A 121896-nucleotide genomic window follows, 5' to 3' on the forward strand; every position below is an offset into this window, starting at 1 on the left:
GGCTATTCTCAGCAAGTGAAACACTAACCTCAACTGAAGAGCTTGTTGAGAGGTGGAAGAAGCACTTTGAGGAACTCCTCAATCTAGTGGACCTGCCCTCCTTTCAGGAAGCAATGTGGGAAGCCTCTGGTGAGATTGTATCTATTTCTGTTGGTGAGGTCGCTATGGCAGTAAAGGCAGCAGGGGTGAATGAGATTCGTCCAAAGATGTTGAAATCATTGGACAATGCTGGGTGTTGTGGTTAACGTATGTCTTAAATGTTACGTGGAAGGTCAGTGCAGTACCTCTGGACCGGGGTTGTCATAAATAGATGGTTAAGGGTTAATGTCTCTTTTACCTGTAAAGTGTTAAGAAGCTCAGTGAGCCTGGCTGACACCTGACCAGAGGACCAATAGGGGGACAAGATACTTTCAAATCTTGGTGGAGGGAAGTCTTTGTGCTTTTTGTTTGGTTCATTGTTCGCTCTTGGGGCTAAGAGGGACCAGAGGTATACCCAATCTTTCTGAATCAATTTTTCATGTTTCAAAATTGTAAGTAATAGCCAGGCAAAGTGGATTAGTCTTATGTTTGTTTTCTTAACTTGTAAATGTGTCTTTTTGCTGGAAGGATTTTTACCTCTGTTTGCTGTAACTTTGAATCTAAGGCTGGGGGGGAGTCCCTCTGGTCTATATGAATCTGAATACCCTGTAAAGCATTTTCCATCCTAATTTTACAGAGATAATTTTAACCTTTTATTTCTTTAATTAAAAGCTTTCTTTTTAAGAACCTGATTGATTTTTCCTTGTTTTAAGATCCAAGGGATTGAGTCTGAACTCACCAGGGATTGGTGGGGGGAAAGGAGGGGGGTTGGTTAATTCCTCCTTGTTTTAAGATCCAAGGAGTTTGGATCAGTGTGAAGCCTCTCAAGGCAACCCAGGGAGGGGAAAGTCTGAGGGGGAAAGGAGGGGGATGGTTAATTTCTCCTTGTTTTAAGACCCAAGGGGTTTGGGTCTGGGTTCCCCAGGGAAGGTTTTGGGGGAACAGAAAGTGTGTCAGACACTAAATTCTGGCTGGTGGCAGCGTACCAAATTTAAGCTAGTAATTAAGCTTAAAAGTGTTCATGCAGGTCCCCACTTTTTGTATCCTAAAGTTCAAAGTGGGGGAAAAAACCTTGACAGGGGTGGTGGTAACAATCTTTAAGAAAGGAAACGAGAGTGTGTGTTCCAGTTATAGGGGGATCACATTCTCCAGTCTCCCCGGCAAATGCCATGGTGCTGGAGAGGAGGTTATGCCCGTTAGTTGAACCTCAGATTCAGGAGGAAAATGTGGATTCTGTCCTGGCCGTGGAACAACGGACCAGCTCTTTGCTCTCTCACAGATATTCGAGGGGTCATGGAAGTTTGCTACTCTGGTCTACCTTTGTTTTGTAGACCTGGAGAAGGCATATGACCATGTTTCTTTAGATGTATTGTGGGAAGTGCTGCGGGAGTATGAGTGCTGGTGTTGCTTTTGCATGCTATCTGATCCCTCTATTCTCAGAGTGAAAGTTGTGTTTGTATTCTTTGTATTGTTATTATCATGGACAGGCTATCAAGGTGCAGCCGAACTTTGGAGTGCATTTGATACAGAGACTCAGAGGCGGCACTTCTGCTGTTCGCAGATGATGTTGTCCTTGTTGCTTCTTTGGACTATGGTCTCTGACATGCACTTGAAAGTTTCTCTGCTGAGCATGAAATGGCTGGAAAAAATTGGGCTGTTCTTTCCAGGTGCGGGGGAGCAGTTGCCCTTTGTGGAAGAGTTCACGTTTCTAGGGGTCTTGTTCATGAGCTAATGTAAGCATGAGAGTGAGATCGACTGGCGGATTGGTGTGGTGGTGGTGGTGGCAGTGATGCGGGAGCTGTACCAAGTGGTGGTGAAGTGGGAGCTGAGTTCTTGGACAAAGCTCTCAGTTTACGATCTATGGCCCCATCCTCACCTGAGGTCATGAACTTTGAGTAATGACTTGAAGGACAAGATCGTGGGTACAAGTGGTGGAAATGAGGTTTCTCTGCAGGATGACTGGGCTTATTCTCTGAGACAGAGTGAGGGGTTTGGCTGTATGGGAGGGCCTTGGAGTAAAGCCACTACTCCCCTGGATTGAGAGGCACCAGCTGAAGTGGTTTGGGCACCTGATAAGGATGCCCCCTGGGAAGTTTCCTTTGGAACTCTACTGGGCATGTCTCACTGGGCAGTAGAGGCCAACCCAGGACACGCTGGAGGGATTATATCACTCAGCTGGCCTGGGAAGCCTGGGGAATACCCTAGGAGGAGGTGAAACCTGTTGCAGAGGAAAGGGGGGTCTGGTCTTCCCTACTCTTCATGCTGCTGCCATGACCTGCACCAGGAAAAGCAGCATAAAGGAAGAAGAAGAAGAAGAAGAAGAAGAAGAAGAAGAAGAAGAAGAAGAAGAAGAAGAAGAAGAAGACAGCCATATTGTCTCAAAGGGTGGGCAAGTAGTTCCTTTCAGGGGCTATGTCACCAGACTGCAATTTCTTCTTTAAAGGCTGGCCAACATTTGGAGAACAAAGTGGTTTTCAAGGTACCGGAATGGAAAAGAGAGGTGACTTTCCAATCCTATAGAGAAGATCCAGCAATCTATGTCAGAGAGATGTTTCTGCTAATGGTGACCCCACTACGTAGAATTATAGAAATGAAGGACTGGAAGATCCCTTGATAGTGCACTGAGGCAGGACTAAGTATTATCTAGACCATCCCTAACAGATGTTTGTTCAGCCCATTCTTAAAAAGCTCCCACATGGAGATTCTGCGTCTCCCTAAGTAATTTGTTCTACTGTTTAACTAACCTGACAATTAGAAAGTTCTGTGATGGGGTGAACTGGTCCCACATTGGTACAGAAGGGGTTAAAGCAGTGCTCTCAGCAGCTGAAGCCACTGGGCATTCTCCAACTGCTGCTGCAGTATAAAAGGGAGAAGCATAGCTCAGTCTGGGGGGTCTGCCGAGGAGAAAGGATGCTTAGTAGGTGCTCCATCCCAGGAGCCATTACAGACCTTATCTATGGGACCTGAAGAGCCCGAGACCTGGACCAGAGATCTGCCACTATCGGAACCCCAGGGATCATCCAGCACTGGGTAGCCTGGAGGCCTCAGTACCCTATGGACCAATGCTGCGGGAAAGAGGGTAAAAGTGACCCAGAGAGGGTGAGGGGTGGTACCTCCCACCTTCATGAGGTCAGAGTGTTTCAGTGAGATTCCCCGCTGACCCTGTGACTGACCTCTCCGATGCTTTTAGGGCCCTTGGTTGGGACTCAGTAGAGTCGGGTAGGCCCGTGCCCCCTTACCAGGGCTGCCACTCCCTGCTGATGGCCCCCAGGCACTGGCCACTAAGCCACCCTACCCTGCCTCCAAGGGTGGCTGTATTGACTCTGGCATCTAGGCCATCCTATCCTGCCTCCAACAGTGATTATATTGCTTCTGGCCACTAGGCAAAGCTACCCTATAATCAAGGGTGGCTGTATTGACTCCTGCCATTGGGCCACGCTTCCCTGCAGACAAGAAAAGCACTATTGACTCTGGCCATGGGGCCACACTCCCCTGCAGTTAGGGGAGTCCTACTGACTCCCGCCATTGGACTATATAGCCCAGTGGCTGAGCTCAACCATACTGATTTAACCCCAGGGCTACCACACACGTACCTCACCCCAGGGTGACAGGGATACTGGCCCCATGACAGCTTCTCTGAAGTTTCAGATAAGCACCACAAGGCCCTCACCTCTCCCCTCCATAGGGTCATCACACTGTTTATCCAATTGCCAGATCGGATCCTTCTCCCATCCCTGTTTCCCCCAGCTTGTCCCACATGGCTCAGTACAGGAAGAGGCTAAAAACTCGGGACAGGGACAGTAACAATTTCATAATCTTCCAAGGGAGAAAGGAGTGTTGTACTAACTTTTCCTCAGACAACCAAAGTGTTCCCTTCCCCTTCCTGACCAACTCCTCCTCCACCCCATTCCACCTGGCACCCTTTGTAAGGGGATAGTAAGATCAGGGGTCGGGGAGAAAACACTCAAGCTCTGTGTCTTCAAAGGAACAAAAGAGCTATAACTAACTTTAGACAACCAGCTATGAGTTTTCAGATTTAAAATTTTTATAAATTATATAATACACAGGCTAAGAAAAAAGTGTCTGTACATCTGGATATAGTGCTTAGATTATACACAAATACAAAGTTTGTTTTAAAAGTGATAAGATACATATAGTACATAATCAGCAATAACCCAAATTTAGATGAATAAATTTAACAATATAGTTTAGATATTAGCATCCAATTATTCAGGTACATTAGTCATTAAAAGTTATACAGAGTTGACTGTGGAAACCAAATATCTCAATGAATGAAGATTGTCCCTCAGTAATTGAGAATTTAGGGTAGGTTGTCAGTTAGAAAATACAATCTATCCGGAAAGTATTTGAATTACTTTCCTGACTGCGCTTCTCATTGACACTCCAGCTCATCCCTCCTTGCATTGCCAATGTCCGGTTATGTGTTCTAGGTAGAATTCCCTTGACCACCTGATGGGGTCCGACACCATGAGTTGTTGCATCAGCCAAGCATAGCATTGACCGAATCCATATTCTCTCAGCATTCGCTCGTAACTGGGATCCCATGTGCCCAGGGCTCCGACGATCCGCATGTGAGTGTGAACCTTATAGTGCCTAGCTCTCAAGGTGTCGGCCAGAGGGGCATATTTCTCCAGCTTTCGAGATTTGGCACACGGAAGGCCAGGGTCCTGTTATCAAAGACAATTGTCCCATCCCCAACTGGGATGTTTCTAAACTGGCCTCGCCCTTCCTCTTGTTGACATGGCCTTGGGACCATCACTGCCTGCATGTTGACTGAGAAATGCACAGACACAGAGGCACAATGATTATTCATCAATATTCTGTTTCATAGCTTCTACCAAGTGCATAATAGTGGTTCATTGAAAATCAATAAAATCATTGATTTATATCCGTGTCTTGCTGGAGGACCTTCTAAGGGTTGAAGTAGAGCAATGGCTGGGGTTAAAATCAGGAATGTATCACCAGAGCAAAAGGGGATATTGGTGGGGAGGATGGGGGTCCAGCCATGGCTTGGTGTTCTCCTCAGGTTCGCTGGCTGTGTCTTCCTCCACCAGCTTCTCCAGGTAGGGATGCAAAATCACATGCCTCTTGTCCTCCGGGTCTTCCTAGGCCAGGGGTTGGCAACCTTTCAGAAGTGGTATGCCGAGTCTTCGTTTAATCACTCTAATTTAAGGTTTCGTGTGCCAGTCATACATTTTAACGTTTTTAGAAGGTCTTTTTCTATAAGTCTATAATATATAACTAAACTATTGTTGTATGTAAAGTAAATAAGGTTTTTAAAATGTTTAAGAAGCTTCATTTAAAATTAAATAAAAATGCAGAGCCCGCCAGACTGTGGCCATGACCTGGGCAGTGTGAGTGCCACTGAAAATCAGCTTGCATGCCGCCTTTGGCACGCATGCCATAGGTTGCCTACCCCTGTCCTAGACATTCTCCATAGTCTCTGCTGCCTTCTGTCTCTGGGCCTGACTGGCATCCTGGCAATAAGGCCAATGAGTTTGAAGAGGCAGTCATGAGCCACTTCAGGCTCAGTACTGGGGGCTCTTGACAGCACCCAGTTAAGCTCCTTGTAGAAGGGGCATGTACAATGAGTCCTCCCAGAGTGACTGTTGGAGTCTTTGGCCCTCCTGGGCAGGAGCCTCATGGGCTTCATGTACTTCTGGTATTGCTGGGCCGGAGTCCACCCAATGCTTTCCAGCCTCTTTGAAATGTCCTGGTAGTGGTGAATGTTCCTGGCACTCTGAGCGAAGTCGTGGAGGACAGTGTTCTCTGATCACATGGTGATCAGCATCCGGGTGTGGTTGGTGAGTCAAGCAGCTGCTTTCACAACAGGATCCATTGTTCACCTGTACTGATCAAGAGTGCAATGAAAAACTGTGCTGATGTGGTCAGCACAGCTCACTACTACTGGTGAAAACAGGGTGTAGCAGGGCAGTCACCCCGCTCCAGTTAAGAGGGGTTAAAAGCAACCCTGGAGAGAGCTGCAGCTGAGGAAAAGGCTAGGCTAATTGGGGAAGCAACCATAGCTGGAATCACGCCCCAATCAGGCCACAGCTGGCCCTATAAAAGGCTGTGGGCCAGGAGCTCAGGCAGTCTCACCCTAGCTGTGGAGAGAGACAGACTGGGCTGCTTGGGAGCTCGACAGGGTACCTAGAGTGGAGCAGGGCTGAGGAAAGGCCAGAGAAGCTGGGAAGCTCCAGACTGGAAACCCCCAGGCTGCAGGCCTTGGTAAAGGCTGGGAAGAGTACTAGGGTTGCAGAGGTGCAGCCCAGGGTAGGCAAAGACAGCAGGTCCAAACTCCCCTTGCAGATGATGAATGATATAGACTGCAGTCTGCCCCAGTGAACAGGGGCTAGATGGTGACTGGCAGTAGCCACTGACATGAGGTGAGGGTAGATGGTTGGGGTTTCCCCTGGTTGGGGAGGCCCAGAGAATGGGAGTACTGCCTGGGGGCAGCACCCAAGGTAAAGGGGCACCGGGATCCGGGAGGGACACAGGGCCAGTGGCAAGGTGAGACACCGGCCTGCAGAGGGTGCTCTGGAGCTGGAGAGCTAATTCCCTGGATGACCAGCAGGAGGCACCGTGGCAGTGAGTCTTTGCTTCGCTACACCGGGGGACAGGGACCTTATAGATTGGGTAAGGGTCAGGCAGAAAAGGATGCCATGCATTATGGGAATGGGAGTGGAGTGTTATGGAAACTTGAGACCTGGTACAGTGCACCAAGTGCACATGGGTACAGGGCTGTGCCACAGCCTGAGACCAGTGCTTACCCACATATCTTAGGCATGCTAGCTTACTTGTCCTCGACTCATCCTCACACATGTGCTTTTGGGGTTTCAGTATAGACAATAGGGGGGTTATGGCACAATCATGCACATAGTACAGTTAATAGTGTAGATGTAGCCTAAAAGTTTGGTTGCTAAAGTTAACTGCATAGATGTAATATACTTAGACTTTTGTAGGGCATTTGGCTTAGTGCTGCATGAGATTCTGATTTAAAAAAATAGCACAATATAATATCAACAGAGTATACTTTAAATGGATTAAGAACTGACTAACTAACAGTACTCAAAAAGCAGTTGTCAATACAGAATCATCAACATATGGAGGTGCTTGTAGTGGGATTTCTCAGGGATTATTACTGGAAAGGAATATATAAACTCACTACTGATAACATTTGCAGGTGACACAAAGACTGGCAGAAAAGTAAATAATGATAACCATAGGGCAATCATGCAGAGTGCTCTGGATTGCTTGGTAATCTGGACTCATTCAAACAAAGTGCATGTTAACACTGTGACACTACACCCCATATTCTTACTGGAAATATGGTTATGTTATGGATATGACATAACTGAAATGTACTTTATGCAAGATGGCTCATCCACGGTATCACTGGAAAGGTTATGAATTACTGAATGTGTTTATCCAATTTGTATGCGTGTATCGTTGTTGTATCTGAAATTGGGAATATTGACCATGTCTCTGTATTTCAAATGTGCTATGTTGGATGAGGCCAGACAATGTTAACGGAGAAATGCACACAAGCATAAGGATTACCCCAGGAACTGTGCGCAATAGAAACCTCTCAGAGACAGCTCTACATAATAAGGACTGTTTGACACAAGTCACAGAAAAAAAAGCTTTCCAGCACGTGGGGGGAAGATGTAAAAGAGGGACAATGACAACATGAGAGGTCCTAACTCTCCGTATAATAACATACATGAAAACACTGGAGGAACAAAGACGGAACTGTGGGAAATGATGGTCCCAGGCTAAGATCGTTAGCCAGTGTTTGAAAACCTGGAAAAGCCAAGGAAATTTATGCCTTAAGAATCTGCCAGCCTGTTTATCACTCAGGGTGAGACTTCGTTAATCTGTATTTTACCTATCTAGTGTGTTAAACTCAGTCTGCAGCTTTTGTTTCATTTGCTTAGTAATCTGCTTTGTTCTGTTTGCATTGAAACACTTATAGTCTGCCTTTTCTAGTTTATAACATTTGTTTTGTTTATAATATAACCCAGTTGCTTAACTTCTAATGAGGGAGGAGGTGTGCATACCTTCCTCCACATTGAGGGAGGAAGCAGATTTCATAATATACCTTTGGGTCTGCACTCTAAGGGAGGTGGACACCTGAGTACTGAAGCAAGTACCTTAAGATGAGTCTTCCCAGAGCTGATCTGCAGCTGGCTGTGTGTGTTAGAGGAGGCTTTAATAGCCTGGCTCAGCAAGACAGGTTAAAAGGCATCCATGCTGGCAGAACAGATAGACTCAGTGGTATCTCAGCACATCAGGTAGCATCCCGTCACAAACATAGTCAAATGCAAATGTATTTAGAAATGAGGAATACAGTTCGTACCTAGAGGATGAGGAAAGCAAGAAGTCTGAAAAAGATTTAGGGGTCACAGTGAACAAGTGACAAAACCTGAGCTTGTGGCTGTGGCAAAAAATGGATAATGGGATCCTTGGATGTATAAGAAGAGGAGTAGCAAGCAGAAATAAGGAGGTGATTGCTGAGACCAATACTGGAATAGCACATATAGTTCTGGTGTCCACATTTTAAAAGGGATGTTGAAAAATTGGAGAAGGTACAGAAAAGAGCTACAAAAGTGATTTAAGGGCTGGAGAAAATGCTTTACCATGATAGCCTTAAAGAGCTCAATCTGCTTAGTTCATCCAAAAAAAAAAAAAAAAGATTGAGCAGTGACTTGATTACAGGGTATAAGTACCATCCTAGGGAGAAAATATTGGTTACTAAGAGGCTCTTTAGTCTAGTGGAGAAAGGTATAACAAGAACCAGTGACTAGAAGCTGAAGCCAGAAAAATTCAAATTAGAAATAAGGCAGAATATTTTTAAAATGAGGCTGGTTAACCATCAAAACAAATTACCAAGGGAAGTGGTGGATTCTCCATCTCTTGATGTCTTCAAATCAAGACTGGATGCCTTTCTGGAAGATGCTTTAGCCAAAACACAAATTATGCTTTAATCAAACATAAGCTATTGGGTTCAATATTGGAGTAACTGGATGAAATGTAATGGCCTGGGTCACACAGTCAGACTAGATGATCCAATGGTCACTTCTGGCTTTAAATTCTATTCATCTATGAAAGTTAACACCCACCTCCACGCTGCCCAAAGTTGCCAGACTTCATCACCCACTTGTTCCAGTTTCAAACAAGCACCTTTGAGCTTTCACCCATGCAAGCCCTTTGCACTTGGGAGGAGCTCCCTGTAAATATTTGCAAAGCCAACTCATTGCCCCACTTCAAATCATTCCTCAAACCTATCTTTTGCCATGTTGTCTACAAACAACTTGACACCAATTAGACAAGAATCAATGAGACAATACTGGTGTGCTGATTCTTATGTTCCTCCATCTGTCTGTCTACACCTGTTGTCTACACCTGTTGTCACTTGTCTTTCAGTTCTGTGTTTATATAGTGGGACAGGTGACTAGCGTAATTGAGATCAGAATCCACTGTAAGGTTAAAAATGTATTGAAGATGACTGGCATTTAGATGTGGCTCTCTACACCTACAGGGCCTGATTTCCCACTGCCTTGTCCTTTGTGTAGTTATCTACATCTGTGGAAAGAAGGTATAAAACATGATCTTTCTGAACTGTTCACGTTTCACACTCACTTTTTACAGATGTAAATGATAACCAGGGTGCGAGGTTGTGGAGAACGTGGCCCATAGACACCCTTTTTAGATTTACAACATTGCTTACAACAGTTACTCCTGATTAAAACTGAAGCAAAAGACGGGCGAAACAGGGACAAATACTTTGTGCAATAAGGATGCCAGACTCTGAAACAACAATTTCTCTGACAATATTCATATTTTTATTGATAGCCCTGCATTTCTACTGACAGAAAAAAATACAACCAATCCAGATTACTTAATATAATAGGCACTTCTATAGAGTGAGAGATGCAAGATCAGGTCCATAGTTCCAAAAATTACAATTTCAAAGACATTTTGAAATTTCTAAAAGTTCTGTTGGTGATCAGGCATGTCGTGCATGCATTCATTTTTAGTGAATTCATAATTTAGGCCATTAGAAAGCCCTACATCTGTTTTACATATTAAGGATTCACTTGTTAAAGAAATCAGCCATGCATTTTTGAATGTAAAATAGAGCTATAGTTTTGGGGCGTGGAAGTGCATGGCTAACTAGTTTACAAATCAGATCTGAAAGTATCCTTGACCATGTTGACCCTACTGTACTGGGATTTCTATTGAAATCCGTGAGAGTCTTGCTTAAGTAAGGATTGCAGGAGTCTGGAAGTTTATGCCAGATAAAGGAAATGTATTTTTCTAAATTATCTTAATGACATACATGTGTTTTGCTGCATTTTACTGATGATAGATTTTTTTTCTGATTGTTTCTTGGCAACTCAGATATGCAGAGAAACTAATTTCAAAAGTCAGCATTACTGTCACTTTATTATTTGAAAAAAATGTAAAATGCAAAGATGTGTGTGTTAAAATGCTGCCACCAGTTCTGAAAATTTCGTAAGAGGCAGCTGAATAGAGATTAGTGAATGTGAAAAGCTTTGTGCTCATATGATAAATATTACATGTAGGACCTTCTCATTCAGAGGTGAGGGTGCTAACCCATGAGCTATACTGACATACGGTAGTATATCATCAGGCATAATTTCATAAAGAAAATAAAATTGATTAAGTGGTGCTGAAAAGTGCAGTTAACAAAGTAGTATTGTATGTAAATAGTTAACATAATTCGTAAGACTGGATTATTTAACTACAAGTGAGAGGCTTTAAGATTATGCTGATATATCAACCAGCATAATTGCTAGAAGAGATATAATTCTATGTTAATAGGCTGCTATTTGAAATACGGATTATAGGTTCTTCTAATTTTCATTGACGCTGATTTAATTCTGATTGGCTTATTATTCTTTGCCCATGTATCCCAATGAATCCCTGTTGCAAGAAACTTTCCTGTGAAACGATGAACACCATTGAGATTAGCAAGGCCACACTGATTGAACCACCAGCCAGTGTTATCACTGAAATTACTGCAGCTCTTCACGGGCTGCTCTTGGATAGAGCATACTGGGTTGCATCCATCATTATCTACATCAAAAGTGCTGAAGGGCATTGCATTCTGGTTATCTTCCTTTCGGTATCCTCGAAATGCATCACCTGAGTGAAACAGACCAGAAAAAAACTGCCATAAATGTTAAGATAATAATTTTTTTTGTACAAAACCAAAGCCCTCTAATTAATGCATAAATTGCATTTTTTATCCTCTTTTGTTGGAAAGCTGCATTTCTTCAAACATCCAGGGTGATGTGTTGTGGCATGACACCACAACTGTGTGTGTGAGAGAAAGGGGAAGAGATAGAGTTATGTGCTGGAGAGAGAGGGAGAGAAAGGAATAGTTATTACTGAAACCAGGAGGAATACTGAGAAGTACAGGAGAACTTGAAAAGAGTCAGAACAGACCATGGCTTTAATGTGGCTTTCTAACAATAAGTACTTAGCATGCATGTAATCTAGAGCTTTCTGTCCTCAAAGATAGAAACAAAAGATGGGGAAACAGAAAAAAGAGAGGTTGTGATTCAGATTTTCAATGGTGGCCTCTAATTTTGATTGCCCATTTTTAGACACCTAAGGCCTGGTTTTCAGAGGTGCTGAGCAACCACAGCTCCAGATGAGCTGTTTCAAGTTGGAATCTAAATTATGAGGGTACTTTTGAAATCTGGTCCATTGTGAGAGGCTCAGGCCCCCAAGAGAGAGGCAATCTGTAAACTATGTTCATTATAACACAGGAGTTCTTGACTACCAGTCCTGTACTTTAACCCGGAAATACTACTTCCCACAAAGAAGTACATCAGGTTAAATAAGACAAAGGACTGTCTACTGCTTCCTACCAAGACAGACAATGTGTGAAGAGAAGTGAGCAACCATTAGTATAGTTTTGGAAGAATACTGATACATTTTAATAAATGTGACGGGAAAACAAAAGGGGCTGAAATGAGATGAAGCGTACTGTAGGCTCAATAATAGAAAATTGAAATACCTTTACCCGTTTGGAATGGCCTTAACTCTTCTTCAATACAAGCACTTAAATTGTGATTTCATCCACTACATTTACAGAACTGCCAGTGATATCAAGGGAAGTTCTGCACACTCTGGGCTTCATTTATTCTGTTCAGTTTCTTTTTTCACCCTCATCAGCATGGCATCGAAGTATCTTCCAGTAGACCAATAAACAACGTGACTAACATCTGAAAGACTCTTATTGACTTCAGTAGGCTTTAGATCAGGCCCTGAGCAGCTAAAGAATCAGACCCTTATTGCATAATATATCTCACACTTAACTTGAATTTACTCAAATGCCTTCTTGGGTGGGATGGGGGGGATTATGCCTAAACAAAAAATAAACCTTAATCCAACCAATCACCACAGCATTAACAGTCACTCATTTCCACAACTTCAAAATTCATCATGCACAGAAATAATTTATTTTACAGAAAAACAAGTTAGAAATGGACATTTTTCATATTATCGTAACTAAATATTTCATCATCTCCACCTTTTTTAGACACTTATTTTAATACTTAAGAGTGTGGTCTTACCAGCAGTTCCTGAATAATGCGCTAAATGGATTTTAAAGGAACACGCTTCATCCTCTAGCCAAAAGTTGTCATAAGATGCATAGGCATATGTGTCATCTTCAGATTCCAAACCCACATAAAGCATAAAGTTTGTTCTTTTCTGATTTACTATATGAAAAACTTTCCTCAGTCCAAGCCAAAAGTCCCCTGTGAAAAAAATATAATATAAATAACATGAACTTTGTAAAAAATATCTATAGAAGCAAAATTATCTCTTCCATTTTCCCAACTCTATTTCCCTTCCTAGACCAAAAGTAATGAATATTGTGCTGGTTAAAAGGAACATGCTTACTTAAAAGGCTTAGGAAGGAGGAGAAGGTTCTCTAGTTCATTGTAAAAATCTATAAACTGGATTCTCTTGTACACATGTCCTTACTAAGGGCTGGTCTACACTAACGCTGTGAGTTGATCTAATTTACGCTAGTTCAGACACTCTCCCATCGACATTGTACTCCACCTCCCCGAGAGGCGGACATCAACGGGATGACATCAACGGGATCAAGCTGACATCAACGGGAGAGTGCTCTCACATCGACTTAGTGTGTCTTCACCAGACCCGCTAAATTGACACTGCTGCATCGATCGCAGCAGCGCCAATTTAGCCAGTAGTGTAGACATGGCCTCAGTGACATATATTCAGAAGCGACAACTAAATTGCAGCATACACTGCAGGTGTACAAAAAATTGGGTGGACTGTCTGCTTGGCCACATATAATCCAGTGTCAATCTTAATAGTAACATTGCTAATTAGAGCCACATCAAATCTCAAACCCTCTTGATAAGAACGTGTTTGAGGTGTGATGCATTTATGAGCCTCAGACCATGAAAGCTTGCCCAGCATGGGTTGTGGTTGTTTATGAAGCTGAAAAATTGCGATCTTTCCTTCCTTGAACAAGCCCCGGTACTCCTCTGAAGGAGGAGCTGTCCTTACACAGAACTTTTCATTTTCTGATCTTTCCATTTGCTCACAACTTTCAGAAACTTGCAGTTATTGGAATGAAATTTTACAGGACCTGGGTTCTGCTTCAGGAGAAAAAAACTGGAGTATAAGCAAAAAGAGTAGAGTCTTTTTAAGTATGAAATGAATGGGGGGAAAATACACTTGATCCTCCAGCCCTTGTGCAGCTAAAAATCCCATGGAATTCAGTGGGAGTTGTGACAGAGTGTGCCCAAAGAGACACTCTGCACCCCAAATTCACCATATTAATACATAATTGTGATATGTTTTATACAAAGTATGCCTTGTGAGATATCATTTTAAAAGTCTTAATGTTGAACATTAATATCCTGTTAAGTTGTGAGGTTGGGAACACCCACAAGCAGCCTTTCTGGTACAACAATAAAAAGGCCAAACAACACGGCTGTCTCATTGAGGAGAATACAGACACTCACAAGGATTACCTCAGGAACTGTGTACAACAGGAGTGGATTTACCCCAAAACATACCGTGCTGTGGCACGGGGCCCCCAATGACAGGGGGCCCCAAAACATAGGTGCAGGAACAAGGGATGTGGGCAGTGCTATAGCACCCCCACATTTTATGCAGGGCTCTGCTGCCACCCCACGCCCGGGGTCCCGGCTGCCGCCCCATGCCACTTATGTTAAAACATATCGTTAGGAGCCCAGAACCACCTGGGTTCCTGGGGAGACAGGTAGGACCCGAGCCCAGCCACTGGAGCTGCAACACAGCTGCCACAGCTAAGGGGGATCACAGTTGTCTGCTTTGCAAGGACCCAGCAGCCGGGGGAGGCGAGCAGAGATCAGTGTGCAGAGGCAGCGAGGTGGCTTCTCATGGAGCCGTATCCCCCCTTCTCACCTTCAGGTGGGTCTTCAGCCTACATGGAACTCTGCCCGCTTCTCCGGATCAGCCAGCGCAGGGCCGCCATGTGCCTGAAGCAGTCCTTGGCCATGAAGATCTTGATGTCTCCTTCTCCAGCCCTATGGTGGCTTCACTCATGCCTCTAGGGCACCCGGGGTCCCAGCTGCCGCCCCACACCCAGGGCTCTGCAGGCTTTACTGCCACCCCACAGCCCATGCCCAGGTCTGGACCCGCGCCTGGAGTGGACAGAGGTCTAGCTTTCAGCACCTCCCCTATTAAAAATGTTCCAGTGCCACTGGCATTAAACCTAACTGGGTGGTCCAAGGCCCACCCAGGCCCCCCATGGCTATGCCCTGGCTCTTTCAGACATTTTTAATTGGCCTAAAATTGAGGTCAGTTTTTTAGAAATAATGAAGTGACACTATGAGTATGGCAGTCAAAAAACGCAAAAAAATGAAGGCAACGCAAGAAGACTAAACTAAGCGACAGTTTATCATCATATTTTAAAAAGCTTCAAGTATTGAATAGTGGACATTCATCAAAAAGCATGGGTGAGCAAACATCTGAATTATATGATCACTTGCCAAGTTGTGGGGATATCACGACGACTGCAAAAATTGAACAAGTGGACTCTGAAGTGACTATGGAACTACAATACATTGGTAATTTTGCCAAAGTAAGGGAAGAAACCTACCCTGAAGACATTACATTATGGCCAAAATCTGTTTCACTGGATATGATAGAATATTTCTTAGAAAATTAAAAAAAATATATAGATAATATAGAAAATTTGAGAAAAGAGTATGAGGGTGGAGGTCGAAAGCAATTAGAGGTCTTCATGAGTCCCATTTTCTGAGGATGAAGAAAAATGGGATGACAGAACTGAGAAATTGGTTGATTTCATTTTATTTTGTTTTGAAACCGTTAAGGCAGTCTACTGTTATGTTGGCAGATTATTCCCTGACCATAGTAAAGGAAAGCAAACATTCAGGAATGGGCACTCTACTTGGAGAAACATTGCAAGACATATTGCTGATCATGAAACTCCCAAAGCTCATATTAATGCTATGTGTAAATTCATTCAAAGGTGTAAATTATCTGGAAGAATTGATTCTGTCTTATCAGCAGAGTTTGAAAAGCAGTATTCTTATTGGAGGAAAGTGCTGAGACGCGTTATTGCCATGATCACTCTGCTGTCTTCTTTGGGACTCTCTCTAAGAGGACATGATGAGTCATCATTGTCAAATTGAAAAGGTAATTTTTTAACCTGCCGTGAATATCTTAGTGAATTTGATGATTTTCTCAAAGAACATTTGAAAAATCATCAGTTTTGTGGCTCAGGGAAATCCAACTTTTTAACACATCAAACCTACGATGAATTCATCACTATAATAGAAGAGCGGCTCAGAAACCAATTCACTGATAAATTAAAGGATGCCAAATACTATTCCATAACAGTCGATTCAACACCAGATGTGAGTCATGTAGACCAATTAATATTAATTTTAAGATATGTGACCACCAGTGGTGAAATTGTAGAGCAATTTCTTTGTTTTGTCCTGCTAAAATCCCACACTTCTGAATGTCTAGAGATAACTGTTTTGGAAATCATTGCAAATTTGGGTTTGGACATCAAAAACTGTTGTGCCACAAATATGGCAGGAAAATATTCAGGTCTACAGGCAAGACTGAACAATGCAAGCCGCTGTGCTTTATTCATACCATTTTCCAACCATTTGTTAAATTTAATCTGCAACGCTGCAGCCAAATCTTGTGAGGGAGCTACACATTTTTTTGACTTCGTTCAAAATGTGTATGCCTTTTTTTTCAGTTTCCACGCATCGGTGGAGTATGCTACAATCATGCTTGGAGCAGGCAAATGGAAAACATTTGACAGTCAAAAGAAATTGTGACACCAGGTGGTCTGCTCATGAAGATGCTGGTTTGGCTTTGAAAATGAGCTATGATGATATAAAGAAAACCTTATTAGACATAATCACACCAAATACTGAAAAAACGAGTGAAGAAACTGAAACAAAATCCTTAGCAATATAGTTTGAAAAGTATGTTATTGCTGTTTTCACTCTTTTGTGGAATTGTTTACTTCAAAGAATGAATGCTGTCAGAAAATTCCTGCAAAAGGTTGATACAAATTTACCGAATGCTGCACAATTGTTAGCCTCAGTTAAAACTTTTGTCATGGAAGTTCGAAATGACTATAGCTCGGTAGAAGCAGAGGCACTAACATTAACAGAAAATATAGGTTCCTCTGATATGTCTGACGAGAAGCTTAAAAAAAACAGGCAATTATTTTTCGATGAAACTAGAGACAGTGAAATCAATTTAAAAGGGAAAGAAAAGATCATTGTTGAGATGTCAATGTTATTTGTAACACAATAATAGTACAATTGAGAGTGGAGGTGAATCTCTAAAGAAAATTGTTGATTTATTTTGCCTGTTTTTTGAAGTAGGAATGAAAATGCTAAAAGCCACTACAGTAAGAAATTAAGTGAATTCTACCCAGAGGACATAGACACAAATCTTTTTGAAGATGAAATGAAACATTTAATTCATTTTATAGAAAATGATGAAGTCTGTGCTTTGAGATCACCAGTTGATTTGTATAGACTTGAACATGATGGTTTGCAGGTAACCTTTCCAAATATAGAAACTATTCTGAAAATATTTTTAAAAAAATACCAGTCACAAATTCTTCTAGTGAACATTCTTTTTCTGTATTGAAAAGAGTTAACAATTATTTGCAAAATATTATGAGGTAGGGACATTTGACAAGTTTGGCAATATTGACAATTGAAAGTGTGTCTTTACAAAATATTACTTACGATGACTTAATTGACAATTTTGTAAAGAAAAAGTGTGGAAAAAAAAGCTATTTCTTCAGAGGAAGTTAACTTTTATTTTTCCATTCATGCGTCATCTATACTTTTTATTTTTACCCATTTTTCACATAGACCAGAAGTTTTCAAACTGTGGTCCAAGAACTCCATTCAGGTGGAATGAGGAAAGGTTAAGTTTTTTTTTTTTATAAAACACTCTTGCCCAAAGCACTTTACAATAGTTAGCTAACGGTACAAACAATATTTGGAAAGATCATTAAGTGGTCCGCCGAGACCCTCAGCAATTTCCAAGTGGTCTGTGGAAAAAAAGTTAGACTACAAAAACAATCAAGGTACCTCACTTATTTTCATTTACTTCCTATTACTTATAATATAGGCGGAAGATGAAGGAAAAAAGAATGAGAAACGGGGTGGGGAGATAAGAGAGAATGTTCTTTTTCTTGGCTGGGTTTCGGGGGGGGGGGAAGGCGGGAAATGAAGCTGCACACAGGGCCCCACTAACTCTAAATCTGCTACTGGCATACAATACAAACCTCTCAGAGATACCACATACCAAAAAGAGACTTGTGAAGGGCTGGATCACAGAAACCCCCTGGGAGCTGCCACCTGATGTGCCCAGACTACTTCTACCCCTGCTTTCCCTGCCAGCTCGGGACTCCAGCACCCTGTCTTGCTGAGCCAGAGACTCTCGTCTGCTCTAACACAGACCCAGGGTCTGAATTACATGCCCCAAAGCTGCAGGTTTACCTGAAAGCAGCTCACAGAAGTGTTCCTGTCTTTAACACTCAGATGCCCAACTCCCAATGGGGTCTAAACCCAAATAAATCCGTTTTACCCTGTATAAAGCTTATACAGGGTAAACTCAAATTGTTCGCCCTCTATAACACTGACAGAGAGATATGCACGGCTGTTTGCTCACCCAGGTATTAATACATACTCTGAGTTAATTAATAAAATAACTTTTTTTATTAACTACAGAAAGTAGGATTTAAGTGGTTCAAGTAGTAACAGAGAACAAAGTAAGTCACTGAGCAAAATAAAACAAAATGCGCAAATCTATGTCTAATCAAACTGAATACAGATAATCTCACCCTCAGAGATGCTTCAGTAAGTTTTTTCCTCAGACTGGACACCTTCCAGGCCTGGGCACAATTCTTTCCCCTGGTACAGCTCTTGTTCCAGCTCAGGTGGTAGCTAGGGGATTCGTCATGATGGCTCCTTCCCTCACCTTTTTCTTTTCCACCCCTTTATATATCTTTTGCATACGGCGGGAATCCTTTGTCCATCTCTGGGTACCCACCCCCTCCTTCTCAATGGAAAGACACCAGATTAAAGATGGATTCCAGTTCAGGTGACATGATCACATGTCACTGCAAGACTTCATTATCCACTTGCCAGCACATACATATATAGGAAGACTTACAGGTAAAACACAGCCATCTGCAGACAATTGTCCTGGTTAAAGGGAGTCATCAAGATTCCAAACCATCATTAATGGCCCACACTTTGCATAATTACAATAGGCCCTCAGAGTTATATTTCATATTTCTAGTTTCAGATACAAGAGTGGTACATTCATACATATAGGATGATCACATTCAGTAGATTATAAGCTTTGCAATGATACCTTACAAGAGACCTTTTGCATGAAGCATATTCCAGTTACATTATATTCACTCATTAGCATATTTTTATAAAACCATATAGACTGGGTTCTAGGGGGACAAGGGGCGAAAATGAAGCTGCGCACAGGGCCCCAACTAACTCTAAATCTGCCACTGGCATACAATACAAACCTCTCAGAGATAGCACATACCCAAGGGAGACTATTTGACATATGTCACAGCAAAGGATCTTTTCAGCAAGTTGGAAGAATATATAAAAGGGAGAAGTGACATCATGAATTGGCTTCACTCCTCTTACAACACAGCACCTGAAAAGACCTCAGGAACAAAGACTGAACTGGGGAAGGGGGGCCCCAGGAGGGAAAGAAGGAAGCCTACCTCTGTAAGGAAACTTGGTGGGCTGTTTGTACTATCTAACAGGGTGAGACACTGCTTGATTCAAATCCTATCCAGTTTAGATAATTTAGATTGTGTTTTTGTTCATTTCCTAGGTCATCTTCTTTGATCTGTACACTTATCACTTACAATCTATCTTCTGTACTTAATAAATCTATTTATATTTTACCTAAAAACAGTGTGGTTTGAGTGAAGTGCGTGGGGGAAAATCTCAGCTCAGTTAACAAAGGCTTGTACACATTCCTCTCCACAGTGAGGGAGGGGCGAACTGGGTAATAAATGTATACTGGTCCAGCTTTTGAACAGGGCAAGACAGTACAGCTCTGGGGTCCTAGACTGTGGAGCTGGGAAGAAGCCTTCATGTAACTGCAGCTGCGTGGGTCCCTGACTGTGTAAAAGTTTGTGTGAGTGCAGGACTCAGCACAGTCTGCAGCTTGTCCCAGCAGCACAGTGTGAGAGGACACCCAGGCTGGTGAGACAGAACATTCAGTGGTACCCCAGTTCCAGGTTGCACCCCTGGGGGACCTGTCATAGGAGTGTCACCAGCATTAAGACATCATGATTGGGTCCAAAGCCCTTTTTTACAATAGAAAATATACTTAGAATCTGGAAAATTTAGAACATTTATCTCTTGAACATATTTAATTAGTACCTGAAAGATCTCCAAATCCATCCAGGTATTCTGACCAATTTCTTTGGAAGTCAATTATCCCATCGGTTCTTTTCTGAATCACAGTCCATCCACCTCCTTTAAAATCCATATCACACAAAACCTAAAACAGAAATGTGAATGGCTAGTGAATATCCTCTGATGAACCACTTACTGATGCAGCTGCAACATGGAAAATAACTTTTAAAAACCAGGACATTTTCCAAAATAACATCCCTTTAAAATGTATCAGCAAAAGTATTCTAAGATAAATGACTGGAACCAATAATGTTACAAGATATTTCTATATTGCCTGTTAATTGATTGGAGAATTACTGAACTAGTAGAACCACCTTACATATATGTATGAATAAATATATTATCAGATGTGTTGGGGGAAGTATGTGTGTAGACACAGACACACACACACCAATAAACATTATACTATGTTTATATTTGTCTCCGTTTGACTTGGAAACATTTGCAGTGGGTATGTATTAATAATGTTCAAAATTACATATATGTACAAGAATATACAGTATTACATTTCTACTTCACCATTTTGTGCATTTTCCTCCTTCGCTTCCTACTGTTCCTCTTAATTTAGTTTTCCAAACAACTTCTTATCTGAGATTTTTTTTTCCTTTCCAATATTGTTTGTTATGCATGGGAAACACAGACTCCTAAGTGAAGGACTCACTAGGTATAGGAAATAAAGAAAGAGCTTCTTTTCAGACATATCACTAATTCAAAAATATTTCCCACCATATCACTAATTCATGCAGAGTATGGAAAACTCTGCATGAAATAGATCCTGATCCAATCAAGCACTTAAGTACATGCTTAACATAGGCAAGCATGTAGTCCCATTGAATGCAGTGGGACTACTCACATGCTTAAAGTTCTTTGCTGGATTTGTACCTTATCAAATGTATGCTGTAGGGTGTGTTAGAGATAGAATCAATGCATGCAAGATCACATTCCCCATATCATGTGCTTCACTTTCTCCTGACGTTCAAAACCTTTTGAACCCCAATATAACCTGACTCAAATATTGGCATACTCACCCACTGCCAGGGCTTGTGTACACTAAAGACATTTTTCAAATATTTCCCACCATAGCTAATGCTAGTTCAGCTGCACAGGTGTTATCAACATTAGAAGCCCTTGTGATGAACAGTGTGCACCATTTTAGACACCACGTCACCTAAACTTGTTCAAAGGGGGTCTTAATCATCGCAGGGCTTAAAATGGTGGTTGCAGACAGTGACCTATTTATCTCTAGGCTCCAAATGTTACTAACACTAATGGAGCTGAACTCCTTAGAGCTGTAAGTCAGTGGGAGTACTCGTGACAACAAAGGTAAGTACTGAGTACACTGTTGTTGCTCAGTAATTGATAATAATATAAGTAAAGGAAGGAATCCTGGAGCGAGTTTAGTAAATTGTCTCCATGTTCTGCTGAGCGAAAGCAGCAGAAAGTTTATGAGCCAGATCCTTAGCTGTGCCACAGCAGCATACAGCAAAGCAAAGGAGAGGAGTTGTAACGTTGGTCACCTTTGCCACTCCCAGAGCCTGTGTCTGGATAGGAGCCAGTTCGGACTTAAGCTCAAGTTACAGCAGCCTCAGGGCTGCACTCTGCTGCATCCAGTTGCTTATGTCCCCAAGTGGCTTTTCCTGCAACCAGGGATTGCAGGAACACTGCAGCACTCTTTCCAGGCCCTCTTTCCTCTGGAAATGTCCCTTATACCCAGAGCCAGGAGGGGGCTAGCATAAAGCTTATTATGCTGAATCTCTACAACCTGGGGATTCCTGAATCCTTACGCAGCTGAGTAAGTCAACTTTCTGGATGCTTTGAGCTGGCCCTAACCTGTGAAAAGAAAGAACAATGCAGGGGCTAGAGCAAGTCAGACCTGCTTGCTGGGAGAATCACAATGAGCTACAATGGCAGCTTAAAAACCCCAGTCTGAAGAGAGAAGGATACAATTCTCTACCCATAGAGAGGTGATGGCCTGAGAGCTTAATGGCATTTCTAGAGCAGACCACAGGAGGGAAACTAAGTTCAGTCACCCCAAAAACTGTGACAAGGCTAAAGTTATTTTGTTTTTATTTTAGCTCCTTTTTGTTTGAGGGGCTTTTTGTTTACTTCGTTGGACAGTTGGTTACTTAAATTAATACTTTTATGCTGGCTTTGGCTGTTTGTTTTTTTTTACTGGGACATACTGTCTTTTTTGTAATTTTTTCATTTAGTTATGTTTTACAAGCCTTCCACAGCTCTTGACTATGAGTGCCTTAGAAATGAATTATGAGTTATTTTGTCTACATGTTAACTCAAAACAACTGAGGAAAGTTGGCAGTTTTTCAAAGGGACGCTATTAAGGGCCCAAAAGCAAGTTATTCCAATGGTTAGGAAAGATAGAAAATGTGGCAAAAGACCACCTTGGCTTACCCCTGAGATCCTGCGTGACCTACAAAATAAAAAGGCGTCATATAAAAAATGGAAACTAGGTTAGATCACGAAGGATGAATATAGGCAAATAACACAGGAATGCAGAGGCAAGATTAGAAAGGCAAAGGCACAAAATGAGCTCAAACTAGCTATGGGAATAAAGGGAAACAAGAAGACTTTTTATCAATACATTAGAAGCAAGAGGAAGACTAAGGACAGGGTAGGCCCACTGCTTAATGAGGAGGGGGAAACAGTAACGGGAGACTTGGAAATGGCAGAGATGCTTAATGACTTCTTTGTTTCAGTCTTCACTGAGAAGTCTGAAGGAATGTCTAGTATAGTGAATGCTTACGGGAAGAGGGTAGGTTTAGAAGAGAAAATAAAAAAGAGCAAGTAAAAAATCACTTAGAAAAGTTAGATGCCTGCAAGTCACCAGGGCCTGATGAAATGCATCCTAGAATACTCAAGGAGTTAATAGAAGAGGTATCTGAGCCTCTAGCTATTATCTTTGGGAAATCATGGGAGACGGGGGAGATTCCAGAAGACTGGAAGGGGGCAAATATAGTGCCCATCTATAAAAAGGGAAATAAAAACAACCCAGGAAACTACAGACCAGTTAGTTTAACTTCTGTGCCAGGGAAGATAATGGAGCAGGTAATCAAAGAAATCATCTGCAAACACTTGGAAGGTGGTAAGGTGATAGGGAATAGCCAGCATGGATTTGTAAAGAACAAATCGTGTCAAACTAATCTGATAGCGTTCTTTGATAGGATAACGAGCCTTGTGGATAAGGGAGAAGCGGTGGATGTGATATACCTAGACTTTAGTAAGGCATTTGATACAGTCTCGCATGATATTCTTATAGATAAACTAGGAAAGTACAATTTAGATGGGGCTACTATAAGGTGGGTGCATAACTGGCTGGATAACCGTACTCAGAGAGTAGTTGTTAATGGCTCTCAATCCTGCTGGAAAGGTATAACAAGTGGGGTTCCGCAGGGGTCTGTTTTGGGACCGGTTCTGTTCAATATCTTCATCAACGATTTAGATGTTGGCATAGAAAGTACGCTTATTAAGTTTGCGGACGATACCAAACTGGGAGGGATTGCAACTGCTTTCGAGGACAGGGTCAAAATTCAAAATGATCTGGACAAATTGGAGAAATGGTCTGAGGTAAACAGGATGAAGTTCAATAAAGATAAATGCAAAGTGCTCCACCTAGGAAGGAACAATCAGTTTCACACATACAGAATGGGAAGAGATTGTCTAGGAAGGAGTATGGCAGAAAGAGATCTAGGGGTCATAGTAGACCACAAGCTTAATATGAATCAACAGTGTGATACTGTTGCAAAAAAAGCAAACATGATTCTGGGATGCATTAACAGGTGTGTTGTAAACAAGACACGAGAAGTCATTCTTCCGCTTTACTCTGCGCTGGTTAGGCCTCAACTGGAGTATTGTGTCCAGTTCTGGGCACCGCATTTCAAGAAAGATGTGGAGAAATTGGAGAGGGTCCAGAGAAGAGCAACAAGAATGATTAAAGGTCTTGAGAACATGACCTATGAAGGAAGGCTGAAGGAATTGGGTTTGTTTAGTTTGGAAAAGAGAAGACTGAGAGGGGACCTGATAGCAGTTTTCAGGTATCTAAAAGGGTGTCATCAGGAGGAGGGAGAAAACTTGTTCACCTTAGCCTCCAATGATAGAACAAGAAGCAATGGGCTTAAACTGCAGCAAGGGAGATTTAGGTTGGACATTAGGAAAAAGTTCCTAACTGTCAGGGTAGTTAAACACTGGAATAAATTGCCTAGGGAGGTTGTGGAATCTCCATCTCTGGAGATATTTAAGAGTAGGTTAGATAAATGTCTGTTAGGGATGGTCTAGACAGTATTTTGTCCTGCCATGAGGGCAGGGGACTGGACTCGATGACCTCTCGAGGTCCCTTCCAGTCCTAGAGTCTATGAGTCTATGTCTTAATTTCTTGAGACTTTTGTTCTACTATGTTTTAAGCTTTAATTACAAACACGTGTGTTTGTCTTTTGCTCTTTTTATGCCTTATCACATCGGTGGTTTTACATTAAAATATTTTCCCTTTAATATTATTCTTTAATAAAACACACACACACATACTTTTGGATATTCTCAGGCAGATCCTGTCAGCATGATCTGCATTCAGATCTGTGTGACATCTATTAGACACGAAATGAGATACCTTTCTGTAAGTGGAGGTTTTGTTCTCATTATTTATTGTTCCTTCATGGTTATAATTAATTTATGACTATTTTTCCCTTTGTCTTCTACTCTGTCAGTATTTTAAGGAATCTCCTCACTTACTTGATGTCTCCCACGTCTTCAGATATTGGCATAAGCACAAAATGTAGAAAAGTGTCAAAAATGCTTTTGAAGTGAAAAGAACTTTTTCATTTCAGAAATGTTTGCACTGTGCTCTGAAAAGGTCATAATTTAGCCACTTGAAGCCAAAAGTTACAGCAAATGGACTGAGCAATCTCTTTTCTCACTGAAAGGTAATAGTTAGATCTCCTATAGTAAACACCTGATTTTGGAGAAGGCATGAATAGTTCCAATTTTACCCAGACTTTGAGGTCAGAATCAGAACTAAGATCATTATCCTCCTCACCCACTACCTCCCCTGCTGACACGGAGGAGAGCAAAAGTGTGGAAACATGTGAATTGGGTGGAAGGGACAGCTGTTTGCATGGCATATCCAACTATACATAGGCTTCAAGGTACTGATGAGGGTTTTAAAATTCAAATTGCTGGGGGGAAAGGACAGTGCAGCTAGGAAATCGCAGCCTATATGCTCCCAAGGAAAGAGGCCCTATATTTTCTTGCAAAAGGCCACATAGAGTTAATGCTGCATTAAGCTTTCTCTACTCCTGTACCCTGCCCTTAGATAAGGAAAGATTATGCAGTCACAGTGAGGAACCCAGTGTCCATGTTGCAAGAGAGTATCTCTGTCAGTTTTGAGAAACTAATAGAGGGAATAAGGATTACAAGAAAATACCCAGACATTTCTGGGTGTGGGGACAGAATTTCTTTTAGTTCCTTAGTCTTTGTGCAGGTGTGTGCCATCGTCTAGTCATGCTCCATAACCCTACCATGGCCCTTTTAGTCACATTCATGAGAGGAGAGCAAAAAAGCAATGGCTTTTCCACTCACTGAATGATGTGGAGTTTTTATAGAGAAGGATGATTCATTGGTTAGTGGCACTTTTCTAGAATGTTCAAGATCAGGTTCTGCTCTACCATAGATTTCTGAGAAACCTTAGGCAAGTCACTTAGCATCTCTGTGCCTCAGTTCCCCCCCTGTAAAATAGGGAGAATTGCACTTCCCCCACCGAAAGGTGCATTATGGGGGTGACAAAGTGGGTGAGGAAATAACTTTTATTGGACGAACATCTGTTGGTAATAGAGTGCTGTGTCAACTCAAAAGTTTGTCTCTTTCTCACCAACAGAAGTTGGTTCATTAAAAGATATTACCTCATCCACCTTGTCTCTCTAATATCCTGGGACTGGCACAGCTACAACAACATTGCATACAAGGGGTGTTATAAAGCACTTGGCTATTATCCTGATGGGGCCATTTAAAGTACCTGAGATAGTAAGTTTTCTTCCAGGTGGTTTCACTGTATCTGAAATGAGAGAATATGGCTCTGTATCTGAGATTATATTTCTTTGCAAGAACTGGGAAAGATTTCAAAATTGTAATTACGGCAGAGCCACTTAAATGGCTCTTAATATAAACCCTTATTCACACAATGAGAAATATCCAAGGAAAATACTTTAAAATTATTAAACATATTTTCAAGTAAAGTCTGTCCACTATGTGAGATAATTTTATTACCTCATAAGGGTAATTTGATCCTTCTGGATGGATTATGTACAGACCGCTGGGGGTTTTTGCAACTGAACCTATAGTGTCTTTAATATCAGTGCAATCCAGTCCTAGAGAACAAAATTATTCAATATAATTTAGGTTAAACATTGCAACAACAAATACAGATTGCAACAAAAGGAAAGCACTTAGATGTAAATGTATGAATGATCTCAAATTAAATTTCGTTGTCAAGTAAATTATAAAATTATCTTTAATCAGAGATTTATTTTGAAAATGTGAATTCTCTGGAATGTGGTAAGGTCAGAAATAGGCAGAGAATAGAGAAAAAGGAACTTTCCACACATAAAAAAAGCATTAGGTGCGGTTGATCTTTCTAACCATAACTAGCACTGCATAGAAGATTACACACCATGGATCTGATCCTGCAAACCTTACTCAGGCAAAGATCATATTGAGTCAATGGAAGCTTTGCCTGAGTAATGGCTGCAAGATAAATCCCTTTATGTAAAGCAATTGCTGACACTCTCTTGTAAAGATTTAGATTTACAGTTTAAAAATCCTTTAAATCATACCATATATCAAAAATATTTTGCTTAAAAGTATTAGGACAAATCCTGCTTGACTTACTCAAGTGAGTGGCCTCATAGAACCCAATGGGACTGCTTAGAGGTGAAATTCCTCTCCTTGGAAGCATCAGAACAAGGAGGGCTTAAAGTGTAACACAGGTCTTGTGTTTTATCAGATGCACAGGCATGAAATTCACCCAGTGTGAATAAGGAAGCAGGATTTTGCAAGGTGCTGAACAACCCTGCATCCTCAATTCAGAAGGGACTCAGCACCTGTGTGACAGCTAATCTGATATTTTCCACAAATATCCATCTGTCATAAATTTTCTTTAAAAAGAATCCAAAGTACTTTTGCAAAATTAAGATTTTAAAACAGTTCATAAGTTTTCCAAAGCTTATGCAGTACAAATCACTTCTGAGTAGCTATTATAAATCCCTAGGAGCGTTGCCAGTTTTTTGGCGCCCTAGGCGGCGGAAGGTCCCCCCCACAAAATGGCACCCCCGACAGAGGCGGTGGAAGGTCCCACCCCCAAAATACCGATGACCATCAGGGCAGCCGCTGCCCCTCAAATATTAGCACCCTAAGAGACCACCTAGGTCAACTAATGGGTTGCACCAGCCCTGTAAATCTCATATCTTCTTGACTTTGCTTTTCTCATTTCCTTACCAGGACACTTAAAGATAAAAGAGAAAAGATATAAAGGTTAGATAAGAAAAATACTTACCATGAGACTGAACTGCTTTGTAAGGAAGTGGATCCAAATGTTTTCTCAAAACTTCTGCATTCAAAAGAAGGACCCTGTTCATAAGTTCACTCACCTGTAAATTCAGAAGTAAACAAGAGTTTAAATACACTTAGACTGGAGCACTGAGATTTGAAGTCTTATGACTTGCTTCTTCCCTTATATAGATGTTCTGTAGTTAATTTCTATGATGCATGGTGATGCACACTTTACATATCCATAGGCCATGCTGAGTGCCTGATTTTCCACTGCCTTGTATTTGAGCAATCATTTAGGACTTGATTCAACTGCCACTTAAGTCAAGAGAAAATTTTCAAAGGACTTCAATGGGACTTGGGCTGGAGCCTTATATCTGTGCAAAGTGAGTGCACAATGGTTGTTATACACTATCAAAGAAGAATGGCAGCGTTTTACATGCCATAAATACTTAGATTTACCACAGTAACACAATAACTATAAATGTGTGTCCTAAGGGAAAATAAATTTAATATTATAAATAAAAATTAATACCTGATTAGAAAGATAATCCAAAGAAGACTGTTGATCATCCATCATATTTCTTACCAGTTTTTTTGTACTTCTTGCATATTCAACAAGAGAGTTCTGCAAATTTCCTAAAAAAGAGATTGTCACCTACTATCATATTAAAACTGTAGAACCATTTTAAGCTGCATAAACTTCATGCTTATTTTATGAAGTTTAAGTGAACACCAAAGATGTCTTATATTAGAGGGCTTAAGTGAGACTAAGTGGTGCATAGACTTTGGACTAGGCCCTTAAGAGACATGAATTGGCATAGCCCCATTGACTTCAGTGGAGCTGTGCTGATTCTGCAGAAGATCTGTCCCCTCAGAAAGGCTCTCTGCACAAGGATGAATCTCAGCCTCTTACAGCATTCGTAGGTACCAATGTGAATGATACCTTAGAAATACAAATGCAAATAAAAGACAGATAGATATCTAAGGTTTTCTGTCACCACAGCTTCAAATCTTTTGCTCATCTACCAACACTCATGCTTCTGGGCTTTGCTCACATGCCAATAGACCTAAATGTAAGACAGACAGAAGATTAATAATGCATGTTAAAAGAGACACAGAAAAGATAAGCAACTTGTTAGAATATTCTGTGGCAGATTGTAGCAGGCTTTGAGGGGTTTGACAAGGCAGGGGAGAGAGCACAAGGAGTCCTCTTCCACCTAGGTATCTGCACAAAGGATAACCACTGTCTCAGCCCTTTTATGCCCATCAGTAAATCCTCTGCAGGGTGCCCAAACTGAGTAGCTAGGTGTAGTGCTGGCCCATGTGCCTGGGAAGAATCAAAGTAAATATAGTTTGCTATAGGTGCATAGAGCATAGGTGAGTTTGTTGCTGACCCAAAGGCTTTTCTTAATGAATACATACGGCACATGTAATGTTTTTCTCCTCGTAACATTTTAGCTTGAATATCACATGGCACAAGGCATTGTTCCTTTTGTTTTGAAATAGCTGTTGGTGTATTGTTCTCTGCAGTCTTGGGTGGTGTTTCCACAGCACTGCCCTTGAGTGTACCCTGTTATACCAAATAATGGAAGACAGATTATGTTTTGAATTTGCCTTTTTATCCTTGTCTTAAAAAATTAAAGACAATAATTGCCAGCTAGTAACTCAAAGAAAAGACCATAGAGGTTTGAGCCCAGGTACTGTTGAGGGTTTCCTGATCAGAAATCCCCCAAGAAGATTGATCCAGAAGTAAGTTAGCCATTTAAAAACAATCTTAAAAGACTCCTAAGAACTGGCTGGTGAGCTACTTCCACCTCCTGGCATTGTAAACCTAAGGCCTGAACTCGCAAATACTCACTGCTAGGCTTAGAGCTTGCTGCCATGAGCAATCCCATTAGAGTGAATGGGACCGCTCACAATATAGCAACTATCACATCCAATAGTCCTTGTTAGCAGTCAAGCCTCACAACTAAACAAAATTATTTATGTTGTGGTGAAGAAGCAGGTCTTCAGGTTTATCCCTTTTTACTCACAATTATAGTCTCATTCTGCCTAGTACATAGTACAAATTCATCAGGTAGACCCCAACCTGGCAAATACTGACATATAGATACATGCATAACTCTACCCAGCTAAGAAGTCAATAAACTCTAACCACATAGACAGCTCATATTTACAATCAAATACCACATCAGCAAGATATCTTTAATTTCCCTGAGGAGAAAGTTTAAATGGACACTATCAACTCGAAATCTAGCCAATTCTAAACAAAGGGGGTCAAAAACAGTTTCAAGGCACTGCCCCCATAGGGTTATACATTAACATGTTCACACTTTTAAAATGTTTTTCACTCCCCTGTTGCTGTGTGAAACCCACACCATCAACAGGGGAAAATTATTATTCACAAAGTTCTGTCAAAGTAAACAAATTGAAAATGTTTTCTCTGATCCCTTTGGGCTGTGATAACCAGGGGTGTTACTTGTAACAATATAGGTAAAAACTCAAAACTAGTTTCTCCCTTGCTGAAAGGAAAAAATGCAATTGACTTTCCAAACATTTTCTCCAGATTCCTTTTTTTCCCACTAAAGACTGATGTTTTTAAAATGTCATTGTTTTGTTACAACACTGTATAGTGATTGTCTATTGTGTTGTGCAAATTGAAGCATGATTCTTATAGTATTATGATTTTAAAAGGAAAACCAAATTTATTCCTGAATATTTCTAAAGCATTTTTGGTCCTCCCCTCCTGCTCCAGATTCCTCCCTCTGGCACTAGGACAACAGTGGCATAATACTGAATAAGTTTTTCATTGGCACCTGTTTTTTATTTTTAAAAGTGAAAGCAAAAATTACAAAAGATTGTGAACCAACAGGGTTTAGAAAATCTCTTGAATTACTAGGAGTATCTTGTGTCTCCTCTGCAGATAAATTTGTATCTTTCTTGGACTGCAGACTCCACTCTCAGTTGAAACTAATCACAAACCAAGCAAGAAATTTTATGTAACAGTTAAAACCAGACCACTTGAAACAGAGTTTCGGAGCAGGGTTTCATCCTGGCTACCAACCAGGCTATTGGTATTAACCAACATCCATGTTCAATTGCACAGGGTCAATCTATTATTTTTAACCAGTATTTATATAAAAACAAAAGCAAACAATTATTAAAAGACAAAGGGTCAGATTCTGATCTCAATTATATGGCTATAAATATCTGTGTAATTCTACCGAAGAAATGGAGTTACTCTGGAACATATAAATTAAAAGATTCAAAACTCAAACAACACTTGTTAAGAAGAAAGCTTCTGTGTTCCGCTGTTAACGAACTAATTTTCTTGCTGCAATTTTAACAGAGTTTTTTTCTTTCTCAGAGGAAACTTTTCTATACATCATAGTCCATCTAGGTAAAACAATCTACATTTTAAAAGCATCACTCACTGTTCAGAACCTCTATTCAGTTGCATTAATTATCTTATGAAATCAATGTAACTGAAAACCTTACCTTAGTAGAACAGGGTCTGACATTGCCTAGCACAGTCTCAGCCCCAGTGAAAAAAATGATATTTAGACAGATCAATGAAGTTGGACTAAACTGGATCATCTTTTACTTGAAGAAATGCAAACGCTTCAACAGGTTTCAAATTTCTGTGGAAAGGCTTGTTCATTATGAAGTCCTGAGTCAAGCATTTGGGAATGTGTACAGCACAAATGGCAGCCAGCCCATTAGTCCTTTCATGCCTGGATTTAACAAAACACATTTTATTCATAGAATAGAAGATTTATATACTGCACTTAATATAGTGTTTTGACCCTGAAAGCAATTACTGCTGAGGACTGGCATATGACAACCAATGTATTAACATTTACACTGTATAAAGATTGTGATAGGTCTTGGGAAATGTTGCCCTTCAAACATGTTCATTTGTATTTAGTGGGCTGGACTGGTTGAAAGAAAAAATGATTAATTAGTGTCTAAATCCTTTTATAAACACTTTAACCTAGAAAAAAAACTGTCCATATTTTTGTACTAGCAGGGCTATATCTATGGGTAAGGAGGCAGTTTCAGAATACAGTATGTAGGTTTTCTGGTTTTAAATTTAAACTGATAAAAATGCACTGCAGCTAAAAATCTGAGATTGGCATTTTTATAAAAACTTACCATTTGTGCTATATTGAAAATTGTTTATAGAGGGGACTAATGGACTTTAAAGATCCCTCAAACTCAATGATAGAACATCTCTAGGACTAAAGGGACTTTGAATGGACTAGTTTTTTAAATAATTCAAGAAAAACAATTTTTATCCCTAAAAAATTTCCCACAGTGGATGTGCCTAAAAATCTGAAAAACAGGAAAACTAAGCACCTAAACCATTAATCCCTAATTATAAGCCCGATATTCAGGTACTTACATCTTTTACATCGAACAGTACAATTTGGACCTGAAATTCCTCATGCTTGATTTCACCTCAAAGCTGAACTGTTTCTGAAAGTTTAGTAAAGATCCACTTGACTATTTTCTGTGATCCAAGTACCTGCGAGGATTGATATTTGATATGATATGGTTCAATACATGAAAATCTCCAGCCTGCAGTACTGTATTAAGAGAACATCATGGCTAGTGAGAAATTGGTATATGCTGTAGTAACCCTGACTGGAGTAAGATTTGAAAATAGCTATTAAAAAATTCCATTTTGTACCAATGATTTTTTTTCAACATGAAAATATACTGTATGTGACCTGATTCTGACAGGAGAACCTATAACTCTCACTCAAGTTGTCATAACATTTTTCCCAGATCTGGACCTTAGCATCCAAAATATGGGTGTTAGCATGAAAACCTCCAAGCTTAGTTACCAGCTTGGACCTGGTAAAGCTGCCAGCAGCCAGGAATCTATACAGTGCCTGGCGCACTGTGGTCTCCCAAAAACCTTCCCTGGGGGACCCCCAGACTCAGATTCCTTGAGTCTCACAACAAAGGGGAGTTCCCTTCCCCGTCCTCAACATTTGTCCACAACGTTTCCCTTCCCCGTCCTCCCCTCCAGGTGTTCCTTCCCTGGGTTCCTGGAGAGATATACAGAAGCAAGCTCCGTGAATCTAAACAGAGGGACTCCACCCTCCCTGTTTCCAGTCCTGGAAAACAGAAGTACCGAGAGCTTATCTCTCTTCCCCCCTCACCCAGAGGGTATGCAAAGTCAAGCTTAGTAAATCTAACACAAAGAGATTTTCCCCCTGACTTCTTTCTCCGACCAATTCCCTGGTGAGCTGCAGACTCAATTCCCTGGAGTCCCCACTAAAGAAAACTCCAACAGGTCTTAAAAAGAAAGTTTTATATAAAAAGAAAGAAAAGGACATAAAAATGGTCTCTCTGTATTAAGGTGACAAATACAGGGTCATTTGCTTAAAAGAAAAAAATGAATAAACAGCCTTATCCAAAAAGAATACAATTTAACACATTCCAGCAACTACACCCATGTAAATACAAAAGAAAACAATATAAACCTTATTGTTTTACTATCTTTGTACTTACAACATGGAAACAGAAGATTAGAAAGCCAGGAGATAGAAAAATCACTCTCATAGCCGAGAGGGTCAGACACAAGACAAAGAACTCACACCCAAAACTTCCCTCCACCCAGATTTGAAAAAGTCTTGTTTCCTGATTGGAAAAGTCTTGTCCTCTGGTCAGGTGTTTCAAGTTACTCCTTTCCAGGTGAAAGAGACATTAACCCTTAGCTATCTGTTTATGACACAAGTCAATAGCAGCTGTGGATGCTCAACATCTCACAAAATCAGACCCTAATTTGTTCAAATGGGCTTCAGAGCATCCCTGTAACAGTGTCAGTAGGATACAATAATATCTAATTAGAGCAGCAATAACTTACTTGCTCATGGTTTACAGAGCTAAATTGTGCCCCACAGAACATGCCCACACAGGAAAGTAAGGGAGTGAAAGACTGCATCTTACTCCCCTGCATCAGTTAACTACAGAGAATGTTACTCGTGGAGGACTTCTGTGCCACTGCACATGCAGAATTTGCACAGAAATTAATGGGTTTTGAGCAGAATTTCCTTTTCCTCCACAGAAATGAGCTGCAGACTGTCACTAGAGTCTGCTAGACCTGGCAGAGCACACTGCCAGGGGCTGGGAAGGAAGCCCTCAAGGAAGGAGGTGGCATGCAGGAATATCCACACAAGCTCGGGACCCAGAATCAGGCTGTTTCTCCCTCTGGATCTCTGTGGGGGATGGGGTGCAAGTGTCTGGGCAGGAGACCTGCAGCTGGAATCAGGGGGAGGAGCTGCGGGTGTCTGGACTAGGGGGCACCCCACAGCTGGGCCCTGAGGGATAGGGGAAGGGGATATGAGTATCTGGGCTGGGGGGTGCCCCACAGCTAGGCTCGGGGGTAGAGGATGTGTGCAGGTGTCTGGGCTGAGGAGCGCCCCGCAGCTGAGCTCTGGAGAGAGGGGGTGTGGGTATCTGGCCCCGCTGCTGGGCTCTGGAGGGAGGGGGCAGAGAAATAGGAACTGGGTTGTCATAGGGGTTTCCTTAATTCTCTACTCCAGGAGGAATTTTTTTGTGTCTGTATTGTTACAAACATAGTTGCTGATAGGTATTTGAAATAAATTACCAAAATAATTGAAATTGGCATGATTGTATAGTATTATTTTAAAAAATAAAAATGCAGATTTTTAAAATATTGTGCCCAGAATTTGTAGTTTTTTGGTGCAGAATTTCGCCCAGAGTAGAATGTGTGGAGGGAGATAGCATTTTACTCCTTCTTCAGTGGGTGAGAAGTAGGGGGGAAGTAGGCAGAGTCTTTACCCCCACTCCAAGCACCAGTCACCACCACTGAGCTGGAGCATAGAGACAAGTAAGATACACAAGGTAAATGACTGCAACAGATTTATTTCCCCATAGAGAAATGGGGAACCAGACTGGTCTGCTCCTGCAGCAGCACAGCTACCTCTTAGTCAAGGCTTGCTGTAAAAATACAATCTTCATCTTTGCTCTCAACCAGGCAAAACTCCCACTGACTTCATTGGAACAGAAAAGTATTGAAGTACCGACCCACAACTTAAATTCAAATATTTAATAAGAGAGTTGACTAAGTTCCAATGGATTATTGGAGACATGTTTATTGGAAAATATGTATTACAAGCGTGTGTATATATATATGATGTCTGATGTATATAACATGTTACATACAACATTTGAAGTTAATTAAAATGGTGGAAGTAGCTGGAAGTTGAAGTTAGTTAAGGTCAGAATGGACATAAGGCATGTATTCTTAATACTGAGGGTAATTAACCATTGGAACAGTTTACCAGGGTCGTGATGGATATCGGTGGCAATTTTAAATAAAGATCAGACGATTTTCTAAGAGATATGCTCTAAGAATTATCTTGGGGAAGTTCTGCGGTCTATGTTATACATGAGGTCAGACTAGATCAGGGATCGGCAACCTCTGGCACGCAGCTCACCAAGGTAAGCACCCTGGCGGGCCGGGCCAGTTTGTTTACCTGCCAAGTCCACAGGTTCGGCCGATCGTGGCTCCCACTGGCTGTGGTTCACCACTCCAGGCCAATGGGGGCTGCAGGAAGCAGCGGCCAGCACATTCTCGGTCTGCACTGTTTCCCACAGCTCCCATTGGCCTGGAGTGGCGAACCACGGCCACTGGGAGCCGCAATCAGCTGAACCTGCGGATGCGGCAGGTAAACAAACTGGCCTAGCCTGCAGGGCTGGCTCCAAATTTTTTGCTGCCCCAAGCAAAAACAAAAAAGACAAGAGTGTGCCGCCGCTGAAGCAAAAAAAAAAAAAAAAAGGCCAGAGTGCCGCTTCTTCAGAAGTGCTGCCCCAAAGGACTGGAATGCCACCCCTTCAAAAGTGCCTCCCCAAGCACATGCTTGGAATGCTGGTGTCTAGAGCCAGCCCTGCCAGCCTGCCAGGGTGCTTACCCTGGTGGGCCGCGGGCCGAAGGTTGCTGATCCCTGGATGATGATCACAGTGGTCTCTTCTGGCCTTGGAATCTATCTATGAAATGAAGTTGAAAAGTAAAGGATTCAGTAGTTAGGAAATGCCAGAATTAAAAGACAATCCATTTTGTCGTGTCCCAAACAGGGGTTTGGGGCTAGTCTCTGTGGCTGATTCAGAGTACTGGAGAGCATGCTCAGTGCAGATGCAGTGTTCGGCGATTTTGACATCCAGCCTCCAACAAGCTCCAGTGCATATGTGCAAATGTGATTTAGTGTGGCTGTTATAATCTGGCCCAATCAGAATGGATTTTCATAGATACAGGAAAAGGACCTCTAGGATCCTAGGACAAATGTTAGGTTCCTGATGAAAAAACCTGAGGCACTCTAGTTTTTCCTTAAAAAAAAATTAACAATCTACTTTCCCTTAACCTCACACTAAAAAAAGAGTGAACCATTTTTGCCAAAACATAAAAATAAATAAACCTGAGACAGAGACCAAGCATGGACATTTTTAGCCTGAATGGTTTAAGTTTAGAAAAGTTGTAAGCAATTGAAAATAGAGGGTTATAACTGGAAATGTTAGGCAACCTCAGTAATGGTGATTGCCACCAGCCTCATTGCAATTATAGATAATTAGATTTAATAAAACAATAAAACAAATACTTTATTAAATAAACAATTGAGTTTCAATAATTATAAGTAAATAAGCCCTGCTGGGTTTGATTCATGTGGGTTACACAAACTGGATAATGTAGCTCCTTTCATAGGGTTGGATATTAAAACAAATCCTGCCAGTTCACTTGAAGGTTGAGGCCCTAGCAATCACACTAAAGTTTATGGGACTGTACCTTCCCATGACTTAGTATATTAGTTACTGAAGGAAGATTGGGAGCACTTCCCTATTCCTTCTGTTTTGTGGAGGGCTGGGATTAGGCTGCTTCCTATCCCTCAAGAACTATATGGATTTGGAGAGAGTCCTCGTTCCCCTCCACCCCCACCAAAACTAAACAATGTGGAAGAAGCCACCTGTGGAAGACCTTGAAGACCCTCTACAAGGGGCCATCCAAGCCCTTAGGAAATAGGAAGAGGAGGTCCAGAAGACATGTAAATCCCCATCATTGCTCTCTCCTGCAAGCCCCAAAAGGTATATAAGGTTGTCATAAACAGATGGTTAAAGGTTAATGCCTCTTTTACCTGTAAAGGGTTAAAAAGTTCACCTAGCCTAGCTAAAACCTGAACAGAGGGACCAATGGGGGGACAGGATGTTTCAAAAGGAAGAAGGGAAGTTTTTCCTTTGTTTAAAGTTTCAGTTTCAGCCGGAGTGAAAAGATCCAGGAACCAGCCTCTTATCAGAGTAGTAAGTTTTAGAAAGGAATAAATAGGTTTATGTTTATTTCTTCATAACCTGTCTTATGCAATTAGAGGTAGAATCAAATTGGGTATTTGGGTGGCTTTTTTTGTTTGTTTTTTGTATAACTAAATTTGCGCTCAGGAGAACATCCTCTGTGTTTGAAATCTGTTCTCTGTGAGAGTAGCTGGTATGCTGATCTCTCCCAGAGGGTTTTCTTTTACCTTTCTTTTCTTTAATTAAAAGCCTTTTTTCTTAATACCTGATTGATTTTTCCTTGGTTTTAGATCCAAGGGGATTGGATCTGGACTCACCAGGGATTGGTGGGGGGGAAAGGAGGGGGTTGGTTAATTTCTCCTTGTTTTAAGATCCAAGGGGTTTGGATCTGTGTTCACCAGGGAACTGGTGAAGTTCCTCAAGGTTACCCAGGGAGGGGAAGGTTTCGGGGGACAGGGAGTGATCCAGACACTGAAAATTCTGGATGCTGGCAGCGATACCAGATCTAAGCTAGTAATTAAGTTTAGAAGTGTCCATGCAGGTCCCCACATCTGTACCCTAAAGTTCAGAGTGGGGAAGGAACCTTGACATGGTGAGCAGCAGTAAGGGATTTTTTAGGAACCAAAAGAGAGATTTTTTTTCCTCCTTTGAGATGCTGGGAAAGCAGTGCAGGAGAGATACCCTGAAGGCAAACAGATAAAGGTTTTTCTAACAAGGCTTTGTTAGAAAGGATTTCCATCTGGGCTTAGCTGGAGAGTAATTAACAGTTTGCAAAAGACAAGTTACAAACCAGTTTTTCTGGTTTCTTCTCATTCTGGGAAGTCCAGTTAAAAGCTGTGGGGTTTTTTTTGTTTGTTTGTTTTTTTGCCTCGCAAACCAAGATAGCTCAGGCAGAGCAGGGGAAAATGTCAGGCAAGGAGAAAAAAAACATACAGCAACAACTAGAATTGGCCAAACTCCAGGCTGAGGAGCGCCAAAAGGAACATGACAGACAGATGGCCAGAGAAGAAGCTGCCCACAAAAGAGCTATGGAGGCAAAAGAAAAAGAGATGGAGATCCAGAGGGAGACCCACAAGCAAAACCTGGAATTAGCAAAGGCTAAGCAAGAGTTACCAGCCAACCCTAACAACCCTTCTCCAGGTACTGTTTCCCATTCCAGAAAATTCCCCACCTACAAGGAAGGTGATGATACTGAGGCCTTCTTAGAAAATTTCGAAAGGGCCTGCCAAGGGTACAGCATCCCTACAGAGCTGAGGCCACAGCTCAGTGGACCCTTAGCAGAGGTGGCGGCTGAAATGCCTAAGGAACACATGAATGATTATAAACGTTTTCAAACCAAGGCCAGAATCAGAATGGGGCTAACACCTGAGCATGCCCGTCGGCGGGTTCAGAGCCCTAAGGTGGAAACCAGATGTGTCATTTACCTGACACGCCTACCACATTGGAAAAAATTGGGATGCCTGGATATCAGGAGCAAGTGCTAACTCTCTGGAAGAGCTGTCATTCCTAATGCAAATGGAGCAGTTCTTAGAGGGTGTTCCTGAGGAAATAGAAAGGTACATCCTAGATGGGAAACCCAAAACTGTAACTGAGGTGGGGGAGATTGGAGTCAAATGGATGGAAGTGGCAGAAAAGAAAAAAAACTACTAGCAGTTGGAGCAAATGTCTGAAAGGGAAAGCCACTGGTCAATCAGTGAAAAAGAATGCTACGCCATTGTGTATGCCCTGGAAAAGCTATGCCCATACTTTTGGGGACGGCATTTCCAGCTACAAACCAACCATGCTGCTCTAAAGTGTCTTCATACTGCCAAAGGAAACAACAAAAAACTTCTTCGATAGAGTTTAGCTCTCCAAGATTTTGATTTTGAAATTCAACACATTTCAGGAGCTTCTAACAAAGTAGCTGATGCACTCTCCCGTGAAAGTTTCCCAGAGTTAACTGGTTAAATTGTTCTTGGAATGTGAAAAATCTTGTAGTTTTACATAATTAGTAGTATATATAAAGGTGCATGTGTTTTATTAATCTGTTTATTCTAAAGTTCTAGGAAGAAAACACCGCCAGTGTGGTTCCACACTATCTGAGATTTGGGGGGCGTGTCTTAAACAGATGGTTAAGGGTTAATGCCTCTTTTACCTGTAAAGGGTTAAAAAGTTCACCTAGCCTAGCTAACACCTGAACAGAGGGACCAATGGGGAAACAAGATGTTTCAAAAGGAAGGAGGGAAGTTTTTCCTTTGTTTAGAGTTTCAGTTTCAGCTGGAGTGAAAAGATCCAGGAACCAGCCTCTTATCAGAGTAGTAAGTTTTAGAAAGGAATAAATAGGTTTATGTTTATTTCTTCGTAACCTGTCTTATGCAATTAGAGGTAGAATCAAATTGGGTATTTGGGTATTATTTTTTGTTTGTTTTTTGTATAACTAAATTTGTGCCCAGGAGAACATCCTCTGTGTTTGAAATCTGTTCTCTGTGAGAATAGCTGGTATGCTAATCTCTCCCAGAGGGTTTTCTTTTACCTTTCTTTTCTTTAATTAAAAGCCTTTTTTCTTAATACCTGATTGATTTTTCCTTGTTTTTAGATCCAAGGGGACTGGATCTGGACTCACCAGGGATTGGTGGGGGGGAAAGGAGGGGGGATGGTTAATTTCTCCTTGTTTTAAGATCCAAGGAGTTTGGATCTGTGTTCATCAGGGAATTGGTGAAGTCCCTCAAGGCTATCCAGGGAGGGGAAGGTTTTGGGGGGACAGAGAGTGATCCAGACACTGAAAATTCTAGATGCTGGCAGTGATACCAGATCTAAGCTAGTAATTAAGCTTAGAAGTGTCCATGCAGGTCCCCACATCTGTACCCTAAAGTTCAGAGTGGGGAAGGAACTTTGACAAAGGTAAAGCTAGGGGTCTTGCAGGCTGGGACAGCTGTTTGCCAGGAGGCTTGAGATGTGCAAATTTTGTCAGTTCAGGTCTGTGACTATTCACAGATCTAGGCTGATTTTTTTATGGATAGGATTAAAACTTGAATTTTCCCAGATTTCAGATAGGTTTAGGGTTCGAGCCAGACTGTTCTACAGCCCTATTAACAATTCTGTTCAGATGAAAGATGCTGATTAAGGGCTAATAAAGCTTTTCTGACATAGTGAACTTTATCAAACAAGAATAAATATATGGATTAAAGAAGTGGACTGTGGGTCAAATCATAAGTGCAGATACCTCACAGAAGCAACAAGTAAGCAGGGGCTATTCAGTATTACACTTTATTTAGTCACAAATGTTATATTTGGACCCAGCAGAGAGGGACCTAGACCTAGGCACAGAGGGAGCTGATAGAAATACAGCTGTCTACCATGCTCACTTTATTGTTCTGACTGCAAAACTGAAAGGAACATAAAAGTGAGACTTTGCACTGGGGAGGGGGGGATGCTCAAAGATTTAAAGAGACAGGACATCACGTCTTCATCCTACTTTTAAAAGCTTTCTAAACACATATACATTATCATTTACATAGCTAACATGAAACACTATGTAGCCTAACTAAAAGTTGCAGGTGGACTATCACAGATTCTTAAACTGCAAGGGACTATTCTACTTGAAATAGCAACTTACTAACTAAACAATTTATAAATTCAGGTGAACGACTGGTTTTTCAACTCTCTTGGGATAACATGGTGACTGTGGTACTGAAGTGTCCTGAACAACAGGAATCAACTGGATCTGGTACAGAATTAACTGGATCTGGTACCAAAATTTCTCCCATTGGTTTCTCCAGGCCATTAGGAAAACTATGGGAAAGAACTTCACCCACTCCGTATGGTGAAGCATCACAAGCCAATTGTAATGGCAGTGAAGCACCAAAGTGCATAAAAACATTCGCTGATATCAGCAGTTTCTTTGCTTCTCTAAATGCACACTCACATTCTTTAGTCCATTTCCATTTTTTTCTTTGCTTGTAAGAGTTTATGTAACGATGACAATACTGTCCCCAGATTAGGCAGAAATTTGCTATAGTAATGAAGCAATCCTAAGAATGAATGTAATTGTGACACATTTTCTGAAGTTGGCACTTCAAGAGCTGCCTTCTCTTTCTCAAACATGATCCCCTTGATCCTTTCTTGTAACAAGAATGTCATTCAAATAGCACTGAACTCCATTCAGTCCCTTCAGGATCTCATCCCTGGCTTTCTGGAACAGGGCAGGTATTGATGTGATACCTAAAGTCAACCTGTTGTAACAAAATTAGCCTTTTTCTGTACTGATTGTGAGATATCTGCAAGATGTCGAATCAAGCTCCATTTGAGCAAATCGAACTTACTGAAACATTGTCCTCTATTAAGAGTAGCAAACTAATCTTTCATACTAGGTTGTAGATACTGGTCTGCAGATAAAACTGCATTAAGTGTTAATTTGAAATCTCCACAAATTTAAACGGAGCCATCATTCTCGATCACTGGTACATGGGCGTAGCCCACGCACTATGTGAAGCCAGTGACAGGATGACAGTGTTTACTAAAAGAGCAAATCAGCTTCTACCAGAGGCCTCAGAGTATAAGGCATAACTATGGACTTGCAATATTTTGGCTGGCTGTCAGACTGAACACTGAGCTTCACTGACACATTGCTCATCTGTTCAAGCTCTTTTTCAAAAACTTCAGTCTGTCCAGTATTTCTTGAAGATTTCGAGATGCTTTTGTGATCACCTTGATCTCAGTCCAATTCTCTTTGTGCTCCTCAACCCAAGATCTGCCAAACAATGGTGGATATTTTTCTTCAGTCACATTCAAGGGTAAAACAACAGATTGTCCCTCTAGTTTAACTTTCCCCTGGGGTATCCTTTTTGGGGTATCCTAAATTTTCTCTGGTATAAGTCTTCAAAACTGTGGAGGTTTCTTCCAGAGACGATTGTGACAAAGAATGATGATAGGTACAGGCAGAAATCAATGAAATGGCAGCTCCAGTATCAAGCTCTATTCTTGTAGGAAATATTTTGAACAAAGGTGTGACCCAAAGCCATTTCTGACTCTAACTTCTAATAACATGTATAGTACTAGGGCTTGGTCAGTGTCACTAAAGCTATTGTCTTTTTTCAACTTATGAATTCCTGATTTCTGTCCTTTCTTAGATTCAGGCTTCATAGGTTCATCTTGGATATGGTTACTCTGTGCTGCTGGTCATTGAACTGTACGACAGGTCATGGCAGTGTGTCCTTTCTTCTGGCATTTTGTGCAAGTAGCCTCGTATTCCCAGCAATCCTTCTCAGTGTGTGTAGGTTGTGCACAACAGCCACATGGAAATTCTTTACATTCTTATGGTCCTCTGTCACGCTGATGCAGGAGGTGAACATCTCAGTTCACACTAATTTCCATAGAATCCTTCTCTGCAGTTTCCATTGCAACTGCTACTTCAACGGCCTTCTTGAATGTAAGCACTAATACAATCAGTAACCTTCTGGAGCTGATCATTGCATAATTCAAAGACTAACTGGTTACACAGGACATCACTTAATGTTTGTCCAAACTGACAATGCTCTGACAACTTCCTTAGAGCAGCAACAAACTGCACTATCGACCTCCACTTCCCTGATGTTGCCAATTAAACTGATATAGTTCCACTATAATCAGTGGGGTAGGAGAAAAATGTTCCTGCATTGCTGCAGTAGCTTCAGCATATGTGACAGTTCCATGCATAGTAGCCAATAGGTCACACAACAGTCCATATGCTTTCAGTACCATCATTGTCAGCAAACTTGAAACTCTTTGTCTATCTGGAATGGAGTTGAAGGTTAAAAATTACTCAGAATATTCAAGGTACACCACCCATGATTTGCAGCTGTGGCTGAATTCACCAACAGTCCCTAGAAAAGTTGCCGTTTTCTCTGCTCTCCTATTGGATTTCCTCTGGATGTCTTTTGTGCCACAGGAAACTTTTGTTGTTGTTAATGCACTGTCTGTACTCAATTTTCCTTTTCTGGCTGTGTGCCAACACTGCAGATGTCAGAATTCTTCCTTGGGCTCTACTTGGACTCCCTCTGCTAACTGTAGCGCCTCAGTGCAGGCTAAGCTGTTTCTCTCTCTGCCTGCTTACATGTGGTCAATCAATATGTCTGCTTACTTTCCCTTCACTGTTGCCTGTTTGAATTGCTCTGGTAGTAATTGCAGTACCCTTATCCTTTGTTCTATCTTTATTTGTCCACTTCCCCTCTCTAGCTATCTGGCTTATCCTGTCCCAAGTGCAAAAAGCAGCAGTTTGTTATCTTGTTCCTCTAGGTGAAATGTCATCCTTTTTATATTGTATTATTTTCTTACTTTTTCTTGTTCTTCAGGCAGAGACAGCAGTGGACACTTGTGGGATAGAAATCCTGTGTCGCCAAATGATACATTTGGACCCAGCAGAGAAAGAGATAGACACAGACACAGGGGGAGCTGATAGAAACACAGATGTCTGCTTTGCTCACTTTATTGTTCTGTCTGCAAAACTGAATATACCACAAAAATGAGGGTTTGTACTGTGTAGGGGGGCACTACTCAAACATTTAAAGGGACAGGACTTCACAAAATATGTGACAGATTGACAATATCTTGTAGTATCCTGGACAAACCTTAAGGAATTAAGATACATTTTACTGAATTACATTAAACTTTATTGAATTAAGATTAATACCTTTTGGGGTATATTGTATTAAAAATGCAATTGTATATGTTCTCTAGTAGGGAGGGAGGTGCTAATGTACTTCCCCCGTTATCAGCCCTTGAAGCCATGTCCCTGGAAAGGTTTATTCATAGATTCATAGATTCTAGGACTAGAAGGGACCTCAAGAGGTCATCGAGTCCAGTTCCCTGTCCTCATGGCAGGAACAAAATACTGTCTAGACCATCCCAGATAGACACTTATCTAACCTACTCTTAAATATTTCCAGAGATGGAGATGTTTAAGGTTCATATACACTAGTTCAAACTGGATTCTCCAGGGACCAACAAGCAAAGAAATGTTTTTTGGATAAATAGTCTGGTTTTAAACTGGCTCATGGCCTTCTTCCTTATAAATCAAATGGACAGGATTCCTGGTCCACAGAGGGTCCCAATCTTTATGATAGGGATGGAAGGACTGGGCCTACTGAGGCCTCATAAGACTGTGTTCTTGTTTTGAGCGGAAGCTCTGAGGAACTGGTAACTGCAAAGAATCCCCTTGGGTGGAGGGTTGAAGGACTGCATCTGCCAGAATCCATGTTAAGTTGAACTCTGGTGAGCTTATTAGCATGCAAGTAGGATCTTTAATTGTTTTTACTATGTTTTCTCTGTAATGCTTTTACCTGAAGAATAAAATAGACTTTCATAGAAAGAACTGTGTGGTGCCTTATAACTGTAGCAATTACACCTGATAACTGTCTCTGATGAGAAAGCAAGCAGATGTCCTTGGTAAACCTGCTGTGTTGGACATGACCCAGTGAAGGTAGGGAACTGTGCAGCTTGGCAATACTCCATTCAGAAGGGACAGAAATATGGGACTCCTCCCAGAAAAGCAGCGGCTGGGGAGCTGGAAGCCTGAGAGTGGATACCCTTGCTGGAACATTGAGGTGAAATACAGGTACAGTTGCCCTGAAATGTGACAATATTTTAAATTTAAAAGTGGGTGTGAAATATTACTATTCTGTTTTGTTAATGCTTTATACCTAATTTGTACTGGTGAAAAGCATACATAGTGACTATTGCGCTAGTGTTTAGCTAGCTTGAGAGCCAGGATTCTTGGAGTCTTGTCTCAGCTCTGACATTTATATGCTGGGCACTTTTAAGCAAGTCTCAGCCTTTTGAGCTTCAGTTTTCCCACTTGTAAAATGGTGATAATAATGCCTACCTCAGAAAGTATGGTGAGCCCTGTAAAGTAGTTTTGAAAAAAGAACTCAAATGCCAAGTATTATTTTTATTCTCATCAGCACAGCCACAGAACAGCTGCACATTATGAAAGAGAAGAAGTGGTTTAAAAACAAACATAGCTGCCAAGAAGTGCCTTGCCAGGAAATCACCAGGGCATTTGGCCTTGTGCAAACATCTCATCCATGGTGTGGCAATATCCCAGTATCACACGCCTTGTTCTGTCTTATTGCTTAAAGTGCAGTTCTTCTCTGAAAATAATGGAACAAACAGTACATTTTTATTCCACACAGCTGCTCCCTTTTTGTATTATGTGTTATAACTGTATATTGTAATTACAAATATAATTGTTCATTGCTGTCTATTCCATTTAGCGTTGCAAAGTCAGTACAGCTAGCAGAAAGTGAGCTGAATTCTATTTTATGTTCTGCATCATCGACAAACAAAATTATTTACTAAGGCAATCAGTTACATCTGTGCAAACTCACTGAAGGCAATAGGCTCACTAAAGCATGTTTTGATCTGCAAAATCTTTATTTTCAGTAAAGAGACAGCAAAGAATCCAGCCTGAGCTTGTAGGGCTGGGGGACAGGTAGAAAATGACATCCTTTTACCATAAATCAAGAACAATATGGAAATAGTTGAGACAACAAACATAGAAACCCACGTAATGCTATTTATTTTTAGAGAAAAAATTCATATTTTTCTAAAAGCATGTAAACATTCCCAGTTAAGCACGTTAACACCCTGTGCTGCCACATCACTAGCTTGGCTGTCCTGCGTGTTGATGAACAGTGTCTATATGCCAAGTGCTGTACTGTGTGGAGGGAATGAAAGGAGAACAAAATCCTCCCAAATGCCTCCAAAAGGCAGCAAAGTGCAGCAATGAGTATTGTTCTCCATATCATCATTCTGAGCCAATAAAAAGCAACTGACTGAAACAACGTCAGTACTGCCAACTCCAAGCATTCAAAAATAAGTTCAGGCCTCAAAGAATCATGAGATTGGATTAGAATCATGAGATTGTTTTCTAATCTTTAGGATAGAACAAGGGTCGGGTTCAGCCGACACCAGGCTGGGTGAGGACAGCAGCCAGGACCCTGGCAGGCAGCAGCATGCCATTAAAAATCCTGCCCAGTCCAGCCTGCTCTTCTCTACCTCCTGCCCACTGCTCTCTCCTGTAGGGGCAGAGTGCAGAAGCTTGGTCCTGCCGGCTGCTGCTGCAAGGCAGCCTCCACCGGCAGCCAAGCTCCCTCCTCCCCCACCTCCTCCCCCAGCATGCTGGGTTCCTGCCCCTCCTCCTCTCCCTCCCTCCCTGGGCCAAACAGCTGATGGCCCTGGAGAGGGAGGGGGAGAAGCGGAGCCAGAACTGCAGCCGTAGCAAGCTCGCTGCTCCAGAGAAGAGGCAGGGACAGGGCCTTGGGGAAGGAGGGTGGAATTCAGGGCATATCCCCTCCAGCCCCGTGCTGTGAGCCGCTCAGGGCAGGAGGCTGGGAGCATCCCCACCACTCCAGCCCACCTCCCCAACCCCCTGCCCTGACTCCAGAACCACCCCATCCCTCCAGCCCTCTGCCCTGAGCCCTGCACCTCCCACAACCCCAGCCCTGACTCCAGCACCCCCCATACATATCCAACTTCCTGACATTCCATGCCCTGACTCCTGCACCCCCCTCACATGCCCCCATCCCCCTGCCCTGACTCCTGCACCCCCAACACATACCCAGCCCCCCACACCCCATGCTCTGACTCTTGAACCCCCTACATCCCCACCTGAGCACAAAACGGAAGCTCCTGCACCCCCCCACACACACACATTCCCACCTGCACCCCTCACACCAAATGGGAGCTGCCCAGGTAAGCACTCCACACCCAAACCTCCTGCCCAACCCTGAGCCCACTCCCTCATTCTAGCTCCTAGCCAGACCCTACACTCCAACCCCCAGCCTGCTCCTTCACCCCCAGCCCTCCCCCAGCTCAGTGCAGAGAGAGGAAGAGAATGGGTTAAAACCAGGGAGAAGGTAGGTACCCACTCTATGTGGGCAGGGCCGGGACCCCAGACCAGCAGCGAGCTGAGCAGGGCCAGGACCCAGGCTGGCAGGAGCTGTCGGACAGAACCCCATACCAGCAGCAGGCTGAGCCCCCTACTGCCAGTCTGCGGTCCCGGCCGCTGGTCCTGCTCAGCCTGCTGCCGGTCTGGGGTTCTGGCTGCTGGCCCCTTGCCAGCTGGGGTCCGGCCACCGGCCCTGCTCAGCCTGCTGCCAGCCTAGGTGAATGGAACCCCAGTCCGGCAGCGGGCTGAGTGGGCTGGCTGCGTAAGATCAGCATTTTAATTTAATTTTAAATGAAGCTTCTTAAACATTTTTAAAACCTTGTTTGCTTTACATATGACAATAGTTTAGTTACATAATATATAGACTTATAGAGACCTTCTAAAAAACATTAAAATGTATTACTGGCATGGGAAACCTTAAATGAAAATGAATAAATGAAGACTTGGCACACCACTTGTGTAAGGTTGCCAACCCCTGGAATAGGATCTTTAGGATAGGAACATCTTTAGGATATTCTCGTATTTTTCCAGGTGCACTTGGGTTTTCCAGATTTTCTCAGCAAACATGAAAGCTAGAAACTTGCAGAAAGCAAGCAAGTGTAACACTGACAGGTCCTGGTCATTGGTGGGTGGGATTGAAACTAGGACCTGTGGACATAAAAGCATGAGCCTCTACTGCATGAGCTAAAAGCCACATGGCCCTTAGCTAAGGCTGTAGAGCAGACTCATTAATCTCTCTCTCTAAGTGGTCTCGGTGCCACTAGATGGACAGAGTAGAACACCCAGGAGGTGTGTGGGTTACATACTTCCCCTAGCTGAGGAAGCATGTTCCGAGCATCAGAGACTTCCCTGTTGAAAGCCTGGATGAGCCCCCACTTTTAACACCGACAGACCCCGGTTGTCGGAGGGTGGGATTGAAGCTGGGACCTCTGGATCTTAGTGCATGAGCATCTGCTGCATGAGCTAAAAGCCACATGATATTCTTAGCTAAGGCTGTAGAGCAGACTCATTAATCTCTCTCTAAATAGTCTCGGTGCTACTAGATGGGACAGAGCACCACTCCCAAGAGGTGTGTGGGTTACACGAGCAGACAGTCTTATCAGATACAAGTCATGGAGCTAGGGCTTTAAATAGAACTCAAAACATCACAAGACTTCTGAGAAAATGATGAGAGCTGGCAAAACTGTTAACATGATTTACCCATAAAAGTGTCCCAGTATCACCAGCTCCCACAATTTTATCACAAGACTCATCATGTTTGGCGTTTTTGTAAAGCCCCAGCTCCAAGAATCACATTGAAATCCACCTTTCATTTTTTTAAAGAAGCCTCCGTAATTTTGTTAGAAAACACGACCCCTTAAAGCCTCAGAAATTAGACAGGAAATAAAAAGAACCCCAAATGCACATTATTTTTTAAAAACTCATCTTTTGGATGTTTAAAGTTTTTTAACAGGTTAGCAATCAGGGCCGGCTCCAGGTTTTTTGCTGCTACCAAAGCAAAAAAAGAGCTGGATTGCGGCCCCTTGAAAAGGGCCATCCCAAGAACATGCTTGGAAAGCTGGTGCGTAGAGCCAGTCCTGCTAGCAACAGTCTCCGACATGCTTCTACCGGGACTTCTCACCTAACCCCCTTCAGCTCCTAGCCCGCCCTCTACTCAGGCCCCACCCTGTGTCCCAGCCCCTCCTGCTCCTAGCCCCGCCTCCTTCCTGGGCCCCGCCCTGCCTCCCAGCTCCTCCCCCTCCCTGCCCCTAGCCCAGCCCCCTTCTCGGGCCCCTCCCTCACTCCGAGCTCCTCCCCCTCCCTGCCCCAGCCTTACCCCCGCTCAGGCCCCGCCCCCCTCTCCTTTGCCGATTATGCCGAGGCTGCTCCCCCCTCCCCTCCCCTCCCCTCGGCCCTGGTTTCCGTTGCGAAGGAAGCGGCGTCTCTGGTTGCCAAGATGGCGGTGGGGCGGCAGAGCCCCGGAGCCGTGGGCGCCCCCGCCCAGCACTGACCTGGCGCGTGAGCGGGTCGGCGGCAGGAGCTGTCATGGGGGCGGCCCGGCGGGGCTGAATGGAGCCCGGCGTGAGGGCCGCGGGGGGCGTCAGCCCCGCACAGCGGGAGCCGGGCTCCGCTGCCCCGGGCGGCCCCGGCTGGAGAAGCCTCTTCCGCCCCGAGCCGGACAGCGCCCTCCAGAGCCAGGCCGGCACCTTCGCGGGCAGCGCGTGCGCGTATCCTTCGCGGGTCCGGGCCACGGCGGGGGCGGGGGGTTGGCGGGCCCCACGCGACGCGCCCCACCCCCGGGAAGGTTGGGGAAGGGGGACACGGGCCCCAGCGACAGGCTGTCTGGGGGAGGAGGGGCACGGAATGAGTCCCCTAAGGGAGGCTGGGGTGAGAGGACAGGCCCCGGGGGTGGCTCACTGGGGATGTGCGGGAGAGGCTTGGTTCAGAAGTCCCGAGAGGTGGTTGCCTCAGGAATAGGTAGGACAGGCACCCCAGGGATGGGTGGGACTCGGGATTGCTCAACAGCCCTCAGGTTGAGATGTGGGTGGGGTTTGTCCCACGGATGGGCAATATCCTCCCCAGTGGTTTTACAAAAGGGGCCTGCTTACACTATTGTCAGGGTACCCAAGGTACCCAGTGCCTGTGGTGCTCCCCAATGTGGTGGCAATATGGAGTTATTCTTGGAGTCTAAAGCTGGAAGGAACCATTTTGATCATCTTGCAGCAACATGTTGTGATATTACAGCAAGATACATGGGCATAAAAGCAGTCTCTTTTTACATCAAGGAGAATAAAACAGTACCTAAAACCATTTGGTTTTAGTTTGGTTTGAACTTTCTCTCTTTCTCTCGTCTTGTATACAGTAGATATTTTGAGGACATATCTCACTATTGTACAATTTAATTCAGCTTTACCTGTGATGGAAATGATGGGTGTCTTAGGGTAGACAGGACACTCATGCTCAGCAGTATTTTTACTACTGTGTCAGGGAGACTTGCTCTGATTAGACAACATAGCAATAACAGAGCCTATGCTCTGTGTGCATTATTGCTCCAACTACTGCTACCCTTGGTGCAACTATACCAGTGGTAATCCGGCAACTACCAGAAATGTCTAGCCTATGTGTTTGTTTCCCTGCTGTCTGTATAATCTTTGTGCCTAATCGTATTTCTACGGCACCCATTGCTGTAATGTCTAAGCATATGGGCAGTATCTGATTAGATACTATTATTATTTATTTGTTAAGTAGTGAAGTGCTTAGTTTTGAATAAAACAAAGAAAAATGCTCAATCTCTGATCCAAACATTTCATGATCCAAAATACAAAGATTATATTTTAGATTGGCAGCTAGGACTTTCAAAGAGGCCTAAGGTGGTCAGGCACTCAACTCCCATTGAATTTTAATGGGAGTTGGATGCTTCAATCCCTTGGGCTGCTTTGAAAATCCCAGGCCTCGGTATTATAATGACAGGCACTTTACAAATTCCTTAAACATATTATATTATACAAAACATTAATGTATGTGTATTGGTGCCCCAGATAAGTAACGGACACAATGCTAAGATAAGGCAAATATTGGATCCAGCTTGACATTTACTGTATAGATATGTATTTTAAGCAAGAATATTAAAGAATTTTGAGTTGGAATTACTCATTACATTACAGATTAAACAATGACCATGTAGGGATTTTTTAATGTTATTTTAAGAAATATTTTCTCTTTGATAACCTTGCTGTCTGGTAGCTAGTTCAGATAATAAGGAATGATGTATCCTCAACTCTACATAATAAAGCTGTAATTCCATGTGGTAACATCATAAACCCAGAGTGCAAAGCCTGAGTGGGTTGATATGGTCATAGAAACTAAGTGATGGAGTTACCATCTTAGTGTATGTAAATTAAGGCAGTACCTTTATTTAAAATTATACATTTGTGATAAGGAGCTATTGTGTAATTACCAGTAATCTGAGGAATCGTCACCTTTTAGTTGCACATGGATAGTTTACACTTTCTCAAAGAAGTACATAAGGCTCGTCATGCAAAAGGATCCTTGCAAACATGCTATTATACCCATGAAAAGTCCAATTTTAAATCTGTACCTAAAACTGCAAACTCTTTTGTAATCATTCTGTAACTTAATAAGAATACTGCATAGGAATTTCAAGGATTTTACCTATATTTTCTGTTGTCTTTAACATAATGCCATGGTCAGAACTTTGAAATTTCTTCTTGAAAGAGATTTAGAAGAAGAGCGTGAAGCATTATTAGAGGATCAAAAAATATGTCGGAGTCGGGCACGAAAACTTTGTATAGAGACAAACAGAAGAAGAAAGTAAATAATTATGAGATTTGGTTTGGGAGGGTTGTTTGTATTTTGTTTTCTAAGGACTTAATCAAGTTGTTAGATATTTGATATATTGATATTGTTGTTCTCACATTTTAAAAACACCTATGGATCTAAATAGTAGCACAGCTCCATTCCAGAGAAATCAAGGATTAGTTTGTTGTTACAAGACACCCAAAATATGAAAAAAATTGTGAGAGTCATCTTCAGAGTTTCTCATTATTATGGAAACTTTTTTCTTCAATTAGCTTTGTTGATCAGAATTACCTTCCTTTAGCAATATTTTTTCATCTCCTGAGCCCCATCTATATTCCTTGTGTTCTCAAAAGTCTCATTGGCTTTAATGGGAACTCTGAGTTTGTAAAAAATGCAGGATTGGACCTTTTTTATTTTATTTGTAACAGTCATCTTGAGGGGATTTCAAATGGCAACTCTAAATTTTCTACCTTTCCTAATACTTGTTGTATGCAAAAACATGATAGTTGGCTAAAAATGATCAAACACATCATTTTGACGGATGATCTTTGAAAAAACTCTAGAAATCTGTGTATTAATAGTGGACTACTGTCATTAAATTGGTATTCATATAGATGTTATATGCACTTGCATAAGAATTCCATTATAATAGTAGCCTTAAGAAATACACTGTGTTTCTAGATTATGATCCTGGTAAAATTATTACTTAAATAATGTTGGTGTGATGTATATTAAATAAATAATTGCTTATTTGTGTGGCAGCTGAGATATAATTTATCAGTGGTTGAACTGTAAGTGTGTAGTGACAGGTTAACAAGTGGAAAATGAAGGAGAAACTGTACCTATTTTGTTCTGCTCAGCAGTCTGAAAGTTGTAAAGTTCTTAGTGTGAATAAACTGTGAAATATACAAAATATAGAAAACTTGAAAATCAAGAGCCACTGTTCCTCTTTGTGGGACAAATAATGTAGAGACTAGGAAGCTCCTTGAGATTTAACTCATTCTTTCTTCCCGATTGTTCCATTGAGAGGGATGTGGTTTACCTCCTCGTGAGTGGTTCACTGGGTTAGGCCTATAAAATTTGGGGATATTCTGAAATCCCTTGGGATTTCAGAACACCTACAAAGGGCATGAGTAATCATATGAATGTGGCAGTCTCTGTGTTGCTATCTGGGCTCCCCCAGGGCCTACACTGCCAAGTGGCTGCACCAAAATTAATTGCTGAGGGGTTTGAATGCATGTAGCAGAAATTACTCTTGGTACCACTAGCTGTAACTTCACATTTATTTCTGATTTAAAAAAAAAAAATAGATCCATATACAGCTGAGCACCTAGCTCTACCTCCTTCCGGCTCCTAATAGCAGTAAGATCCCTGTGCTGTTTGGGCCTACAGAATGTAGCAGAGATGCTATTCTACCTTCTCTGCCTTTTTATGTTGTTATGTTTTGTTCTGCATCGCAAAGGGGAGGGGAGCTTGTGGCCTAACATTTTTACTACCACTTTTTAGCAACACAATAACTATTATCAGCATACACTTGAAATGCAAATTATATGACAAACTTTGAGCCCCAGTCTGAGATAGCCCAGTGTGCAGAGAACTATTTTTGAAGTCAGTGAAAATTCCTTGTATAGAGGGCTTGCAGGTTTGAGCTTTTTATTTTCAAACTTTTCCATGTTTATTGATTCTGCATAGTATTTCTTAACTTCTGAAATTTCACATTGAGTTATAATTTTCTCTTTAAAGTCATATATATAAAAATGAGCTATCATATAATGTGCTGTTTATGTCCCATTTGTGTTCAGTCAAATGATGAAACACAAAAGTATTGAAACATATACCTGATGTATGGTGTTCAAATTAGTGGTTGGAGTTGGGCAATTGCCTCTAGTATCCTTATGTCGCTGTTTATTATTCATAGAAGGGGCCACAATTAGTAAAATTTACAATCAGGTGTCTTACGGCCAATATCTGAGCTACTTTGAAATTTGGTAGTAAATCTGCCAATTGTAATCTGGGTAGTGTATGTCCTCTCCAATAGTGTATGGAACTTGCCCTCTCCCTCTTTGAGCCACATACAACAGCTGTAGGGTTGTAGGATTTCCCATTATCTAAAGTATACAAAAGACAGATCCAGCATATGAATCTGTAGATCAAGCAGACTCTCCTTTCCCTGAGTTGCTGCATGGAGAGTTATTTTTAAAAAATGTTTTTCAGGCTGAGTAGGTCTGTCTGTTCTTTATCCAATATTCACTACCTTAATGGGTTGGGTAACCTAGAAATATATAATGGTCCTCCACTGCCATAGCTTCTTTTGACACCATCTTCATACAATATTTGTTGTTTATTTTGAGGGTGTAAAGGACAAATGCCTTCAAGTGTTTGTATGAAAATAATCTTTATTACTTAGGTCAGCGGTATAATATAATTAAACATACCTCATAATGCCCTTGTTTTATAAATAATAAAACAAGCAACAAATATAATAATAATACTTCTCACTTTCATTTGAGACTCTAACAGCATTAATTAAGCCTCATACCATCTCTGTCAGGTATGTAAATAGTCTAATTTTACAGAAAGGTTAATTGAGCCACAGAAATGTTCTCCCTCTGGGCCCCCCATACCACCAAGTGTCCACTATTTTTAGTAACTTTTGAGAGCTCAGTTTGATACACCAAGGGCCTAATTTTCAGAGATGCTGAGCTTCTGCAGCTCTCATTGACTTCCATTGTATTTTGGGATGTTCAGGATCTCTGACAATCAGATCTTAAGTGTTTCAATGTCAACACTCAGAACAAAAGTAACATCAAAATTTTGGCTAAGTTGCTTGCTCACAGTAACATAGCAAGCCATTGACAGAATTAGGAATAGAAACCAGAAGTCCTAATTCCCAGTACCTTCCTTTAACCACTAGAGAATGTTGCTACCCTTCAATGAAACAAATGGACTGATTGCATACTCCCTATGAAGTCATAATTGCCAGTGAGGTCAACGGAATATAGCTTGAGGAAGGCGTGTAGGACAGGCCCTTTATGATAGGCGCTTATGTTGTAACTGGTTTTTATATGGCCTAAATTAAAATCAAAATTTACTATAGTTTTCTTGTAAAAGCAGCAAAGAGTCCTGTGGCACCTTGTAGACTAGCAGACGTATTGGAGCATGAGCTTTCGTGGGTGAATACCCACTTCGTCAGATGCATATAGCATCACATGCATCTGATGAAGTGGGTATTCACCCATGAAAGCTCATGCTCCAATACATTTATTAGTCTACAAGGTGCCACAGGACTCTTTGCTGCTTTTACAGATCCAGACTAACACGACTACCCCTCTGATATAGTTTTCTTGTACATGTCTTCCTTTTCCAGTAGGTTATATTCAGATCTGGGCACACTTCACAATAATTTACAGTCTCAAGCAAGCAGAAGGCATTTATCATATCAGTCTTGTTCCGAATCCAGTATTAATTTGACATGTTTGGATTGCAAATTATTTTTCTGCATAGTCAAACCTGCTGATAGTTGTTGTGGGCCATTTCATGATATTGTTTTTAAACAGAAGTCCTCATCAATTTCAATGGGAATTTAGACTAAACATGCTGGGAATTTTAACTGGGAGATGAGCTTCTAGTCACTGTGATCCCTGAGCAGCAGAGTTCAAAAATTTAATCAGAGTAGTCACTGCTGCAGGAATATTTGTGTAACCCTTCTGCCTGTTGGAATTGGCTGCAAGAAGGGCCGGATTCAATATCTAAGGGTTCCTTTTCAACAATACAACACAAAACAGGCTCAAGCCTCACCCAGTAGCCTGGGACAATTACATACCACCCCCTGGGCGCCTCTAAGAGACAATACTTCCCTTCTAACAAGCACAGAATCTGAGTGTAGAAAAGAAACTTTAACAAAAGGAGGGAAGTAACCTAGCATTAATTTGGAAAAATGCCATAAACAGGGTTTATAAACATAAACCATGAGCAAAAGACCCACCCCCACCTTTTTCTCAGGTTCTAAAGTCCAGCCACCAAAAAGTCCCTTTTAATGTGCTCGTCCCTTCTCTGCACCCCACTCACAGTTGCTATCCTTGTTCGGTGCAGACCCTGAGTTCAGAAGTACATTTGCTGAGTTCACCTCCGACCCTGGGTAGTAGTGGGGGGGTAAGAAGGCACTTTATTCACTCTGCTGTCTGGGCACTCACTCGCCACTCCTCTCCGCGGCTGCCCTGCTTCCTGGTCGCAGCTCCGTTCCTCTCCACGGCTTCTCCACCGCCGGTTGCCTCTCCACCAGCTGCCCCGTCAGCCAATCGCTGCGCCTCTCTGCCGGCCGCCCCACTAGCCGATCACCATGCTTCTCTACTGGGCTTTGCTTCACCGGCTGATCACTGATTCACTGGGATGTCTTTAGGTCCCACCTCTTAACACAGCTCTTAGTGATTTCAGCTGTTAGTGGGGGAGCCTCACTGCTGGTGCACAGTGGGCAGTCTGTTGCATCAGAGACACTGTCCCAAAGCAAGTCTAATGCTTAGACTTAGATTACCAGAAACTTCAGCTCTGCAGAGTGTAACAAGACTGTCAGGTGAGTCTTAATCAGCTCTGTTATTACACAGTGGAGAGAGAAAGGGTCAAATGGTATCTAGGGCCCTTAGGCTTGTATTTTCCATGTGTCTTTGGTTAATAAGCTTGACCCCTCAGAAGGGGCATTGTTCCTTATGTAAAGCCTCTTTAAACTTATTGATGACATGGGAAACTGAGGCATGGAGCACCTGCAGTGCCACATTTGGCCAGCAGAGTATATTATAGGGAGGATATGCCTTGTTACATAACTCTTCCTTGTGAAGCATCTAGTACTGGCCACTGTCAGAGACCAGATACTAGTCTAATCTGCTGAGCGATTACTATATTCCTCTCATAAGGGATGATCAGATCATTTGATCAAAGTTAGCAAATAGGAAGATTGTAATATGACCCCTCTTCTTTGGCACGTGTAGGACATTGTCCAATTTCAAAAATGTTCTCAACTGAACCGTCATTTTCCAGTAACACTGAAGTTTGCGTGGCACTGTAATCTGTGAGAAGTAAGCTTTTAAACTAAACAGGATATTATAATATTATGCAAATAGTTTAATGAAGCCATTTCTCTGAGTGTAATTATAATTCCTGTGTGATGGGTTATGTTCATCAGAAAAAAATAACCATTGTTTTTACTTTTTAAATAGAGCACTTGAGGAAAAACAGAGGGCAAAAGAAGAAAAAGAACTAAGATCTAGAGAACAGATCCTGAAACAAAGGAAACTGAAACTTCAAGAAGCAACTGAAAAGTTCCAGCGTGCTCATCTCCATTTTTCCCAACGCAAGAGAATAGGTTTGGAAATTCATCGCACAATGTAGTGAATCCTCATATTGTATGTATTTGTCAGTCTAATGCTTCCTCAAAGTGCCCAGGACTGTGAGTCCACCTGTTACTCTTCTGCCTCCAGTGATAGGAAGATTTACTTGTACTTAACTTAGAGAGCTCCCTGATACCACCAGTCTGTCAGCTACCCAAACAATCTTCTCAGGACAGTGCTAGCCCTCACTTTGCATTGCAAGTTAACAATAGGTGCACCTCAATCCCTGAGCCCCCTTAAAGTGTTCCCCTGCAGTGTTCAGCCCTTAACCACTGGATACTCACAGAAATTATCCTGTAAAGGAACAGTGCAAACACCAGTCTGTTTGATTTAGCTGAGGATCAGCCCCAATGTAACCTCGCAGCACCAAGATATATTTATAGTGAAAACAAACATGTTTATTGTTAGAAGGCTAAGATTTAAGAGAGAGTGGAAAAGGATAATGATAGAAACATATATGTTTGCATATAAAACAAAGTATAACAGCATAAACTGTAATCAGATCAGTTTATATAAAGCCAGATCAAACTGGATTAAGGATAGACAAATGTCAGACAATATTTGGAGAGTACTTGAACCATTCATAGTGCCAGATCAAAAAAGATCCATTTCTCTTGTTATTACTAGACACAGAGAAAGCCTGTGATAGAATAGAGTGGAACTTTCTTTTTCAAGTCCTGTCCCATAAGCAATGTTCCCTCTAATTTTTTACATCCATGTGCGGAATGAATTTTGTTATGTGCACTGATATGGAAGTGATAGTGTGGTGGGGATGGGGTGGGGAGTTCAGAGTGGGGAGGGGGCTCAGGGCTGGGGCAGAGGGTTGTGGTACAGGGGATTGAGGGTTCTGGCTGAGGGTCTGGGCTCTGGGGTGGGACCAAGGCTGAGGGGTTTGGGGTGTGGGAAGGGGCTCAGGGCTGGGGCAGAGGGTTGAGGCATGGGGGGGTGAGGACTCTAGCTGAGGATAGGAGCTCTAGAGTGGGGCCGGGATGAAGGTTTTGGGGTGCAGGCTGCCCCGGGACTGTGGCGAGGAGAGAGGACTCCCCCCAGCTCTCTCTTGCTGCAGCTGTTGGGGCTAGGGGAAAGGCGCCTTTCTCCGCTGCTCACCTGCGCAGCCCTTGATAGCCTGCTGTGCGGCCGCAAAGCTTAGAGAGAACTTAGCCCATAAGGACTTTGGCCCCCTGTTCCTTTAAAAGATAAGTTGTCTTTACCCCTGTCCAAAGCAGCTGTGCAAGTTAATGGAGTTAAAGCTCCCCTTTCTGAATTACACAGAGGGACTAGGCAGGGATGTCCATTGTCTCCTTTTCTTTTCTTGCACTCGAGCCTTTGGCAAAGAGAATAAGGAACAATGGATCTATCATGGGATTAAAACAGTCAGGAGCACATCATAAAATAGCATTACATGCACTGGTATTATATTATTTTTATCTAAACCAAGTATTTCCCTAAAATGAGTTTCTAAAGGAAATCCAGGACTTTGGGAAAGCATCTGGATTTAGAGTAAATTATGCCAGATCTCAAATGTTAGCTTTCAGTTTGCCAGTCTCTGAAAAGTCACTCCTCCAGAAAACATTTGGGTACAAATTCTATAAGATACTTGGCAATTCGAATCTCAAACAACCTATAAGAACTCTATGAGTTAAATGTCAAACCACTACTTCAACAAATGAAAAAAGTAGGCAATTTTTTTTTTTGATTGGGAAGAATAGCTACAGTCAAAATGAATATTCAGACAAGGATATCTTTCTTATTTTAAAATCTTTCTGTGATTGGCCTAGATAAAACTGTTGCAGGAATACTGAAGATGCTGTTAGAATTTATATGGAATAAGAAAAAAACAGGAGAGAAAGAAGATACCATTAAAGAGGGTGGACTAGCTTTTCCAAATATTCTATGGTATTATCAAAGCAGTAGTGGATTGGGGGCACTCTAACCCAGCCAAAGACTGGGTCTGTATTGAACAAAAGAATTGTGTAGTATAGTCATATACCGCTTTTGAGGCGATCACTAAAATAATCTTTGTCAGATTTGTTGTCACAGATGCAGCAGCATCAACTGTGAGTTATTTGATCTTAAAGTCAGAGACATTATCAAAGTAAAAAAACCTGAAAAGGATGGTACTACTTTACAGCTTAATCATGGCTTTGCCGTGAGGGCTAGGTTGCAAATCACAAACACTCTCATGGTTTCCCTGTTGTGTCAAGGCAGGAATAAATGGTGCCAGTGGCCAATAGCTATACCACCTAGTGTATTAGGGAGGTGGAGCAAGTCCCCACCCTGTTCTTCCCACTTGCACAAAGGGAGATGTAGTGGTTCTGTGGAGCGTCCTTCCCCTCCTGCACTACTACCTATGATGTGGGAAGTAAGCCATAATTCACCCTGGGAAATTACTAGACAGAATTATTCAGTCATTTATCAGTTTGTATAATATAGTTTGGCTAAAACAACAACAAAAAGAGAGTGGTATATTACATATTTCTTTCAGCAGTGTAGACTAAAGACAAATGCTAAAATTTTCAAATTCAGATCAGGCTCCTGAATAATCCATATTTAGGCATCTAAATAGAATTGGCCTGATTTTTGTCTTCAGCGGTATTGAGCAACTCTAGCTCCCAGTGATGATCAAACCATTTCTGTTTATTGTTAGTCTGACTTTAGATATCCAAGTTTGAAAATTTTGGCCAAAATGATTTATGATGAAGTTTTATAGAATGTTTCCTTATGATGTGTCTTTCCATTTAACCAAATAGTTCAGAGAAAACCAGCTCCTCGATTAGAAGAGGCTCTTGAACAAATTCAAGGATCCGTTTTAACATCAGGGTTATATTTATCATCATCTAATAGGCACAAAAGTAGCTGCAGGTAAACATTTCTATTTATTCTATTGTGTTTAAAAACGAAATTATTTAGCTAATGCATTGTAATATACAGCAAATAATTGACACTACTCTTCTGGAATTTTAGCAAACTATCTAGTGGCAAAAAATGCTGCTATGAGTACTGTAGCAGAGTAATTACCCTGCTACTGCCCTGAAGGGCTTAAAACAGCCCTGGAGGAAGGTTGTGGCTGGGCGCTGCTAAGTTGGGTTGATTGGGATGTGGCTGCAGCTCAGCCACGCCCCAGTCAGGCTCCAGCTGGCCTGTATAAAGAGGCTGGGAGCCAGGAGCTCATGAGTCTTTCTCTGCCCATTGAGGGAGAAGCGCCTGGCTGTAGGGAGCTAGAGACGGAGTACCTGAGTGGAGCAGGGCTTGGGACAGGCCAGGGCCGGCTCTACAGTTTTTGCTGCTCCAAGCAGCACGCTGAATTGCTGCTATGGGCGGCGGGGGCAGTCCATGTGCCCTTAGGGCGGCAGGGGCGTTTCCACGGCGGCGGCAATTCGGCGGCAGCTTCTACATTTAGCTGAAGCCACCGTGGACAGCTAAACATAGAAGCCGCTGCCGAATTGCCACCACTGCGGAAACACTCCTGCCGCCCTAAGGGCACATGGACTGCCCGCGCCACCTGCGGCAGCAATTCGATGCGCTGCTTGGGGTGACGAAAACTGCCGCCCCTTGCAGAGTGCCGCCCCAAGCACCAGCTTGGAATGCTGGTGCCTGGAGCTGGCCCTGGGACAGGCTGAGAAGCTGGGGAGCTCCAGCCTGGAAAGCCTCAGGCTGTGGCCTAGCATAAGGCCAAAAGGTACTGGGGGTTGCAGAGGGCAGCCCAGGGGTAGGCAAAGGCAGCAGGTCCAAACCCAACCTTGCCAGTTATGAGGAGGAGGCTGATACTGCAGTCTGCCCCAGGGCACGGGGGCTAGACAATGACTGGCAGTAGCCTGATACTGAGGTGAGTTGGGGATAGTAGGTGGGGGTTTCCCAGGGAGGGGAGACCCTGAAAGAAAGGGTTTACTGCCAGGGGGCAGCATCCCAGGTAAAAGGGCACTGGGTCCAGGGAGGGACATGGGGGATGGGGGACAGAGGACAGGCGGATCACCAGCCTGCAGAGCGCGCTGCGGAGCTGGAATGAGCTAATTCCCTGAGAGACTAGTGGGAGGCGCCACAGGGGTGAGTCTGTTCCGCTACAAGTACTATTAAAATTAAAATGTTGTGCCATATCCTTAAATTGTTTGATGTCTACATGGCACAAAAGCAGAGGAAAGGAGGCAAACGTTTGCACTCCCCTAATCCTGGGGGCTCGTTCAATCACCAGCATTAGTTAGAGCAGCCTCAGGACTGTTCTAGCCTGAACCAGTTGCAGTGGCTGCCAAAGGCCATTCTCCCATCCCAGGATTAGAATGGGATGAATAATGAATTTTCTTTGTTCTTGGGCAGTTCCAAAAAAGTTTCATTTTGGGTGGAATTGAAACATTGAAAAAATTTCAAGTCTCATCAAAATGAAACATTTTATTTCAACCTAACTTGAAATTTTTTGTTTCAATTTTGCACATTTTAAGGAAAGCAAAGGAAGAATAGCTTTACAAACAGCAGAAATGAGGAGAAGAAGGAGGTGGAACCCTACTTATGAGCATTAGCCCAGTGGTTAGGAAACTCACCTGGGATGTGGGAGACCCAGGTTTAATTCCCCTGCTTTCCCCTTGCCTGATGTGAAGAAGGAATTTGAACTTTGAGCTCCCATGTTGCAAGACAGTATCTTAGCTGCTGGGCTATAGGATATATGTGACATTGGTCTTTCGTAATCTCTCCTGTTGAAACTCTTCCACTTGGTATAAATAATAGTCATTGGAGCAGGGAATTGACCTTGGGTTTCCCACATCCTAAACGAGAGCCTTAACCACCAGGGTATAGAATCTTTCTCTCTGTTTTTTCTGGTCCCAATGCCTATTCATTGTCATTCCCAGTAGCATTTTGTAGTCCTTCATAATAACAATTTCAAGTTGAGTTGAAACAAAATATTTCATTTTGACTATTCTGAAACATTGCAGTTTCAGTTTGGTCAAAGCTTATCATCGAACTCAACACATATTAGTGAATAATTCTGGGTCATCCAAAACTGCATTTTTCAGTGAATAAACTATAGCTGAAAAAATGTCTCCAAGCTCTACCCTGGATTGCTGGAGCAAAAGAAGATATGATATGAGTAGGTAGATATTCCCATTTCATGTATGGAGAACTGAGGTACAAAAATTAAGGTCAAGACTATCTATTAATTTTGAATTTGAGGTGCTTAGGACCTGGTTTTTCAGAATACTTACCATTGTAAAGTACTTACTGTGGTCAAAGCAGAGCTCCCATTGACTTCAGTTGCAACAGTGAATGAACAGCATATCTGCAAATCAGACCCCCAGTGTATCAAGATGGGTACCCAGAAAATGAGAACACATAATTATTGACCTCCCATGAAATGTTTACTTAAGTGACTTGCCCAGCATCACACAGGAACTCTGTGGCAGAGTCAGTTCTCCAGGAAAGCATTCAACTGCTTTAATTGTGATACTGTCCTTTCTGAAATCTTCCGCTTCATCCACTATATACTTTCCAACTTCTATAAAAATAGTATGTGATCATGTAATTAAAGACTGTATCCTAATATGTACAACACAAGGGGGCTGATTTAAGGTTGCACAGTCAACTTTAATCTGGTATTTCCTAATTTATGTGTCCTTGACTTTGAAATCTTAATGTTCTTTGAATATAGTTATTGTGTGTGGTTTCCTAGTTGTTGGTTTTGTTTTTTTTTTGAAAGCAAACTGAAAAAATAGAAACGCTATAATGTGATACCATATTGACACCCACATGGATCATCAGGAAGGTTTGAATCTTTATATTCACTGCATAGACTTTTCCCACTTGAATTAAGTGGCTAACTTATAACAGTGGTAGGTTTTCATTCTCTCTGTGGACCAGCACTGGAGGGGAATGGGACATTTTGTGGATTTCACTAGGAGGGTGGTGAAGCACTGGAATGGGTTACCTAGGGAGGTGGTGGCATCTCCTTCCTTAGAGGCTTTTAAGGCCCGACTTGACAAATCCCTGGCTGGGATGATTTAGCTGAGGTTGGTCCTCCTTTGAGCAGGGAGTTGCACTAGATGATCTCCTGAGGTCTCTTCCAACCATAACTTTCTATGATTTTTCTGTGATTTGCTGACAGCAGAGGAAAGGTGAGGCTCAGGAACCTTTGGTTCTAGTCCAGGCTGTAGGGGAGTGTGTGTTTTAGTGGACAGCACAGACTCTTCTGCCCGGTCCCCCCCAAGCATGATCCCTTCTGCCCCTTCCCCTTTTACCTGCCCCTGTCCCAGTTCTGTCCTTTCTCCATTCCATAGGCTTCTTATCCCAGTCTCGTTGCCCAATCATTCCCAGTCCCTCTCCCCTAGCTTCTTGTTCTCAGTGTCCTGCCTAACCAGACCAAGTACCCTCCCGGCTCCTCATCCAATCTGTCTCTCTCCCTTTCAGTCACCTCTGCTCGCATTTCTTGTCCTCAGTGACTTCCAGTTTTCCTCACTGGCTCCTCATCCGATCTCAATGTGTCCCTTGCCCACCACTGTGTTCATGTCTTGGTCTTTGCCCAGCCAATCCCAGTTCTCATGCACCATGAATCCTCCTCCAAGCTGTCTCTACTATCTTCTCCTTCCCCCTGCACCACCAATTCTCAGTCCCATCTCACCCCTGCCAGTCAATTCCTCGTCTGATGTCAGTTTTCCACTCTACCCCATTCACTGGGTCCCAGGTATCTCCCACTTGTTTCCTTCCATGGCTTCCAGTCAAAGTGTCTTCTCCCAGCTCCCAGTCAAACCAGTATCATTCTCCCTCCATCCCAACTCCCAATCCCATTTTTTCCTCTTCCCCCACTAGCCTTCAATCCTAGCTGTCCCTCCCTGGCTCTTTATCCCAATGTACTCACCCACCTCTACCCTGAGTCTGGTTTTTGTCTCCTCTGCATTCACATGGGGCAACTTCCTCCTCCTGGTTGTCTCGGGCCCAGCAGGGGTTCATTGGGAGCACAGGAGAAACAGGCTCCCTGTTGCCTTTTTCAGTACCAGGACCAAGCCTGCTGCAGCCCAGAGCTGCAATTGTGAGGAAAATCTTTCTCAACCATGGGCTGGAGCATGTACAGTGTACACATTATCTTTGGGGAGTTTAGTTGCAAAGCTCTGGCAAGACTCTACTGAGCATTTGTGATCTCCAGTTCTTCAAATGCTTGTGATAACTTGGCCAAATTTGGGTTAACTTTAATGTGATGGCAAAGCCACATCCCTGACACAAAGCTCTCCTCCACCCTTTGCCAAATTCAAATCCCTCTTCCAAGGCATGGGGGCACTAGAGTTTCTCAAACAAAATATCACCAGTATTTTTTTAACATGGGCAAAAAAACCCAAAACCCTAGACTCATTCTTGGAAATGACTGAACCATTTTGTCAGAAGCTTTCCAAAAGAATTCAGCCTGAGGCAGTCATTAAACATGAAAAATTTCAACCCAAATCTTTAAAGTTTGGCAAAGCTAAAAGCAACTGCACAACCTTAATAATCGCTGGTGCTATCAGCCCCACCAGTAATTATGTATATATTATGTTGCCTCTATTTAGGAGATATTATATTCTTGCCATGTACTTCAGCATGTTTCTTATTTTAAAAGCTATGTATTGTAAACTGTATAGTTAGATCAAGAAATACATAGTTTAGTTACTTTTGGCTTAACTTTTATTTTTTCACACCAAGAATTACAGATTCTTCCTCTGATTCATCAGAATCTAAAAATGGCTTCTTACATCGAAAGCAGATCTCCACAAATGTTGGCTATGATAAAATGATCCAAGAAAACAGTGGAACAAACTTGGATAGTGACCAACTTCTCGTCCAGCAAAATCTAGAGGAAATGCAGCTACTCCTTGAAAAACAGCATCTCAGCAGCTTGGCGGTAGGATTCTTTGAAGTTATTCACTAAATAATGTTTCTCAAGTGTCTTACTAAAAATGGGAAGTCAGATAGGCAGCTATCCTCCTGACAGTCTGATTCTGTTTCAAGTGATTGCACATGTCTATTCAACTCTAGGGGTGTGTGTGCCCAGTATACTAGTAGTATCAGTAAAAGCAGCAAAGAGTCCTGTGGCACCTTATAAACTAACAGACGTATTGGAGCATGGGCTTTCGTGGGTGAATACCCACTTCGTCAGATGCATTCACCCACGAAAGCTCATGCTCCAATACGTCTGTTCGTCTATAAGATGCCACAGGACTCTTTGCTGCTTTTACAGATCCAGACTAACACGGCTACCCCTCTGATAGTAGTATCAGATTTTCCCTTAGTGGTACCAGTCAGGACAGCATGTACACTGTCTGCTGAAGTCTTGGAGAAGCTCTCTGGTCACCCAGTTCTGAAGGCAGCACAGACGTAAGGGTAGCAATTCTGAAATAACCTTGTGACCCCCCTGCAACTTTCTTTTGGGTCAGGGCCCCCAATTTGAGAAATTCACAGGGGAGACCAGCAATCTGTATAGTATAGAGGAAAAGCACACAAAAGACCACATTTCATGGGAGGAGTCCAGATTTCAGGGTATGTGATGTGTTTTTCATGGTCGTGAATTTGGTAGGACCCTGCTGATGAGGCAGTAGTGTCTGGTGTTTCCTCACTTCTCCTGGACCATTACGGGGCCCACAAAGACCTGAAGAGGGTGACTTCCTCCCTACATATGCAGATAGCAGTAGTTCAGAAGAGCTCACACAGATTGTTGATATGTTGGGATCTGTGAGGCCCTCTTGAGTGGCATTCCTAGTAAAGAAAACTATTCTGGAATTCACAAAAATATTGTGGCCAAATGCTATCTTCCCTGACTCCCACAGCTGAAAGAACTGAATGGGAAGTAGTATGTCCCCTCACAGGGGTTTGAACATTTTTGTATACACCCCCTACCCTGGGGTCTTTGGTGGTTTCAGCTGTTAACTAAAGACAGCATCAGGGTCCACAAGCGTCTACCCCAAAATCAAAAGATGCAAAGAAATGTGACCATTTTGGGAGAAAAGTTTATTCTACAGCTGAACTATAACTATGGATTTATAATCCGTAAGCATTGCTGGGCATTATGACTTCTCCCTCTGGGATAATATTTAAAAATTACAGATGAGTTGCCAGAGGAGGCCATACAAGAGTTTCTCATAGTGTAGTGAATGAGGCAAAGATTTTTAGTCAGGACCTTGCTTCAGGCTGCATTGAACGCTGCAGATTTTGCTGCCAGAGCCAATAAATCAGCCATTACAATGCATAGCTGTTTGTTGTTCCAGTCAGCAGGTCGTCTTCAGGAAGTCCAACAGACCACCCTTTTGAGGGACCAGTGGTTTTTTCTCAGCAGATCGACTACAAGCTTCAGAGCCTTATAGATTGTAGAATTCCACTCCCAAAAGAAGATGCAGTTCAGCCTTCAGCAGTCCAACCATTATACTTTTTTACACATTGTCAGCAGGACCAGTCTAGGATAAAAGGGAACAGTTACAGGCAGGAGCGGTGTCAGGGTTTTTGGCGCCCTAGGTGGGGGTCCTTCCGCGCTCCAAGTCAGCGGCAATTCGGCGGCGGGGGCAGGCCTTCCACACTCCCGGTCTTCAGGGCACTTCAGCGGCGGGTCCCAAAGCGAGTGAAGGACCCGCCACAGAATTGCCACCGAAGACACAGAGCGTGGAAGGACCCCCCGCTGCCAAATTACCGCCAAGGGCGGCAAAATGCCCCCCCCCCGCAAATCCTGGTGCCCTAGGCGACCGCCTAGGTCGCCTAAATGGAAGCGCTGGCCCTGGTTACAGCAGGAGACCACCTTCACCTTTTTTATCTTCTGTGAGCTCATCCAGCCAGCCTAGGAACGCCAACACTCAGTTAGACATTCTTGGACCCATATCACTACAGACCTGTGGGTCTTAAGTATGGAGGAATTGGGAAATCTCCTTCAATTTTACTTCTAACTCCATTTCCCCCTCTTTCCCCCTCCCAATTCCTATTCAGGGACAACTCTCATGAGGAAGCTGTCCTTCAGAAATTATAGAACTGTACAGTTAGAAGGGACCTCAAAGGTCATCTTGTCTAACCCCCTGCCAAGATGCAGGATCTGTTGTGTCTGAACCATCCAAGACAGATGGCTATCCAGCCTCCGTTTGAAAACTCACAGTGAAGGAGCTTCCAAAACCTCCCTAGGCAGTCTGTTCCATTGTCATGTTTGTCTTAAAGTTAGGAAGTTTTTCCTGAAATTAAATCTTCTGTGCTGTACTTTGAACTAGGGCTGTCAAGCGCTTAAAAAAATTAATTGTGCGATTCATTGCATTGTTAAACAATAATAGAATACCATTTATTCAAATATTTGGATGTTTTCTACATTTTCAAATATATTGATTTCAATTACAACACAGAATACAAAGTGGACAGTGCTCACTTTATATTTATTATTGATTACAAATATTTGCACTGTAAAAAAACAAAAGAAATAGTATTTTTCAATTCACTTAATACAAGTACTGTAGTGCAATCTGTTTATCATGAAAGTTGAATTTAAAAATGTAGAATTATGTAAAAAAAATTGCATTCAAAAGTATAAAATTTTAGAACCTGCATGTTCACTCAGTCCTACTTCCTGTTCAGCCAGTCACTCAGACAAACAAGTTGTTTACATTTTCAGGAAATAATGCTGCCCGTTTCTTGTTTACAATGTCACCTGGAAGTGAGAACAGGCATTCACTTGCCACTGTTGCAGCCGATGTCACAAAATATTTACGTGCCGGATGTGCTAAAGATTCATATGTCCCTTCATGCTTCGACCACCATTCCATGTGTCTATGCTGATGATGGGTTCTTCTCGATAACAGCCCAAAGCAGTCGCATGTTCATTTTCATTATCTAAGTCGGATGCCACCAGCAGAAGGTTGATTTTCTTTTTTTGGTTGTTCAGGTTCTGTAGTTTCCGCATTGGAGTGTTGCTCTTTTAAGACTCCTGAAAGCATGCTCCACACCTAGTCCCTCTCAGATTTTGGAAGGCACTTCAGATTCTTAAACCTTGAGTTGAGTGCTGTAGCTATCTTTAGAAATCTCACATTGGTACCTTCTTTGCATTTTGTGAAATCTGCAGTAAAAGTGTCCTTAAAATGAACGTGTGCTGGATCATCATCCAAGACTGCTATAACATAAAATATAAGGCAGAAGGCGAGTAAAACAGAGCAGGGGACATACAATTCTCCCTCAAGGAGTTCAGTCACAAATTTTAATTAATGCATAATTTTTTTAACAAGCATGATCTGCATAGAAGCATGTCCTCTGGAATGGTGACCCAAGCATGAAGGGGCATACGAATGTTTAGTATATCTGGCACATTAATACCTTACAATGCCTGCTACAAAAATGCCGTGCGAATGCCAGGCTCTAAAGTTTTACATTGTTTGAGTGCAGTTATGCAACAAAAAAATTCTACATTTGTAAATTGCACTTTCACTACAGTACTTGTATGAGGTGAATTGCGAAATACTATTTCTTTTGTTTATCATTTTTACTGTGCAAATATTTGTAATAAAAAATAATACGCAATTTTTTAATTTAGTTACAACACAGAATACAATGTATATGAAAATGTAGAAAAAAATCCAAAATATTTAATAAATTTCAATTGGTATTCTATTGTTCAACAGTGCAATTAAAACTGATTAATTGCAATTTTTTATTGTGATTAATTTTGTTAATTGAGTGAGTTAACGGTGACTAATCAACCGCCCTACTTTGAACCCATTGTCTCTTGTTCTGCCTTCTGTGGCAAGAGAGAATAACTTTTCTCCCTCTTTTTTGTGGGAGCCTTTCAAGTATTCGAAGATTACAATCACATCTCCCCTTAATCTCTTCTTTTCCAAACTAAACATACCCAGATCCTTCAGCCTTTGCTCATATGGTTTACATTACATCCCTTTGATCATCTTTGTTGCTTGCCTCTGGATCCTTTCCAGTTTCTCTACATCCTTTCTATACATTGCTGAAACAGTACTCCAACTGACGCCCAGCCAGCACTGAGTAGAGCAGTACTGTCGCCTTCTGTGACTTGCATACTATGCCTCTGTTAATGCAACCTAAAATTGCATTTGCTTTTTTTGCAGCAGTATCACATTGCTGACTCATGTTGAGGCTGTGATCCACCACAACTCCCAGATGCCTCTCAGTTGTGCTGCTACTGCTAAGCTATCATCTTCGGTTATCAGCTCACCTGCATTGACCAGTGGACCCACACCATCCCTGATCTTTCTTTTTTGTCTTACGTATGTGAAGAACAGGTTTCAGAGCGGTAGCCGTGTTAGTCTTTATCAGCAAAAACAACAAGGAGTCCTTGTAGCACTTCAGAAACTAACAAATTTATTTAGGCATAAGCTTTCATGGGCTAGAACCCACTTCATTAGATGCATGGAGTGGAAAATACACGAGCAGGTATAAATACATGGAAACAAGTAAACATAGAGACAATTCAATTAACAATTAATTAGAATTAGAATTTCCCCAATACTAATTTCCCCCTATTGTTACTCACGCCTTCTTGTCAACTATCTGAAATGGGCCACTCTCATTACCACTTCAAAAGGTCTTTTTCCACTCTTGGTATCATGCTCTTAACTGAATTGTCTTGTTAGACTGATCTCAGACTTAGTAAAGCAACTCACATCTTTCCTTGTATTTATTCCTGCTCCTGTATTTTCCACTCCATGCATCTGATGAAGTGGGTTCTAGCCCATGAAAGCTTATGCCCAAATAAATGTGTTAGTCTCTAAGGTGCCACAAGGACTCCTTGTTGTATCTGAAGAACCCCTTTTCTAACTTTCCTTGCCAGCTGCAACTCATTCTTTGCTTTGGCTTTCCTGATTTTGTCCCTATACATATTCCCTCGTATACTTCCTTGGTGACATGTCCTTTCTTCCATTTCCTGTTTGTTTTCCCTTTTGGTTTGAGATAGCTGAAAAGCTCCTTGTGAAGCCACATTATGCTCCTGTGGCTCTTATTATCTATCTTCTGTACTGGAATAGATGGATGTTGAACCTCTAGTATTACATCTTTTAGGAACTGCCAGCCTCCTTCAACTCCTTTTCTTCCTAATTAGTCTTTCCATGGGACCTTACCTACTGTTTCTCTGAGTTGGTTGAAATCTGCCTTTCTGAAGTCCAGTGTACTAGTTTTGCTGTTCTTATGTTCTCCTTTCCTTAGGATCTTTAATTATATCAGATCATGATTACTTCCTTCCAAGTTCCTGACCACCTTCACATTCACAACTGATTCATCCCTACTGATCAGAACCAGATCCTAAACTCCCAGACAAACTCCCTCTGTTTGCTTCTCCTCTGTACAATCTCTTCTCCTTTTGGGAGCCATAGATGAAGTTCTTCCTTTATGCAGAGGAAAGGGGTTACTTCCTAATTCCAAAAGCTAAAGAAGGTCTCAGACCCATGCTAGACCTGCAAGAGCTGAACAAATACATGAAGAAAATTAAAGTTTCACATAATCAGTCTGGTTTCCATTATCTCTTCCTTGGAGACTGGTATGCTGCCCTCAGCAATACCTCAAAGCCACAGGAGAGTCCTCAGATGTATGTTTAACGAATCCCACTATCAGTTTGCAGTCCTGCCGTTTGGCCTATCCACAGCCTCCATGTTTTTACAAAGTGCATGAGAATGGTGGCTATGTTCCTAAGGAAATCAGAAGTCCAGCACTGGGATTGCTAATAATGGGGGAAAGGCAGTCCTCTCAACTGTTCAGAGAATATAGTTTACAGGAGCAGTCTTGAATTTTATGGACGCCAAAGCATTCATCCCACAAACCAGATTCTAGACAATATTTGCCGTTTCATTAGAACTGACAACATGGAATTGCCTCAGTTTTCTGGGGCATATGGCCTCATGTACTTAACATGGTTTGACATACCAGGCTGCTTCTCAGGAGTCTGCAGAGCAGGCTGAGCTCAATGTGCTCTTTGATTCGTGATCTTCTGGACATGTTGTTTTGAGTACTCACAGAAGTCTTAGCCTTTTTGGATTGGTGGATGGACCAGAGTATGTGTGGGAATTGGTTTGTTTCCCCACAGCCTACTTTGACTCTGGTTATAGACTCTTCTGCCCTAGGTTGGGGAGCCTAGCTAGGAATGCTGCAGACAGTATTTAGTTTATTCTGGCCAGGATTTAGCTCTCCATATAAACATGAGAGTTGAGCTCCATTTATCTAACTTGTCATGCTTCCCGCCTCCATACCAAGGGAAGGAATTTACTAGGTATTACCAACAACAGAATGGAGATGTGATATATGACTAAATAAGGAGGGGCCAGATCGAAACTTCTATGCCAAGAGTCAGTACTGCGTTGGTAGTTTGGCATCACCAGCTCAGTCCACTTGAAGCCTGCCTCCTTCCAGGTGTCCAGAACTATCTGGCAGATGGATTGAGCAGATTTTTCGCCAGTCGCAGTGAGATACCTTTTCCACGTCTGGGCCATTTACAACATAGACCTGTTTTCAACCCAATACAACAGGAAATGTCATCTCTTTTGTTCAGAGGCAGGTCAAAGTCCAAAGTCTCTGATGCTTTCCTGTTGCCCTGGAAAGACAATCTCAGGTATGCATACCCTCCAGTTCCACTCCTACCCAGTGTTGTTAAAAATCAAACAGGACCATGCACTCATAATTAGGGTTCTACCAAATTCACAGTCCATTTTGGTCAATTTCATGGTCAGAGGATTTTAAAAATCATCTATGTCATTGTTTCAGATATTTACAGCTGAAATGTCATGGTATTATAACTATGGGCTCCTGACCCAAAAGAGGTTTGCGGGGGGATTATGAGGCTATTGTAGGGGGTTCGCGGTATTGCCACTTTTACTTCTGCACTGCTAGAAACCTTCAAAGCTGGGCAGCCAGAGAGCAGCAGGCAACACAGACATGAGGGTTGCATAATATTGGGGGGGGGGGCAGGGACCAGCATTGCCTCCCCAAACTGCAAGTCTCGGGCACGCGTGAAGCACCACCGGCAGGGGCTGCACTTTGTGGTGCTGATAACAGTGATCAGCTCCCCCATCATGTAGTGCAGCCCCTGCCAGCACCGCTCCATGCCTGCCTGAGGCTTGCAGTTTGGGGGGGTGGGGAGAGCAACACCACTCCCTGCCTCCCAAACTACACCCATGTTAAAAATCCCCCCCCAGTTCTGGTGCCGTTGACTTGGTGCTCCTACCATGTGCCAGGCTGCAGCTGCTAGTCCCAGCTGGGCTGGGGAGGGACGGGACTTCCTCTTCTCCTGCAGGGGCTGCAAACAGGGCCAGGTCAGACCCCATCTCTGGGAACTTCCCCCAGCTGCAGGAAGCTCTGCGGCTGCTCCCTCTGCGTGACACCTCCCCCATGGCTTGGGGTGTGATGGGGCAAGAAGAGGAGCGAAGGTGCTTAGCTTCCTGCAGCCAGGAGAGACTACTAGGATGATCTGAGGAATGGAAAATCTACCCTATGAAAGGAGACTCAAAAAGCTTGGCTTGTTTAGCCTAACCAAAAGAAGGTCAAGGAGAGATATAATTGCTCTCTATAATACATCAGAGGGATAAATACCAGAGGGGGAGGAGTTACTTAAGTTAAGCATCAATGTGGACACAAGAACAAATGGATATAAATTGGCCATCAACAAGTTTAGGTTCAAAATTAGGTAAAGGTTTCTAACCATCAGAGGAGTGAAGTTCTGGAACAGCCTTCCAAGGGGAGCAGTGAAGGCAAAAAACCTAACTGACTTCAAGACCGAGCTTGATAAGTTTATGGAGGGAATGGTATGATGGGACTTCCCGTGATGGCATGCTTCATTGGCAACTGCCAGTAGCAAAAATCCCCTGGAGACAGAACATTAGATGGGGAGGGCTCTGAGTTACCTCAGATAATTCTTTCCCGGGTATCTGCCTGGCAGGTCTTGCCCACATGCTTAGAGTCGAACTGATTGCCATAGTTGGGGTTGGGAAGGAATTTTCCCCCGAGTCAGATTGGCAGAGACCCCAAGGGTTTTTCACCTTCCTCTGCAACATGGGTCGCATTTCACTTGCAAGTTTAAACTAATGTAAATGATGAATTCTCTGTAACTTGAAGTCTTTTAAACCATGATTTGAGGACTTCAGTAATTCAGCCAGAGGCTTGGGATCTATTTCAGGAGTCGGTGAGGTTCTGTGGCCTGCAATGTGCTAGAGGTCAGACTAGATGATCGCGATGGTTCTGACCTTAAAATCTGTGAATCTACAGTGATGACTCACTTTTCTCCAACTGCACGTCCCTCTGATTTTTGAAGAGCCTGGGCTGGTTATATCCTCAAGTAGAGGATCCTATTTTCCCTTGGAACTTAAACCTGGTGTTAGCAAAGCTAACGGGTCTGCCCTTTGAACCATGACTAGTGATCACTCACTTTTATTCAATTGCACGTCCCTCCGGTTTTTGAAGAGCCTGGGCTGGTTATATCTCAAGTAGAGGATCCTATTTTCCCTTGGAACTTAAACCTGGTGTTAGCAAAGCTAATGAGTCTGCCCTTTGAACCAATTCATTGCTTCATCTTTTAATGAAGATGGCAATTACCTGTGTAGAATAGGAAAATTGAGAGGTCTGGTATCTGACTGGCTTTATACAGTATTCTGCAAGAAAAAGATGCACCTACACCCTCGTCAAAGTAGTTTCTCACTTTTACATCAATCAGGCAATATACTTATCAATTTTCTTCCCTAAACCTCAGGCACACACTGGCTGCTAGGAGGGTGTTAGTGTTTTATTTGGATAGGACTAAACTGTTTAGGTCATCCTTGCAACTGTTTGTGGCAGTTTCAGACAGGATGAAGGTCCTTCCGGTCTTATCCCAAAGAATCTCGTTGTGGATTTCCTCACATAAGTATTTGTGCTATGAAATGGCCAGCGTAACTCTGCCAAACGGTGCTAACACACTGAAAGAGACCACGCACAGCCTTTCTAGCTCAAGTACCTATTCTGGACATTTGTAGAGCCCCACCTTGATCTTCAGTACATACTTTTGCTTCTCATTATGCTATCTTAACAGTCTAGAGATGATGCCAGATTTGGACATGTGGTCCTTCACTCAATATTCACGTAGACTCCAATCCCATCTCCAGATTGAGTTGCTTGTTCAGTCAGCTGAGGTGGAATTGAACTGTGTAATCACTTGAAGGACAAAAAACAGGTACTAACCTGCTCCATAACTTGTTCTTCCAGATGTGTTGGACATGTCCATTCCACATTAAAAAATTCTTACAGCCATTTAGTTGAGATAAACTAGCACCGCCATGCTTTGTAGCAGGGACTTGAAATTTGGAAAGAAGGTTGCCCAGATATCAGGGATGTGTCTTTTGTAGTCCATATAAAATTTGTCTGTGTTATAAGCCTCTAAAAATTCAGTTCGCACCTGCTTTGAGGAGACCTGTTAATGTTTGGCAGTTGAATTTGACAAATATTCCATCTGTAATGAGCATGCTCCAGTGCAGAGGCTGAGCAGGCTTTTCCCTGCAACTGCTCTTTTTGGCAGCCAGAGAGCACTTTAATGCTGAGCACAGTAACTGTGAGAGTAACTTCTCTCCTGTGCTCTCAGTGTTCCTGCTGCTGGGGCCCAATCCAGGGAGTGTGCAAGAGAAGGAGGAAACAGTCTGACTGGACTGCAGAGGAGTGAGTAATGCAGGATGTGAGGGGAACAGGGAGAACAGGAGCAGGGAAAAGAAAGCATAAGGGACAACAGAAGGGAAAGGGGGCAGAACTGGAATTATAGGAGAGTTGGAAAGAAGATGAGAGTGTAAAGGAGCAGAGGAGGAAAGAAAGCCTGGGCAAAGGGGTGTAAAAAGAAATAGAGTATACTCCCTTAGAGACCATGAATTGAACCCAAGAGTCCTGAGTGTCTACATTACTCTGCTGGTGGCAAATAGCTGTGAAACCCAGTGGCAAAGTGTGTATCTCATCTGCCTCTAGTGGCTGGCCCACAGAGAGGATGATAGCCTGCTACATCAAATGGAAGAGGTCTGTGCTGTGTATGTAAAAGTCCATTCCCTAATGACACAGATAAAATAAAAACTAACCAAAAAATAGAAATTTTATTTTAATGTAATTTCTTATGTTAAAAGAATGATAGGTGCCAATTCAAGCATTCAAAAATTAGAAAATACCAGTATTAAGGTATATGTATTATATATGATAAAGACTATAATTACATGTTCACAAACTATTTTTTCCACATGATCCCTGCCTCATTCACTGCACAGGATGGCTGGAGCTTTATCGAATGTGTATATAGTGAATGGTCTGCAGGACCCTGCCTCATTTGTTGCAGAAGTTGGATGATGTGTAGTGGATTAGGCAGGGGATTGCAGGAAAAATAGATGTGATGTCATTGTTCAGGAAATTGAATGTCACGCTGGTGAATTGGATCCTGTCTTTGTCTCTGCCACAGACTTCAATGGGTAAGTTTCTTAAACCAAATGTTTGCAATTGGCCGCTAATTGTGTTTTCCTCATTTTTTCTGGTACTCCACATAAGATTTTCTGGTGCTCAGAGCACACACAGCTGCAACTGAACTCCATTGGCTCTGTGGTGGCTATAAAAATGCTAAGTATTCTGAAAAACCAGGCCCAAGATGTCTCAATTTGGGCACCCAAAATTAGTGGACACTTTTGGTCTTTAACACTCTGTGCCTTAGGGTTGCCAGCTATAAAATTAAGATAACACCATGTGACTCAGAGGTGTTATGAAGATAAATTCATTAGGTATATCTCCTAGAACTGGAAGGGACCCCAAGTCTAGCCCTCTGTCTTCACTAGCAGGACTAACTACTGATTTTGCCCCAGATCCCTAAGTGGCCCCCTCAAGAATTGAACTCACAACCCTGGGTTTAGCAGGCCAATGCTCAAACCACTGGGCTATCCCTTCTCCCCTGTTTGTGAAGTAGCTATAATTGTGAGAGCATCATAAAAACACTTTTTAGGAGAGGGTTTCTCAAATGGGGTCGCCACTTGTGTAGGGAAAGCCCGTGATGACCCGGGTCGGTGTGTTTATCTGCCCAGTCTGCAGGTCCAGCTGATTGCGGCTCCCAATGGCCGTGGATCGCTGCTCTAGGCCAATGGGGACTGTGGCTCCCACTGGCTGCAGATCACTGCTCCGGGCCAGTGATGGCTGCTGGGGCCACTTCCAGCAGCCCCCATTGGCCCGGCGCAGCAATCCACGGCCAGTGAGAGCCACAATCGGCTGGACCTACGGACATGGCAAGTAAGCACACCGGCCCGGCCCACCAGGGGCATTCCCTACACAAGCAGCGACCCCTGTTTGAGAAACCCTGCTTAAGGAAATCAGTAATTTTGCATTCAACTCAGGTTTGGAGTGTGTACATAAAAAGGCATGGTCCACACATTGAATGAGAGGAATAAAAAGAAATATTGAATAATTAAATCCCCATTTACCGAACAAGGCAGAAACCTGTAGAAAAATAGTAACTGATCTGTACTACACATATATAAATTTCATTGTATTAAACATATGGGAAATAATGAAAAACGTGTTTTGTTTTTATTTCATGTTGAGTTGATAAATTCAACCTTCAGAAGACCAGTCCTGCAAATACTTATGCATGTGGGTAACCTTGCTTGCATCTCATTGAGTTGATTCATGTGACAATTGACTGCATTAGTAAAGTTTCTCCTGTGTATTTGCAGAATTGAACTATACTTCTTTAAAACTAAAATTTTAAAGGTAATTCATGGGAAAATTGAATTCATTTTTGCAGTACCTTTGCATTATTGTGGAAGGAGTTGACCTGCATCATCAGTTGCATCTTCAGTGCATGTTCTATCATGCTGCCTTGTTCAGAGATCTAGACGTGACTGAGATTAAAAAAAAAAAGAGCATTCCATTCTATACCTTTCATCCGAGTGTCAAAAAGTTGTATGTTTGCAGTGTTTTTGTAGCCGTGTTGATCCCAAGATATTAGAGACACATGGTGAGTGAGATAATAACTTTTATTGGACTAAATATTAAAATATTAAATATTACATTAAATTTAATTTATTAATATTACTATTAAAAGATATTTTCTCACCTACCTTGTCTTTCTAAGAAGTCATATAGTTTCTTGGGCTAATTAGGGAAAACAGTTTCTTAAAAGAAGTGGTAGGGAGTACATGGAATTTGCATAGAAATCAAGTTTAATTTTGATGAAGAGTTATATTCAAAGAAATGGCCATTTTTATAGATTAAGACTAATAGCTAAAATTGAATGTGCTGGTGATATGACAGAATCAGGTGACCTCTATATTAATTTTCCTCTTAGGAAGGTGAATGACATCAAGTTTTTGTTGGCTCTCATTCAATCCTGCAATATAGCAATGTAAACCAGATTATTTTTCTATTCCAAATGACACTAAAGTAAACTTTGATTAATAAAGGGTTATAACTAATATAAATATAAAGTAAAATATAGCTGCCAGTGTATTTCTCAGAGTATTCTTATGTTAGTGAAATTAAAGTTGGTTCCAATCACATGTGCTTTCTTGATTCATAGAATGGAATCACACCTTCACTCAAGATCTGACAGTCTGGGCTTGTGATTTCAAGGGTACCTTGCATAGATAACAGGGATCTACTTTAGCAGATACTTATGAGGGTAGGGGCCACAACATAGCAAACCACAAATGAAAGGAATCTACTTCACAGATTAATTAATACCTCAAAGCACTTTGTTGTGAAGAAGTTAGGGTTGCTACACAACATGCCTGGCACAAACTACAAAAGCAAGGAAATGAGAAGTTAAGACACCTAACAGTGCATAACTGTCAACTCTTCCACCCACAAGTACACACCTTATCTTTACAACGATCATGAACACAACTTTAAATGTGCACCACCACCCCATCCCTTTTGCTCTTCTGCACACTCCCATTTGCCAGATTATTTTTTCCCCAGCACTAGTAGTTGTGTTTGTTTGGTGAAGTAGTTGTGCTGGGAGAGGTTAGTTTTATAAATGAATGCATTCAGGAGGATAGTTGAAAGTTAGGAAACATCAGAATTAAGGTTGCCCACACAATCTGTTTGGTTTCTTTGTGCATGTGCATTATGATACAGTCTTCAATTACACGACTGCAAACTTTTTTCCACAGGAGCTTTCCCTAATTCAGTGCACAGGATGGACTGAATAATCACCTATTCAATATGTATTTCCATCCTCATCATTCAGTTTGTGGCTTTATGCATTTATGTGGCTTCAATAATTAGGTGGGTGGCCCTTCATTCTCTCATGTGCAGCTACTGACGCATGCACCTTAGAGGGAACTATTCGTGGACCACAGTTTGAGAATCTCTGCTGTATAGTAATGCATACACACAAGAGAGCCAAATCAAGGTTCCAAAGGGACCTTAATTCTGGCTTTTCCTATCTTTTGAGTGCTTGATTTTGCAACATTAACATTTTTTTAATATAGTTTATTTAATGTGATTTCCTAAAATTTTTCCAAAATTAAAATAAATAAATGTCTTCATGTGGACCCCATATTGTGACTATGGGTCATTAGCCAGGTTGTGTTCTTTAGATCTACAGTATAGTCTTCCACCACTTGAGCTAATGGAGAAACTAGTAGAAGTACAATGCCATTATCATCCATATCCAAGGTTCTCAAACTGTGGTCCGCGGTCCTGCTTTTATCCTATCCACTCCACAAATCCTGACCCTCTGCCTCCCCTCTGGTCTTATAAAGTTTTGTGTAGCTTTAACTATAGGTGTTACTATGTGTGTTACATGTAATTCCAAAAACCTTTATGAAAGATATTGTTCTCTACCAGATTTTACAGGGTTTACAGGATTTTAGACACATTTCTATAAGACTTATATTCATTTCATCTTGTTCTGTAGGACTTTTCCCTAAGGGTTCCTCAAGTAGGGTTCCATCTGAAATGCATATTTAAGTTACAAAGCTAAATTTAAACATAAATGGATAAATATTAAAATGTTGGATAATATATTGTGCTTCTGGAAATTCACAGTCATTTGCAATAGCAGGTCTTATCCCACAGGGACAAACAGACTACCTTACCTCCTCACACATCAATCATTTGCATAACTGTGAAAATGGTTATATGTAAATAGCAAATAACATGAGCCACAGAATGACCCTTGGGGACACCACATGGAGTTCAATGGTAACAGAGTCTAAAACTACTGGCAGTAGCCTTTGAAGTGAAATTTAAATTATTGTGGGGCATTGCCTCTAAGACTTGCACTGAATTCCATATACATTACACACTGTCATAATGAAATATATTCCACAAAGGGTATTAGCAAATGTAGAATATAGAAAGCATACTGATAACTGAGTGTAGAAGATGAATTACTGGGTCTGACCAAAGCCTTTCAAATCTCTGATCAATTTAGAAGCTTCAGGATATCCGTGTTTGTGACAGCTGGGAAAACATAGGTTTAGGGTAAAATTTTCAAAAGCACTTAAGTCCCATTAACACTCAATGAGAATTATGCACCTACCTCATAGAGGTGCTTTTTAAGACCCAACCTTTGGTATTTGTTGCCATCCTACTTATATAATCAGTGGTACAAAAATGACACAGAGTAGTTGGAAAGACATTGGATTTTTCAATTCCAAACCAGGCAGAAAAGAATTTAGGATTTGAGTACTGTTAATGAAATTCTCAGTCCCAGAACATACATGATGGGGATTGAATATTTGGTTTCACCTTAGTAGAAATTATTCACTGGAAAATGCTGTAGTTAAAATCAAACTTTTCCCCAGTGCAGGATATCTTTTCCAAATATCAAAATAAATATTAAGACAATCTCTTGTAGTTTTTTTTCAATATTCGTACATTCTGTTTTCATATTTCTAAGCTGCTTATATGTAGGTTTGGAAGGATTTGATTTTTATTGGTTAATATTGGTAAACGTTGATTTCATCAGACATACAGAAATTTACAAAAAATATTTCCACCAATAACTGAAATTTACAGATAGTCAAAGTAAGAAAAATGCTGCTTTAGAACTTGAGTTTGATTTACCAATATTTGTTTTGTATATTTTGTCATGATATTGACAACTAATATTTTAATGGTTATAAAGCTTTAGCTTTGAGTCTGTGTCTACTGTCAATAAATTATTAGTCTGATCCCCCCCATATTTTTCTGCAGCTGTGAAAATTTAACTGAATGAAATGCTTCCATCAATTAATACTATCCCTCAAAATTTTTTAAAAATCCAATTCTCCCAAGCCTACTTTTATATAAGAAGAGAAAATACATTGTTACTTATGGGCAGAAAAAACATGATGATACAAGAAAGGCTTATGACAACCTGCAGATTACTTAACCACAGCAACAGCAAATTAGGGAAGAGACTCAGTTAATTAAAAACTATTTAACAAACCTAGAAGACTGAAGGAAACCACTTAGTGTTAAATTACCGTGCATTTTGTGGTCCACTGAGGCAACAGAGCAATATCAAAAGTAGCAGAGAATGAAGGAGAAATCAGTTAAGTTTAAAATCAGAGAGAGAGATCCAAAGCAATGATAAAATCCTGACTTAATGTGCATCTTATGTGTCTGGGATGATGAGATTAATAGGATTAGGCTGAACTATGAAGACTCTGGATAATTCAAATTCCGTATGTCCAGTATCTGAAGTTTGAAGTCATACAGTGTAACAATTTCAGAGCTCTCACAAGAAAAATTGTTACAGATTCAAAATCCCTCAGAATGCTTCCAAACTTTGGACCACTTTGCGCTCATTGATATTTAAGGAGAAGTTACCCTTGAAAGAAAGTGAGGGAGCCCTGCTTAAAAACTGAAGGTATAATTTAGCCCTTTTATTGAATATTAAGAATAACACTTTCAAAAGCTTGAAACACAAACTTAGGTACCTTTCAAAATGGGACTTAGATGCTGGTGAAAATTTTACCATCAGGCCCTGGGTCAGCAAAGCTTTGAAGCACATAGAATCTTAGAATCATAGAACTGAAAGGGACCTTGAGAGAAGGTTGACCAGATGTCCCTATTTTATAGAGACAGTCCTGATTTTTTGGGTCTCTCTCTTACATAGGCTCCTATTACCCCCGACTCCCTGTCCCGATTTTTCACATTTGCTGTCTGGTCACCTTACTTGAGAGGTCATATAATCCAGTCCCCTGCACTCATGGCAGGACTAAGTATTATCTAAACCATTCCTGAGAGGTGTTTGTCTAACCTGCTCTTAAAAACTTCCAGTGATAGAGATTCCACAACCTCCCAGTGCTTAATCACCCTGACAGGAATTTTTCTTAATATACAGCCTAAACCTCCCTTGCTGCAATTTAAGCCCATTGCTTTTTGTCCCATCCTCGGAGGGAGAAAAATTGTTTTTCTTTACCTCTTCCTTGTAACAGCCTTTTATGTACTTGAAAACCGTTATCATGTCCCCTCTCAATCTTCTCTTTTCCAGACTAAACAAACCCAATTTTTTCCAATTTCCCTCATAGGTCACGTTTTCTAGACCCTTCATCATTTTTGTTGCTTTTCTCTGGACTCTTTCCAATTTGTCCACATCTTTCCTGAAATGTGGCACCCAGAACTGGACACAGTACTCCAGTTGAGACCTAATCATTGCAGAGTAGAGTGGAAGTATTACTTCTTGTGTCTTGCTTACAACACTCCTGTTAATACATCCCAAAATGATGATCACTTTTTTTTGCAACAGCATTACACTGTTGACTGATATTTAGCTTGTGGTCCACTTTGACCCCTTTCCGCAGTACTACTTCCTAGGCAGTCATGTCCCATTTTGTATGTGTTTAATTGGTTGCGCCTTCCTAAATGGAGTACTTTGCATTTGTCCTTATTGAATTTCATCCCATTTACTTCAGACCATTTCTCCAGTTTGTCCAGATCAATTTTAATTTTAATCTTATCCTCCAGAGCACTTGCAACCCCTCCCAGCTTGGTATCATCCGCAAACTTTATAAGTGTACTTCCTATGCCAACGTTTCTCAAACTGTAGTCCGCAGACAACCAGTAGTCCGCGAATAGTTCCCTCTAAGGTGCATGCCTGGGCCGCCACATACAGGAGAATGAAGGGCCAACCACCTAATTAGTGGACCCACGCAGGCATGGCTCCACTAACTAAGTGCCTAGACCCTGGAAAAGATGTACATGTAAGGTGAGGTGGTGGCTTTTGAGGAAATAGGGAGTAGATGGGAGTGGGCAGTGGGAGGAGAAGACAGGGTGGGGGGAATTTGGGACATGCAGGGCTGCGAGGGCCAGAGAAAAAAGCTCCTTTCCCCAGCTCCAAGACTGCAGCTGCCGGGGAAAGACAGCCCTCCTTCTCAGCCCCAGCTCAGGAGCTGCTGCAGTGGGGGAGAGAGGGCACATCCATCGCATTATAAAGGTAAGACAACTGATATTAAAATATGAGTTGTGTGCTTTTATTTGTAGAACAAAAAAATGTTCATTATTAAGATTTTTTTTTTATAGCACTTTTATCCAAAGTGCTTTACAATAATTAACCAACGGTGCAAACAACATTTGGAAAGAACAGTAAGTGGTCCGCCGAGACCCTCAGCAATTTTCAAGTGGTCCACGGAAAAAAAGAGTTTGAGAACCACTGCTCTATGCCATTATCTAAATCATTGATGAAAGTATTGAACAGAATCAGACCTAGAACTGATCCCTGTGGAACCCCAGTCATTATGTCCTTCCAGCATGACTCTGAACCACTGATAACTACTCTCTTGGAACGGTTTTCTAACCATTTTGCACCCACCTTATAGTAGCTCCATCTAGGTTGCATTTCCTTAATCTGTTTATGCATAACTTTAAGCACAGAGAGACTATGCATGAGATTAATGTTAAGCATGTGCTTAAGTGCTTTGCTGAATTGGAACCTGTTATTGTAGTGAAAGCAAGAAGAGTGCTAGAAAAAAGGAGAAAAGAAGAAGAATATTTTCAGTAGATGATAAACAGTAGGTTCTCAGTTCTTACACACTTTTGTTTAAAAGTAGGCTAGCGTTAGGTGATGGTTATTGTACTCTTGGTGTTGAAAAACATCAAAAATGTAACGTACAATATAGACTGTAGAGTCAATCTTGCATTTCAAAGAAGCCCACAAAACAAATACAAGTAGAGGCTTCACAAGGAAGCAACTAGTATTAAATGCTACACACAGTCTTCACTGTTGTTGGCAGTAAGCCTCAGATTGCCTTTACCTCTTCCCTTACTTGCAGTGCACATTGTATGGACAGGGAAGACCATGGGCAGAGAATGATTATGTCATAGGAATCAAAGGCTAAAGTGCTGTCATTGTGTAATGAGATGCTTAAATGTATTTGCCTCTTCTTTGGAGGTGTAACTTGGTAGTTGTGCAACAAAACTCTCAGTTAATAGAGGTTCAGATTCCTTTGGATTCCCTGACTTGCTTATTGCTTTTTACTTTGCACTTACATAAGCAATCTCTGCACAAGGTCTATGCAGGACCAAGCCTTAATGTAACAGAACAAGCAACAGAATAAATCGTTTAATATGGAGAGCTTAATTCTCCACTGCACTCACTCTGTGTTTGGGTGCAGTGAATGAGGGAAGACAGAGGCCAGCTTCAGCACAAGTTACAGCTGCAGGTGGGTAGCTTTAAATTACACCATTGATGAAATGTTCCCTTAAGGACCTTACCCCACTGGGCAGTCAGGCATAGCAGACCCTCACTCTGCCACACACACCCTGCCATGCCCCCAGTCTGCTCCTGACAGACTCCTCCCTTCTCTTATGTTGAGGGAGAGAGAGTTTCTGGCATATTAGCATCTTTGTGTGACTATTCCCCCTGTGCAGTGGAATTCTCCAGTGAAAATCTCCAGCTATTTCAGGTTCACTTTGGTCCAGTTATATGGCACAAAATAAACTTGGTTGACTGGCGAATCTAGGCCTGTCTACCTTAATGCCTACCAGACTTAGTGCCTTTTTAAATTTGATTTTAAAATGTTAGCTAATCAAAGGCAACATTTTCTAAACATTTCATACCCTGTGCTCATCTAAATACTATCAAAATAGTGCCAGTGTGAAAATTGTCACCCATACAATTAGATGCACATGAGATTTACAAATAGTTCATCCTCTATTAGGAGAGCCTGCATTGCAGAAAATGAACTAGTAGGTGTGTTCCATTCCTAATTAGTGTGTACTGTAATATGAGCTTCTGAGCAGGAACAAAAAGAGTGAAAAATAATGCTAACTGTTTCTATGATGCTATGTAAATAAAGTATTGTGTGCATTTTTAATAGAAAAGTTGTGATAATCTCTTCTGTTATAAGCAGTGGATGTGGTATACCTAGACTTTAGTAAGGCATTTGATATGGTCTCGCACGATATTCTTATCGATAAACTAGGCAAATACAATTTAGATGGGGCTATTATAAGGTGAGTGCATAACTAGCTGGATAACCATACTCAGAGAGTAGTTATTAATGGTTCCCAATCCTGCTGGAAAGGTATAACAAGTGGGGTTCCACAGAGGTCTATTTTGGGACCGGCTCTGTTCAATATCTTCATCAACGACTTAGATGTTGGCATGGAAAGTATGCTTATTAAGTTTGCAGATGATACCAAACTGGGAGGGATTGCAACTGCTCTGGAGGACAGGGTCATAATTCAAAATGATCTGGACAAATTGGAGAAATGGTCTGAGGTAAACCAGATGAAGTTTAATAAAGACAAATACAAAGTGCTCCACTTAGGAAGGAACAATCAGTTTCACGCATACAGAATGGGAAGAGACTGTCTAGGAAGGAGTATGGCAGAAAGGGATCTAGGGGTTATAGTAGACCACAAGCTAAATATGAGTCAACAGTGTGATGCTGTTGCAAAAAAAGCAAACGTGATTCTGGGATGCATTAACAGGTGTGTTGTGAGCAAGACACGAGAAGTCATTCTTCCGCTCTACTCTGCGCTGGTTAGGCCTCAACTGGAGTATTGTGTCCAGTTCTGGGCACCGCATTTCAAGAAAGATGTGGAGGAACTGGAGAGGGTCCAGAGAAGAGCAACAAGAATGATTAAAGGTCTTGAGAACGTGACCTACGAAGGAAGTCTGAAAGAATTGGTTTAGTTTAGTTTGGAAAAGAGAAGACTGAGAAGGGGACATGATAGCAGTTTTCAGGTATCTAAAAGGGTGTCATCAGGAGGAGGGAGAAAACTTGTTCACCTTAACCTCTAAGAATAGAACAAGAAGCAGTGGGCTTAAACTGCAGCAAGGGAGATTTAGGTTGGACATTAGGAAAAAGTTCCTAACTGTCAGAGTGGTTAAACACTGGAATAAATTGCCTAGGGAGGTTGTGAAATCTCCATCTCTGGAGATATTTAAGAGTAGGTTAGATAAATGTCTATCAGGGATGGTCTACACAGTATTTGGTCCTGCCATGAGGGCAGGGGACTGGACTCGATGACCTCTCGAGGTCCCTTCCAGTCTTAGAGTCTATGAATCTATAAGATACATAATACTTTGATTTGTCTAAATTTAAGTCACACTTGCAGAATTTTTCTTGCTTGAGTGAATAATATATTTTGATGGGTAAGGAAGACAAATAGAAGTTATGCCTAAGCTGGTACATTTTCATGATGTTTTTGCAAGGCTGAACTAAGTAAAATTTTCTGTCTGTAAATCAGAAAGCCTCAACTTATTTAGCTACTAAATTGTCTCTTGGGGATTGATTTGACTGGAATTAGATGGATGCTCTTTATAAGGAATTATTCTGCAGGCTGGGAGAAAAGAATTCATTTATATAAACACAATAGCAACTCCTGTTTGAAGTTTTCAGGCAAACCTCTGTATGGACAAACTTGTATCAGTTTAAAACTGCATCTAGTTACTTAGCTTGCAACTTATAAATTTACAAATGCAACTAAATTGATGTAAGCCAAGTTTACTCTGACATAATGGTGTCCACACAAAGTTCTGCCTCAGTTTAACTAAATCAGTTTAGAAAAACACCTTTACTTAATATGGTGCAACTTTAGGTGCAACATTTTTCCCAGATGGAAACGCTACAGCTAGTCCCAAGGTGTAGTCTTATGTAGAAAATTTTAGAGAGGAATTTTTTCCCATTTTTTCCCCTTCTTTCTTCAGCTGTGAAGCTCAAATAGAGGTTAAAATATAATTTGGCTAAAAGGAAACGTTAATAAGTAACTAACAAAGCTCTCTATATTCTGTTTTACTAGAAAGACACCAGCTTGCATAGTCTTACTTTGGTTCTTTGTTCTTGTATTTGGTTTCTTTATCTCAGATCATAACTATAATATAAGCCTGCACCCACATCTAAACATTTAGTGCAAGATAAGATTTAATTCAACCATAAAAAGTCTTTCAAGATACTTTTGTATCAAAAGAGCTCTCTAATTTTTTTATTTTACAATTGAAAATCGTTGAACAACTTTAAATTAAAATATGCAATATTGTAGTTTAACAATAACATTAATATTAAATTAAATAGCATTCTGATGGGAAAAGATGTGCTTATTTATTTACAGGTTTTTTTGTGGTTTCCTTAATAAGCCTTCAGAAATTCAATTTTCAACATAATTGTTAAAAGAGCTATAAATTCTTACTTCAGTTAGTCCTGTTTCTTGCAATTTGCAAATGTTTCCCTTTAAAGTCACAAGACAAAAAAAAATAGTGCTCGTACTATTATTCTTAATGCATCTCCTACCCTTTTTCCCCACCAGAATGTAATTAGGGTTGCCAGGTATCCTGTTTTCTACCAGAACACCCAGTCGAAAAGGGACCCTGGTGGCTCTGGTCAGCACCGCTGACCGAGGCATTAAAAGACTGGTTGGCTGCACTGCCAGTGCAGCAGAGCTGGCAGGCTCCCTGCCCCGCTCCCGGAAGCAGGCCAGCATATCCTTCTGGCTTCTAGGCAGAGAGACAGCCATGAGGGCTCTGCACACTGCCCCCACCCCGAGTGCCGGCTCCGCAGTTCCCATTGGCCAGGAACGACGGTCAATGGGATCTGCAGGGACAGCGCCTGCAGGTGGGGATGGCACACAGAGTCCCCTGGTTGGCCCTCCCCCTAGGAACTGGAGAGACACGTTGCTGCTTCTTGATAGCCGCCTGAGGTATGCGCCATCCAGAACCCGCACCCCTCACCCCCTTCTGCATCCCAACCAAGTCCTGAGCCCCCTCATGCACCCAAACTCCCTCCCGGAGTCTGCAGCCCTTCCCACATCCCAACTGCCTGTCCCAGCCCAGATCCCCCTCCCACATCCCTCGAAGAAGTGGGGTGAGGCCTCGGGGGAGGGGCAAAAGGGCAGGGCAAGAGTGTTCGGTTTTCTGCAATTAGAAAGTTGGCAACCCTAAATTTAATTCAGGTTAGATTCTGAAATCTGTTGTCTAGTCTACAGTGTTGAATCAGGGCATCAGGGCCGGTGCAAGCACTAGGCAAACTAGGCGGCCACCTACGACACCGAGATTTGAGGGGCTCTGAAAAGCGGTGCCTGAAAATAGGACCAGATAGCAATCAAGACGCAGGCTGCAGATCGCAGACTGTAGGGAGGACATAGATAAGAACCACGCTCTCAATGAATTGCTCTCCAGCCATTTAGACAGCCAGCGATTAGGGAAGTCCTTTGATTAGATCGCAGGCTATAGGGAGGTGATAAGAACCACACTCCCAGTGAATTGCTCTCCGACTCCTGCCATTTAGAAAGCCAGCAAAGTCCTTTGATTGTGAATCGATAATTTTACAGATTGCTGTGTTGGTAGGTACTGTGACAAAGTCCCTCCTCTACCTTGGTGGGTCCTGCGCTTACTGGCGGATTTGCTCGCCTCGGAGATCTTCCCCTCTGGTGGAACCCACAGTCTGGATCAACTCCTGTATCGGATCAGGAGTTGGGAGGTTTGGGGGGGAACCCGGGCCCACCCTCTACTCTGGGTTCCAGCCTAGGGCCCTGTGGATTGCAGCTGTCTATAGTGCCTCCTGTAACAGCTGCATGACAGCTACAACTCCCTGAACTTCTTCCCTATGGCCTCCTCCAAACACCTTCTTTATCCTCACCACAGGACCTTCCTCCTGGTGTCTAATAACGCTTGTACTCCTCAGTCGTCGAGCAGCACACCCTCTAACTCTCAGCTCAAAGCACCTCTTGCTCCCAGCTCCTCACACGCATGCCACAAACTGAAGTGAGGTCCTTTTTAAACTCAGGTGCCCCGATTAGCTAGCCTGCCCTAACTGATTCTAGCAGTTTCTTAATTGGCTCCAGGTGTCTTAATTATCCTGCCTATCTTAATTGGTTCTAGCAGGTTCCTGATTACTGTAGTGCAGCCCCTGCTCTGGTCACTGAGGGAACAGAAAACTACTCATCCAGTGACCACTATATTTGCCCTCTACCAGACTCCTGTACCCCACTGGTCTGGGTCTGTCACAGTACATTATTACAGTACTAGCTCCTCGGTCTTGTAGATTGCACAGCAGCAGCCCGAAGAAGAGTGGAGCAGCTTGCAGCGGGAGGTGTAAGACCCCCCGCTGGGGCTGAGCTGTACTATCAGTGTGTTGCAAGGGGGGCCAGCTTGCACATGGCATGCTCCTCGGAGAGCGGGCTGCAGGATTTCCAGGGCAGAGGCTCTGCTCTCTGGGGAGAGAAGGGAGGGACACCATGGCTGGCAGCTCTATGGGCTCTCTTTTGTGGAGGGGCGGCTAAGCCTCTTTAACCCATCTCCCTGTGCCCCAGCTTTCTACCCTCCCGACCCTGCTTTGGCATAAGGGCCACGCACTCTCTGCCTCACAGTCCTGCCTGCCCCACACCCCCCTGCCGGAGCGAGAGTCCAGTATTCAACTCCCCATCCCAGGCACAGGATGGACTCGTTAAGGCAAAGCAGGCCACACACTCCCATTGCCCTGTTGCAAGTGCACTTGGCCCGCTGCATGCCAGGGACTGGAGAGGATAGTGCCCATTTCACCTTGCGGCTGTTTGAATCCTATCCTTCCCGCCGCCCCCCTCCACACCCAAACCTGGTCTGCTTCCCTTCCCCTCCCCAGCCAAACCCGATACCCCACTGACCGAACCCAGTCTGCTCCCCTTGCACTCCCCAGCCAAACCTGAACCCCCACTGACTGAACCCAGTATTCTTCTCTTCCCCCTCAACCCAATACCCCACTGACTCAACCCAGTCTGCTTCCCTTCCCCTCCCCAGCCAACCCGGAACCCCCACTGACCGAACCCAGTCTGCTCCCCTGGCACTCCCCAGCCAAACCCAAACCCCCATTGACCGAACCAGGCCTGCTCCCCTTGCACTCCCCAGCCAAACCTGAACCCCCACTGACTGAACCCAGTATTCTTCTCTTCCCCACCTAACCCAATACCCCACTGACTCAACTCGGTCTGCTTCCCTTCCCCTCCCCAGCCAGACCCGATACCCCACTGACAGAACCCAGTCTGCTCCCCTTGCACTCCCCAGCCAAACCCGAACCCTCACTGACCGTACCTGGTATGCTTCTCTTCCCCCCCAACCTAATACCCCACTGACTCAACCCAGTCTGCTTCCCTTCCCCTCCCCAGCCAACCCGGAACCCCCACTGACCGAACCCAGTCTGCTCCCCTTGCACTCCCCAGCCAAACCTGAACCGCCACTGACCAAACCCAGCCTGCTCCCCTTGCACTCCCCAGCCAAACCTGAACCGCCACTGACCGAACCCAGCCTGCTCCCCTTGCACTCCCCAGCCAAACCTGAACCCCCATTGACCGAACCCAGTCTGCTCCCCTGGCACTCCCCAGCCAAACCTGAACCGCCACTGACTGAACCTGGTATGCTTCTCTTCCCCCCCAACCCAATACCCCACTGACTCAACTCAGTCTGCTTCCCTTCCCCTCCCCAGCCAGACCCGATACCCCACTGACTGAACCCAGTCTGCTCCCCTTGCACTCCCCAGCCAAACCTGAACCGCCACTGACCAAACCTGGTAAGCTTCTCTTCCCCCCCAACCAATACCCTACTGACTCAACCTGGTCTGCTTCCCTTCCCCTCCCCAGCCAAACCCAAACCCTCACTGACTGTACCTGGCATGCTTCTCTTCCCCCCCAACCTAATACCCCACTGACTCAACCCATTCTGCTTCCCTTCCCTTCCCCAGCCAACCCGGAACCCCACTGACAGAACCCAGTCTGCTCCCCTTGCACTCCCCAGCCAAACCTGAACCGCCACTGACCGAACCCGGCCTGCTCCCCTTGCACTCCCCCGCCAAACCTGAACCCCCATTGACCGAACCCAGCCTGCTCCCCTGGCACTCCCCAGCCAAACCTGAACCCCCACTGACTGAACCCGGTCTGCTTTCCTTCCCCGTGGAAAAATAAATTCTAAATTATTAGTGTTACTCTGTGACAATGTATTGTGTATAACGTATGTGATTTATTTTAAGATCCATGCTATGTCGTGCAAAGTGAAAACAATAACAATGTCAGCACTGTCAGGTTATTTATTTATTTTCATTAAATATGTAGACTAAATAATTAAATTAATACATTTTCAATCCAAACGTATTAATTCTAATGAACAATGCCATATTATGCAGTATTCATTTTTGGAAGTTTTTAATAAGCGATGCTGGGGGCAGGGGGCAAGGTAGAAGTTTCTCCTACGGCACAAAATATCCTTGCACCGGCCCTGCAGGGCATTTTGACTATAACAAAAAGAAGTAGAGAGAAAATAGGAAAACAATTAAAATGCAATTTTTCTTTCATTGTTTGTGTACAGTTTCAGACATACTACCTTCTGTAATGATCCCATTAGATGTCATAAATTATGTATGTTCAGGCTTGGGCAGTACTGAAATGAAAGACATCCAACGAACACCTAGGTATTGAAAGAGATGACTGATGATTGAGTAGGTTCCGCTCCTTCCTCTGAAATATTACCGTATTAGTGTCTCACTAAGGTGTTTTGGGGAAGTGGATGGCACTGCACTACTGTATGCTTTTGGATGTGATGTAATTTTCTTTCTCCTGAGCGACAAAAAGAAAGAGATCAAGATCTTATGTATTTCTTTTAAAATGTGTTGTGTTAAGATACTCTAGTGATGAATGTTGTATAAGATCATAGGTGGTTAAGTTCTAACCGCTAGTATTGGGAAAAGATTTCATGACACTTTTCATAAGGATATTCATTCCAATATTATGGACAAATTCCAATCTGAGTTATAGCCATGGCCTTACTCCGTCTTCTTTGTGCTGCTCCAGAAGTGTAAAGGGGATGGAAAGGTAGCTTAAGTAAAATTTACTCATAAATACAATACAGTATACTAGAAGTTAGAAGCTATGCTTTTTGCTGTTATAGTTCCTAATTCACAACCCAATTATCTACCCCTGCAGAGATTCTAAAATTTCAGAGGATTCATGGTGGTTAAGTCCATAAATGGCTATTAGCCAGGATGGGTAAAGAATGGTGTTCCTAGCCTCTGTTCGTCAGAGGATGGAGATGGATGGCAGGAGAGAGATCACTTGATCATTGCCTGTTAGATTTACTCCCTCTGGAGCACCTGGCATTGGCCACTGTCGATAGACAGATACTGGGCTAGATGGACCTTTGGTCTGACCCGGTACGGCCATTCTTATGTTCTTAGGATTAGAAGTGATGAGGGTTTTACCATCAGATATTTGGTATTAGCAATAAACTTTTAAGGTGAATTGCACACTGTGGAAAAAAATGATTATTGGATTCTCCTGTCCACTAAATGAAGATAGCAAGTAGAGCATTCCCTTCATATAGGGGAACACTGTACCAGGTGAAAGTTGTCAGGGGCAGTATAGTGCTTGAACATGGTGGAGAGTCAGGGCTTGAATATTTAAAATAACATGCATCTGTTTTATTAAATGGGCCAGTTTGAAAGTACACATGGGAGCTGCATTTCTCTCCATGTATTGACTGTAAAATATCTTAACAAATAAAAACGCCTAATTGTTGGCATTTCACTGCTTAGTGCTGACAGTAACCATCTTGTTGGAAAGTAATGTAATTTGTGGGTCAAACAAAATGAGATCAGTTCAGTGCAAGAGACTAAATATTTTGTAGCCCCATAACCCCACAGATGTATATGTCCCTGACCACAGCAGAACTATTGTGATTTCACTGCATGGATGGCAGCAGAATTTAGGAAACCTATGTGTATTGTCCCTTGAATTCCATAAAGCCGAGATCTCCAGGATGCTCCTTGTGTCTTAGCACCCAGGGAAGTTTTGAGGATTAGACAGTGGCAATAGATCCATGAATACACTAATATATTTTTTAATTCTGCTCTTGAAGAACTGATATAAAAACACAGAAATAAAATCCTTGAATTAGACATCTGTTTCCTTAGAATGTGATCTCAAAAGTTCATTCTTTTCTTTTGTTATAAATGCCCAGATATTAATTGATTTGAATGAGAATACTTCAAGGCAATTGATGATGCTGTGAACATGAGTGAAAATAACTTCCATTACTCTACCGAAAGTATAGTAGTGTTTATCTGATTTTAACCTAAGCTTTAATTAATATAAAAAACAAAACTGTACCAATCAATGCAATAGCATATTATGACTAACAAGTCCTGTTTTTCTGTGTTTCAGAATTTTCACCAAGAAGTCAACCAAATAACAAATTCTGACAGCCCATCAAGCCTGGACAGTCTTGAGGCAGGAGAACAAAATGAAAATTATACAACACCCAGTGAAACATCTTTGACTACACAGTGGGATGACTCTATACCCTACAATTCACAAAATTCACAGTCTGTGAATAAGAGCTTCCTTGATACACCTGAACTAACTTTTTCTAAAAATCAGCATGTAAATAATTGGCTGATAAATTTAGATACCCAAAATAGCCAGCCAAACACTCCTTTTCATGACACTTTAGCTAAACAAAATGTTCTAATTCCTGCTGAAAATGTACACAATCCAAAACAGAAATCATTTGTTCTTAGTGGAACAGAGAAAAGAACAACAGACATGTGTACTTCTGATAATCAAATAACCTTTGTAAACAGTCCGTGTACTTTTATGCAAAATAGGAAAGAGGAAAAAACCAATATGTTGAAAGTTCCATCTTCTGGAATGGTTAGTAGAGAGAGTTCATTAGCCACTGATAACACTGTGTTCAAATCCAGCAAAGCCTGGGTCACCTCTGATTCTACTCCAAGAGAAAGAGTTCTAGATTCTGTACAGGAGCAGAGTTCTGAACTGACCCAAGAGAGAACCACCACCTCATCAGTACAAACCTCAAATCAGCCTATGGCAACACCTGTAATCTTACCTCCGAAACAGTGGAGTTCAACTGGTGTTCACAACAGTATTTTCTCATCTAATCCTTTGCAAAAGGGCAAAAATACAAATACAGTGCCATGTACTGATAATCTAGACAATTTGTCAGAAACAAAAGATGAAAACATAAAAAATTTTAATGGTATTAATCAGGGATCATCTTTATTTCAAGACACATCTAATGCTTCCATTTTGTGCAACACTGATCAAAAAGAGGACAAAAAAGAAGAAAAGGGAAATGTGGCTGAAGCCATGTCACCTTTGTCTAATGCAAAGTTTAATGATGAATTGTCTGAACATCACAGATACCTGAAAAATAACATGCATGAGCGAAAGAGAGTGAAATTGCCCAAAAGCATTTTAAAGAAAGAATCTAAATATGAAAATTATTGTTTCAAAGCAGTAGTTTTGAACCGAAGGATCAGTTTTGGGAATCAAACTGTATCATCTATCAGAGACAGTCTAGAATTGGCAAAAATAAAAGGGAAAGATGCAGAAAATCAAAAGACCAATAAGAAACTCAGATGGTTTGATGAAACTGACAAAATAGTAGTAGAAGATGATGAAAAGTGTTCAGAAAAGTACACCACAGGAGTATCTCAGGCACAGTTGCAGCGATCTTATGTTCAAAGTAAACTCGATGCTAACAATAATTTAAGAAGTATTCCCACTTGCACTACAGATTCTATCTGCACAGAAAATCACCAGGATTATCCCCCAATATCCACAAAAATTGTTGCTGCTGGAGGCTCAGAAAGAGATTGTATGCCTCTGCGTTGTTTTGTATCTACAGGTTACCACTTTGCTAAACAAGCCTGGATGGCATCAAAGGGTGATGAAAGTAAACCCCGTGCATATAGTGGTGACTCTAAAATTCAGAAAGGTAATCTGTGTAAAGGTAAGACTAAGATAATCAGAAGACCAAGATCTGCCAAAACCCAATCAGGTTTTACACCTAAGAATAGAAAGGGCACTATAATCCGGCAGCAGTCTGCTAGTGAAGTTCATAAGGTTATAAAAGCTCAGGGTAAAATCATTGTACCTCATCCACCACCTAAACCTGTACCAGGCAATAGGCCAGATCAGAATGTAGCAGACACTATGTGTCAACCAATAAATTCTTCCAAATGTCAATCCAACACTACAAATGGTAACTATGTAAATGCAAGACACCTTTTGCCAGCAGATCAAGTTTTAAATAGAACCACTATAGAAAATAATAAGAGTATTACTTGCATTTCTGACTTGGTCACTGAGAAATTGGCACCCCCACCTTCCTACAACGTATCTCCAAGTGAGCCTGTGGAAAAGACAAATTATACTGTAAATAATATTCAGACAATTGCCCAACAAGACAGCTTGATAACTGGTACCAAAAGGAAACCTGTATGTGCAGAAAATGGACTACGTCTTGATCGTACACCAACTGATGAAGAAATAAATCTTTTGTGGCAGGGTGTGCATAGTGCCCTAGCTCAAAAGGATTATGCTGCTGGTAAGAATCATTTTGTTTTTTTAAAAATAGGGCGTTTTAATGATAACAGGATCTTGCATTCAGTTACACATACTGTTTTCACTCTTTCACACAACAATTTGAAGAGTTTCTACTTTTATCATTATCTATTATCTCCTAGAGACCCCAGTCATAGATGAGGGCCCCATTTTCGTGGGTATATTACAAGCATTAAATAAAAAGAAAATCCCTTCCCCAAAGGCAGGCGGATGAAACAAATAGATGTGGGAGGAGGAAGGCAGAGAACAAGTTAACAGTAAAATGAGTGCGTTTTACATGGTAAACTATAACTTACCACCTGCCAGCCACTATCAGCTGGCAGGACTCTGTCATTTGAGAAAATGTGTTTTGAAAGGATCTCATGAAAGAGCCATTAATCTGCCATGTTTTTAAAGTGATTGCTCTGTAAATATTTGGTATTGGGAAGACTCTCAGTCTCACTAACACACGGAATGTTTCAAAGAAAATTGCCCATGTTAATAGAGTAAAGAAAGTGGAAGAAATATCTGACAGCCATATGTCACTGTGCTGGCAAATATTTGTGTCAGAGAGAATTTATAGAAGCATTACATGCTTTACAAAAACATTTTCTGGGAACATTACTGTAGAAATAACTATAGGCAAGACAGAGCAAAAGATACACAAGAAAATTTAAGAGAATAAATCATATCTTCCTGCTAATTAACTTTTAAAGCATGTTTCAGACTGATTAATTTATATTTTCAAATGCTTTCCCAGTAACCCCTTTGCACTCTAGCCAAGTTCTGTGCTTTGGAACAGTAATGGAATCCTGAGTCCCCACACTGTACCCGGCTGAGCTGCTGTATAGTTTTCCAGCCTTGCAACCTCTTCCAGAGGCAGAGTCCATGACTCCACCAACTCCACGTCATGTACCAGCAGCCACTCTGTGCCTCCTACCATACTGTTGTGACCATCCTGACGATCACTCAAGCTGGTGCAGAGCCCCCTTCTATTAAAATAAAGAGCTTCCATGTCCCTTATTGTGCCTGTCACTTCATGTACAGTACATACACTGTATGTCTCAAAAACTACATCTTTGGGGAAGAGCAGAGTGCTTTGAATATATTTTGTAGTAAAGAGGCAAGAAGAGAGAGAGGGGAGAGTTTCTGTTTCCCTTCCCTTCTGTGTCTTCATACAACTGAGCACTGTAACTTTTAGAGAGAGATTTTACATGTCACATGCAAATATTTTAAACCTCTTCCCCTGCGTCTCCCCACCATACACACGTACGTACTGGAGGGATAGATAGAGTCATTCCCTTTTCTTTGAAAATCAGCGGTGGTATTCTTTCGGTATCTATTCATTATGTCTATTGCATTCTTTAAGTCAGATTATTTATATTAAATACCCAAATTTGGTTTTAGTGATGCATTATTTATATTTCAGTAGTGTCCAAAATGTTCTCAGCACTGTACAAGCATGTGGGGAGGGATAGCTCAGTGGTTTGAGCATTGGCCTGCTAAACCCAGGGTTGTGAGTTCAATCCTTGACAGGGCCTCTTAGGGATCTGGTGCAAAATCAGTACTTGGTCCTGCTAGCAAAGGCATGGGGGCTGGACCCAAGGTCCTTTCCAGTTCTAGGAGACAGGTATATGAGAAGACACAATCCTTGTCCTAAAGCTCTTTTCAAGAGAGAGCAAATCCTGCACTGTTCTTCTTTAGTGATATATAGTATTGCAACAATATCCTGAAGTTCAGCAGTGTGTGTGAGCAGCTTAGAAAACAAAAAATATTATTTACTGCAACATACAACCTAGTGTATATTAAAGAAAAACACAATAGAGCAGTCAGGGAGCAAAATGTTCATTTCCATAAACAAAATGATCAGCTATGAGGGTCTTTCTTTAAATGTTTTAAATGAAACTGGAAGCATCAAGTGATGTATTTACTGACCAAGGCATAGTATTCCCTAAGGGTTTGATCCTACATGGTGCTAAGCACTCTGGCCCTTATCCAACAAAGCACTAAACATATGCTTAACAGTAAGCACTGGAATGGTACTACTGATATCAGTGGGACTAACTCACATGCTCCGAGTTAAACGCTTGCATACATGCTTTGCTATATCAGGATAGAGTCCTCAATACCTTGAAGGATTGAGTCCTAACATATTCTATTACTGTGTTGGGTAAGTCTCACTAAAACTTTAGTCCATAGTTTCTTCATAGATCTAAATACATCTTGGCTTACTTACCAATAAAACTAATCTTGGTGCTGATCAAGAAGTTCACTTCCAACTCTCACTGTTTTTCAGAAATGAGTTACTTGATTAATAATTCAGCATTTTAAAATTTTTAATGTTCCTCAGTATATAATGAATGCAACTTCATTACATTCAGTTTCCTTTCAGGTGATTTCCGTCATTACGATGCTCGTTACAATAATTCCTGTAGCACTAATTTGCAACCTATTAAAGCTAACATATCCCATGTTACTCTTGATGGTGGCAACCTTCTGACCACTTTTAAATCATCTAGAATGAATGGATTTTTCTCTTCATCAAATGGTAAGAGACCTTATTTGTTAGATATCACTGTAGTAAAAATGACAGAGAAAATGCTGTTAAAAGCACCAAAAGACATTCTGGGGCAAATTTTCAAAACCTTACGAAATTGTGTACACAAAAAATGGTCAAGCACACCTGTAATTGCACATGCAGACCCTACATTTTCACATCAAGTAACTAAGTACAAAATGGCATATAATATCTGGGTATGCAAGTTCCTGATTTGCACCTGCAAATTCCATGTGCAGATGTATTTTTCCCTGCAGGTGTAGGTTAGAGGCTGAGTTTTGAAAATGTATTAAAACACTGAAGAAAACTGAATTAAGTTTGCAGTATAGTATCTAGTTTAGGCTTATGCGTCTGAAGAAAATTGCTGCAGTGTTTTTTTGTTTGTTTGTTTTAAATACATTAAAATGAGTACAAATACTCATAAATTAGCAAGGCAAAAACAAATATAGCTAAGGAGCTCTAATATGTACAGCAGTGTAGTAAAATCTCATGCAATGAAACTTGGTCAAGTAAATTCAATTCTGTGAACTTGTGAGCATCCCCTACAATGTGCTGAGTTCTCATAATTACTGTTAAATCCAATGGGAGCTGAGACCATGCAGCCCTTAGTAGGAAGCACTGATTACCCTGGATAGATAGGCCCTAAGGTAGTTTCCTAAATATTGCCTATCTTATAAAATGGAATTATTGTTTGGCATGTCATTAGACATTGCTATATCACAAAGGTAACTCAGAAGTTAGCTAGTTATTATATTTTCATCAACCTTAGGCATTTATAGAGGATTAGTCACTATACAGTAGAACAGGGTTTCTCAAACGGGTTGCCGCTTGTGTAGGGAAAGCCCCTGGCGGGCCGGGCCAGTGTGTTTACCTGCCTCATCCGGAGGTCTGGCCAATCGTGACTCCCACTGGCCACGGATTTCTGCTCCGGGCCAATGGGAGCGGATTGGCCAGGAGCAGTGATCCACGGCCAGTGGGAGCTGCGATCGGCCGGACCTGCGGATGGAAAAGGTAAACACACTGGCCTGGCCTGCCAGGTGCTTTCCGTACACAAGCAGCAACCCCTGTTTGAGAAATCCTGCAGTAGAATCTCAGAGTTAGGAACACCAGAGTTACAAACTGATCAGTCAACCACACACCTCATTTGAAACCAGAAGTACACAATCAGGCAGCAGCAGAGACAAAAACAAATACAATACAGTACAGTGTTAGACTTAAAATAAAAAGGGGTGGGGGACAGCATTTTTCTTCTGCATAGTAGTTTCAAAGCTGTATTAAGTCAATGATCAGTTGTAAACTTTTGAAAGAACAGCCATAATGTTTTGTTCAGAGTTACGAACATTTCAGAGTTACGAACAACCTCCATTTCCGAGGTCTTCATAACTCTGCAGTTCTACTGTAATATCAAAGTGCCAATAATCTTTGCACCTCTCTATTTAGCATGGCTTTACATACTGGATGCTTTTTTGTGTTTCTCATTTTAGGTGCTGTTCCTGTTACAAGACGAAAACAAATTTCTGACAACAGCGAAAATAAACGTAGAGCTCTTTTAGAACAGAGAAGACAAACTGTAGCCTCTGCAGGAAGGAGACCCACTCATCATGCACAGGTAGATATCAATTTCTGGGATGTTGAACTGAAAATGTCAGTCAAAGGTTGTCACAGAAGAATAGTTTCCTACTGCTGTATACTTGTTGGAGGAATAATGGAAAATAAATATTGAAGTAAAGTCAAGATGTTAATTTAAAAACAGGAAATTCTGATTCTATGACTAGTTATTTTAGCAAATGATTGATGCAGATACATTGATTTTGTTTGATGGATAGTGATACAATAATGTGAGAATTACTCAATGTCCTTCTATTGACCTGCTGCATTCTGATTGTCTTAAAGAACATATTTAGTGTTCTTTAGCCAGTAGACGACTAGCCATACAACTCCCTAGCTGAATATAAATATATATATAGCAATCTAACTGGCTGGTGCACACTCCAGGGGCAGCCCCAGGCCCCCAGGGCCGTAGCAGCAAAGAATGTGGCCCCCTCCGAACGTATGTCTGGGGCACCTTACAATGCAGAAACTGGAATGTGGTATTTATTTTATACAATATACAGGGTTCATATAATGTATACATAGGCCTACATGTACATGTATTCTGTATTTACGCAATGCGATTCTTTCGAGCCTTGTTCTCCGCAAATTGGTTAATCAATGCATCATAGTCCAGAGATCTGGCAATCTTGTTTTCGACTGAGATAACTGCAAGCGCAGAAAGCCTGTCATCTGTCATGGTTGAGCGCAGGATATTCTTGATCAGTTTCATTCTGCTGAAGCTCCTTTCAGCACCAGCGACAGTAACTGGTGTGGTTAGAAGAATTCTGATGCAAATGCAAAGATTCGGATATATCTCCTGAAGGCTGTTCTTGTATATGTACGTTAAAAAATTGTTTGCCATGACAAGTCCTCTCTCTTTCTCGATGACATAAATAAAATGATTCAATTCCATTATGAGTTCGTTGGCATCAATGTCTCCCATTTTTCTTTCAAAAATTTTGCTGTGATTCTCCAGTTCATTTTCTCTGTGACACTGCTTCAGGCTGTTAGCGTTGTACAGAAATCTAAACAACTTATACCACTCCACGAGTTGATCAAATCGCGATGAAACAGAAGATATAGCCTGATCAGTGAAAACAAGAACGAACTGCGATTTGAATTTTTCTTCGGCAGAAAGACGACTCGAATCATCAGCACATTCGTAATCAAACATTCTCTTCTTACATTGCACCCTGGTTTCTGTTAGCAATTCAAACAGTCCCAAAAAGTTGCCATTCGAAGGATCACCGAGCTTTTCATTACTTCCTCGAAATGCCAAGTTTCTTTCGGACAAGAAAATAACGACATCAACCATGCGTTTGACAACATTTCTCCAGAAATCTCTTTCTTTCAGAAAAGCCTGCAATTCGAGTTGGTCAATAGATGTACGGTTTACTATGCCTGACCGAAGATCAAACCATTTCACCATACAGTCTTGATGACCTTTGCCTGTTTCATGCTGCTGAAGTCTTTTTGACAGTGCTTTCCAAGCAGATGTTCCACGACATAGCGGTATGTCGCCAGTGCCAAATAATTTTCAACAAAAACAAAAAATGTCATCTTTCTGAACTGAGTACATTAACCATGAACGTCTTATTTTCTCGTCATTTGCCATGGTTCGATAGAAATGAGTACTTGTGAACCCCCGTCTTTCCTCGTTAAATGGAAATTCGTAACTTTCATTCTGCTGCTGTGGGCCACGTGCAACAATGTCACACACTTGCCTGTCCAATATTATAGACAGCCAATCTCCTGGATCATCAGTCAGTGGTTCAGATTCAGATACTTCTTTCCCGGCAGCAGCTGGAATATCTGTCACAGTTTGTTTGGTAGAACAACTGGTTTCACCTTCGACCTCACTTGAAGCACTTCTGGATATTTCTGGATACGATTTGTCGCTACTAGCACTGTCCGTTTCATATGCCTGTACCTGTACATTGGATTGCAGCACAAAATACATTGACAACTTTGGAATTTTCTCAAGTTCCTTCTCGGCATCTTTTGCTACCTTTCGTATACTAGCTCCGCTCTTATACATTCTCTTAGACATCACAAAGCACACTTCTGAGTTGGAAACAATAAAAAACTAAACAACTAAATTAATAACATTTATCCGCCGAGCGCCATTATGAAAGCAAATACACATTCTTTGAATGGGTCCAACTAAAATTCGAAACTGACCGACAGACAACTGATGTAGCCAATAGCATTATGATGTATCATAATGACTTCACGGTTTTGTCAGTAAAATCGATATGGATTGTGCAATAGCATCAATAAATGTCACTTACCTAGTTATACCTTACTTTTTTTTTGCCACTTTTAGGGACCCCCTTCCTTGCGGGGCCCCCTCCGGTCGGAGGGTACGGAGGGCACTCGCTACACCTTTGCAGGCCCCAGCACACCAAGCGCATGCTTGGGGCGGCATGCCACCGTGCTTGGGGTGGCGAAATGTCTAGAGCCGCCCCTGGCACACTCTCAGCTCGCTTAAATAAGAGGTACAGACAGATATGTGAAAATACGTGTAACAACTCATGCGGTACCCCAATTAACAAAGTAAAAATGCAATTACATTTCTCTCATTCCTCCCAGCACTGTGCTCATTCTCATGATTCTTCTGTCTTTTTCTTCCAGGACCACAGCTGAAGCCTCTCCCTCCTTTGTCTCTTTTTCTTGCCTGGAAAAGCATGTAATATGAATACATTAAATATAAATGTACCAATTCAAAAGTTTGTGTGTCTTTGAGGTGTTTTTTTTTCTTTTTTTACTTCTTATTCCCTTCTTTTTCTTCTTTCCACTCTCACTTTAATTTTTCCCTTTTATTATCACACAATTTTCTCTTCTCCCCTTTTTTCTACGGTTCTATTTCTCCCTCAATCTCTGTTTTCTCTCCCTACTTTCCTCAAATCTCTTCGCTTCCTCACAACTTTTCCCTCTCTCTCAACCCATGTCTCCTTCTGCTATCCATGATTATGATAGTCCAGTTCCCAAGCCTGGAACTTTTCTTAGGGGCATGTGGCCTTTCTCCTTTGCTGCCCTCTAATGCTAGTTTGAACCTAACAAGAGAGTGGCTTGGACAGAGAAATGGAGTGCTGATATGTGATGCTGCCAAGAAGAGCCTGTATGGCATTCATGTGTATTTGGAGCACTGAACTGGTGTGCAGCTAATATCTTAGGGAAAAAAATTCTATCTGAGTTTTGTTGTAGAGCACTATTGAATAATCTGCACTTATTTTGCACATTGATTTTCCATGGGCATAGGGGAGCTCTCCATGCAAAACAAATGCAGAATGTACAACAGAAATCTACATTGACAGTCAGAGAGGAGAATTTTACCTTAACCTTGAATTTTAGTTGAGAATGGAAATTGCATGCACTAATTACACATAATAGAACTTCATGTCATAAGATTTATGAGTACTTTGAGAAGGCCAAACCAAAGTCCAGTCCTGCACATGTTTAACTTTACTCGCGTGAATAAAGTTAAAGTGTGGGAAGTGCTTGCAGGATTGAGGCCTAAAATCGATTGAGGCCAAACTTACTCAATTCTTTCCAAGATTTATATTATCATGAGTATTATAAAACACCAGCAAACATGCAAGGTACTAAAATTAGTTACTTGTTGATTATATGTATTGTTAATTTAAGAGAACCTTTTGTTCACAAAGAAAAATCATTTGGCTGGATCAACTCAGAAGTTTCCTATGGCTTACGTGTCTATCAGATTACATCACCTGTGAAAAATAACAAGCACTTTCAGGAAACTAAAAAGGAAAGTCACAAGTCCAAAGAATCTTCCACTGAAAATGAATGAGAAAGTCCAACATTCCTGCAAACATAAAAATAATTTCTCTGCACATTCTCAAAAGTTTTTAACTACACCTCTACCTTAATATAACGTGGTCCTCAGGAGCCAAAAAATCTTACTGCAGTATATGTGAAACCGCATTATATCTAACTTGATTTGATCCGCCGGAGCGCGCAGCCCCGCACACACACCCAGAGCACTGCTTTAACACGTTATATCCGAATTCGTGTTATATTGGGTGGTATTATAATGGGGTAGAGATGTATTGTCACAGTGAAATACTTTATCTTCCCTTACAACAGATGTATTATTTTCTTTGGGGTTTTTACTGCTATAAATTTACTGCTATAAATTATATTTCAGTCACCAGAAATACATAGACCAAATGTTACCAAATATCTTTATAGAAGGCATACAGCTGTTATGAGATTCATTAATCATCATTGTTTATTCCAAATATAAATGTTTCCTTTGCATAAAAACATTTTATTTTCATCATTTTGCATATATAAAGTATACACAGCAGAATTAAATATTGCTGTGGCTGTAAAAACTTGTAGTGGTAGTGGTATCTTATTGGAATGTGATTTAGTTTAGGGTCATCTGATGTTGCCAATAACAACATCGTGGATGCTGTTATTGGCACCAGGTTACTTGTCATTGATTTCAGAGCTAAATGCATTAGACAGATAGGCATATAAAAATGCTCAAAGTTTTGATTAGAACTGTTAAATAAAATTTCTAATAGTCACTGGGCTCCTTGTTTTTAAATATTCGTAAAAGAAATGAATAAATAAAAGTGTTAATAAATCAAAATCAGTCAGAGGATTTTACAAGATGCACATTTGGGAGAGATTAATAGATTCTAAGACCGGAAGGGACTGTTGTGATTATCTAGTTTGACCTCCTGCAAAACACAGGTTCTGGAGCTTCACTGAAATAATTCCTGTATACACTATCAATTAGAAAAAACATCTAATCTTGATTTAAAAATTGCCAATGATGACAATAAAGAGACTATAAAAATACCAAACTATGTGAGTACAATCTAGTTAAAGTGTAAAACAAAAGTCAATCAGAATGCCTCTAGGGTCTCTTGCTACTATGGATCCTCTCCACACTTCTCCAATGCAGACTATTGCTTAGCAATCCACAATATAGACCAGGGGTAGGCAACCTATAGCATGGGTGCCAAAGGCGGCATGCGAGCTGATTTTCAGTGGCACTCACTGCCCGGATCCTGGCCACCAGTCTGGGAGGCTCTGCATTTTAATTTAATTTTAAATGAACCTTCTTAAACATTTTAAAAACCTTCTTTACTTTACATACAACAGTAGTTTAGTTATATATTATAGACTTATAGAAAGAGCTTTTAAAACATTAAAATGTATTATTGGCATGCGAAACCTTAAATCAGAGTGAATAAATGAAGATTCGGCACACCACTGCTGAAAGGTTGCCGACCCCTGATATAGACAAAGGTTTATAGATGTTTTTGTGTGCTTTAAAAAAGCTTTATTAATTGCTCATATTTTTCAAAATAGCTTTTGAACTTGAAAACACACAGCCTGTAAACTTCAGTAACATAAATATCTTAACTAAAATATTAAAAATCTCCAGAAATGTTAACCTTATTTTATTCTGATAAAGTGATCAATTTTTACAGAATACAGTACATACTGTCCAGCTAAGTCCATTTCAATGTGCATTTGAGCCAGTGCAAACTGTGAGTGGCATCCGTAATTCTGATGAAGGTACAGTAGTTCATTTCAGTTCCATTCTTTATTATAGATAAAATAGTTGCACTGTACATCAGTTGTTGCCTTGCAGCATCAATTATTCTGAATCAGAAAGTATGGTCTGTTAACTGGAAATAAAGATCTTTCCACTAAAAGTTAATACAGCACAGCACAATATCACTTATATCTGATTGGTAGATTTAGAAGAGCATCATGAAAAAAATAAAGTCTCTATTCCTCTAGTGCTGTATTTTTTTAAGTGTATGACAGCTACATGTACAGGCACAGTATGTCACTATTAGCTGGCTGTAAAGCTGGCAAGACTGGCTCCTCCACCAACTATCATCCTCTTCCCCAAATTAAGAGCATAGTCAACCTTAATTCTGGTGTTTCATAACTTTTGAATGCATGATTTTGCGACATTAATATTGTTTTAATGTGACTTTTTGTGTGCAGTATATCCATGAAAAAGTTCAGACTGTGATCAGCTCTGTAAAATCTTTAGTTTCAGAAAGCACTGCCCAGTTTTTGCTGGCAGAAAATCTAGCAGGTACATCAGTTACAGAAGGTGAAATCCTGGCTGCTTTGGAAACAGTGCAACCACCTGGACAAACCATGGTGCTTAACAAGGCCCAGCGACGAGGCATGAGTGCACTGTCACTAGAAGAACAGAAGATTCTTCAGTCCCTTGATCGTCTCAATCAAAGGTTGCAGAGTAAGTACAATATATAGCAGGGATCCCACTGGTCACGGTTTGCCGCTCCAGGCCAGTGGGGGCTGCGGAAAGCCGAGAGATGTGCTGGCCACTGCTTCTCGCCACCCCCATTGGCCTGGAGCGGCAAATAGTGGCCAGTGAGAGCCGCGATCGGCTGAACTTGCAGATGCGGCAGGTAGACAAACCGGCCTGGCTTACCCTGGTGAGCCATGCGCCAGAGGTTGCCCATCCTTGATATATAGTATTAACATAGTAATAACTTACATTTTAAATAATGGTTTGAGTGACATATGTAAACATAAGCTATGTGGCTATAAAGACCTATAGGTGCATATGCTCTGTCCTGTTGCATTTGTTATTTAGTAAACATACCAAACAGTAGTACAAAACCCTTATTCAGGCATATCTCATTTAAAACAATGGGAGTTTTGCCTGAGTGAAAACTAAGTAAGATATTTGGATTTGTCCCCCCCGTTAAACTTGTGTATGCTGACTGGTCTCACAAGATATGGTAGCCTGAATGACATACCAATACAACTTCTGAAAAGGAATTCAGGTTTCCCATTCCCCATAGGAGTGGCAAAAGCAGAGGAGAGTAACCTTGCAATCACTGGGAATCTGCTTAGCTGTAGCACAGAGTCACTGATCCCAGAAAAACACCAGTTCAAACTTCTCTGTTTTAAGAGGCAGTTTTAGTATGATGTCCTCTGGATTAGGCAGAAGGAGATTATTAAATGAGAAACACAGAAAAGTAGAAAATAAAATACTCTATGAACTGTAAAGGAAAAAGAAAGACACACACACACGTAGAGGCAGATAGGAAAGAGACAGGAGACAGTGAAACTAAAGAAGATAGCAAAGCAACAGACAGAAGATAATTAAAATGGAGAAAAAGTAAAGTAAACTAGAAAGTAAAAAGGAAAAGTCCAACAAGGAATATTAAGGGAACAATGAAAGAAATGTAAAAGTAATGACTGCAAACCATACAATTACAAAAACTAAAGTAAAACATTGGTAGTGTGCAATTAACTACTGCACATTGTATTCCAAATTTATCAGACATCGTGGGCTCAATTCCCCTTTTTATCTAAGCTCCATTAGGTGTAACAAGGGGGTGGCCTTCAGATCTGGCTCCCTAATTGTGAGTCTACCCACACCGGTGGTAGGTTAAGTAGCTGACAGGTCCCGGCACCATCCACATTATGCCCTTTCCCTCCCCTGATGGATCCCTACAACAGAGGCAGGGGAGGGTGGCTGGTGCAGAAGTCGACTCTGCCAGCTTTACCTCATCAAGGAGTTCGTCTCCACAAGACAAATTATCTCAAGACAATTTATAGCCAGAATCCAGCCACTTTGTAGTATGAGTACGATCCATCACCACCTGACATTTCCAAGTGGTCTTATCTCCAAGTTATGTAATTCTAGATAGAATGTGTTGCAGTAATCCATTCTGGAGGTGACAGAGACATGGATCACTATGTCTGTCATAAACAGATAAGTAAGAGTTAATAGAAGTGCTTCATATCTCTTTGCCTGGAAAGGGTTAATAAGAACCGTGAGCCTGGCTGTCACCTGACCAGAGGACCAATCAGGAGACAGGATACTTTCAAATCTTGAGGGAGGGAAGTTTCTGTGTGTGCTGTTAGTTTTTGGTTGTTGTTCACTCTGGGTTCTGAGAGTGACCAGACATGCAACCAGGTTTCTCTCCAATCTCCCTGATACAGGCTCTTATAAGTTCAAAATAGTAAGTACTAGATAAATAAAGCGAGTTAGGCTTATGTTTGTTTTCTTTATTTGCAAATGTGCATTTGGCTGAAAGGAGTTCAAATTGGTATTTTGCTGAAAAGATTTTAATTTGTACTTGTATACTTAGGCTGGGAGAGTATTCCCAGTGTCTATAGCTGAAGGACCCTGTACCTATTCCATTTTAGATTTACAAAGATAATTTTTACTGTTTTTCCTTCTTTAATTAAAAGCTTTTCTTGTTTAAGAACCTAATTTTTTTTATTCTGGTGAGACCCCAGGGGACTGGGTCTGGATTCACCAGGGAATTGGTGGGGAGAAAGAAGGGAAGAGGGAGAGAGAGAGAGGCTGATTTCTCTCTGTGCCAGGATTACTTTCTCTCAGGAAGAGTCTGGGAGGGGGAAAGAGAAGGAGGGAGGAAGGTGAATTGTCCTCTCTGGTTTGTGATTCAAGGAGTTTGAATCACACAGTGATCTTCCAGGGTAACCCAGGGAGGGGAAGCCTGGAAGAGGCAACGGTGAGGGAAAGGGTTTACTTTCCTTGTGTTAAGATCCAGAGGGTCTGGGTCTTGGGGGTCCCCGGGCAAGGTTTTGTGGGGACCAGAGTGTACCAGGCACTGGAATTCCTGGTTGGTGGCAGCGCTACAGGTTCTAAGCTGGTAATTGAGCTTAGAGGAATTCATGCTGGTACCCCATCTTTTGGACGCTAAGGTTCAGAGTGGGGAACTGTACCATGACAATGTCAAAGTCCATATCTGAAAGAAAAGGTGACAACTTTCTGGCCAGGTTTAGCTGGCAAAAAAAGCATTCTTGACAGAGATGCCAGGGTTTTGTTGAATCCGCTCCCTTTATTGTTTTGTTTTACAGAAAATCTAAATCCGAGACTCAAACTACAAGACAGTTTGCCTTCAACATGGCCATGTAAATGGATAACCCATTCTGAGTGGTGTTTTGTTTTGTTTTTTTGATATTCCATCACTGAGGAACTGGCCTTCTCTTTTTCAGATTTGGATTTCTTTTTAGATGTTAATGTTTAATTTACAATTCCAAATTTTAAAAATACAAATAAAGTAGATGTTTCAACCTCCCTCAGGCCAAAGAAAAATAGTTAACTTGTTAAATTGCAATAAAATTGTTGTATTTTCCACAATCTTTAGGAAGGCTGGTACCGACTTGCTGACTGTTGTTCATATTTTTGTTCTAGCATGTGTTTTATATAATTGTTGCATCATAGTTTTGTACTGTTTTTTTAGATGTCCAAGAAACCATTGCCAAAAACCTATCCACATCAAGTGTTTTACAGATAATCTCTCCTTTGGTAAGCATTTAGATTTACTGTTTTCTGACTTAGACAGTATTGACATTGGTTTGTTTTAGGATTAACTGAGTTGCTAGAATTTCAGAGTGCCATTTGCATGGGATAGTGTTCATAACAGGGCTGTCTGACCTAGTGGTCAGAGCCAGAGGTGGCATTGGGATTGCACTCGGGAGTCACACCAAAGATCAAAGCCAGAGTCAGAAGCCATGCTCTTTTGTTAGTACACTTGTTTTACTTTTACTATAAACCAATTCAGTGCTGTGTTTGAAGAGTTGTATTTACCACAGTTAAATTAATAAAGTGTGATTGACTCTTTAACAGACCAGAAAACGTAATATCTTCTGTGAATGCAGAGTGTAGGGACTGCGCATTGCAGAGAAACATCTCTGAGGAGCTCGGGGGCTAGAGTTCACTGATTACTATGTACTAGGCGAGGTTTGGGCTGGGAGAGCCTTGAGGAGTTTGCCGGGAGGAAGACAGACTGATTTAGCAGGCAGCTGACACACTGTCTACTAGCCAGCAAAAATCGCTCTTGCTGAGGCAGAGGGATAATACAATAGCTCACAGCTCTGGGTATCCCCAGCAGTATGTTACACATATAAAAGCATTATTCTTCAATTTGTTATAGAACATTCAGCAATCTGCATCCTCCCCTTCTGTGGACCCTCCATTAGCCATGCGAAGGTATCGGAGTATGTCAGCTGACACTCTAGCACGACTACAGAGAAGATACTGACATGGACTAACAAAGGATGCTTCACTGGATTTTATTTTAATACCGCCTCGTGTTCTTTATGTAATGTATACTTGTATTCAAAACACTACACGCTATAAAATCAACCACAATGTAAAGATGTAAACAGTAACACAAGTAATGAATGTCAGTTAACTAATTTACATTTAAGACATTTTATCATGCACTTTACTGTAAAATATTGTATTTTGAAAGAATGGAAATACCTCACATTTTAATAAGTCTATGGCTGGTTGTAAATGTACTGTATATTTAATTAAAATGACATGGAAGAGAGATTATTTTGCTACTCAGGTTAAGATTATGTATAAACTAATCTCCTATCTTCATGGTTTTCCAGATTTGCTAATAAATTCTATTACATTTATAAAAGGTATGTTGTAGAAAATGATCTGATTATCAATAATCCATGGAGCAGCCAGGTAAATGTTATTTTTCATCTGATAGCCCTACTCCAAACTACTACAGACTCGTCTATGCTTCTCAGTCAACAATTCTGTTTGATGTCAGCTTCATGCTTCTCTTGGTTTCTCTTCTAGCACCTCTTACTGAAAATGCTGGAACCGTCCAAGCTTCTGAATTTCCTTGGCTGTATTACATTTACCTTTGTTGTGTGCAGTGCTAATGCAGCTATTTTGAACCCAGGATATTAGAGAGACAAGGTGGGTGAGGGATATCTTTTATTGGACCAACTTCTGTTGGTGAAGGACACAAGCTTTTGAGTTTACAGAGTTTACATAGGTGGTTCATAATTACATGGATATGGTATGTGCCACAAAGTAAAGAGGAAAAATAGCAGTTTCACAAAATAAAGACAGTTTTCTACTGTGGCTCCCAGTTCTACAGTTTATGTGCATATCTAGGGAAAATTATTCCAGACCTATCTCGTTCTAAGAATAGTAGCTTTAAATTGAACAAAATATTATAGGTAGCAAACTAACTATAGCTTGAGGCTTATCCATTGAAGATTTGAAAGTGAAAACTATAGTTTTAACTGCTTATAATTAAGTCATGGTTTCTGTTATTACAGTTCCAAAAGCCCCTCTAAAATCTGAAGAGCGTGTACTGTAGAGTTTGTCCAGCTTACATTTCTGCAACGTTTCCTTATTTACCGTAGTGCACTGTAACTGAGTCAATATGTCCCAATTAGAGCTGATTAAAACTCAGAATTTTCCTTATGGGAAATTTCAACATTCCTAAATTTTTCATTCCATGAAAACAAATATTTTGTGAATTTCCCACAAAAGTGACAATCCAAAAAAAGTGATTTAAAAAATTTGAAATTATTTTGAAGTAAAATATTCACTTTGATTTTTTTTTCACTTTTATATTTATTATTTTTATATTATTGCCTGACATGTTAATAGTAGTAGTGCATAACATGACACATCACCATTGTCAGGTCATGTCAGAATATGACAAGATGTCATTGACATAATAATGGAGAATATTCCTTTTTATTTTGAATTCATTAAGGGTACCTGCTACTAAGTATTCTGGTATTTGTTTGTGTTCTAATGAAACCGTTTGATCCTTTGAAGAAGAAAAGAAGATAAGCACTCATTACAACACAAATAGGATCTAGAAAATAGGCTGTAACATATGATTTGTACTAAGTAGCAGCTACTGTGAATGATTTTAAAAGTAAAATATAAAATAATGTTTTAAAAATTGCAACTTTTCTGTCATAATATGTCATGACTACAGTAGTTTTTAGAACAAAATTACTTGTTCAGGTTATGACCTAATATAGGTCCCCTTGTGCTGCTACTAAGTCATGAAATAATGTAAAAATAAAAATATAAACATGCAAAAAAAATTTTGAAATGAAATTTCAAAATGTTTCTGGACATTGATTGGACCATCGATTCCAGTCCCGCAAGGGCTGTCAAGTCTAGTGCCCGAAAGCTTCCCAGCTCACGCTATGGTCAAGCTCACTATTCTGTCTACCCCGGAGACCTTTTCCACGGTGAGGGATTTGATCGCAATGACGGAGACCGCACTGTCTCAGCCCCCGGCACCACTGGTGCAGGTCATTCAGTCTATTGGCAAGCCTGCCCTGCTGAGGTTGCCCTCCGTCAGCACCGCTGACAGGCACCAATCAAGATCTCGGTCCTGCCAGCGTTCTTGGTCCCGTCGCCGATCCCGGTCCTGACGCCGCTCGCAGTCCCAGCATCGCTCTCCATCACAATACCGGTTGCACTCGTGGCACCGCTCAGCTTCCCATTCGCCTGCCCGGTACTAATGGTACCGATCCAGCTCCCGGCACTGCTCCCAGCACCACTCATCTCGCAGCCATTCTAGGCGAAGAGCTTCGAGATCCCGGTCGACCTCCCAGCACCGATACAGTTGTAGGTCCCGGTCTCGTTCACAGTACCGTTACAGCTCCTGGTACAGCTCCCCGATGCCATCCCGAGAAAGACCAACTCAAGATGTGGCTCCTTCTCAGGGTTCCTCAGCACCTCCTTGGCCGTCGAGACACACCTTGGTGTCATCTCATGCTGGCAGCACTTCCTATGCACAGGACTGTGACTCAGACGTGCCCAGCCGCATGTTCCAGGAGATCCAAGGCCTCGAGCAAGGCCCCCATCAGTGGTCTTTCTGGACATCTTGGGCATACCACCAAGCCCGAGGTGCTCCCCCAGATGCACCACGGTCCGTGCCATCGGAACAGCGGGTGCCAGAGGCGACAGTAAGCCGCCCCCACCCCCCATGGGTACAGATGAGGCTTCCGTTCCACCAGCAGACACATAGGCCCCACCTGAGACTGACACCGCCCCCCAAAACAAGAGTCCCCACAGGACGCTCTTGTCCCTGGCCTCTCCTCTTCTTCCTCACCAGATGAGGTGGTGACAGGGACATCCTCCTCCGGCCCTCCCCTAATTGACCTGAGGGCTCATCAAGACCTTCTGAGACGAGTGACTCAGAACATGAATCTTCAGGTGGAGGAGGTCCCTGAAATAGAGGACCCAGTGGTGGACATCTTATCAGCTGACACCCCTACAAGAGTGGCTCTGCCTTTCATTCACACTATACAGGCGAACGCTGATACCATCTGGCAATCCCCACCCTCTATCCCCCCCCACACCCAGGGGAGTAGAGCGGAAGTACATGGTACCCTCTAAAGGGTATGAATATCTGTACGTGCACCCTCCTCCCTGCTCCCTAGTAGTACAATCGGTCAACTTTGTACCGATTGGCAAGAGGGAGCGCCATGGCCAGCAAGCTCCTGCTCCAAAGTCCAAGGAGGCTAGGCACATGGACTTGTTGGGCCGCAAAGTATACTCTGCTGGGGGCCTCCAAATTAGGGTGGCAAACCAGCAAGCCCTACTCAGTCGCTACAATTACAACACCTGGGCATCTATGGGGAAAGTCACGGAGCTAGTTCCCCAAGACTCCCGCCAGGAGTTTGCAGCCTCTTGGAAGAAGGAAAGAAGGTGGCAAGAACCTCTTTCCAAGCTTCATTGGACCCAGCCGACTCAGCAGCCAGGACTCTGGTTTCAGGAGTGGCGATGAGGAGAATACCCTGGCTTCAAGTGTCAGGCCTTCCACCTGAATTACAGCAAACTATACAAGACTTGCCCTTTGAAGGCCAAGGGCTATTTTCCGAAAAGACTGACCCTAGGCTGCGAAGCCTAAAGGACAACAGAATAATCATGCGCTCGCTGGGAATGCACACCCCGGTGACCCAGCGCAGGTCCTTCCATCCTCAGCCTCACCGCACTTACCCCCCACCTAGGCCACGACAGTACTTCAGCAGAAGACGTGGCCGGGGGAATCACAGGAGGCAGTCTGGGCCCCCAGGGGGTCAAAATCAGGGCCCCCCCAAAACCACCGGCGGGGCCCAAACCGAACTTTTGAAGAGACGCCTGAGGAAAGTGCACCAGTTGTTTTCCAGGATCCTTTTCCACCCTTTTATAACTACCTCTCCCGTTTCCTCCCTGCGTGGTCCCAGCTAACATTGGATCGTTGGGTCCTATGCACGGATACCACCTTCAGTTTGTTTCACCCCCACTTTCCCACCCCCCCTCCTCATCCCTCTTCAGGGACCCCTCTCACAAGCAATTCCTCCTACAAGAGGTACGGATGCTCCTCATCATGGGAGCTATAGAAGATGTACTGAAAGACTTGAGGGGCAAGGGATTTTATTCCTGCTACATCCTAATCCTCAAGGCAAAGGGAGGTCTAAGACCGATCCTAGACCTGCGAGGACTCAACAAGTTCATGATGAAGTTGAAGTTCCGCATGGTATCCCTGGGGACCATTATCCCATCATTGGATCCTGGAAACTAGTATGCTGCCCTCAATATGAAGGACGCGTATTTCCACATCGCAATTTACCCACCACGCAGACGGTACCTCCATTTTGTGGTCAACTGTCAACATTTTCAATTTACGATCCTTCCATTCGGCCTTTCTATGGTCCTACAAGTATTCACAAAATGCATGGCCGTAGTCGCCGCCTCCCTCCGTCGTTGTTGAGTGCATGTCTTCCCGTATCTCGACGATTGGCTCATTCAAGGGACCTCCGAGACGCAAGTGAGCCATCATGTGGGCATCGTCAAAAATCTCTTCAGGCGACTAGGCCTGATGATCAATATAGAGAAGTCCACTCTGGTTCCCACACAGAGAATAGACTTCATTGGGGCAATCCTGGACTCCAATCTCGCCAGAGCCTACCTACCACAGCCTCGGTTTCAGGCGATGGTAACAATTATTCAAGGCCTCCAAATCTTCCCGACAACCTCGGCTCGCACTTGTCTCGGCCTCCTAGACCACATGGCTGCCTGCACCTTTGTGACCAAACACACCAGACTATGCCTCTGTCCACTTCAAACTTGGCTCACCTCAGTATACCAGCCGGGCCGAGACAGCCTGGACATAATCCTCACGATTCCCACGAGCATCCTAGGCTCCCTGGCCTGGTGGCTGACTCCCACCCTGGTCTGTGCAGGGATGTCATTCCACCCACCTCAACCTTCAATGGCCCTAACCATGGATGCGTCATATCTGGGTTGGGGTGCCCACCTCAAGGGTCTCCACACTCAAGGCCTTTGGTCTGTTCAAGAACTAACTTTACACATCAATGTGCAGGAGCTGAGGGTGGTTCACCTCGCGTGCCAGGTGTTTCGAGAGCGTCTCCAAGGCCGTTATGTCTCAGTGTTCACGAACAACACAACAGCCATGTTTTACATAAATAAGCAGGGCGAAGCACGCTCCTCCCTCCTTTGTCAGGAAGCCATTCAGCTCTGGGTCTTTTGCATAGCCCACTCGAGCGATCTGGTAGCATCCTTTCTCCCAGGAGTTCAGAACACCCTGGCGGATCACCTCAGCAGATCCTTCCTGTCTCACGAGTGGTCGATTTGTCCGGACATCATCCATTCTGTTTTCCGAAAGTGGGGCTTTCCCCACATAGACCTCTTCGCCTCTTGTGAGAATCGGAAGTGCCATGTGTTCTGCTCCTTCCAGGGTCACTCCTCTCAGACGCATTCCTGATACCATGGACGAACCATCTACTCTACACCTTTCCACCGTTCCCGCTGGTCCACAGGGTCCTGCTCAAGCTCTGCAGAGACAGGGCCCACCTGATCATAATCGCTCCAGCGTGGCCGAGGCAGCACTGGTACACCATGTTGTTCGACCTGTCAGTGTCCAACCCAATTCCCCTACCACTCTGGCCGGATCTCATAACTCAGGACTACAGCAGACTTCACCACCCAGACCTACAGTCTCTTCACCTCACAGCATGGTTACTGTATGGTTAAGCCAGTCCGAGTTATGTTGCTCTGCCTCGGTACAACACGTATTCCTGGGTAGTAGAAAACCTTCCACTAGGTTGACATATCTAGCCAAGTGGCAGCGTTCCTCCTGCTGGTGCGCTCAGCGTAACGCTGTTTCCACGCAGGTACTAGTTCCTACTGTCCTGGACTACCTCTGGTCCCTGAAGCAACACGGCCTAGCGGTTTCATCAATAAAGGTGCATTTGGCACCTCTGCCTTTCACCCAGGGGAGAGTGGTCGCTCGGTCTTCTCTCACCCCATGGTTTCGAGGTTTCTCAAGGGCTTGGAACGTTTGTACCCGCAGGTCCGACGTCCCGCCCCGACCTGGGACCTCAATCTAGCTCTAGCCAAGCTTATGAGTGTTCCCTTTGAGCCGCTAGCCACCGGCTTGCTGCTATACCTGTCCTGGAAGACAGCATTCCTCGTCACCATTACATCGACAAGACGAGTCTCCGAACTCCGGGGCCTCACTGCGGACCCCCCATATACAGTGTTTCACAAGGACAAGGTACAGCTGCGACCACAACCCAGCCTTCCTCCCTAAAGTGGTATCGGCCTTCCATGCCAATCAAGACATCTTCCTTCTGGTCTTCTTCCCAAAGCCGCACTCATCACGCCAGGAACAGCAGCTGCATTTCCTAGACATCCGTAGGGCTCTCACCTTTTATATTGAATGAAGAAAGCTCTTTCAAAAGACGCCCCAACTCTTCGTTGCGGTGGCAGTCCGAATGAAGGGCCTACCTGTCCCCTCCCAGAGGATTTCATCTTGGGTGACCTCGTGCATCCGTGCCTGCTACGACTTGGCTCACATTCCGATGAGCCACCTCACCACCCATTCTACTAGGGCTCAAGCTTCATCTGCCGCCTTCCTGGCCCATGTACCCATCCAGGAGATATGTCGTGCAACTACCTAGTCCTCGGTCCACACCTTTGCGTCACATTATGCATTGGTACAACAGTCCAGAGATGATGCAGCATTTGGATCAGCAGTTCTACAATCTGCAACATCTCACTCCGACCCCACCGCCTAGGTAAGGCTTGGGAGTCACCTAATTGGAATCAATATGAGCAAGCACTCGAAGAAGAAAAGACGGTTACTCACCTTTGTAACTGTTGTTCTTCAAGATGTGTTGCTCATATCCATTCTAAACCCGCCCTCCTTCCCCTTTGTCGGAGTAGCCGGCAAGAAGGAACTGAAGGGCCGTTGGGTTGGCAGGGGTATATATCCGGCACCATAACGGTGCTGCTCCAGGGGGCAACCCAGCCGACCCACTGAGTGTTGCTAGGGTAAAAATCTTCTGACAAATGTGCACGAGGCGCGCGCACACCTAATTGGACTGGATATGAGCAACACATCTCAAAGAACAACAGTTACAAAGGTAAGTAACCGTCTTATTCTCCCAAACCCACAGAGTCTGGGAAATGAGGTAATACTTCCCTTTGCCTCTAGTTAGGCCTTGAAGTGGCTGTGTGCCTTGGAATAATACAGATCTGATAGGACTCCTTAGGTTTACATGGGCTGGATTAAATCTGGAACATGTTAGGATACTCTAGATTTGGGCATCAAAAGAGAAAAAAAGTTTGCAGTGCATACGGATGGCTGTGTTTTTCCTCCCTTGTCATTGCTGCCAAGAAAGGGAGCCCAAAGTTGCAGCCACTTGGCAAAAGAGTCTGATGTCTCCATTCTTATTAGGCTATTGCTAGCCCGAGTAGATGTCTAAAATCTCCAACAAAACAGTGAATATAGGCAGCAGCACTTGAAAATCAGAATTGGTTTGCACTATACTGAGCCCATACCCTTCTGTCTGTATGCAGTATACTGTAACATTCCAGTATGATGAGGTTTCCTTCAGTAGATTTAATATTTAAACTCTGAGAAGAACTTTCCCCTCAGCGATTGAGAGGGAAAGCAAATAATTGAACTACTGGAGGCTGAGGTTTAAAAACAATCCTGCTAGTCAGAGAGCTAGATGTCATCTTATGCAATATTTTCCCCACTGGTTTAGGAAGCAAGCAAAGCTCTTGAGTCAATCCTCTCTCCCCTTAACTAGAAATAAAGGCTGAGATTTGTAAAAGCGGATGCCTAAAGTAAGGTTTCTGGAGTGGAATTTTCAGGAGAGCCCAGCTGACTTAGAAGCACAAGTCCCATTGAAAATCAATAGGATTTCCCTTCCTAAATCACTCTTGAAAATCCTACTTGAAAGTTCTTATTTAGGCGCCTGAATAAGTGGCCTGATTTTCAGAAATACTGAGTACCCACAAATACAAATGAACTCAGTGGCTGCTCAGAACTTTTGAAAAGTGGGCCACTTACTTAAGAGAGATTTTTTTTTTTAAATCTTGGCCAGATATTCCTTTTCACTTCAAGAAAATCAAAGGCTGAAAAACTATATTTAATTTTTTTATAGGGTGGACAAAGTATAGATTACATTAAAACCAAACATTTGCCAAACAGGTTTGCTTCAGAAATGAACATCTTCATGTTTGGGCAGGTTGGATTGCTTTCAAAAACTCTTTACCCTGCCCAGTTCCTTGCTGCTCCCAAATGTAAACCTCACCCACTTCTTTGCTTTGACAAAAAGTTAAGTTGACAAGAAAACATAAGAAAAACAGGTTAGCGTGGCTCAAGTGTAGCCTCGATATAAAGAACACGTCTGTTTATTGTAAAGCATTTTCTTCCCTAATCTTGCAGATCATGAGCCTAATTTTCAAAGATTTTGATCTGAATGTTTTAGAACAACAGGTGGCTCCAGATATGTCCAACAGTATACCAGTGTTTTCACTGTATTTAATAAAGAATGACTTTTACATGTTCTAAATAAAGCATATGTCCTGGCCTCATGTAATGAAAGTACTGCTATACTTAAATATACTTATTTTACTGAATGCAAGACTGATGGATCACAGGCAATCTTACTATGGGGGCTAGAGCACAAAATAAAGCTGCCATTGAGCAGAATAAATCAGCACATTTACTTTTCAAAATAACTTCTTCCCTTGAAGTTGTAATTAGCTTCTCTGAGCTGGAAATACCCAGTGACTCCAACCTTTCTTCAGTCCCAGCACTCTGGCAGGTACTATGAAAACCAGCAATAAACTCACAATTTATAAAGGACATCTGTCTGTGTCATAACATTTTAGTTGCATTAATACTGAATTATTATTTGCATTACTATGGTGCATAGAGGGCCCCTATTGTACTAAGCACTGTACAAATACAGAGCCTTTGTCGAGACTAGGAGAAAATATATTTGAAATCATGTTAGCTGATCCCTAGTTAAGAAGCACTTAAGCCCTAATGTAGATGGAATTTAACACTAAACCCAAGTTAGTTGGTCATAGGGTCATAGTAAAAGTGTCCTGCTCTGGTGAGCTTACAATGTAAATAGACATGAAAACAAAGGAAGTTTTTAAGATATGGGGAACTGAGATTAAATGATTTGTCCAAGGTTAACCAGGAAATTTGTAATGGAATTAGGCCCAGAGTTCCTGAGTCCTAGTCCAGTGTCTTAACCACAAGACCATACTTCTCTAAAGGATGGAGTACCAGAAGCACTAGCAACAAGAGTAGTTCAAAGGAATTAGTGACCAAGTAGTGGTAGAGCCTGATACTCCATCTCACAATCCCAGAAAATATGAAACTATTACCTACACTACATGGGAAGCTGCTACAGTATAGTCCAAGGGTCAAATTATGTCCTCAGATTCTTCACTGGAAGCTCCCTGAGCATATGTGGAAACAGAATTTAGCTGTAAGTAATTTTTCAGATGAAGTGTCTTTGGGAGCAAAGGTGAAGCAAGCAATGAATGCAGTAGCATTTTTACCTTTACTCAAAGTTTTTTTTATTACCAAAAGAGCAAATGAGGCATTTGGTGGATTCATACGGGTCAAATATTTACCAGCCTGATAAAGGCACCACACTATTTGTCACAATGTGACAAAATCAGAGTCATGGGACTGGAATCCCAGTGTGGCCACAGATCAGATTTTTTTGTGAAATTGCACTGTTAAATGCCAGGCTCCCTATATAATCACATGCTACTGGGGGGTACATCAAGGCATTTCAGAGAAAAGAGACTTGTAAGATTCATGTTTGCCTGCATTGGATCCAATATTTAACAAGCTGCATAATGTGCATATTGGGTCAAATTCATCTGATCAACTCAACTGATTTCAACTGATTTCAAGTGAGTTACATCAGGGATGAATTTGCCCCAATATGACTAGGGAAGTAGGGATAGAATGAAACCATATTTTTTGGATCTCTCTTTATACTGAATGGTGCTTCTCAGTAATTGTTGAATACTGATTACAAATCCTAATATGGATAGCTACAACTGTGGCAGAGGTCCAGAGGACAAAGGAGTGGCTGCTTGCATATAACACAACTCTGATAACTGCCCATATTTGTTATGTTTTTTAATGTTTGTTTAATCATGTAAGCAATGTTTCCCAGGGTTCTTATTTCTCTAGGTTAGTTACAAACAAAAAAAAGGCAGTTCTTCCCTGAACTTCTCTATTTTCCAGCAGTATCAAATCATATTCCACCTTTCCTCCTACTGGCAGAAGACGCTGACTCTCTGTAAGGTGCTGAAATATAATAAGCACAAATGCCAATAGAATGGAACATTGTCACAAAATAATGGTGTTCTGCTGTAACTTCCATGTTGTTGAAGATTGAAGAATTAAGCCATTAACCAAACTGAAATAAACCAAAACATTTATTTCCAAAGAAGGAAATGTTCCTGTGATACTCTTCTGTTGCAAGGTTATATTTTTAACACAAAGTATTGAATTATTATTTTGTTCAATTATGATATTTATATGGTTCTAGCGAATAAAGATGATCTGGTGGTTTGCACTGAACTCAGCTGTGTGCAAAAGGGTCTATCACCTAACAGAAGCCAAGAATACTCAGAAGGGTGGTTAAGTTAGAAAGCCATGGAGTTCCAGACTAGGGAGGCAAGGGTTATCTGACAGGGTCCAGAGGCAGATGGGCTTGTTACGCTCCCAAGAAAACCAGACTGGAATATTTTAAAAGAACAATAAGTTCACTGCTGGGGGACAGTTTGAAAGCTGACGTTTGAGGTCCAAAATCTTCCATCGCACTAAATGCGGGGTCGTAGTATAGCGGGGTTTCAAACCAGTCAGTTTGCCAGTGGTCCCCAAAGCGGTGCACTGATGTGCGTCGCCTAGTGCCCCTAGTGCCTAGTGCCCAGCAGGGGAGAGAGAACTACGAGGCTGCAGGCGCCGGTGCTCTCTGTCCCCGGCAGGTGCGGGGCTGCGACTTCTCTCCTGCTTCAAGAGGAGCCGCGGCCTGCCGCCTGCTGGGGACAGAGAGCACCAGCGCCTGCAGCCCTGGAGTTCTCTGTCCCCAGCAGTCACGGGGCTGCAGCTTCTCTCCCCAGCAATGGTGTTGGGGACCACTGGTACTGTACAGCACTGTGAAAACATTTATCTAAGTTATATCTGCCTTAAAGGGAGCCAACCTATGATCGCGTTATATGTGATTTCGTGTTATAGCGGGGTGCATTATTGCGAGATTTGACTGTAATTGGAAACTAGGAATTCTCATTTTTTAAAAACTTTTTGGATTTTGTCAATATCTCCTGAAGAAAAGGGTAGGACTTGAGATTTTGGTTGGTTTCCACCCTGTGAAGAGGGCCTATTTTAGATTTATGGTATTGCTTGCTTGAAGAAATTAAATACTGGAGATCTCAGATTGCTTAAACCTGAGACATGGGATCTGAGACTTGCGATTGTGTTCAGGGCTGTAGCAACAAAGAACTTGGCCCCCTCCGAACATATGTCCGGGGCCCCTTACAATGTAGAAGTGACAAAAAACTAAACAACTAAATTAATAACATTTATCCGCCGACCGCCATTATGAACGCAAATACACATTCTTTGAATGGGTTCAACTAAAATTCGAAACTGACCGACAGACAACTGATGTAGCCAATAGCATTATGATGTATCATAATGACTTCACGGTTTTGTCAGTAAAACCGACATGGATTGTGCAATAGCATCAATAAATGTCACTTACCTAGTTATACCTTACATTTTTTTTGCCACTTTTAGGGGGCCCCTTCCTTGCGGGGCCCCGTCCGGTCAGAGGGTACGGAAGGTGCTCGCTACGCCTCTGATTGTGTTGTCTATGGGACTGATGAATACACGCTATGAAGGCCATCTTTATTGAATTTCCCCTTCCTGGTTTGCTTAGGTTCCTCTGTCACTTATGCCTTGTGTGGCCTTGGTCAATTTAATCTTTCCACCTCTAGTCTTCCTTTGTAAAACAGGGATTATTCTTCCTTCTCCCATACAGCTGCTATAAGATTATACACGCACGTTGCCAATTCTCGTGATTTTGTCATGAGTTTCATGATAGTTATTGTTATCCTCCAGGTTCTGGCAGCAAGTGGATACATGATGATTTCAGCATTCATTCTTTGAGAAAAAGTAAGTTTCTAGCCCTTGTGGCGATGGAAAAAGCTTCAAAATGTGCACCCTAAAGACTCAAAAAGCAGAAGGCTAATAAAAAGAACAACAAATATATTATGTTTACATAATCTCATGATTTTAAAGCCAATCTTATGATCTTTGGTGAGCCTAACTCATGGTGTTTGAACATTTGGGGTTGGCAATACTTTATATATTGTTTCTGAGGAGATCAGATTCTATGGTTTGTGGGGCTCATGCACATATCAAGAGATTGGATTGCAATAAGGAAGACAAGGGTGTGTACCATGCTGATATATCATCCATATTTCTCAAATGATTGCAGTACATAGCCCTGCAGAGGTAGAAGGATGTCCCAGCATGACACACACTCTGGGGGATGCATTGCTTCATTCACAATTCTAGTAATTAAAGGAGCAAAATTAAGTGCTACTTTATAATCTTTCCTTGTTTGTAAGATCTCTGGTACCTACTCATGACAATATGGTGAATGTGTGTATGTGATGACTAAGTGGGTATAATTACAAAGGGCCTCTCAGTGTGCTGCTTTCATCAGCACACCGTGCAGGGGGCAGAAAGCCCAGTGTCACAGGTGAACTGTGTGAACAGGATATTGCCTCATCTCCTTCTCTGCTGTAGATGCTTCTGTCATCTGAAACCCAGCATGAATGTAACAAGAACTTGGCTGGCCCAAGGAAACTGTGTGATTCAGTTAAGGGTAAAGTAGCCAAGGATAGTGGGTGGTGTAGATGAAGATTCTGTGAATATGAATGGAATAAGCTGTAAATCCTCTTGGCAGTTTCCTGCCAGTAAACAATAGTCTATCTGTTGCAACTGTGACACTATACTTCATATTCATCTCTTCTGAGGTGTTGCTGAAAAAGTTATAATTTGCTGAGTATGGTTATCCTATTTGTGTGCATGTATCACTTTTGTATCTGAAGTTATAAATATTGACTATGTATCCGTATTTCAAATGCGGTTACACCTTGGTAACACCCACTAGGCAAAATGCTTCCAGCCTAGACAGCTGGTTGTGAAGGGCCTATTCAGGGTAATGGGCCATTAGGAAAAACAATGGGCCTTAGGAGAAGCTTATCCCCCACCTGCTGAGCCTTCCTGAGAACACTCCAGACAGCCTGTAAAT

At 42.2% G+C, this 121896-nt stretch overlaps 2 protein-coding genes across 3 annotated transcripts; one reads left to right on the plus strand and one right to left on the minus strand.

Annotated features, from left to right (window-relative positions):
• Window positions 1-9932: 9932 nt before the first annotated feature.
• ANGPTL5 (angiopoietin like 5) lies at window positions 9933-48941 on the minus strand. Of its 2 annotated transcripts, XM_030560235.1 has the most exons (10): window positions 48894-48925; window positions 32092-32214; window positions 31185-31420; window positions 29109-29256; window positions 28219-28322; window positions 27691-27784; window positions 26406-26506; window positions 20100-20220; window positions 12711-12896; window positions 9933-11271 (listed from the first exon to the last, which is right to left on the minus strand). In XM_030560235.1, the coding sequence occupies exons 3-10, from the start codon at window positions 31281-31283 to the stop codon at window positions 10952-10954; spliced, it is 1173 nt and encodes a 390-aa protein (XP_030416095.1). In that variant the 5' UTR covers window positions 31284-31420; window positions 32092-32214; window positions 48894-48925; the 3' UTR covers window positions 9933-10951. The 2 variants fall into 2 exon arrangements, with proteins under 2 accessions (XP_030416095.1, XP_030416106.1); XM_030560246.1 differs by lacking the exon at window positions 32092-32214 and having other exon boundaries at window positions 48894-48941.
• A 10-nt stretch (window positions 48942-48951) lies between these two features.
• Window positions 48952-108840, plus strand: CEP126 (centrosomal protein 126). Its single transcript, XM_030560223.1, has 12 exons — window positions 48952-49109; window positions 51094-51213; window positions 56412-56557; window positions 59333-59444; window positions 64236-64434; window positions 92097-94284; window positions 96673-96828; window positions 98322-98446; window positions 103905-103992; window positions 104483-104692; window positions 107688-107752; window positions 108381-108840. Exons 1-12 carry the CDS (start codon window positions 48952-48954, stop codon window positions 108486-108488), a joined length of 3675 nt encoding a protein of 1224 aa, XP_030416083.1. The 3' UTR covers window positions 108489-108840.
• Window positions 108841-121896: the final 13056 nt, after the last annotated feature.

This window comes from Gopherus evgoodei, chromosome 1 (assembly GCF_007399415.2).
Source record: "Gopherus evgoodei ecotype Sinaloan lineage chromosome 1, rGopEvg1_v1.p, whole genome shotgun sequence".
Taxonomy (NCBI): Eukaryota; Metazoa; Chordata; order Testudines; family Testudinidae; genus Gopherus; species Gopherus evgoodei.

What these genes read in the sequence shown, in the direction of transcription:
- CEP126 (XM_030560223.1), top strand. Translation starts at nt 48,952, where the DNA reads ATGGAGCCCGGCGTGAGGGCCGCGGGGGGCGTCAGCCCCGCACAGCGG. An exon ending in TTCGCGGGCAGCGCGTGCGC is followed by an intron (nt 49,110 to 51,093) that starts GTATCCTTCGCG and finishes TGCCATGGTCAG; the next exon opens with AACTTTGAAATTTCTTCTTG. An exon ending in GAGACAAACAGAAGAAGAAA is followed by an intron (nt 51,214 to 56,411) that starts GTAAATAATTAT and finishes CTTTTTAAATAG; the next exon opens with AGCACTTGAGGAAAAACAGA.
- ANGPTL5 (XM_030560246.1), bottom strand. Translation starts at nt 31,283, where the DNA reads ATGATCCAGTTTAGTCCAACTTCATTGATCTGTCTAAATATCATTTTT. An exon ending in CAAAGCAGTTCAGTCTCATG is followed by an intron (nt 26,507 to 27,690) that starts GTAAGTATTTTT and finishes TTTGTTCTCTAG; the next exon opens with GACTGGATTGCACTGATATT. An exon ending in GCATTATTCAGGAACTGCTG is followed by an intron (nt 11,272 to 12,710) that starts GTAAGACCACAC and finishes TGTTTCACTCAG; the next exon opens with GTGATGCATTTCGAGGATAC.